Here is a 144,179-nt window from a genome sequence, read left to right on the forward strand (position 1 = left end):
ACGAGAAAAACTATAAAGAAGATGCGTCACCCCCTGCACCGGACCGACTGACGAGGGGAAGGTTGACCTCGCATATATTTGAGAAAAATTGCCATTCTAGACATGTGCGACCAGAGATAGGAAAGAAAAGGTCCGCGAAAAAAATATAAGGAAGACCAATATCCCAAACGAGACCGACTTGATAAGGAAGGTCGACCTCGTTGACCGAGGGAAATCGCCATCCTAGATAGGTCGATCCTATAAGGAAGGAAGGTGTCACGTATAACAAGAGGGAAGACCATCATCTCGCACAAGCTACCCGGCTTAGATAGGGTGGTTACACACAAAGAAAAGACAATCACCGGTCCCGACCAAACGTGTGTACCGCCTAAAATCTCCAACTCTTGTAAGAGATAATGGCGGTGTCATACTACTTACATAAGCTTGACCAGGGGGTGCCTCAATGCGTTCAAATCTTCTAGATGAAATGGATTTCACCTTGCTTAACACAAAGTCCCTTTGATGTAACTTCCACAAATAATGGTCACGGGCATGAAGAGCTTTGTCATTTCTCAAAGGGAATTGGGTAAAGGAGTTACTTGCAATTTTCCAGGCTTATAGTACAACGCCAAAATATTCAACTGCGTTATCACCTTTCAACCTTGAAGATGGTGCTGAATCAGTTTCATCCACAGAGCTGATTTCCAGTACATCTCGATGGTTGCTGTTAAAACAGACTCAAATGACATTTTTTTACCGTACCGTTACAAAGTTCTTTTATATTTTTACATGTTATCCATCAATAAAGACATTCAATTTTCATTCTCATATGTTTGGTTGTCCTTTATTACATTACTCTATTCTTCTGTACTCCTCCTTTCAACAATATTGTCATTCATTGGCATTAATTCCAAAGAGGTCATCCATATTATGTCTTCTTCGGTCCAAGTATGTCGCATTCATGCTTGCTTGAAGAAAATCCGAGTCAATAAGATGGTTATTCTTGCTCGATACGGTTATTGGAATACTCTCAAATTTTAATATCCGTGTGAATTCCACTACTAAGGCAACGACGTTGTGTTTTAGTTTGGTCAAAGTGCAAGAATGACAACCTTGCACTTACGAAAAATTCCAGACTTTGCCTCACATTTGGTGCATGTATTGTTACACCTGAATAACTAAAGTCATTAAGGACCACCGTGGCCCCTTTGCCTTAGTTTTTTTAATGACAACTATGGGAGAGAGACTTACACTTTCTTACAGTAATTTTATATTGGGGGCGTCTGCATTCCCCCATTATATCGCTATCATATTTTTCTATCAATATTACCTATCAACATGCAGCGAACAACACAAGATCAAAAACAAAAAGTGATGTTGGATTTCCATTAAAGATTGGTATTATTTTTTCTACTTTTATTACACAGTCAATGTTTTATTACTTTCTCTCTGGAAAAGGCACACCTTTCGGAGCAACTTTTAACAGTATCTATATACAAATTTTCACTAATTATTTCCATCAATAACTTCTGCCAATTATTTTCGCTAATTAGTTCCGCCAATAATTTTCGCCAATTATTTTCGCCAATAACTTCCGCTAATAATTTTCGCTAATTATTTTCGCCAACTATTTTCGTTAATTATTTCCGCCAATAACTTTCGCTAATTTTTTTTGCCAATAATTTTCGTCAATAACTTTCACCAATTATTTCCACCAATAAACTTCCGCCAATAATTTATGTCAATTATTTCCGTCTCCAATCGCCAATATTCCCGACTCATTTCACCACTATTTTTCGATAATTATTTCCGCCAATATTTTCAGCCAATAATTTTTACTAATTATTTCCGCCAATAATTTTAGCCAATAATTTTCGCCTCCTTTCGCCAGTAACTTCCGCCAATAATTTCGCTAATAATTTCCACAAATAATTTCCGTCTCCTTTTAGCCAATAACTTTCAATAATTTTTCGTCAATAACCGCCAATAATTTTTGCTAATTATTCCGTCAATCATTTTTGTAAATTATTTTCCCCAATAATTTTCGCTAATTATTTCCGTCTCCTGTCGCCAATATTTTCCGCCTCCTTTCGCCAATAATTTTCGCTAATTTTTTCCAATGTTCTTCCATTCTTTTTTCTATATTCATTTCTTTGTCACATATGTTTTACCCATCCACCAAAGAGGGGGCGATGTATAGACCCCTGGCTCATTAAGCCCACGAATCTAGCCCAATACTAGGCCTAGTCCAGCAGTTAAACCCACATGCTTAACCCTAGCCCATCTAATTACTGGTCTATTTATGAATATGTCTAGGTTCGTTATTGTAGAATATAAAGATAGAAGTTCAAAGAGATAACAATTATTTTGACAAACAAACGCATTCCTCTTAGGACTCAATCTTTACCAATTATAAAAAATATTCTCTCTGACAAGAAGGAACTACGTTGAAACTGAATCCCTAGATAATAGATTTTGGGTACGCAAGCCACCATTATCTTGGTTCAGTTTTATTCCCCATACATCAAATTTCCTATGTTTCTTAGTGTGTTCTTTATCATTTGCTCTCGTTGTGTTGAAGCAGGTTACTGCTGAAACAGCAGTTTAATATGGTCATTATTTTTGTAATAGTCAAACAATGCTACTCAAATAATTTAAAATACTGTAACTACTTTTTTTAATCCAATTTGCTTGGTAAATTTAGAGTTCGATCTAAAGATTACTTTTATTCACCATGTATTCTAAAAATTACTTTTATTTATCTACATATTCTTTAGATCTTAGAAATCACCTAGAGTTAATCTAAGCCTGATTTTGCAGGTGTAGTGGCAATTTCTCCTCATCGTGTGACATTTGCCCATACCATGGGTGTAATGTGTCTGCTTTACCTAGATAAAGATGCATGTAATATTGGAAAATGTCACGATGATTGCCTAAACAAGTACAAAGGAACCGGAGTATGCCTACCTCCTTATAATCAAGGCAAATCTCGGGAATGCATTTGTTGGTATCCATGTTAGATGAAAGTGTTACGTTCATGATCGATCATGTATTTGAAAGATTTGAAAAGATCAAAAGATAGTCACAAAATTTATAACTGAATTTATAACTTCAACTCTATTGTTATTTGAGGAAAAAAAATTAGTTATATGCTACTATCACACACGTAACACAATATTTTCAAGAGATGATAAACGTAAAATGAATAGTCTACCTACCTAAATGAACTACTTAATCCACAACGTAAGTAAACTAAACTTTTACTTGATGCTCTAAGTTTATCAAAGAATTATTTCTACTCTCAACCAATTGAGATATAGTGGAGTAGACAAGTTCGCTCCACTCCTAGTGCTCTAGCATGGATGTTTTCTAATCTAACTAGTCGTTTTTAAGTCTATGAGAGTTTTATTTAAGGGAAATTAGGACACGATGCAACTACCCACAAGATGCAGCTAGTCGGTTATCGAGAATACTAAGGGAATGCTACGTTGATTCTATGATAAGGAGTTAGAGGGGATTGATTCCACCTTAACTCAACTTAATCCACTAACGACGAATAATCGTAAGTAATCCGAATGAATCGCCCAGCAGTTGAACAATTGGTTATTCCTAATCCCTAATTATACATGGCATTTCTACCAATTCATAACTAGCATGTGAACAATTAAACCCATTCTCATGGTGAACTAATCATTTCTAGAGTGGAATAGAAAAAAATAATTACGATATTTACGATAATCGGAATCAAGCTTTCATCAAGGCTTCACAACCCCTCTAATGGAGGTTTAGCCTTGAATCATTCCATAATCATTTCCATTTATATTAAAACTAAACATAATATAAAGCATTGAAATTTATTTAATTAAACAATAATGAAATCTAATTTAATGACTAAATTGAACTAAGGACATGAATTGAAATTAGATCTAGAATCGAATTGACAAAAATCGAAATGGATAAAGAATACTACTTTATTGATCTAATCAAATGAAGAACAAGATTCAAGGTTTAATCTAATGAAATGAATTAGATATTGAAACTATACTTAATCTAAAAACAATTAAATAAAACTAGATCTAGAAGCTATTTTAATGGCTACTTTCTATTCTAAGTTAACTATTATTTTCTAACCATGGCTACCATTATCTATCTACCATTAACAAAGACTTAAGCTTTTGTTTTTATACATCCAGATCCAAAAATTCGTGCATGGGCTTGGAGCCATGGGTTGGGCGAGAAATGGGCCCAAAACCCAATTCTTGCCCAAAAGGCCTCTTCAGCTGCAGTTGACTTCCACAGACTTTTCGTCCACTTCTGCTCCTCTGATTGGGTCAAGGCTTGGACCATTGCAAAGCTCTTTCCGAGCCGGTCGTTTTGACATAAGGTATGCCCAATTCGAGGTCTGAGTCCAAAGATCATGCTTTGGAAGTTTTGACTTTTGCTCCTTTATCTCGCTAAAGTGGTACATTTCTCGCATTATAATGGACTTTGAAACCCTCAAAATGCATAAAAACGCGTAATCAGTGTTAACTCTTACTTATTATTCACATAATTGGTCTAACAGTATGATTATTAAGGGGTTAAAACTACAGTTTTGGGCTCTTATCAAGCGCCCCATCAGAAGGCTCTTTATGTTAAATTGCATGTTAGTGGTGATGTTAGGAGAGTTGTGATATTGATATATTGAGAGAAACCAAGAAGAAGAACAATGGAGAATAATATAGATTGATTGATTGAGAGAGAGAGAGATTGATTAGGGTTGATTTTGTTTGTTCTCTATCCAGAGTTACATATTTATACTAACCTATCTTGGGTGTGAAGTAACCCAAAACATGAGAATAGAAACTACTAGATATGGATGTCCACACTTATAGAAACGTGGGACTTTACATATATATGATATATTTTAATACTGACATATTCTAATACTCCCCCTCAAGCTATAATATATGCCGCAAACTTGCAAATTATAGCTTAAATGGTAGAAAGAAAAGATAAGAATACAACTCTCCTTTTCGCATAGAACTGCCTTTAGTTGAAGAACTCAACCAACTGTTGAGACGAGACGTTCTGGAAAGTGAAACTATCGGTGTAAACAATGACCTAACCTGAAAACTGAAGTTGTACCACAGGCACAAACTGGAAACAGAACACCTGTGTGATGACTGCAACCTGAGAGATTAATACTGAGTACCTGGCATCATTGCGGCATAAAAGGAATTAAAATCTGAAAAATTGAACCATCAACGACATCAGCATATGAGAAGCTCCTCAATAAGAAGGCTAAAACATAAATCCGGTGAAACACCATAGAACTCAGAACCATGACATGAAAGGGAGTCAAACCTTATAAAGGAAAGAACTTATCAACCAATCAATAATTCTACCAAACCATATTAGTTGAGGCGAGGATAAACCAAGAATCTGAAAAACTGGACCTGATATGTTTAAAGCAAGAACGCGCGATCATCTATAGCAAGACTAAATCGAAGCGTAAGCCCCATGCAACAAACCCTGAACGACTAGTGCAAAGATCTGAGAGTGGGAGGAGGGCTCACTTCGCCTTAAGCCCGCGCCCTTACTGAAAGGCAATCTTTGGCGCACCCCCTATATCGCGATTTCAAAACAGAGATGCAGTCGAGAGATTGCGGAACTTGAATAACGACTTCGAACTTAACCATGGAGAATAATGAGGCGTCCTTTATCTTGGAAAGGAAGTTACCTAGTTGTATATAAAGGTAATCTCCTCCTATTTAGACTTACCTCAATGAATAATAATTCTCTCTATCTCTTTTTCTATGATTCAATACATGTTAAGTTAGTGTGGTGTTCTTTTTAAGTCGGTATAATTTCTAACACGTTATCAGCACGATAGTCTCTAAGGTATGTGTTTTACTTACGATTAATAGTATGTGTTTAAATTGTGATTAAATCATAATCGATACTGTTGATACCATATTAAATTCGTTATTGATCGAATTTAACTGTACTGTAGAACTAGAGCCCAGCAGGTATATTTTCTTGTTTTTTCAATTTTCATTATTGGATTGTCAAGTTAATGTATGTACCCCAAAGTTGAAATCGTTCAAGTTTGTAGGCCCGTGTTTTGCGCATGTTTGGTTGGAGAATACTCCTTGTTTAGTTAGTGCTGACCTTGATGTGTATCAAATTAAGTATTATGGGATTGATAAAGATCTTTATCTTGAACGTTTGGTGAGAATTATGACTGGGATGACATATCTCAAAGTTGTAACTATGTTTGGTTCACTTCTAAAGGTACGCGATTTGACCATAGTCTTTTGTTTTTAACATTTACTTGAATATTTGGCTTAGGCACTTAATTATGAGATCAAATTAGTTAGGCGGAACGCTAGACTTTTTGACCACTGCATGAAGTAGGACTTGCCTTTTGCTCAACCTTCCCCTTAATCTATCCAGTATGAGCTAACATGAGGCCTAAACCCGTATTGTAAATGATTAAACTGAATGTTGATTATGTTATCCATATCGGAATGATTAATTGAATGAGAAAATTAGAACTTTACTTATGTATTAATAAAGATTAATTAGAGTACCCTGAGTTGGGAAATCTTCACCAAAAAGATAGTGTAGCAGAAGATTTAAAAATGTTTGAGGAATATTTAGATTTTAATAACTAGATGGTATGACATACATACTAGCGCAAGTTTGGATGTGCGGTTCAAGTCTCCATCCCACCACCTCAGCGCACTAAGATGGGCCCCCAACGAAGATTGGGGATTTATGTTGGTTTTATTTCGCCCTATTATTATTCGGTATCTAGAACCAATGGTGGAGATGTGTTTCTCGCGACGCTTTGCAGATTGCCATACGATGATGAGGCGGTATTCCGCCGTTAGGGGGAGATAAGAAAGTTCTTGAAGAACGTCTTGTCCTAACAGGACAACCCGTCCCAGAAGAACGACAAGAATTGAAGTGGAATACTCCCACTCTGTCTCATCTAGATCCCAAAACTCCTCAGTGTGAATATGAGGTTAGGAGAATATTGCATCTACAAGAAATTGCAAATAAATTGCCTGAGGCATTCAATGATGCAAAAAAAGTGACTAGGTCACATGTTCTAGCTATAAATACACCTGCTAAGATTAATGTCACCGTTGGACAAAATTTGAATATAGCTGCAAATGAATCTGTTGCATGCCAGAAGCGTGGCAGACCTATAGGCTCCAAAGACTTGGCTCCCTGGAAGAAGAGGTCCACTGAAAAATTATGACCCAATAATACTCTAGAAGAAGTTGTGCAAAACACTCCAGAAGAGATTATGCACGACATACCCACTTCCTCTAAAACCCCGGTAAAGGTTATTATGAACGAATTAACTATGGAAACCCCTGAAGAGAAACTGGTACTAGAAAATGATGAGATCTCAATATTCCATGCGTATTCGGGAGAAGTGTGAGACAGAAAGGATATGACCATCGATGACGTATTTACATATACGGTAGCTACTGAAATATCCAAGGGCAATGATAAAACTGAACCACGTAGTATAAAAGAATGTCGACAAAGATCTAATTGGCCTTGCCATCAAGGCAGAATTAGAGTCTCTCAATAAATGTGGTGTATTTGGACCTATAGTACAAACCCCAGAAAGTGTTAACCCTGTAGGTTACAAATAGGTGTTTGTTTAAAAATGAAACGAGAAAAATGAAATTTCTCGATATAAGGCACGTCTTGTGGCACAAGGTTTTTTGCAGAAACCTGGGATTGATTATGAAGAAACATACTCTCCCATTATGGACACTACAACTTTCAAATATCTAATAAGTTTAGCAGTTTCCAAAAGCTTAGATATGAGACTCATGGATGTAGTGACTGCCTACTTGTATGGGGACATAGACAAAGATATTTACATGAAAATCTCTGAAGGATTTGGTTTGCCTGAAGCAAAATCAAGGAGTACGTACTCAATTAAACTAAGACGTTCATTGTATGGATATATAAATGGAGAAAAGTATTATGGATATATGTCCGGTAGACTATACCCATAAATGAGAAAGACATTGTGTATCATATCTAACGTTGGGAGCAGGATGCTCACTTAGACAATCTGTATTACATAATTGTCAATTTAATGAGATAGTCTTTCCATCGTTAGGGGGAGAAAAGCAATGGTTGCTCTAAGGAACGACGTGAAACAACTTGGATCACGTCCTCTATCTCATTAAGGATCCCAACAATGAATGTGACTATATGAGATAAGGAGAATGATATACTTGCAAGCGGTTGCAGAGAAAATGCCTAATCATGTAATGATATGGTAAAAGTAACCATATATGTGCCAGCCATAATTGATGTTCCATTTGGACGGGGTCCAAACATGGCGGCAAATGAATCTACTATACACTAAAAGCGTGGTAGATCTATAGGATCCAAAGAGAGTGCTCCTAGGAGAGAAGAACTGAGGAACCATCTTGTCCAAATAATAGCCAGGTAATGGCTGGAACTCCATAAACAAATAATGAAAATGTGCAAATATCCAAATTCACTGAAATGCCTATATATGGTTGCCCATGGAGAGGCACACAGTACTAAAAAAATGAAGAGATCGATCTCAATATTCCATGCATGTTGGTGAATGAATTGTGGGATAGAAAAGCACTTGTCATGGATGATATATTTAGCTATGGTATAGCTATTGGAACATCAAAGGACAATAAATGAACCGTGTTTTGTCGACCAAAGGAAAGATTGGCCAATCTGAAATTTTCTATTCAAGCATAATTAAACTCTTTGAAAAATGTGGTGTGGACCTATAGTAAAATCCGAGGTTGGATTCAATATAGTAGCAACAAGTTTGGTTGGTATAAACTTGATTGGGACTTTTAAGGAATTGGAGAAAACTGCTGACTATAGCTTTTTGAAATGAAATGGACAAAGTACATGGTTGTCTTGAGAAACTTGGATTTGGATAAGGATCTATTTTGACTAAAAGGAAGAACATGAGAAAGTTCTTGGTCTTAAAAATACTCTACTTTAGTGATATTGAAGCATTTATGTATCTAGCACAATACGTGCACAAGATCATACATTGCATTTTCTATTAGTTTCTTATCAAGATATAATTGTGCACATACACTTAGACACTGGAATGACGTCAAAGACATATTGAGATATTTTTATGGAATAACTAGTATGATGAAACTATTTTATTCTTATGGTTCCACTAATGACTATGATCTAGTTGGCTATGCAGTCTCTGGTTATCCATCTAACCCTCAGAAGGGTCACGCCCAAACAGGTTATGTATTTCTTAGTGGTAATGCTACCATTTGTTGGCATTCCACTAAACAAACTTTAGTGGCAACTTCCTCTAACCACTCTGAAATTTTAGCTCTTCATAAAGCTAATCGTGAATGTGTATGGCTAAGGTTATTAATTGAGCATATTCGTAGTTCTTGTCAATTACCTTCTATAACAGGTGTTCCCAGTATTATTTACGAGGATAATGCAGCTTTTATAGCCCAGATTCATGAAGGATTTATAAAAGAGACAGAACAAAACACATTGCGCCAAAATTCTTTTACACTCATCAGCTTTAAAAGAAGAAGTAGATTAAGGTCGAGCAAGTTCGTTCCAGTGACAACCTTGCTGATCTCTTCACTAAATCACTACCGAAGCATACATTTCAAAAGCTTGTATATGGGATCGGCATGCGCAGAGTTCACCACCAAGCCATATAAAAACTTATCTTTATCAGGGAGAATACTAGAACAGGGGGAGCATCATGAAGAGTGTGTCCTAGGACATATGCACTGTACTCTTTTTCCTTATCTAGGTTTTATCCCACTGGGTTTTTCTAGTAAAGGTTTTAATGAGGCAAGATAAGCAAGTCACAATGATTCGAAAGTAATGTTGTACTTTTTCCTTCGCTTTGGTTTTTTCCCACTGGGTTTTCTTTAGCAAGGTTTTAATGAGGCAACTGTCATTGGATAGTTATAGAGCATCCAGAAGAATGCTACAAAAAGATGCATCCACCATAATTTCCACAAGAATGGTGGACATCCAAGGGGGAGTGTTATGAAATCCGTGGGCTTATATGGATGCCCACCATTGATCTGTGTTTATCCTGATAGTCCTCAATCTGGTGTTTATCCTGATAACCCTCTATTTGGTGTTTATCCTGATAACCCTCTATCTGGTATTTATCCTGATAATCCTTTGTCTTGGAAAGGAGGTTACCTAGTTGTATATAAAGGTAATCTCCTCCTATTTAGACTTACCTCAATGAATAATAATTCTCTCTATCTCTTTCTCTATGATTCAATACACGTTAAGTTAGTGTGGTGTTCTTTCTAAGTCGGTATAATTTCTAACACTAAGAGATTTAGAGATACATAAAGGATTAATTTTTAATTATTGTGGGACTGTATATGAGGGTTGTGACTTTTAAAGTAGTTTAGATATTTTATATACCACCTCTCTCTTATCTATTAATCTTTTCTTCATTTTAGTTTCACAATATGCAGCTGTATAGACCCCCACTTTGTGGCTCATTAAGCCCACGAATCCAGCCCAATACTAGGCCTAGTCCAGCAGTTAAGCCCACGTGTTTAATCCTAGCCCATCTAATTACTGGTCTATTTATGAATATGTCCAGGTTCATCATTGTAAAATATAAAGATAGAAGTTCAAAGATATAACAATTCTTTTGACAAACAAACACAGTCTTCTTAGGACTCAATCTCTACCAATTCATAAAAAACATTATCTCTGACAACAAAGAACTACGTTGAAACTGGATCCCTAGATAATAGATCTTGGATACGTAGGCCATTATCTTGGTTCAGTTTTATTTCCCCATACATCAAATTTCCTCTGTTTCTTAGTGTGTTATTTATCATTTGCTCTCGTTGTGTTGAAGCAGGTTATTTCCGAAACATAATTGGTGACGTTTGTGGGTTTTTTAGAATTCATTATCACGTGAAGCAATCAAGATGGTAAGCACCGAACTATCAACATATTCCTCATACCAATAGGAATCACAACCCTCGAAATTCAACTTGGCCAATGCAAGGACCGTTGAACAATCGAGTTGCTCCTAGTGGTAGGATTAATTTCCAACATCCAACATCCAACTGCAACAACACCGCCGCCACCACCACCGCCTCTGCAAACGACAGTATAAACGCCACTACCGCCACCCATAACAGTCTTGTAATAAGAAAACCTACAAGTAGGTAATCCTCTACGTGGTCCGTCGTCCGTCTATGTTGATCCTTCAGTTGACATGGATATCGATGTGGACATTACTCTCACACCAACTAACGGAACAGGTGATGGTAACATTCAATACACCCCTAATACGGTTGAGCGTGAGTTATGGCAAGTCAACATTTTGAATAGAAACTTGAGAAGGAAGCTCGCAAAAAGACAAAGGTCGGTGGACGATGTTGTCAATTCAAGTACATCAAGGCAACCACGCAGGGATGCAGGCCATTCTAGTGTATGGGACCGTCTTGAAGATCCACTTTTAGTCCTCAGCAACATGCTACTTCTCAAGCACAATCAACAGTGCACGCTCTAAGAGGAATGACCTCGCCTATTACCCGAACTTATGGGGAGAATCAGATTGGGAAGGATAACTACTACCCTAGACATGTCTCATCGTAGACAAGAGCAACAAAACATGGAGGAGCGGTATAATTATATCGACCACCCTGCCAAGGGTGATTACTGGCCTAGACATGCTGGTTACAGGAATAGAGAAAGACAATCACCGGTCGGAGCTAATTGTGCGTACCGCCAAAGATCTCTAACTCCAATAAGAGACAATGGAAGGTATCCTTCTCCACATGGGCACGACCGAGGGCGTCTAGCTGTTCAAGCAAATACTTTAACTCTGACGGAACAACAATTGAAATAGTTTATTGCAAAAGAACTTAACGATAGAGAGTCAAGCGATGTCATAATTTAAAATTTGACAATCAAGGAAGGGTACTTGATAAGTTATGAAATATCGTCATCCCAGACAGGTTTGACCTGACAGGGAAAACCGACATCCCAGACAGGTCCGACCTGATAAGGAAGGCCGACCTCGCTGATTTGAGGAAAATCATCATTCCAGACAGGTTCGACCTAACAAAAAAAAATAGCATCACAGAAAAAACTATAAAGAAGATCGTCACCCCAGACCGGACCGACCTGACAGGGAAGGTTGACCTCGCATATTTGAGAAAAATTGCCATTCTAGACAGGTCTGACCAGATAGGGAAAGAAGGAGTCACGGAAGAAAATATAAGGAAGACCAATATCCCAAACGAGACCGACTTGATAAGGAAGGTCGACCTCGTTGACCTGAGGGAAATCGCCATCCTAGATAGGTCTGATCCTATAAGGAAGGAAGGTGTCACAGAAGCAACTAGAGGGAAGACCACGATCTCAGACAAGCTACCGGCTTAGATAGGCTGGTTACACACAAAGAAAAAGACAATCACCAGTCTGACCCAAACGTGTGTACCGCCTAAAATCTCCAACTCTTGTAAGAGATAATGGCAGGTGTCATACTCTACATAAGCTTGACCGGGGGTGTCTGTCTGTTCAAATCTTCTAGATGAAATGGATTTCACCTTGCTTAACACAAAGTCCCTTTGATGTAACTTCCACAAATAATGGTCACGGGCATGAAGAGATTTGTCATTTCTCAAAGGGAATTGGGTAAAGGAGTTACCTGTAATTTTGCAGGCTTATAGTACAACGCCAAAATATTCAACTGCGTTATCACCTTTCAACCTTGAATATGGTGCTGAATCAGTTTCATCCACAAAGCTGATTTCCAATACATCTCGATGGTTGCTGTTGAAACAGACTCAAATGACATTTTTTACCGTACCGTTACAAAGTTCTTTTACATTTTTACATGTTATCCATCAATAAAGACATTCAATTTTCATTCTCATATGTTTGGTTGTCCTTTATTACATTACTCTATTCTTCTGTACTCATCCTTTCAACAATATTGTCATTCATTGGCATTAATTCCAAAGAGGTCATACATATTATGTCTTCTTCGGTCCAAGTATGTCGCATTCATGCTTGCTTGAAGAAAATCCGAGTCAATAAGATGGTTATTCTTGCTCGATACGGTTATTGGAATACTCTCAAATTTTAATATCCGTGTGAATTCCACTACTAAGGCAACGACGTTGTGTTTTAGTTTGGTCAAAGTGCAAGAATGACAACCTTGCACCTATGAAAAATTCTAGACTTTGCCTCACATTTGGTGCATATATTGTTACACCTGAATAACTAAAGTCATTAAGGACCACCGTGGCCCCTTTGCCTTAGTTTTTTTAATGACAGCTATGGGAGAGAGACTTACACTTTCTTACACTAATTTTATATTGGGGGCGTCTGCATTCCCCCATTATATCGCCATCATATTTTTCTATCAATATTACCTATCAACATGCAGCGAACAACACAAGATCAAAAACAAAAAGTGATGTTGGATTTCCATTAAAGATTGGTATTATTTTTTCTACTTTTATTACACAGTCAATGTTTTATTACTTTCTCTCTGGAAAAGGCACACCTTTCGGAGCAACTTTTAACAGTATCTATATACAAATTTTCACTAATTATTTCCATCAATAACCGCCAATTATTTTCGCTAATTAGTTCCGCCAATAATTTTAAGCCAATTATTTTCGCCAATAATAACTTCGCTTAATAATTTTTCGCTAATTATTTTCGCCAACTATTTTCGTTAATTATTTCCGCCAATAACTTTCGCTAATTTTTTTTGCCAATAATTTTCGTCAATAACTTTCACCAATTATTTCCACCAATAAACTTCCGCCAATAATTTATGTCAATTATTTCCGTCTCCAATCGCCAATATTCCCGACTCATTTCACCACTATTTTTCGATAATTATTTCCGCCAATATTTTCAGCCAATAATTTTTACTAATTATTTCCGCCAATAATTTTAGCCAATAATTTTGCCTCCTTTCGCTAGTAACTTCCGCCAATAATTTCTGCTAATAATTTCCACAAATAATTTCCATCTCCTTTCGCCAATAACTTTCGCTAATAATTTTCGTCAATAACTTCCGCCAATAATTTTTGCTAATTATTCCCGTCAATAATTTTTGTAAATTATTTTCCCCAATAATTTTCGCTAATTATTTCCGTCTCCTGTCGCCAATATTTTCCGCCTCCTTTCGCCAATAATTTTCGCTAATTTTTTCCAATGTTCTTCCATTCTTTTTTCTATATTCATTTCTTTGTCACATATGTTTTACCCATCCACCAAAGAGGGGTATGTATAGAACCCTGGCTCATTAAATGATGAATCTAGATCCAATACTAGGCCTAGTCAAGGGGATTAAACCCACATGCTTAACTAGCCCATCTAATTCTTGGTCTATTTATGAATATGTCTAGGTTAGTTATTGTAGAATATAAAGATAGAAGTTCAAAGAGATAACAATTATTTTGACAAACAAAGTCATTCCTCTTGGGACTCAATCTTTATCAATTATAAAAAATATTTTCGACAAGAAAAACACGTTTTCTAAATCCCTAGATAATAGATTTCCAATTCATGAAGCCACCATTATCTTGGTTATTTTATTATATACATCAAATTTCCTATGTTTCTTAAAAAAAAAAAATCAAACTAAAACCCAAAACCATAGGTTCTGTAAATTTGAAAACCGATTTAATATGGTCATTATTTTTGTAATAGTCAAACAATGCTACTCAAATAATTTAAAATACTGTAACTATTTTTTAATCCAATTTGCTTGGTAAATTTAGAGTGGGATCTAAAGATTACTTTTATTCACCATGTATTCTAAAAAATTACTTTTATTTATCTACATATTCTTTAGATCTTAGAAATCACCTAGAGTTAATCTAATGATTAATGGTGTAGTGGCAATTCTCCTCATCGTGTGACATTTGCCCATACCATGGGTGTAATGTGTCCGCTTTACCTAGATAAAGATGAATGTAATATTGGAAAATGTCACGATGATTGCCTAAACAAGTACAAAGGAACCGGTTATGCCTACCTCCTTATAATCAAGGCAAATCTAGGAATGCATTTGTTGGTATCCATGTTAGATGAAAGTGTTACGTTCATGATCGATCATGTATTTGAAAGATTTGAAAAGATCAAAAGATAGTCACAAAATTTATAACTGAATTTATAACTTCAACTCTATTGTTATTTGAGGAAAAAAAATTAGTTATATGCTACTATCACACACGTAACACAATATTTTCAAGAGGTTAGCGCTGATAAACGTAAAATGAATAGTCTACCTACGAAATGAACTACGAATCCACAACGTAAGTAAACTAAACTTTTTACTTGATGCTCTAAGTTTATCAAAGAATTATTTCTACTCTCAACCAATTGAGATATAGTGGAGTAGACAAGTTCGTTCCACTCCTAGTGCTCTAGCATGGATGTTTTCTAATCTAACTAGTCGTTTTTAAGTCTATGAGAGTTTTACGAAGGGAAATTAGACTACGATGCAACTACCCACAAGATGCAGCTAGTCGGTTATCAGAATACTAAGGGAATGCTACGTTGATTCTATGATAAGGAGTTAGAGGGGGATTGATTCCACCTTAACTCAACTTAATCCACTAAACGAATTTAATCTAATCCGAATTGAATTATAACAATTTTGGTTATTCCTAATCCCTAATTATACATGGCATTTCTACCAATTCATAACTAGCATGTGAACAATTAAACCCATTCTCATGGTGAACTAATCATTTCTAGAGTGGAATAGAAAATCACGGCGACTAAAAATATACGATAATCGAATCAAGCTTTCATCAAGGCTTCACAACCCTCTAATGGAGGTTTAGCCTTGAATCATTTCATAATCATTTCCATTTATATTAAAACTAAACATAATATAAAGCATTGAAATTTATTTAATTAAACAATAATGAAATCTAATTTAATGACTAAATTGAACTAAGGACATGAATTGAAATTAGATCTAGAATTGGAATTGACAAAAATCGAAATGGATAAAGAATACTACTTTATTGATCTAATCAAATGAAGAACAAGATTCAAGGTTTAATCTAATGAAATGAATTAGATATTGAAACTATACTTAATCAAAAACAATTAAATAAAACTAGATCTAGAAGCTATTTTAATGGCTACTTTCTATTCTAAGCTAACTATTATTTTCTAACTACTGGCTACCATTATCTATCTACCATTAACAAAGACTTAAGCTTTTGTTTTTATACATCCAGATCCAAAATTCGTGCATGGGCTTGGAGCCATGGGTTGGGCCAGAGAATCAGGCCCAAAACCCAATTCTTTCAGTCCAAAAAGGCCTCTTCAGCTGCAGTTGACTTCCACAGACTTTTCGTCCACTTCTGCTCCTCTGATTGGGTCAAGGCTTGGACCATTGCAAAGCTCTTTCCGAGCCGGTCGTTTTGACATAAGGTATGCCCAATGTTAGGTCCGAGTCCAAAGATACGGCTTTTCGGCATTTGTTGACTTTTTGCTCCTTTATGTTAGCTAAAAGTGGTACATTGAACATAATGGACTTTGAAACATTTGAAAAATGCATAAAACGCGTGTAAAATTTAACTCTTACTTATTATTCACATAATTGGTCTAAAAGTATGATTATTAAGGGGTTAAAACTACAGTTTTGGGCTTTTATCAAAAGCCCATCGAGAGAAGGCTCTTTATGTTAAATTGCATGTTAGTGGTGATGTTAGGAGAGTTGTGATATTGATATATTGAGAGAAACCAAGAAGAAGAACAATGGAGAATAATATAGATTGATTGAGAGAGAGAGAGAGAGAGAGATTGATTAGGGTTGATTGTGTTTGTTCTCTATCCAGAGTTACATATTTATACTAACCTATCTTGGGTGTGAAGTAACCCAAAACATGAGAATAGAAACTACTAGATATGGATGTCCACACTTATAGAAACGTGGGACTTTACATATATATGATATATTTTAATACTGACATATTCTAATACTCCCCCTCAAGCTATAATATATGCCGCAAACTTGCAAATTATAGCTTAAATGGTAGAAAGAAAAGATAAGAATACAACTCTCCTTTTCGCATAAAATTGCCTTTAGTTGAAGAACTCAACCAACTGTTGAGACGAGACGTTCTGGAAAGTGAAACTATCGGTGTAAACAATGACCTAACCTGAAAACTGAAGTTTGTGCACAACGGGCAACAACGTGTGATGAAAGATGAACTGAATAGTGAAGTGATGTGATGATCGCAACTGAGAGATTAATCCGAGTGCACCGCATCATTGCGGCATAAAAGGAATTAAAATCTGAAAAATTGAACCATCAACAACATCAGCATATGAGAAGCTCCTCAATAAGAAGGCTAAAACATAAATCCGGTGAAACACCATAGAACTCAGAACCATGACATGAAAGGGAGTCAAACTCTTATAAAGGAAAGAACTTATCAACCAATCAATAATTCTACCAAACCATATTAGTTGAGACGAGGATAAACTTCTGAAGAATACGAAAAACTGGACCTGATATGTTTAGGCAAGGGGCGCGGCATCTATAGCAAGACTAAATCGAGCGCATGCGCCCCATGCAACAAAACTGAACAACTAGTGCAAGATACAGAGAGGAGGGCGCGGGCTCACCTTGACGAAGCCCGCGCCTTGACGAAGTCAATCTTGAGCGCGTGTGCACCCTATATACTGATTTCAAAAGCAAGAGAGAGATTGAGTCCCTATATAGATTTTGCGGAACTTGAATATGCGGAACTTGAACTTAACCATGGAGAATAATGAGACGAGATTGTGGAACCTTGAAAAGTGCCTTGAACATGACGATGAACAGTACCCCCATGAACAGTGCCGGTGAACAATATTCGGTGAATAGTAAATCCACCCAGAGAAAGATTGAAACTTGAATCGAGATAGAAAAACTTCTTCTTGTGAAAAAAATTGAAATTTGACTTGAATTGAATATTGAAAATTGAAAAAAAAAATTGATTTTTTGATAGATATTGATTTTGAGATATTTTTCTCCTAACATACTACTAAACTTTAATTTGATTTGAGCCTGACGCTCTGATACCATGTTAAATTCTATTTTAGTGGTGATGCTAGGAGAGTAGTGATATTGATATATTGAGAGAAACCAAGAAGAAGAAGAATGAATAATAATATAGATTGATTAGAGAGAGAGAGAGAGAGAGAGAGATTGATTAGGGTTGATTGTGTTTGTTCTCTACCCAGAGTTACATATTTATACTACCCTATCTTGGGTGTGAAGTAACTCAAAACATGAGAATGAAAATTACTAGATATGGATGTCCACACTTATAGAAACGTGAGACTTTACATATATGACATATTCTAATACTTTAGCGAGTAAATGGATTATTATGATTTTCTTTACGTATGTGGCACTTCTATTGGATAATATGTACCAATTTGTGAACAATCCGTGTTACACACCGTTTCTTAGCGTGCACAAAATTTCTATGCTTCAAGTGCAAGTGTAACTTTTGTTATACTGTAGTTGTAAGTTAATTCACCCCCTAGCAATGTCCCCACTCACCAGTGTGCATCAATATGGTTTTACAAAATGCTCTCATGATACGGGCTTGTCAAAATCAGACAACATAGCAAGGAGCCTAGGTGGCGAGGATTAAAATTTAAAACCGTACCGAATGGCAGTCATCAAATTCAAAAGTTGGAAGTGAAACTGTTTTCAACACAAAAATATGCATATGCTTTAGACTGAGGTCCATAAGTTTGATGGGGTCCAGAAATCGTTCACTGGGCCTAAAGAATAGAGTTAGCCCAGTCTACGAGTCTAAACTCTAAATCACATTCTAGACTTAACTACTCAAAAGCAACAAGACTCTAACCATTGGCCATTGTGCCCAACAGGACGCGGTATTTATACCCCAACTAATGGGATTGATACTCCTTTGACCAATTCCAAAGTATTTCTATTAATCATATAAATTGTTGTACACCTCTTCACATTTTTTTTTATCAAACAAGCACCCTTCTTCTAAATACAATTAAATCTAGTTTTTACACATAAAAAGAATCAAACAAAAAAAATACAAAAGAAGAAAACATTAGCGCTTAACTCGTGGCATCTAAAGCCCCGTTCATTGCTCAATCTTGTGAACTTTGATGACAAACACTTATAACAATTCAAATTTGAAAAAATAAATAAATAAAATAAAATAACCCATGGCAAGAAGTTGCCGTGAAAAGATAATGCCCACAATAAGGAATTGCCGCGAGATGGCAAATCCATGGAAGGTTGTTGCCGTGGGTCTTTTTTTGTTTTAAATTTGTTTTGATAGCTACCGCAAAAAAAGTCAGTTGCCGCAAGATGGTTGTGTTCACCAGAATGGAGTTTTTGTTTGTATTAATTATCAAAACTCTTATTCATTACTTTGATCACAAGTTTTTCTTAGTGCGTATGAAAAAAAATTCCGCAAAATAGTAAGACTCTCAATTGTACATTTTTTTTTTCGATTATGGATTTGGTGTTGTTCTTGGAGCATATGAAAAAACTCTAAAGAAAAAAATGAAATATCCATATGTCGTGTGTTCACAATTTGAAGTGATAAAAAAAAAGAACAAAAAAATCCTATGTGGTAAAATGTGGGATCTCGTGGTAATCCGATGCCGTGGATTGTAAGATCTCGCAACAACTTACTGTTGTGGAACTATAGGACATGTGGGCAGGGTGTAAAAGACTAAAAGGACATATAAGGAATAACCATATATTATTCTTTTAATTTTTTGTCAAAAGGGTGTCAATCCCATAGAGTGGGGTGTAAATATCACGTCCCTCCCCCAACAACAAATATTTGCATGCTGAGCTCGGAACATATATAGGAACCAACCAATCAGAAGGGAAAACTACTCCAAAAAAGAAAAAACAAAATCGGGGCGATGCAACCAACATAATAGTTAACAACCCCTCTTGCAGCGACACCACTTTCTCCCAATCTCTATAAACATGAAAAAAGGGTTTCGCCCTGCATTACACATAGATGAGCAAGGAAACATAAATGAACTAATGAAGAGGACAAAAGGGTATGTATATATGTTGTAATTAAACCGGTGTTCATGATTCCGAACGGAAAGTCGGAGTTCTGTTGAATATTTTGATTTTAAAAAAAAAAAAAACGGAAAAAAACAACATAGGGTTCAAATATTGATGATTTCAAAATTAATCAAAATCAAAATATAGCATGGGTCGAAATATTGTGAATTTTGGTTTTCCAAATTTTTGGAATTCCGATAATTCCGAAATCCCAAACTATCATTGAACTAAAGCTATCAAAATAAACTGATGGGTTAGTTAGACTTACCCCCCATTACTAGTTGCAATTAGTGTTCCCCCCTCCCCCATTTTCAAAAATATTAGTGATACCCCCTATTTGAGTGATCTAACGGTCAGATTTCTTCATCTGAAAAAAAAAAATCATCTCATAACCGTTGGATTTTGTAATTGGGGGAGTATCACTAATATTTTTGAAAACGGGGAGTAACACTAATTGCAACTAGTAATAGGAGGGTAAGTATAACTAACCCTAAACTGATAGCACTGCCATTGGTATATAAGATTTTGGACTTATGGAGTTTAAGAAGGAGCTGGAAATTTCAAAAACTTCCTCCAATTAAGTTCACGTTACTATCACCATCCAGTATATAATATCTTATGTACAAACTAAAACTATCCGTTCCTCAGACGTGCGTGTTTTTACGCATTGTAACTAAAGGAGTACAATACTTTGGTTTGTCCCAAATTTGATCAAACCATAACTTCGTTGAATTTCTTCCAAGATTTGGATTATAATAATCTTGTAAAAAATTCTTGAATACTTCAGACTTGCAACCCTCCTTAAAATCTTGTCTCGAAGAGGAACAATATAGAGCAGACACCTCTGTTTCTCACTTTTTTGTCAGCCTTCAAATTTGTTTCAATGTGTGTTAAAAATACCCCTTCTTTTTCCACTCAAGAGTGGGGACTCAACTACTGAAGAATACACAATCTCACACGTCACACATGCAACAATAGAAAACGTTGGCACACATTTTCATTGGAAATGAATTCCTGAATTCCTATACCTCTTTTCCTTCCATATTTACCCTTATTTCGGTAGGCAAAGCTTCACACACTAATTTATACAATTAAGGGGTGTTAAGGTAAACAGTGCCAATGTGCCATCTTCAACCTATACAGACACGTTTGATCAAAAAGTTACATGCAGCACAAGAGGCTGGTCTTCAAATCGATGGTCAAGACTAAATTCGTATAAACAATTATGTATTTAGGTCTTGATGAAAATACTAGTTCCTGATCAGTGAGATTTGGTGGGTTTTTTTTCCAATTTTTGGAGTGTTTAATTAGTAAGTTGGAAAGGCTCTCGATGGGCTGGGCTAGGTGATTTCCATATTTAGATAGAAGATGTGAACGAGTAGTTAGCCTAGGAGTGGGAATTTGGCCCTAACTACCCTTTCGACCCCAATTAAATAAATTTTAACAGTTTAGGGTAGGGGCCCTAAAAAGGGCGGTCGGGGCTAAAAGTTCTGAAACATAGGCCCGACCCTAACTAAGCCCTAGTTATAATTTCACTATAAAATACACAACTAAAACTATTTCCTTGTTACATATTTTTTAAAAATCGCCCTTTTAATTTATCACTTGTATGGGTACTTCTAATAACTTGTCTTATATCATAAAAACTTGTAAACCTAATTGTTTTATCTCACAACTCACGTACACTTTGTTAACCTGGGGCCAAGAACAATAATGAGAATAGCCTAATGAAAAAATAGGTTAGCAAGAAAAACTCATTCCATACTCTTTTTTGTCTTTGTGTTCTTCAATGTTAAATGTAATTTTGGTGAGATTTGAGTACAAGAAATAACAGATTTATGTTAGTGAAAGCTCATTCCAAAATGTGTCTTGTGCATTTTAGCTTTGTAATTTTGAAATATAAATATGAGTCTCTATGTACTTGGTTTATTAGATTGTGGATATGCATTTTAAATTGTTGGACTTATCAAAATTATTATTTTAGATTAGTTGTTATTCAAATTTTCAAAGTGGTGGGACTTTGAGTTTGCAAATCTTTGAAATTTTTTTTGTAATATAAATAAGTTTTAAAACTGATGGAAAATATAAGGGACCTGTTAAAAGAAGGCTTTAGGGTCGAGGGCTTGAAATTAGACTTATGATGAGATTTTATGGAACTTTGGGCGGGTGACCCTTCTAATAATTGAAAGACTTTAAAAAAAAACCCATTGCCCACCCTTAGTTAGCCATCTCTTTCACAATTAATAAATTTTAACAGAGGGACCAAAAATGCTAGCAAGTTTTGCTTTATTATTTTTAATTTGCTTGTTATTATTATTATTTTTTATATTGCTTTGTTAATAGGGTTAAATAGTCAAATAGTGTTTAATAAAGTAAGGAGGAAATCATCCGATTGAGGGTTTTGTCTTAGATCTGGTAATTTTGGGCGCTTTATTACTGTCTTCATTATTTATTTTTTGTTATATTTTTAGCACAAACTAAAGGGGTAAAGGACCACCTTATCAGACAATGAGAGATTGGACTTGTAAGCCAAAAATAAGTAGGGGCAACTAGTATTCTACTTTTATACTTGATGATGAAGATAAAACATCCTCATCTTCCTGTTGTGGTTCATCAACGGCAGGTTTTCTTTGCAATGTGTTTTCCATGGTAACTATTTCCTGGAAGAGGGGAAGCTGAGATGAAGACTACGGATTCGAAAATATTATGGTTTACCGAAGGACATCAAGCCCAATTATACCTAATAGTCCCTAGTTGACAAGTTATTTCTTTACTTCTGCTCATGAATCTTTTTTTTTGCCAAGTCAACAGTAATACTTTTTTATATAGGTAAGGAAGGATATACATTTTGAGCTACTGATTGACACAAAACTCACCTACCTCTGCTCATGAATCCATATATCTTAGTAGATAATTAACTAATTGCATCATAATAAGCAAAGCAAGTAAGACACAAAATAATGTCTTTATAAAAAAAACAAAAGAATGTGAGTCAAATATTTACATTTGTGATGTCTTGAGAGTGTTTTTCACATTTAGAATGACTTTCGCATTTAAGGATGGTGAAACTTAAGTTAGTAGGGACGATTGATGTCTTCATAGTTCTCACAAATATTCATCAGTACGGTGCAGTTGCTCAAAAGTTTCTTTTTGACTCTGGTGGAGATTGAAATTTCGACGAAGTTTAAAATATGAGTGAGTGGGAATTAAAATTGGAAAAATAAAAAAGTTGGACATCACTTTCACAGTTCCTAAGTAGAAACAAAAGGACCACTTGCATGCTTGAAGTAATTGTCATACCCTATATAGTTTTCTTAACATTATCTTTTGTTTTATTATTTACGTAAGTTTGTAACTGAAGATTAATTACTAAATGGACTATAGCTAGCAACTTTTTAAAAAACTTAAAAAAAAAAAAAAAACGACTAATGGGGTCAGTGCTGGCCCTGATATTTTGGTAGTCTAAAGAAAGACAATAGAATGTGACCTTATATACGTTAATGTTATTTTTTTTTTTTAAAACTTGTGTTATTCAATATAATCCAAGAGAAAGCGAGTGAAGTGATTTTGTTATTAGACATAAGAGTTTTATTTGTTTTTTTAGATATAGATAAAAGTTTGGGTTTTTTAATTGTGAGTTGGTTTAATGTTTTTGGTTTTTTGTTTTAATTGTTTGTAACGAGTGAGATAAGTATTGCCAAAGAGTTTAATAAGGAGTTGGGTTATTGGGGATTGTGAGTGATTTTGTTATTTGGTATACAAGTTTTATTTGTTTTTTTAGATATAGATAAAAGTTTGGATTTTTTAATTGTGAGTTGGTTTAGTGTTTTTTTATTTTTTTTAATTGTTTGTAACGAGTGGGAGTGGGGTAAGTATTGCCAAAGAGTTTAATAAGGAGTTGGGTTCTCGGGGATTGTGAGTGATTTTGTTATTTGGCATATGAGTTTTATTTATTTTTTTAGATATAGATAAAAGTTTGGGTTTTTTAATTGTGAGTTGATTTAGTGTTTTTGTTTTTTTTTAATTGTTTGTAACGAGTGGGGTAAGTATTGTCAAAGAGTTTAATAAGGAGTTGGGTTCTCGGTGATTGTGGGTGATTTTGTTATTTGGCAGATGAGTTTTATTTGTTTTTTTAGATATAGATAAAAGTTTTGGTTTTTTAATTGTGAGTTGATTTAGTGTTTTTTTTTTTTTTAAATTTTTTGTAACGAGTGGGAGTGGGGTAAATATTGCCAAAGAGTTTAATAAGGAGTTGGATTCTCGGAGATTGTGAGTGATTTTGTTATTTGACATAAGAGTTTTATTTGTTTTTTTAGATATAAATAAAAGTTTGGGTTTTTTAATTTTGAGTTGGTTTAGTGTTTTTTTTTTTTAATTGTTTGTAACGAGTGGGGTAAGTATTGCCAAAGAATTTAATATAAAGAGTTGGGTTATCAGGTATTGAGGGATTAATTGAAATCTTGCATTTGTTTATTTTTTTCTTAAATATGGTTAGTTTATTTTTTGTCTTAAATAAGTAGCAACTAACTTAACTCTTTATTAGAAAGTTTATTGTTTTGTGTCGATAATAGTGTGGCCCCTATTTTTTGTTTTTGTTTGGTGGCCTAAAGCAATCGCTTGAGTCGCTTTGCCTCAGGCCTGGCACTGAATGGAGTCACTTAGAGGAACAATGATCTTCGTTGTGATTCTTTATTTTTCAATGAAGTCAGAGGAAGGTTTTCCCACTTGGATGAAAGCAAGAGACAGGGGACCATTACAAGGTCCAGTAAAAGGAATAACAACTGATGTGGTGGTGGCACAAGATGGTTTTGGGGACTTTAGAACTATCATGGAAGTATCTTAGCAACTCCTGATTATAGTGCCCGACGTTATATGATTCATATAAAAAGGGTGTGTATAATGAATATGTGGATATAGAAGAGAAGAAATGGAATTTGATGATGTCTGGTGATGGAATAGATGTTATTGTTATCTTGGGTATTCATAGCGTTCGTTGGTGATGGCTGGACTACGTTCAGTTCAGCAACATTTGGTGAGTGTTTATATTACCAAAATGTAAAGATCAAGTTAATCAATAACAATTGGCGAAATTTTAAGCATATGATTCTCAAGTTTATATATTTTTTAATATAAATGTTAACTGCTATGGATCTTCTGTTGTGTTGTTGCAACTATCTCCATGATTGATTATTGAGGGCTGGGTTGAGTAAGGTCAAACATGAAAACTCAAGTCCTTAATCCGCCTCTCGACCTTCATTTGACCGGTCTAATTATACTTTACTAGTTTACTTTTTTTTATTTATTTTTATCATATTTTGATTATGTATATCAATTTTAACTAAGTATACAAAACTAATTCTTATGCCTTTAGAAAAACAAAATAAGATATAAATATGATAGAAGAAGATATACTCTTAAAACATCTACATTTTTCATACTTAACTATATTGTTAGATTGGATTTGCTTTTATATATAACTTATATACCTATCATTCAATCAATTACAAAAAATGCATATGTTATGTTATAATTTATCCCCTATTGAAAACTAATTTAGTGATTTTTTTTTATACAACTTAGATAATTAGAGTATAATATATAAATATAATGTAAAATAACAAGAAAACGTATGAGGCCCAAGTGAGGGCTTAATGAGGGTCGGACTCATGTTTCAGAACCTAGGCCCTAACCCTCCCCTTATAAGTATGAGGCCCGGGCTGGCCCGGCCTCCCCTCAAATCTGTGAGGGCCAACTTTTGAGGGCTTGAGCATGCAATTTTGAGAGGCGGGCCGGGTTGAAGGCCAAATTATCACCCCTAGCTGTCTCTGCATTAGGATTTATAGCGCGAGATTTATCTATAGAGAACACCGCAGGACGGTTAAAGGGTCAAGTAGTAGCACTACGAAGTGATTCAAACTGTTCTGCTTTCCTCAGATGTGCTTTCCAAGGTTTCCAAGATACCTTATATATTCATTTTCATACCCAATTCTATAAAGAATGTCTAATTACTGGAACGGTTGATTTTATTTTCGGTGATGGTTAAGTGATTTTTCAGAACTGTATAATACTGGCAAAGATGCCTCTCCAAGGCCAAATGAACACAATAACAGCACAATGGCGCGAAAACCCACAACATACCTCTGGGTTTTCTTTCCAGTTCTGTAAATTTTTAGCGAGTGCCGACCTCCTTCCTTTCTTGAATTCTACTCAGACGTACTTAGGCCTGCCCGAAAACAGTACTCGAGAACAATTATCATGCAATCTTACTTAAGTGATGTTATAAGACCTAAGGGGTGGCATCCGTGGAATGATACTACTGATTACTTTTTGAAATTCCTATATTATGCAGAGTTTGAGAATTATGGTCCAGGGTATAGTACTACTAGTCGGGTCAAGTGGTCGGGTTATCATCAACTTAATGACTCGAGGCAGGCTACTAAGTTTACAATATCTGAGTTCATCCAAGGAGAATTATGGTTGCCATCGACAGGCATCGAGTTCATACCGGGTTTGTCTGATTAGGGTACTTTCGAGCTAATATATGTCAGTATAATAAATTTGCAAGGATGCTTAGATTGGTGTATTTAACAACTTAGTTAGACATGAGATCTAGATTTAGGCAGACTACAATGCCATCCACTATTATATTTTGGTCTTGCTGCAGCATGCCATGGTTAGATGTCCGACGTGATGCAGATTCTTCCTTTGGAGAGCCATTTGATGATGGCTGCTCCGAAACCGATTGTTCCAAAAGCTTTTGCTGGTTATACTGTTGGAAACTTGATTGAAATTGTGTTGGATCTAACAGTGCTAGTTGGGCTTCGCGTGGGTGTGAGTACTGGGCTACTTTTGCATAAATAAACATCTTTTGGTATTTCCTAAACTGGATCGAGTCAAAACAAAATCACGTTACGTTTCTCTTTTGGTCTTTCCTAAACTGGATCGAGACCAAATCACGTTACGTTTCTCTCGCACATTAACTGGTTGGAGTGATTCTCGCCTTCAGTTGCGAGAATAAGATCTATAAAACACGGTCTCTCTTTTTTTGATGGAGGACGATGATTTCTAAAATCTTTCTTCTTCAAAACAATGTTTGGAGTGTGCTGAAAGTTCTTGCAGGTTAGTCATTTGCTGGTGACTTCCTCTTTTGCTGTTGTATCCTGGGAGGCATACGCTTGAGGCTGGCAGCAATAATATCGGCCACGTTTTTCGTCTTAAGGAAATTGTGCCGAGCACAATCCTAGTGATAAGTTCCTGTTTGCTTTCTTATTACTGTTTTCAGTGCTAGTTTTAATACAATCTTAAGACGAAAAAACATGTATTATCTAGTATTGTATTTGTGCTCTTTGTTGTTTATACTGCTGAAAATGGAGAAACTCAGTGGTAAATCATCTGTCAAACCTGAGATTTTTTATGGCAGAAATTTCAAGTGTTGGCAAATGAAAATGCGATTTTATTTGACTACTCTGAAACTGGTTGAATGGATTTCGGCTGATAAACCCATTTCAAATGAAAGTGAAGAAGAACATGGTCATTCTAGTGGTGTGGAAAGATGGGAAAAGAAGGATTATTTATGTAGAAATTACATACTTGACTGTCTTTCTCTTGAATTATATGATGTCTATGATGTGTGTACAAGTGTCACAGATTTGTGGAATTTACTTGATAAAAAGTATGCTACTGAAGATGCAGGTTCGAAAAAAATTCTTGTAGGAAAGTTTATGGAATTCAAGATGGAAGATGGGAAATCTGTTGTTTCTCAAGTGGAGGAACTGCAAATCATTATTCATGAGATTCTGCAGGAAGGTTATAAAATTTGTAAAGGTTTCCAGGTTGCTGCTATCATTGAGAAACTCCCTTTTTCGTGGAAGGAGTACAAAAATAGTCTTAAACATAAGAAGAAAGAGATGGCCCTAGAAGATCTGATCGTGAACCTTCGGATTAAGGAGGATAACGGGAAGGCTGAACTCAATGTGGAGACTTCAGAAATGAAGGCTAAGGCTAACCTGGTTGAAGGTAACGCTGCTAGTTCTTCTAAGCCTAAATCATCTAAATTCCAAGACAAAAAGAAATCATATGTGAACAAAAATAAACAGTCCCAACCTCACTTTAAAAAGAAACCTTACAATCGTGAAGTTCATTGCTATGTGTGCGGATCACGAGGTCATATAGCCCCGGACTGTAAATTCAAAAAAGGTCCAAATGATGGGAAGAAAGATAAGGCACAAGCAACTATAGTTCAGGATGGTAACTTTTCTGTTGTGGTTACTGAGGTTAACTTGGTGAGTAACATAACTAACTGGTGGGTAGACACTGGGGCTACCAAACACATCTGTGGCACTAAAAGTGCATTTGCGTCCTTCACTCCTTTGGGAGAAGGAGAAAGTCTGTTCATGGGCAACTCATCTGCTTCTAGAGTTGAAGGCTAAGGGACTGTTAATTTGAAGTTCACTTCTATAAATGTTCTTAATTTGAAGGATGTTCTTTATGTTCCTGATATTAGGAAAAATTTGGTTTCTGGTTCCCTTTTAAGTAAGAAGGGTTTCAAACTTGTCTTTAAGTCAGACAAATTTGTTTTGACTAAGGGGGGAACCTTTGTGGGTAAAGGTTATTTAGCTGAAGGCTTGTTCAAGCTCAATGTAACTGATTTTGAATTTAATAAAGCATCTTCTTCTTCTTATATGGTTGAGTCATTTGATCTGTGGCATAGTAGACTTGGAGATGTTAATAATGTTTCGATTAAAAAACTGATGCATCTAGGTAACATATCTAAGACTACTATTTCTGAAAACAAGAGATGTGAAGTATGTGTAGAATCTAAATATGCTAGGAAACCTTTCAAAAAGGTAGAAAGAAACACTGATTTGTTGGCATTGATTCACACTGACTTATGTGATCTTAAAGGTTACATGACTAGATGAGGTAATAAATATTTTGTTACATTTATTGATGATGATTCACGTTTCTGCCATGTTTATCTTCTATAGAGTAAGGATGTTAGCTTAGCTAGATTTATTTCCTTTAAAACTGAAGTTGAGAACCAGTTAGACAAGAAAATAAAAATAGTTAGGTCTGATAGGGGAGGTGAATATTCTGGCCCTTTTAATAAATTTTGTGAAGATAATGGTATAGTACATGAGACCACTGCCTGGTATGCTCCCCAATCCAATGGGATAGCAGAGAGGAAAAATAGAACTCTAAAAGATATGATCAATTCCATGATCAATGGCTCTGGGGCTTCTATGAACCTATGGGGGGAGGCTTTGCTAACGGCATGTTATATTCTGAATAAGATACCTTTTAAAGACAGATAAAACTCCATATGAGATGTGGAAAAATAGGACATCGTCTTATAAATACTTTAAAGTGTGGGGTGTTTGGTGTTTCGATCATATATGATCAAAACATCAAGTGTTGATAAAAGAGATGAAGAACGTAGAAAAATAATTTAAAAAATGATGGTGATCGGAGGAATGATGAAACTGTACCTTGCGGTTGCCTACGTACCCAAATTATCAATGGGATCAAGTCTCAAGAACGTAGTTCTGAATGAAAAAATAGTTTGGTATTTATATAGGTAGAGTAGAGAGTCCTTGTAGCTCAAGTAATCTTGTAGCTTGAGTAATTGTGATAGACTATAACTTTCAACTAAAAATTATCTCTTTGATAAGAAATGAATCTAGACATAAATCAATGTACATTAGTGGCAAGCCATGTGGCTAAGGTTCAGCTTTAGACACATGAGTTAATGGGCTTGTACATTGATCCATGGTATTGCAAATTGGGCTTTATGCCCTGTCGATTAAATGAATAAAATAGAGACCCCTAGTAATGGACGTTTGCCACGTAGGTGGGGGTCGAAACATTTGGCTAAGGTGTCTATACCAACACCCAAGAGGACTAAACTTGGCCCTAAAACTGTAGATTGTGTCTTTATTGGGTATCTGAGAAAACACCCTCTGAGGTTTTAGTTTTCAAATCTAAAAATCAATTTGTTGGTGATAATACAATTATTGAGTCTAAGGATTCTGTCTTTTTTTAGGATAAATTCCCATTTATTGATAGATCTGGAGGGACTCCAAGTTCTTCAAGACTTGCTCCTAGAGTTCGAGAAGATTCTTCTGCTGAAGATGAAATTGAACTCGGAGGAGCAAGAGACCTAGGACTAACACCTCTTTTGGACTTGATTTCCTTACCTTTTTGGTAGAGGATGATCCTCAAACCTATTCAGAGGCCATGTCATCTTCTGATGCTATTTTTTGGAAGGAGGCCATTTTAAGTGAATATGAGTCCATTATAACCAATAACACTTGGGAGCTGGTTGAGTTGCCCCCTGGTTGTAAAACTATTGGAAATAAATGGTTATATAGAAAGAAACTTAAGGTAGATGGATCCATTGATAAATATAAAACGAGATTAGTAGCAAAAGGCTATAAACAAAGAGAAGGGTTTTATTTCTTTGATACTAACTCTCCTATGACAATGATCACATCTATCAGGATGTTAATAGCTTTTGCTTCTACTCATAATCTCGTAATTCACCAAATGGATGTTAAAATGACATTTCTAAATGGGGAATTACAAGAGGAGATATATATGGATCAGCTAGAAGGTTTTGTATTAGAAGGCCTTGAGAGAAAAGTTTGTAGACTAAAGAAATCTCTTTACGGTCTCAAACAAGCTCCAAAACAGTGGCATGAGAAATTTGACAGTGTGCTAATCTCTAACGGTTTTAGTATTAATGAGGCAGATAAATGCATTTATTATAAATTTGAAAAACAATCTAGTGTAATTATCTATTTATATGTGGATGACATGTTGATCATCAGAACTAGCTTAGAGACCGTCAATAAGACTAAATCTTTTTTAAGTAAGCATTTTGACATGAAAGATTTGGGTATTGCTGATTTCATTCTTGGCATTAAGATTGTGTATAATTCTGATGGAATTACTTTGACTCAATCTCATTATGTGGAGAAAATGCTTAAAAGATTTAATCAATTTGACTGTGTACCTGCCAGAACACCATATGATCCTAGTATACATTTGACAAAGAATATTGGATCAAGTGTATGTCCTTTAAAGTTTTCTAGAGTTATAGGTAGTCTTATGTATCTTATGAACTGTACTAGACCAGACATTGCTTACGCCGTAAGCAAACTAAGCAGATACACCATTAATCCCAGCAATGAGCATTGGGATGCTCTTATCAAAGTATTGAGATATTTGAAATATACTTCAAATTATGGTGTTCATTATGGCAGATATCCAGCTGTGCTTGAGGGGTACAATGATGCTAATTGGATTGCTGATTCTCAGGAATCTAAATCCACTAGTGGCTATGTGTTCACTATGGCAGGGGGGGGGGGGGGTGCAGTGTCTTGGAAATCTTCTAAGCAAACTTGCATTGCTCGTTCCACTATGGAATCTGACTTTATAGCTTTAGATAAAGCTAGTAAGGAAGCATAGTGGATCAGGAATTTTTTGATGGATATCCCGCTTTGGCCTAAACCTGTTCCACCTGTCTCTATTCACTGTGATAGCCAAGCTGCTATCTTGAGGGCCAAAAATACTTCCTATAATGGGAAATCTCGACATATTCGTCGAAGACATAACATTGTGCGACAGTTGTTAAGAGATGGAATCATAGCTATTGACTTTGTGAGGTCAAAAGAAAATTTAGCTGATCTTTTAACTAAAGGCTTGGCTAGAGAGCTGGTTTTTAGTACATCGAGGGGGATAGGGTTAAATTCTATTAAAGACTAAGCCTATTTATATAAATCACCGATAACTGACACCCAACCTTTGGGAATGGAGATCCCAGGATCAAGGTTCAATGGGGAAACAAGTTATCTGCGTGATTTGTGGGGGTACTACACCTAAAGTGAAAACTCTGTACCCATCCCTATGATGTAGTACCTTCTGTATCTTTTCAAGGTTGAGTGAATACTCTTAATGCTTTCTATAGCTAGTGTTTCCAGTGGGGTGTAATGATACAGTACATTCCTGATAGAGGCACCTATATGAGTGAGGAAGTAAAGTCGCTTCCTATGAGAACTTATAGGCATGTTCTCTAGAGCACTCATGAAACCTGGGAAGCTCATGGCTATACGAGCACATCTGAGGGAACTCTATGATGATCTTTGAAGTTATGTGTGTTTCCTATTGACTTGGCTTACATAAATGTTGAACAGTTCAAGACTAAGGTCACTGGTCAACTAGTAATCCCGACAGACAAACACCAAGCGAAGGTTCAAGTCGTATGACACCTTCAGCCCATTCATAACTTCTTCATACTCCAGACATTCTTATTTTTTCTTCTGTTTCTTTATAATTTTATTCATATGGGGGATTGTTAGAAACTTGATTGAAATTGTGTTGGATCTAACAGTGCTAGTTGGGCTTCGTGTGGGTGTGAATACTAGGCTACTTTTGCATAAATAAACATATTTTGGTATTTCCTAAACTAGATCGAGTCAAAACAAAATCACGTTACATTTCTCTTTTGGTTTTTCCTAAACTAGATCGAGACCAAATCACGTTACTTTTTCTCTCGCACATTAACTGGTTGGAGTGATTCTCGCCTTCAGTTGCGAGAATAAGATCTATAAAACACGGTGTCTCTTTTTTTATGGAGGACGATGATTTCTAAAATCTTTCTTCTTCAAAACAATGTCTGGAGTGTGTTGAGAGTTCTTGCAGGTTAGTCATTTGTTGGTGACTTCCTCTTCCACTATTGTTTCATGGGAGGCGTACGCTTAAGGCTGGCAGCAACAATACTGGCGGCATTTTTCGTCTTAAGGAAATTGTGCCGAGCACAATCCTCAGTGATAAGTTCCTGTTTGCTTTCTTATTATTGTTTTCAGTGCTAGTTTTAATACATATACTTCTCTACATACTCGGGAAAGATCTTCTTGAACGTTGGGCTGCAAGGACAAAATATAGATTTTAACTTTTAAGTTTAAACATGATAGATAACTTGGGGTAATTGTTGAAAGGACGACTCGAAATCTATAAAGTTTTAACTCTACCTACTACAATCATATTAGCCTTCATAGAGTTGAATGAGACCTAATTAACCAGACGACTAGATATTTAGTCACAAGGTCGAGTTTCAGCGTCACACTAACAGTTTCAAAGCAACAAAAATGTAAGATTAGAAGCCAAATTAAGATGTATGTATGGCACAAATAATTTTTCATTCTCATCCTAACAAATTGATAAACAATGTAACCATACTTCAACATAGCGTTATCTCAATTCTAACTATACAATGGCATAAAAATTTCCAAGGAAAATAAAACGAAATTCACCAACATAGAAAAGAGATGCAAATAATTATCTCTACCAACGAGCCTGCCCAGGATTAAGCCCAAGAAATGCATTCATTCCCTTAGGAAGATAAATAACATTATTAGAGTTGGCCAAAGTAGCAACATTCTCTCTCACCGCTTCAAGTATCCTCAACTGAATCAGTCCATTACCAAACTCTTTAGTCGCATCAGAAATCACCTTACCAGCCTCACTTTCACATTCCGCTCTAATAACCGCAGCTCTTCGTTCCTTCTTTGCTTTTTCCACCACAAACTTAGACCTCTTCGCTTCCTACTGCGTTGTTGGGGTTAATACCGATACCAATCGATCCCCACTGCACAAATAACTTATAATATGAACTCACTGCAACTCCAGATTAATTCTAAAAATCAACTACAACCTAGCTAACATGCCCAACTCACTAAATAACTATTAACAACAGATAATAATGTAAAAAAGTAAAACGCATACCACAACACAAAGATATACCGTGGTTCGGCCAATGGTGCATACTTCCACAAGAGCTAATCATTTTATAAAGTGGGAATGAAGATTACAATCACTCCTTTCAATCTCTCACATTACTAGATCACTCCTCTCTCTTTACAGGCTTATTTCTTTGTAAATGTTATCTCTCAATCTTGATTGCTTTCAAGATTGGGTTTTCTCTCTCTTGTGTTGCCTTGGTTCATATGTTATGTCTGTTAGGTTTTGCCAAAAACCCAAACTTTATATTGCAAACTTGCGGTTTCGCAAAAATAGAAATTCTGATGAAAATAGGCATGGGCGCGGGCGCGCTCTTGGCAAGGCCAATGTCAAGCACACATGCCCTAAAAGTACTGGAAGTCATTCATAGCATGGGCGCGGGTCGCGCCTTAGGCAAGACCAAACTGAGTGCACGCGCACTCATCCTTCTTCACGCAAACTGAACTTCTTTCTCTTCTCATGTGAGGGATAACTCCAACAATCTCCTCCTCCCAAACAGTGAGGGGGGATACCTTCATGAAATTTCCAAATCAATAGGAGGAGTCTGCTACCATTCCGGCGGTAGCACAACAAACATCAAACTTACCTTTCGGTAAGACTTTGGTCATCATAGTCGGTATGGATCTTCTCGATGCACAAATGCTTGCCTTCGAGTACTTCTCTAATCCAATGATAATGCACATGTATGTGCTTGGATCTAGAATGAAAACTCAGATTCTTGCTCAAATGGATGGTGCTCTGACTGTCACATATAACTACAAGCAGTTTCTGCTTTAGCCCTATAGTTCATCGAAGAACCTCTTCATCCATAGCATCTCTTTGTAACACTCAGTGGCTGCAATATACTCGGCTTTTGTAGTGGAGAAGGCAATACACTTTTGCAACTTAGATTGCCAAGAAACTGCTCCCCCTGCAAAAGTAACCAGATAACCAGAGGTAGACTTCATCGAGTCAACATCACCTGCCATGTCTACATCAGTGTAGCCTTCAAATAAGGGCTTACTTCCACCAAAACACAAACACGATTTGGAAGTGCCCTTAAGATATCTCAATATCCACTTAACACTTTCCCAATGCTCTTTACCCGGATTTGACAGAAATCAGCTTACAACACCAATGGCGAAAGCAATATCCAGTCTTGTACACACTATTGCATATATCAAGCTGCCCACTGCGGATGCATAAGGAATATTTTCCATCTGACTCTGCTCATGCTCACCCTTTGGCCACATATCTTTGGTCATGCGGAACCGGCCACCAAGCGGACAACTGACTGGCTTCGCTTAATCCATGTTGAATATCTTCAACACCTTGTCAATGTAGCTTTCTTGAGAAAACTACAACTTCCCACTCTTTCTGTCACGAGTGATCTGCATCCCAAGTATCTGCTTTGCTTGACCCAAATCCTTCATCTCAAAGGACTTACTCAAGTCTTTCTTTAGTTTGGATATTTTGTTGATGTTCAGGCCAACTATCAACATATCATCCACATACAACAAGAGCACTATAAAATCCCCATCTAGAAATTTCTAAACAAACACACAATGATGGAAGCAGACTTCTTGTATCCTTGCTTCATCATAAAGGAATCAAACTTTATGTACCACTGTCTTGGTGCCTGCTCAACCCATACAAGCTATTTATTAGCTTGCATACTAGGTGCTCCTTGCCTTTGACCTCAAACCCCTCTAGCTGGTCCATGTAGACATCTTCTTCAAGGTCTCCATGAAGAAAAGTTGTCTTAACATCTAACTGCTCAACCTCAAGGTTCATACTTGTGGTCATACCCAATACCACCCGGATATAAGTCATCTTCACTACAGGAGAGTAAATCTCATCAAAGTTAATCCCTTTTCTTTGACCGAATCCCTTCACAACAAGGCGAGCTTTGTGCCTTGGGTGTGGATTATTCTTCTCATGATTGACTTTGTAGATCCACTTATTATTGAGAATTTTTCTTCCTTCCGGTTTCTCAACTAACTCATAAGTGTGATTCTTATGCAAAGAATCCATCTCATCATGCATGGCTTTCAACCACTTCTCTTTGTTTGTACCTTCAAGAGCCTCTTGATAGTACATAAGTTCTCCACCATCAAATAGTAAAACATACGTATATGGTGGATACCTAGTTGAAGCTTGTCTCTCTCTGTCTGACCTCCTTGCCCCATCTACTGGTGCCTCAGGAGGATGCAGTTCTGCTTGCGCTGCTCTGGTGGTGGTTCATGCACTTCATCTGCATCTTTTATATCAATAGGTTATATCCCATCATAAGCAATAAGATTCTCATCATGAGATTCAAACTCATGGTTCTCTACATTCTCAATGCCTTCTACACGTTCCACGGTAGGAACTTCTGGTTTTGAATTAACAAGATCATTAGTGAAAGCCTATAGCTTCTCATCCTCTTTGAAATCTGCTATGGTTTGGTCTTCCAAGAACACAACATCTCAACTTTGGATTACCTTATTGTTTTTTTTGCTCAGTAAGTTTAAATTTATTAAATGAAAAGGAAAGTACAAAATTTTGTGGGCGACTGTGGAAACAACTCCCTTCAGACTAAATGAGACTAGAGTTCATTCCTTTCAAGGTTGTGAAACTCTTTACAGCAAGCATTTTAACAAAATCTACAGTAAACTTGAAATGGTACTGTTTCGGCAATAAACTGCTTCAACACAACGAGAGCAATGGTGATGAACGCACTAAGAAACAAAGGATTTTTATATTGGGGGAGATGAAACTGAACCAAATAATGGCTGCCTACGTACCCAAGATCTATTCTCTAGGGATCAAGTTTCCACGTAGTTCATTATGAAAAATAGTTTGATATTTATAGAGGTAGAGTAGAGAGTCCTTGTAGCTCAAGTAATCTTGTATCTTGAGTAATTGTGATAGAGTATAACTGTCAACTGATAACTATCTCTTTGATAAGAAATGAATCGGACATAAATCAACGATATTAGTGGCAAGCCATGTGGCTAAGGTTGACCTTAGACGGCGAGTAAATGGGCCCGCATACATTGATCCATGATATTGCTAATCGGGCTTTAGCCCTTGTTGATTAAATGAATAAAATAGAGACCCCTACTAATGGACGTTTTTTATTACGTAGGTGGGGTCGAACATCGCCCTCTTTGTCGCTTAACAAAGTTCACATGGCAAAGAAGAGAAGATAAAACACGGAAAACGTGAATTAATAAAAGAGTAAGCGTAGTGTATAACAAAGTGTCGTGTGAACGTAAACGATAAGAAAAATGGAGAATCGGGAAAAATTCGTGAATTAGCGGAAATGGAAAAATGTCAAATTAACGTATACGGGACGCAATGACGTAGTTAAATAAAAAACGGCCGAAAATGTACAGAAAAAATAAAAGATGCACATAAATAAAATTGCAAAAGAAAGTGATTGGCGAAAATGTACCGAACGCGTTACGTGATAATGCGAAATCCGAATTCGATGAAGCGTGCCAACGGAATAGCGATATTTGGATTATACCGTTGAAAATTAAACGTAGGAAAAATCCGCGAATTATCCGAAGGAACGGACATAAATCGGCGAATTCGGATATATGTCGAAAATAAGTGGAAATAAATAAGCGGAATTCGATATATGTCCGAAATAACGAAAAGATGTCACGTGAAAAGACTACCGAAACTAGGACTCCTAAATTAAATCCGGATTGGATAAGGCTTATCAGCAAGTCTTACACATGAAGTCGGTTTGGCTAAACAGAATTACATACGGACGTAAACACTGGACCAGCGTATATATTAAAAGATGAACACAGAGAACTACGTACTTAGCAGAAATCTTAGAGAGGAAAACACCACCGTGTTCTCCAAAGTATTAAACCATCGTGACAGGAAAAGCCGTACGGTGTCGTCGCTCGTTTTGAAGACGAAGAAAAAAACAAAGGTTAGTACTGTTTTTTTTTTTTTCCATGGCGTTGAACTGTTGAACTCTTTCCCCAAGAATCTCTTTGCACGGATCATGTGGAGATGACATACAAGTGTGTGGTGTATGTAAGGAACGAATTCCTACATGCGCTGATGAGAAGGAAAGTGTTAAAGGCGATACTGGTGGCGCCCTTATCTCCAAACTAACATAACCAACATGTTAAGGTGGGGAGCTCGGGTGGCATGAGCTTGATTTCTCTTGCTGATGCGGTGGTGCTGATTTTCGTGGGTCGTTTCCATCAGCAGCGAGCATGAAAACGACCAACTATGACTGACGCCATGCATGAAAACACATACCGGGTAGTATTCTACTCGTTAACAAGCAGGCACTATCTCGGTATAAAAACAGATTTGGTTTGGTTTGTATAAAGTTTGGAGGAAGCTCTGTAATCGACCTTTGTTTCCTCTGTAGAAGAAGAAACGATGTGATGGCGGTTTCAAATAGTGAAATTTTAAACACGATATAGTGCACCTCCAGTAAAGGAGGGGCATCGTAACCATACTCAATAACCCGGTCCGTGCATGCGGCAATATGACATAACACACAAGATACGGTGCAACACCAGCAAAGGAGGGGCACCGTACCTGTGTTACATTAATTTGGCCCAGTGAACCCGGTTATTGAGCTTTCTGACCCGATTTTTGACCTATCTGACCCGGTTTTATCTGCTTTTTTTCAGGTAGAAACTACCGTACTATACGGGCGAAAAAAACACTCGAGAAGAAAACTCGATGACGATCGCAGACTTGGTGAGGTGGAAAGAAGGTGACAGATACAGCGACTATCTGGAACCGCGTCGATGGTCGCTTAAGGAAATACGAAAAAATACTAGGACTCGAGAAATTTGAGATGGAGGAAGTAAAACGAATTTGAAACGAAAGTCGAAGAAGATGAAGTAGTAATGGCTTACACACAATTAAATTGCGGTGAACGCAATTAGTTGAAAGCAAAGAAATAGCGTAATTATCGGCGTGGTGGCAAATTGCACCGACAACCGCAAATATCGTTCTCGTTAATCTTTACGAGAGCGCACCGTTTACAAAATGAATTTAATGAAGGTTCGGGGCTCAAGAAATCTTCGCGTTGATAATGTAAAAAAAGCCATAACCGACGAAAAGGGTACATAAAATTTGAAGTTGAATTCAAGGATTCAAACAGAAGTTTTAAAGGGTTTCCAAAAGTATACATCGGATGGGATAGATTTCTGTACCGCTTGCGAGGGAAGTGGAATCCGACAGAGTTTAAAGTGCCGAACAAATTTCGAGGTAAGCCAAAACATAAGTATTGAAAATTGTACTACGAGTAAACTGTTGACTAACACGAGTTATTTTTGTGTCTAACAGAAAACGCGAGTACACTACCAGACATTGAATTGGACAAGGAAGTGGAGAACAATCTTCGTTTTCTTCTTTCATGAATGCTCACGATGAAAGATTGGTAGATCCGAGCTACTTTGATGATATCGTTGATTTTCGACATTATGGGGGGTATCGAACAACGCCCGATAGGTCCAAGGAGGCACATAGTGAAATGGCGAAGAAGAGTATGAGTCTCGTAAATGCAATATTTTGGCGGCGATAGCGATAGTGAAAAAGAAGATGGAACGGAGTTAACACGCCGAGAACTAGTGCCGAAGTTTGCCAAGCAAAAAAGTGAATTGTACAAAAGAAGATGTGCCACAAGAAAACGGGCTTAACGGAGATCAAGAGAAAACCAACGTTATAATGTATGATGCCTCGAGGGACGAGACTACAATGCACAAAACATTCTAGACGAAAAGATAATACATACGCTAAACATCAAGAGGAAAAGGTATGTACCGTGAGAAAAACATATAAATGTAAAAGTGTGGTGAGATGTAATATCTCGCTCGGGTTTGGTATACACAGAAAAGAATGGCGGGAAAAAACGAAAACAGTTGATACTTACAAAAGATAGTGCAATAAGAAGATCACAAAGTCGGTGAAAGAAAAAGAAACGGCAAAACAAAATGCAGGATAAAGAACCCAACCAAAGACCGGCAAAACCGCCGTGGGTACTACTAGTCATGGAGGAAAACCACGTAACTGATTAATGATAAGTTGATCGTTGAATTCTACTATTGCGTTAGGGTAAAAAAAAAAAAAAATTGTGTCCAACACTAATCCGATGAAATTGGTAGATGAAGCAGAGATTGTCAAGTTTGGAAGACGGCGACGGGTCGCCGGGATTACGCCAATGGAAGGGCTCAAAAATATCAAAAACCGTGACTGTAATAACACGGAGAACATCGGAGAATATGACAGAGCAAAGGTCAATGATTTTCGATAGTATGAACCAGGTATGATAGTATTATTTTATTTTTATTTTTTTTTCAGTTATTGCAAACTTGTGTTTAAGGTTGAAAGATTGATGAAATTAGATATATTTTTGCCGCAGTTAAAACGGGCGTAGTAATGGGCAAAAGAAATTCATGAAAAAAGTCGCGAAGAAAAAAATATCGTTCGGAATGAAGTCAATGCCTTAGAAGAAATAGAGAAAGTGAAGATACTCAACCAAAAATTGGAAGAGGCAAACAAAGCGTTAAAGCGGAACCATCAAAGAGTTAGAAGACGAAAAACAAAAGCTTAACCGAAAGCGGACGGAAGAAGCAGAGGAGAGATCGTGACGAAGAATTCGGAAAGCCTTGTGAGATAATGGAGGAACACAAACACTTAAAAAAGCAGACGTGATAGAATTGAAGTCACTCGTGGCGACCAAAGATCGTGAACTTAAACGGCGCAAAAAGAGGTAGAGAAAATAAATGCCAATAATGACGATTTAAACGAGCTGCTCGGCCAAGATCATGTGCAAATGGCATTAATCGCGGAATCGTCCGTGAAGAGAATTGACAGAGACTTTAATAGAAACGGAGATGAACTAGAACGTGAGAAGATGAATTACAAGGATTTATAACGAAGTTGTATATGCTTAAAAGTTGGGAAGAAACCATTAGATTTTTCCAAACCAACGATCATGTGATTATGAAGTATGTAATATCGTAGAACTAAAAATTCTTTTATGAAAATAAAAATAAAGTATGTGTTGGCTATTGAATATCATTGTTATGTCGATAACATACCAGATAAAACTTAGTGTTGTTGATTTATGAATGTAAAAGAACGAGACACCCCCATGTAGAGAGAAAACCTCCCAATATAGAACCATTGGAGAATGTTATTGAAAGGTAAAGGGGACATGATCGCCCTCCATGAACCTAGCTATTCAGGTGTTAAAATATTTGTATTTAACGCGGAAGCACGGCCCCGATAACCGTTGGAGTTGTCATTGTGTTCAAAGTCGCCACCGCGTAATCGACCAAACTAAAACACAACGCCATTGCCTTAGTAGTGGAATTAGCACGGATATTGTATTGTGGGAGTATTGCAATAATTATTCCGAAAGCAAGAATAACCATCTTATTGACTCGGATTTCCGTCAAGTAGGCATGAATGCTAATTTACTTGGACTAAAAAGGCATAATATGAATGACCTCCGTAGAATGAACGTTAATGAATGACATTGTTTAAAGTAAAAGTACGCATTTAATAGAGAAATGTAAAATGACAACCAAACTAAGAGAATGGAAGTTGAATGCCTTTATTGATGGATAATATAGAACGAACTACATAGATGGATAGATTTGTTATTGATGGAGTAATGTAAAATTGCAAAAAATTTCCTAACGGTAAAACTTTTGCGAAGGTGGTAAGCATTCCATGGCTTTCTATTATTCTTCCGTAAATAGTACGGAGGAAATATGACCCCTTAGATGCCGGACGATCTATGATGTAAGGTCCTTGCCAATTTTCCCCAAACTTTCCCGATTCTATAAGCTTTGGTTTCTACAAAGAACCCAGCCTTCGTGAGCAAAAGACTTAGGACGGATCTTCTTGTCGAAGTTCCGCTTCATGTCACTTTGATACTTAATAAGCTGTTGTAGTCCCTCGAAAGCTAACCTCATCAATAAGAGCTTTTGACCGAGCCAAAGTAGTGTCATTAGGAACTCCGTTTCAACCGCGAATCGACCGAGATGTACCGAAATCAGTTTCAGAGGTAAGATCGCCAAAGACCATATGCAAGGTTAAAAGGTGATAATGCAGGTTGAATATTTTGGCGTTGTCCTATAAGCCCACAAGATTTGGTAACTCCTTGACCCAATTTCCTTTGGCGCCTACCAAACGCTTCTTTAGGTTGGCCAAAATCACTTTATTGGTGGCTTCGGCCCCCATTGGCTTTCATGGATGATAAGGTGCGGAGAAGTTATGTCAGATCTTCAAATTAGCACAGAATCGATTTTAATTTCTTCAAAGATCAAATTGTTTACCATTATCCGATACAAGTGCCGTAGGATGCCAAAACGACAAACAATATTTCTCCATAAAACATTTTGACGTTGGAAGCATGGATTTGGACCAAAGGCTTTGCTTCTACCCATTTGGTAAAGTAATCGGTTGCCACAAGAAGGAATCGATACTACCCGGAGCTTTAGGTAAAGGACCAACAATGTCTAAGCCCCATTTGGCAAATGGCCACGGGCTTAGCATGGGATGCAACTCAAGAATGTAGTTTACTCATATTATCGCTTTTTGGCATGGCTCACACCTCTCGATAGGTGTTTTGCATCCTTTTGCATCTCCGCCACCAATAGCCCCCGCGGTCATAGCCTTATGAGCTAAACTTCGCCCCTTGGAGTGGCTTCCGTGATAAGCCGGAGTGAATCTCTTCCAAAACTTGAAGTCCTTCCCGTTTTGAGAGGCATCGCGAACATAGGGTTTAAGTCCGAGCCTTTGCGATATAAGTGCAAACTTCCACAAGAATGATATCACCAAAACTTCCATGCATCGCGCTTTGATTCTTTCAACGAAGTTTTGGTTCCGGGCGAAGCGAAGAAACTTGCAAGTAGTCTAAATAAGGTAGACGCCAATCTTGGCGATCGGAGATTATCACCGCTCGATAGTATCATATCGGGAACTTCGGGACTATCATCCGCTTCATGTACCAACTCACTATCCGTTTGGGAGCTTAATTCAGAGGAACAAATGGATCTACAGATTCTAATGGAAGATCCAAAGTATGGTCATGTTGTGGATTTTCCATCTCCCTTTTCCGCTCCGAAGTCATGATTGGTGCGATTATACGCGGGTCGATTTTCATTTTATGCATAAGAAAAAACAAGTAATTGCTTTCGTGTACATACAAGTCATGCAATTCTTTTTCGTAAAGTCAATGCTTGGCTCTTTTTCGAACTCCACAGTGATGATGTCTTGACTCTTCGCTTCTAACGGCGGCGGATAGATAAGCCAATGAATCAAGATGACGATGTCATTTCGGGTCTTTGAGTGATAGAGATGCTATCAAATTGTCGAAAGCAAGGCTATGTATCAAACCAAGATAAGCCGCATATACGGTCATCTCTTGCTTCAAAAGACCCGCCAAACCGATTGGCTACAAGGCGAGAATCGGTATAACCGAGCTTTCGCCCCCAGGTTTTTTAAAGTCGTTTCAAGGCACAAACGGCAGCCTCATACTGGCTTCGTTTATTTGAAGCGGCGGCCAAGTCGCATTGCATTTTCAATCTTCTCTCCACGGGTTTAACAAAAAACGATCCAATTCCGCACCCAGATTTATTATGGGAGCCATCTGAATAAACAATCCATAAGTCAATTGGATTAGGAATTGCGCTTGCAAGTCAATCTTCGCCGCCCCCAATTATTGGTGGCAGAATGTCTTCCATAGATTCTTCTTGGCGCAAGAAATCGTCAATAGGAGAATCATCAATCGGAAAATCAGCTATCAAAGAAGCTAGAGCATGTCCTTTTTCAGCAATACGACTTTCAAAGACAATGCTATATGCACTAAGATAACTTTCCCATTCGGCTAATCTGCTTGATTCCTGTGCATTACGAAAGATCTTGCGTAAGGGATACTCAGTATAAACTCTGACCAACCTCCCCTGGAAGTATGGTTTTAACCGACGAGCGGCATGAACCAATGCAAGTGCCATTTTTTCCATCTTTGAATAACGAGACTCAGCTCCGGTTAATGTCTTACTGATAAAAAAGACGGGTCTACCATCATCGACGAAAAGAACAAAGACTAACAAATTGAGTTGTAGCCGCTAGGTACATGCCAATGGGTTGACCCGTTGAAGGACTTGTCAATATAGGAGGATCGACCAAGTATTTCTTCACCGTTGCAATGCCATCTCACAATCAATGTTCCAAGTTGCCGCCCCTTTAAAGTCCGGAAGAAGGGATGACAACGATCGAATATTTAGAAATAAATCTATGAAGAGCGGCAAGCCGCACCAAGAAGCCGTTGAATTTCCTTCTTATTTTTGGTGATGGCATATCAATAACGGCACGGATCCGATCAGATTAGCCTCAATACCTCTACGAGTCATGAGGTATCCAGAAATTTTCCGTAAGAGAGGCCAAAAGAACATTTGGCGGATTGAAGTCTCATGTTATACTTGTTAAGCCTATCAAAACAAGTTGAAGATCGGAAAGATGATCACCAAGAAGTTTTTTCGATTTAACGACTATATCATCAATATAAGCCTCCATTATTATTCCCAAGCCAGATCGGAAAAATTGTATTGATAAGCTTTTGGTAGGTTGCACCGCATTTTTTCGCACCAAAAGGCATAACGTGTAGCAGAAAATGCCTTGGTCGGTAATGAAAGCGTGAACTCTTGGTCATCAACATTCAAAGAGATCCGGTAGTACCCTCAAGAAGCATCCATGAAAGATATTATTTGAATCCCGGCGGCATCCACTAGTTCGAAATTGCGTGGGCAATGGATAATGGATGAATCGGACAAGCCGCGTTAAGGTTTGTAAAGTCAATACAAATTCTGATTTGTCCGTTCTTTTTGGCATCGCTAACGACATTAGCAAGCCATTTCGGTAAGTAACTCGCCGGATAAAGTTAACCGCAAGTAGCTTATCAATCTCCTCTTTAACTTTGAGCTTCCGATCAGGTGCCATTCTCCTAGGTTTTGGCTTAACCGGCCTGAAACTTGATCAATGTCAAGTTTATGACAGTAAATGTATGGGTCGATTCCCGCATTTCCTCAATTTTCCAAGCTTAAGATACGCTTTATTTTGTCAGAAAAGCGGAAACCAACTCTTGTTGTTCTATGCTCGAAAGTTCAGCGGAAATAAAAGTGGTTTCTTCTGCTGAATCTCCTACTTGTACTTCCAAAAGTCGATCCATCGCCGGGCGCCCTTGCACATGAGCCTCAATATTATAGATGGAGGGCACGCCGCTTGGTAAATGTGAATCCTGTGGCACTTGCAAGGATCAGATACCTTAACTTCAGATTTTTATAGTCATCCATTGCTTTGTCATGACAGAATGGGGCAGATACGGTCACTACTTAACCTTGCAAATATGCCCGGAGAATGGGAACTTGACACATCGATGAAATGTGGAGACTATGAAAGCCCCATGGAATGTATCCAATCTGCCCAAAATTGCGTTATAGTGGGATCGGCCCATCAATAAGAAATCGAGCTCAACTTCTTTGTTCATTAATTTGATTGGTAAGGTAATTCTTCCAACCGGCCGAAGATGTTGTCCCATCAAAACCGATGATAGGATTGTCTTCGGCGATGATCATACCCTCGGTTGCATCCGAGAATAACATCCACCGAAAATGACGCCGGAAGTGGCCCCCGTGTCGTCCATCATTACCCGTTGAACACGAGAAGCACCTATAGACACGTAAATTATAATCGTCATAGTGAGGGTGATATACACCACGGAGATCATCATCGCTGAAATGGAGGGGCTCTTCTTCAAGTCTCGGTCCGATTCCTTTGACAAAATCGACTTTGTTGATACGGGTTAAATTCACCAACATAACTAACTTTCAAACGCTTTTGATTCTTACTCGACTTTTGGAAAGAGACTCAACATGAGAATGGGAGACATTAATGACATGCTCATAAGTTGCAAAGAATCGCCATTGAGAGTTTTTTCGTGAAGATATTCGCTCAAAAGTCCTTTCTCCACTAATTTCTGAATCCGACCCGGAGAGAGCGACAACAAAGTTCTCGCCTCATGGCCATAGTCATTATGAAATTTACACCACAAGGCTTTGTCCCTTTGTCGCTTTGGTATCTTCTCGAAGTGGATACGGGGGGAAAGAAGATTCCCACTTTTCAACTTCTCATATATACGTAGTACTTGGCATTGAAAGCGGGTCGGGCTTTTAGCTCAGTAGAGTTTTTCCATCACGATTGAAATTGACTTGCTTCGATTGTCATTCTTTCCATCGCTATGTTGTTGATCCGATCGTTCTTGTTTCCGGCTTAAAAATTTTTTTCTTTAGAAAAATCTTTATCCAATATCTTTGTCCCTCATTGCTTTACCGATAGGTTCTCCTCGACACGGATGTGTTGTTCAGCCCTAACATACGATCGTGATCGAAGTTTTAGGACATCTTTAATTAGAGAGTGGTAAAGATCCCTTACAATGAAGTTCGAACCTATCTCTTTCATAATATAATGCTTCTTTAAAGGCTAAAAGAAGCATCCCATCGTAAACTTCGAACATCGGCCGCCGCCTTCTGAACCTAGTAACAAAAGTACGTGAACTTCGCCACGCGTTGTTGCTTGATGTTCGTAGTGAGTCGACATCCTTTGGCGCCTTGCAATTGTGGGCGGAAACGATTAACAAACCGATTTTCAAGTTCATTGAATTGGTGAATTGATCTTGAAGGCAACTCACTAAACCAGCAGAATGCTTCCCTTTAGAGTCGATGGAAAGAGCTTACATATGAGCGGATCATCCCCACCCCACAACACCAACTTATTTTTGAACGATAGAACATGCAAGCCGGGATCTCCTTCCGACTCATCATAAAGTTCAAAATCGGGTTGTTTGAAGCCGGATGGTGGTAAGCTTCTTGAATGTCGAATTAAAACTTGTCAAGTACTCCATCATCGATCGGCCGCCAAGTTTTTCATTCTTACATCCCTCGACTCTCTATCGTTAAGTTCTTTTGCAATCAACTCTTTCACCGTTGTTCTCGTTAGAGTTAAAGTATTGGCTCGAACAACCGGGCCGCCGGGTCGTGTCTATGTGGAGAAGGATACCTTCCATTATCTCTTATTGGAGTTAGAGATCTTTGGCGGTACCACCATCGGCTCTCCGACCGGTGATTGTCTTTGTCTATCCCCTCGAACCAGCCAGGGGCGGGTAGTCACCCTTGGCCGGGTGGTCGGAATAATTATACCACTTCTCCATGTTTTGTTGATCTTGTTCGGGATGCCCCTTCCTTCGGTCGTGTCGGACATATTTCGGATGGCGGTCTTCCCCGAAATTGCTTCTCGAGGTAAATCTTTCCTTTTGAGATCGGACATGTCTAGGGTAGTAGTTATCCCCGCCAATCCGATTCTCCCCATAAGTACGGGTAATAGTGGTCATTACTCCTAGAGCGCAGTAATCGGTTGATTGTGCTTGAGAAATAGCACGCTGTCGAGGACGACGAAGTGGATCGCCAAGACGGTCCCATACACCGGAATGGCTCCGCGCCCCTTCGTGGTCGCCTTTGATGTTGTTGAATTTGCAACATCGCCCACCCGCCTTTGCCTCTTTGCCGCCTTCCTTCTCAAATTTCTGTTTAAATTTTTGACTCGTCGAACTCCCGCCAACCGTATTAGGTGAATTGGGTCGTTACTATCACCTTTTCCGCTTAGTTGGCGAAGAGTAATGTCCACGCCCATATCCATGTCAAATCGGAAGGATCGACATGGACGACGGGCGGACCGCATGGAGGACTACCGACTTGTCGATTTTCTTGTTGCAAGGCCGTTAAGGGTGGTGGCACTTGTACTGCTTTTTGCGGAGGCGGAGGCGGTGGCGGATGCGCTGCTACAGTCGGATGTTGAGAATTGATCCTACTACTAGGAGCAACTTGATTGTTCAACGGTTCATGCATCGGCCGATTTGAATTTCGAGGGTTGCGATTCTTGTTAGTAGGAGGAATATGTTGACTATTTGGTCTACTTCTCGTGCTTACCATCTTGATTGTTTCACGTGATAATGAATTCTTAATTCCCCACATACGGCGCCAATTATGTTTCGGCAATAAACTGCTTCAACACAACGAGAGCAATGGTGATGAACGCACTAAGAAACAAAGGATTTTTATATTGGGGGAGATGAAACTGAACCAAATAATGGCTGCCTACGTACCCAAGATCTATTCTCTAGGGATCAAGTTTCCACGTAGTTCCTTATGAAAAATAGTTTGATATTTATAGAGGTAGAGTAGAGAGTCCTTGTAGCTCAAGTAATCTTGTATCTTGAGTAATTGTGATAGAGTATAAATCCGTAACCGATAACTATCTCTTTGATAAGAAATGAATGACGGACATAAATCAACGATATTAGTGGCAAGCCATGTGGCTAAGGTTCACTTTAGACACATGAGTAAACGGGCCTGTACATTGATCCATGATATTGCGAATTGGGCTTTAGCCCTGTTGATTAAATGAATAAAATAGAGACCCCTACTAATGGACGTTTGCCACGTAGGTGGGGGTCGAAACAGGTACTTCCCAAGTGTGCAACCAACTTGGTTTACCTACATGAATCTCACTATGACCTGATGGCATGGATGCGCCCATCTTAGCTGCACAGTCTGCAGAAAAATTTGCTTCCCTGAAGACATGTGTGATGGTCATATACATAACTGAGTGTTGTATATCTATCCATCTCGCTTGAAGGGCCCAAGGTATGGAGCTGTTAGCAAAGGCAGTTATCGCAGCAAGGGAGTCAGATTCCAACCAAATGTGCTTCCAACCTCTTGTAATTGATGTTTCTGCACCCTCAATGATTGCCACGCATTCGGCATTATAGTTATTATCCACTCCTATACTCTTGCAGAGGACAATAAGGGATTCACTATCTGCGTTTCAAATGTTACCCCAATTCGGACGGACTGTGGTTACCAAATGAAGCTCCATGGTTGTTTATCTTGATGATATCGTTGTCCGGTGGAATCCAAGTGCAATCCTTTATTCTTGGAGCTTGTTTTGGCCTCATTGCTATATTCTAAGAGTTTAGGATGCTTGTATCATGAGCATTGCTGTTTGAGTGTCCTTTCGAGAGTCTTGCAGTGCAAGCCACTTGTAGTTTAATAAAGTACTTGCATTTGTTCAGATTGGGTATCTTGTCATCATATGTTGCCCTGTTTCGTTGTTTCCAAATCACCACCATACCTGTAACTAGTGCCGCATTCCAGATATGTCGAACAATAGGACTCCAATGTTTTGCTTGTCTTATACCACTCATCAATAAAGAGATCGGCTGTTGAGTTCTGAAAGCTTCTGAGATCCATTCCCAAAGTTGTACTGCAAAAGGGCATTCCCACAATATGTGATCCAACGTCTCACTATTGTTATTGCACATTCTACACTTCAAGGCTAGCTTGACCCCCACCTGTTGCACTCTATCATCGGTGGCTGCACTCTTTTGTGAGAGCTTCCATGCAATAGCTGAAATTCTTGGGTGTAGATAGGGCCTCCAAATACTTGTAGCCCAGTTTACATGTTGTCTCCTGTTTCTGATGGCATCAAAAGTTGATTTAGTCGAAAAGCGACCTTTACTATCATGACACCACACTTGGTAGTCCTGATCACCAGACTTGTCTCGCATAACTAAACTTAAGTCCACCCTCACTTGATTCAGAATTTGCTGGAGTTGTTGTGGAATACTTAGTTCATTATTAACAATCAACTGGTTTACCTTTGCAGTACAACCCTTTAGGTCCTTTGAAGTGAGCTGCATCAAGTCCTGAAGAGAATGATTGCCAAGCCAATTATCTCTCCAAAAATCAATTGAGGCTCCCGTACCTACAATCCATTGACTTCTTGCTTTGACCTCATTTAAAGCTTCTCTAATACCTGTCCATATCGAGGTCACCTTATAGTAATTTATCATATTCCCTTCCTTTGTAAGGTATTTGTGTCTCATGAAGAGAGAGAAATCATCAGTTCCAGTAAGAATTGACCAAGCTAGTTTCATGAGCATTGAAAGATTAATCTCCCTAAGCTTTCGGATGCCAAGTCCACCCTCCTCCAAGGGTTTACATGTTTTTTCCCAACTGGTCGTGATAGTTTTTCTAATCGAAGGATCTCCAGACCAGAGAAAGTTTCGAATGATACATTCAGCCTCTTTAATGATCACAGAAGGCCATTTGTATATAGCCATATTGTATATAGGAATACTGCAAAGAACGGATTTCACCAAAATAGCCCTCCCTTGGAATGATAACATTTTACCTTTCCAGCTAGTAAGTCTCTTCTTGATCTTGTCCAACACCGGAGAGAGAAGGGATCTTGAGACCTTGCCACAAGAAAGTGGAACACGTAGGTACTTTTCAGGTTGAGATCCTTGAGTAATCTCCAATGCTTGGAGTGTTCTCAACCTTCTATTCAAACTGAATTTGCCCATGAATATCTTGCTTTTCGCCTTGTTGAGGTTTTGCCCTAAGACAGATTGATATCTCTCAAGCAAGGAGTTGATGTGAGTAATATTTCTAATGTCTCCATTAGAAAAAATGATGATGTCGTCTGCAAATAGTAGATGGCTTGGAGCGTCAAAACCTCGGATAGTGACCATAGGTTGAATGAATCTTTGTTGTCGCAAGTAGTGTAGACCCCCTACTAAGTGTGTCCTCGCAATGGCAAAAGGGAGGAGATAAAGGATCTCCTTGTTTGAGTCCTCTCTATGCAAAAGTACCCAACATGCCCTCCATTGAAGAGAATCGAGATATATGCCGACTTCATAATTATTTTGATCCAGTTGATCCAAATATTGCAACAACCCAATTTTGCTAGGACTTCCTATAGGAATTCCCAACTTATAGTGTCATAGGCTTGTGATACGTCGAGCTTGATAGCTACATTACCTTCATGCCTCTTAATCTTCAACTCATTGATCAATTCCGAAGCCAGTGCAATGCTAGACTGTGATGATCTCGAGGGCACGAAACCAGTTTGTTCCTTGGTGATTATTCTTGAGGCAATCTTGCTTAGTCTGAGCTGTAACAACTTGGAAATAATCTTCATCAAAAAGTTCCCCATACATATAGGTCTAAAATGACTGAGTTTTTTAGCACATTTATTCTTGGGGATGATAGTGATAAAATTTGAATTAAGCCCTTGAGGAATGAAAGACTGTATAAAAAAAGATTGGACAGCAGCACATACCTCCACCTTTATTATACTCCAACAGCTATGATAGAAATGGCCTTGGAAACCATCGGGACCAGGACTACTATCAACTTTCATATTGAGCACCACATTCTGAATTTCGTTATAATCCAGGATCACTGATAGCATGTAGTTATCCTCTTCATGAATAAGCTTTGGAATGAGAGACATAAGTTTTTCATCTGTGTTCACTGGAGATTGCTTGAATTTGGCTTCATAGGAACTCACTATATGTTCTTTTCATTTCTTCCCTGCTTGCACAAAGACGGTTCCATCCTCCTTTATAAGTTCAGTGATTAGGGCTGCTCCTTGTCTAATCTTATATGTATTCTAAAAAAAAGCCGTGTTTCTGTCCATTTCCTCATCAAAATTCAACCTGCTTTTTTGTTTGAATAAGCTAGCATTATTGTTTCTTGCGGTATCGAGCTCATTCTCCATATCTACCACCATTGCTATGGATGTACTGTCATTTGGACTCTGATCAGCCTGTGCTTGAGCATTACATAAAGTAGCTTCAGCTTTTCTAATGTTTACATCTATATGACCAAATACATCAATATTCCATTTCTTCAAGTCTCGTTTAAGTCTCTGAAGCCTCTTCATTACTCTTATAATTGGACCCCCCATGATGTCTTCATTCCAACTGTTGCGCACTAATTCCATGAAGGTGGAGTGACTTAACCAGACCTTATTAAACCTGAAAGGAGTGTTACATGGTTTAGGAACATGAGGGTGGAAGCCCATAAGGGGAGAGTGGTCTGATGATTGCCTCGATCCCCCACTTTGTACTTCCAACCCGAGAAATTCATATTCCAAGCACTGTTTTAGAAAGCTCTATCAATCTTCGAGAGAACTCTGCAAGGACCTCTTCAATTGTTACATACACCAAGTGAAATCATTTCCCTCGTAGAAGCCTTCGATGAGATTGTAAGAATTAACAAACTCATTGAAGTTTTGCATAGCCGCTCTAACAGGGGGCAAGACACCTTTTTTTACACCATATCTAAGGACTATATTAAAATCCCCAATAATAAGTCCAGGGAGATTTAGTGACAACAGTACCTAGCTCACTCCATAGCCTTCTCCTCTGCATATATAATGAATTTGCATGGACAAAAGATAGGATGCATTCTTCAAAAAGTACAGTAATTTGTTGATCAGATGCGTGGATTAAAGAGATTGATGTTCCAAGTTTATGGAAGATCCAAATGTTTCCCATTCTGACAGAAGTGTCATTATGAATAACCGTAGGATAAAAAAAATCCATGCAGATATTACTTAAAGAAGTAAGTTCAGGTTTGATCATAGGTTCCACTAAACAAAAAATGTCAGGCTTCTAACAATTCACCAATTCTCGTAATCTATCGACAGCCGAATTCTTCTTCACACCTCTCACATTCCAAAAGACGACCTTCATTGAGATTGGTTAGAAGAAACTTGAGCCCTAATCTGGGACCTTGTTAAAAGAGGTGGGGTGGTTTTACCCTTTCTTTTTATTTTGTTTTTTGTGCTGGTGGTTAGGAGATGTTCCAGTGTGTTTCTGCTCTTCCTCCTTTTCTTTTAGACTTGACCATCTCTCTTTGATAGATTCTATTTCTTGTACTAGTTGTTGTTGTGTATCCACCTCATCGGCTAGGACAGAGTAATTGTTGCTAATAGGTACTTGGTCATTATCGGTAGTACCAGAAGGATTATCTAAAAACCTGACCACCAAGTGCCCACCATCCTGTAGTTGGTTGGTCATAAAGCCTCCATCCATACCTGTATCTACTTGTGTTGTAGATATCACAGTATTGACTTCATTCCTTATTAGATCCTCAACAATCAAATCCTCGCTTTTACTACTTCGGGTACATACAAACCTCCAACACACCGACAAGCATCCAAATCCTCGGACCCTCCAAAGAATATACAAAACCCCAGGTCCCATCAACACAATTTAAAACTTTGGTCCCATCAGCATAATTCACGGCCTCCAAACCACCCTCAGTAAACTCAGCCACAACAATCTCAGCCACCACAGCAAAATTCAAAGCCTCAGATTCAGTGTTTTCCCTCACAATGACCTCATTGTTCATTTCTACAAACCAGATTCTCGGTAATCTCATCTTGAGTACAAAGACTCACATGTTCCATGGTAGCACCTAAGATGTACCACTTCATTGACACTATCGCCTTCGGGAACATCTATATGCGGTGGTATCTTTTTTGTCGTGTAGTGTTGGCATTCTTCTTTTCGCCATCTTTTCCTTTGATTCCTTGACATTCCATCATTGCTAGATTCAGGTTTATCGGAAGAAGTCTCGGGGAGTAGAATCCACAGTTACTACCTTGTTCATTGATTTTGCAAGGTCATTCTTCAAGTGTTTGCAGTTGGCAACCGCGGTGTCCAACACCTTTTACAAAGGAGAACAAAAGTCGGTGTTTTGCCTAGTTGAACAGCTTTTGCCAAAAGGCCACATTATGCTTCTTCGATTCAACCCGGATCTTATCCGTATTGATTTTGAGAGATCAATATCTACAAGAACCCCCCGCATAGTAACCTAACTCTCTTCTAGCAGTTGTTTCATCCACATGAATCGGTTTGCCCATGGCCTTACCCATTGCCATTAAATTCTTAACCTCCCAATATTCTAAACCAAGCCTAGGAAACCTTACCCACACAGCAGCATGAGACTGGATTTCTCTCTCTATTGAGAAGTTTGGAGTCCATTTGCAGAGTCGTAGGACATGTTGTTCCACCATCCATGAACCTTGATCCCACACTCGTTGGTAATCACAAATGTCTTCAAATCTAAACATAATATACCCCTTACCAAGTGGTGTGGCAGACCATTTACCCTTAGGGCTCCATAGATCGAAGAATAATGCTCTTTGACCGCTCCATCTTTCGGTTTTGTAGATCCAATCTACCTACCAAAGAGAGCTTGCAGTATTCCCTTCCTTTATCCACCTCTTCTTCGATTAATTGAATAGAGGGAAATCCTCCTTGGTCTCCTGGCGTTGGAAGTAAAGAAGTATCTATATTTCTTCCATATTTCTTCTTAGAAATAGTAGCGGCATAAGAGACCCGAGGGGTCTGGTTTGCACCCACCACTGCCATGTTTTGCGTTTCTGCAGCAATTACTTGCACATCTATTGTGGGAGTTTGAGGTGCTCCTCCATAACCATCCAAGAAGCCCCAAGGGCAAAAAGTCGCTGGATGACCTTCTTGTAAATCAGATCATAGAGTTTGTAGCCAAACTTTTCATCCCCATAACCCAGAAAAATGCACTGCTTGGCTTTGTCATCGAGCTTGGATCTCTCATCTTTCGGAATATGCACAAATGCCCTACACCCAAATACCCTCAAGTATCCATAATCAACATCTCTGCCTGACCATACTCTCTCTAGATAATCACTATTTAGAGGTTTTGACGATGATAGGTTGATAACATATACGGCTGTGCGCATTGCTTATACCTAGTAGCTTCTAGGTAGCTTAGAGTGAGACATCATGCATCTCATCCTCTCTACAATAGTACGATTCATCCTCTTGGCTATACCATTTTGCTGCGGAGTTTTGGAAACGGTTTGCTCATGACGAATCCCATGACTCTGACAATGCTCTTCAAACGACCCAATGTACTCACCCCCATTATCTGAGTGAATACACTTCAAAAGCTTCCCTGTCTCTCTTTTCACCATGCTGTGAAATTTCTCAAACACACCAAGTACTTCATCCTTGGTTTTCAGACTATATGCCCATACCTTTCTCGACGCATCATCAATGAAGGTCACGAAGTATAAAGCTCCCCAGTGGGACTTTACTTTTATAGTACCACATAAATCTGTGTACACTAGTTCAAGGACATTGTCCTTTCTGTGAGACGGGAATCTTTAGAAAGACACTCTGTGTTGCTTTCCTACCAAACAATGAGTACATCTATTTAAATGTGTACCTTTGATGTCTGGCAAGGCCTTTTGCTTGGCAAGAACTTCCATCCTTTTTTCGCCCATATGACACAGTCTCTTGTGCCACAGTTCGGAGGAAGCTTCTTCTTCTACCGCATTTACTTCTGTTTTACACAAACTTGCCTGTGTTTTGTAAAGAGAGCAAGTTTTCTTCCCTTTGAATGCTATTATAGAATCTCTGCTCAGTTTCCATACCCCGTTGCCAAATAAGTTTACAAAGTCATCATCATCTAACTTCCCAGCGGAAATTAGGCTTAGTCGAATGTGAGGGACATATCTTACATCCTTGAGTGTCAAGGTGTATCCGACATTGGTTTCTATATGAACATCCCTAATGCCTGCAATCTTCGAGACTCCACTGTTGCCCATCTTCACTTCACCATATTCACCATAGTAGGTAGTAGAAGAAGAATCCTCGCGGTGTGTGACATGATAGGATATTCCTGTATCTATCACCCACTCTGTATCCTAGCATGAGGTACTAAGACAACACTCACCACAATCTGACACAATTCCCACTAGACCATCATCGACTAGTGCGGTAATATCTCTGCCTGAGTTTTTGTTCCTCCTTACCATGTCTTCATGTACACAGTTATTCTTCTCATCATCCTTCTTGTTCTCAGATTCATACCTAAAGTGGCCTTGGTGGCACAGTAGTAACATTGCCTCTCTGCCTTAGGAGTTCTAGCTTCACCCCTAGATTTGCTTTTGTCATCACCTCTAGAATAAGATGGTGTTCTGCTTCTACCTCTCCCCCGATTCTCTGTGATAAGGATCTCTGTGTGAGAGGAGCTACTTCTTGAACTCCTTCTAGCTAGTCTCCTCATTCAACAAAGACACGGTAGCCATCTCCATGGAAATGATTCTATCCTTAGCTGTTCCGTGTAGAGAAACTGCTAACGTCTCCTAACTTTCGGGTAGAGAGCCTAATAGAAACAAAGCCTCAACTTCGTCTCCCATATTAATCTTCATCAAATGCAACGGATTGATGGTATTCTGTACTTCATTAAGATGCTCAGACATTGAAGAACCTTCTTGGTACTTTGTGTTGGCAAATTTCTTAACGAGCAACACTTTGTTTCCTCCCGACTTCCTCTCATAGAGGTCTTCGAGTTTTTTCCACAAGCCAAAAGTTGTAGTCTCTTGGGATACATGGTGAAAGACATTGTTGTCAATCCACTGTCGAATGTACCTAATTGCTTTTCTGTCAAACTTGCTCCATTCAGCCGCAACAACCAATTCCGTTTTTTCTCCTCCATTTTCAATAGGTTGTACCAAGTCCTTGCAATAGAGCAAGTCTTCCATCTTGGCTTTTCAAATGGTGTAGTTCTTCCTATTCAGACTCGTCATGCGAGTGTTCACGGAATGGTTCTATCTCTACAAATTATTTTCAACTCAAACCTCCTCTCAGAAATTTGTTCAAACACCTTCTGGGCTAGGTTTGGATAACACCCTAGGTTAATCTAACCTTGGCTCTGATACCACTTGTTGGGGTTAATACCGATACCAATAGATCCCCATGACCCCACTACACAGATAACTTGTAATATGAACTCACTGCAACTCCATACTAATTCTAAAAATCAACTATAACCTAGTTAACATCCCCAACTCACCAAATAACTATTAACAACAGATAATAATGTAAAGAAGTAAAATGCATACCACAACACAGATATATATCGTGGTTCGGCCAATGGTGCCTACTTCCACAAGAGCTAATCCTTTTATAAAGTGGGAAGGAATATTACAATCACTCCTTTCAGTCTCTCATCTTACTAAATCACTCCTCTCTCTTTACATGTTTGTTTCTCTGTAAATGTTATATCTCAATCTTAATTGCTTTCAAGATTGGGTTTTCTCTCTCTTGTGTTACCTTGGTTCATATGTTATGTCTGTTAGATTTTGCCAAAAACCCAAACCTTATATTGCAAACTCGTGGTTTCGCAAAAATAGAAATTTTGACGAAAATAGGCATGGGCGCGGGCACGCTTTCGGCAAGGCCAATGTTGAGCGCGCGCCCTAAAAGTATTGGAAGTCGTTCACAGCATGGGCGCGGGTCACGCTTTGGGCAAGACCAAACTGAGCACGCGCGTTCTCAGCCATGCAAACTGAACTTCAATTCTTTCTCTCCTCATGTGAGGGATAACTCCAACATGCGCAACTTGTTTCTGTTCCACAGCTCTAGAAAACTTCACCCCATACGACAAATGAGTTATCGCAACATCCTCCAACACAATATTAAAGTCCTTAGCACGAAGTACGAGCCCTTCACGTACCAATGCAGACACTTAGCACGAAGTACGAGCCCTTCACGTAACAACTGCTCCGCTTCAAACTGCGCGACAACAGCTTTAAGTACTTCATTACCTATAGAAGGAAGAACTTTGTTTTCATACTCTACACCAAGAGTTTTGAATATAGTAGGAAGTTTAGAAACTTCGGGACGTGATAAAACACGTAGAGTTAAACTAACAGTTTGAAGATCTTTAGTTGGTGATGACGAAGTGAACACATGTGGTTTTGACTTGATGTTAAAAATGTGTGGCATTTGTAACCATGGGATTTTGAAATGTGTTCCTTCACCTACTGTTGTGTCTAGTACACCACGAAATCTGTCAAAGAGACACATGTTTCTCCTCCGTCGACTGTGTAGAGTACTAGAGTGATGCGTTTATAGCTGCTGTTCCTAGGCCTAGACCTATGGATACACGTGCTATGTTTGTGAGGAGGGACATTGCTGCTTGGTTTCCAGCCATTGTTGATTTTTTGAGAGTTAGGGTTTATGGGTTGTTGCCTGTTGGGGTTTAGAGTTTGACGATGGTCTTGTTTTCTTTTCTTGCAAGATACATAGTAGAGTGCCGATAAATATCGCATAATTTCAAAAATGGGCCTTTTAAGGACTGGTCTATTACAATTTGGGCCGTAATAGTAGCCCACATAATTATAAAATGGCCCATAAGATTAAAACCTACTTCTCTCTCTCTTTCAAGTTTCAACTGCAAGTACAAGAACTCAAGCAGCACACTAGTTGACTACGGCCGAGTTTAAAGCTTAAATGTCTGGAGAGGAGAATTTTAGAAAACAAGATGGGAAAAAAAAGAAGAACAGGAGGCCAGCGAAAAAACATAACGATGATCATGGGGACCACCATAATGAAAACTCCTTTGGCACGAGACCTGAACCAGCATTTGTAAGGTTCGTATATAAATAATTCGTGCCTTAACTATTTGGTTATATTGGCTAACGTGATAAACATTTAACTATTTGACTGGTGTAGGAAACAGGTCGATCCTGAATTAACCACTTATTTTGCGGAAATTGCAAATGCTATCGAAGGTAGTGAAGTTGAGTACGAGCAGCGATTATTAATATGTGGTAATGCGCTCGAGGAAGCTAGGGGAAAAGAGTTGGAACTTGCAACGGATTATATTATAAGCCATACTTTGCAGGATCTCATTAAAGGCTGTGATGTTTTTCATCTTTGTGCTTTTCTACGAAGTTGTGCACAAGACTTTCCTATTATTGCAATGGATAGGTCTGGATCCCATGTGGCAGAGACAGTTCTCAAGTACTTGAACATGCATATGCAAGATGAGGACGCACACATTGTTATTGAAGAAACGTTAACAAAGATATGCGAGGTATGATCTTTGTACCTTATATTGACTTTAGGGACTCGGGGATACCAAGTGTTTGGAAAGCTGCACATTGTTAATTTACATGGTAGTGAAAATTTTGCCATTGTATGATTTATCACTGAAGTCTATGTACTGCCTTGTTCATGTTACTATGTTTAATAATGGTCTTAATTTTGGAAGAAACCCTGTAAATACTGATAATGGGCTGTCTTTTCCTCTTATCTTGATCTATGAGATAGAAATGTTGATCTAACTCTCTGAATTGTACAACATTTTCATTCTGAGAGTACAGTAGTTGCATTACTTTTGTATACCTAGCCAGTATAAAGTATATATTTTTTTTCTTTATGAATGCCTGTTTTGTTTCGTCTTGCACTTACAAAGCTGACTTGTTCTTTGGCAGGTGATAGTTGTCAAACCACTCGATGTGATGTGTAACCCATATGGATCTCATGTTCTTCGAAGTCTTCTTTGTATATGTAAAGGAATACCATTAGATTTTTCAGAGGAGTTTCATGTTACAAAGTCAGCTACTACTCTAGCAGAGAGGTTGAATATGAAAGAATCTAACCCAGGATTAGATATCTCACAGCATGCTCACCAGAGTTTCCCACATCTACTGATATTTCTTGTAAAGGAAATGCTGAAACATGGCAGAGAAGATATTGCAACCCTGCAAGTTGACCAGTACAGCAGTTTGGTATTGCAGGTACATCTTCCCTCTATCTAGTATGGTGTTTGTTAAGTTCAAGGTTAGTCCAACATTTAAGCTCTGAATTTCAGGTTAAGGTTGTGGATCTTCATGATTTAAAATGCAAAAAGTGCTCATTGACATTAAATGATTTAGTTATTATTCTTGTTGCAGACGGCTTTAAAGCTATTAGTTGGAGTAGATCAAGAGTTGATGCACATAATTCCTCTTCTTCTTGGCTGCAATGAAGAAAATATTAGAGAGGGGACTTAATAGAGGTTACTGCAGTGCGTGGCATTGTGAATTTGCTTAAGGACAATTCTTTTAGTCATTTAATGGAGGTATGCCTTTTTACTTTTAAAGATTTATATTACTCGCATTTTGGTTCTCTCTTCTTTTATTGGAAAATAGATATGTTGGGATGTACTATCAATTGTAAGGAATGGTATGCTATTTTAAATGCTTAGAGATTATCTTTTAGTAGTTGAAAACTTGAAACACCTCAAAAAATGCAAAAAAAATAAAGGCTATTGCTGCTCAGTTTGTGACAGATCTTATCTAACATTTTGCAGGTCATTTTGGAAGTAGCGCCTGAGGATTTGTACAATGAAATTTTCACAAAAATTTTCAGAAAATCGTTGTTCAAGATCTCGTCTGATCATTGTGGAAGCTTTGTAATCCAAGCATTAGTTTCTTCTCCAAGATGTCAAGGTCAAGTATGTGGTCTAACATTTTAAATTTGGAGTCTTTGCTGTCCATTATTTATATGTTGTAGGATATTATAGCGGACCCACGGTTAGTGGTTTCATTCTTATCATTACTAAGACAATAGTAGAATCTTATAACAGATCCGTTGTAGAATATTATCATTTTGAACCTTTGGTTTGGTTCTATGAGACCATACACAGGGTAACACTATATTAGTGTATGGGATTAGCTATCCATCATTAATTCATTATGGGCATAGTGGTTTAGTTATGCCTTCATAAAAGCAGTGCCAATTTTTTGATTATGTATTTGATGTGTTATGTTGTTATGATGACTATACATTTAATCTTGTTGTTGCTTTCTGTATCCTAAAATGGAGTCATCTGCATTTACTTAAGTTATGTGTGGCGTTTCTGTTCAGTGCTGAAGAAGATGCAAAAGAAATTATATAACACTTTTGCATACTATACCTACTTGAGTAAAATTTAAATGTTGGTCTTGCACTCATGCAATCATATGTGATTCAGGAACTAATTTATATCTAGAGTCATACTGTGAGATGGTTCCATGTGAATATGTGAGACTATGTTACATCTCCTTCTAGTTAAAATCCTTAGATCTATACAATCACATAACATGCATCAATAAAGGTGCAATCTTCTTAATAGCAATTCAAGATGTTACACTTATACCCGGAGTGATAAAAGAAGTTGTCATATACTCACCTGGTCAATTCAAGTTGTGTTTAGTAGAAATTGGGCCTTTCATAATTTCTATGGAAGCATCCCGCTGCACATTGCCCGCACTTTTTCTTTAGTTAGTATTTCTGTTAATGAGTGTTCTATTTAGTTGCTTTACTTTTGGAGCCTTATAACCTTATTGGATTTTTCTGCACTTAACATTCCGATATGGTAAACCCTCATATGAAATTATGGTCTGACAACTTTAATATGTCTTTAATTGTTAATAATCATGCCAAATGTTTTCATAGATCATATTGTGAAATCTATATAACTTTAAGGTATTATTTTTTCATGCAAGTCGTGATGATCTATAGTTCTTGAAACCAATGGCTACCCCACGTATGAAATAAATTATTCATGACCAATTCTTTTATTTGCTACTTTAGATGGACCTGATCTGGGATGAACTTGGAGGAAACTTTAAAGATCTTCTTGAAAATGGAAAGGCAGGAGTGATTGCGTCTCTCCTAGCTGCTTGTCAGAGGCTCCATAAACATGAAAGAGAGGTATATATATCTATTGAAGTGCTATTATATTCCTACAATTAGCTCTTTTCACACTCGGTCCGTGGAAAAAATTGTAGAGTTCTTGAGATGCAGCTTGTGATAGACACATATACATTCTGTTTTGTGAGTCACAGGTATTACTATTCAGCTGATCCTGTTCTTTTGATTTTGATAGTGATGCTAAATTGATGTATTGCAGTGTTCTGAATCCCTTGTTGGTGCAGTATGTTTACCAACTGAGTCTCCCAGCTTCGTTGTCCCTAGAATATTATTTCTTGAAAGCTATTTGTGGTCTGAAGATAAGTCAAATTGGAAATGGGCAAGCGGTGAAAGAATGCATGTTTTGGGTTGCCTGATGCTACAAACAATTTTCAAATATCCATCTGTATGTTAATATTTTTCTTTTCTTTGTTCTAGCACCGAGTTGATGTTTGTTCCTTTTCTTTAAACTTTCATTTGCATCCCTTTTCTGTTCATTCTTGTTTTAATTAGCATCTTATTTTCGTCAATAAAAGATAATCTCATTCCAGACAAGAATTTACAAGTTACAATGTTGGCGCACTCTTAGCATAATACTAAGAGTCACTTTAATGGGATCCCAATTGTACACAAAGTCTTTAAATCTAAAGTCTCTAAGAGCCACATTTGCATACTATTGTAGTATCTAGTTCACAAAATTACTCAAGTTACATAATCTTGAAAGGAAAAATGAACCGTTTAGCATAGTAAATGATTTAATTGTAAGGTTCTGCTTTGTCATAAGTCGCATTGACATGGATACACGGATACGGAGTGTCCGACACGGTGACCTATATGATGTAGGACACGAAGACAGCTAATCAAATAGAAAATTACTATTATTCTTTAATTACACAACTAATTCTTGGATTGAAGACCGCACAAAGCGCCTCCTTGCATGAAAATTACTATGAAGTTGCATATATGGATATATGGAGCTGTCACTATGTTACTAGATTATGTTCTCAGTCTTTTAGGTTTAAAAGAAACCCTAGCTTGAAATAGTATGCATAACATGTCCTTGTGTCCGACACGAGTACCGGTGGGTCGGTGTCTTGACACGGATTTTTTTTAAAGAATATGAAGTGTCCTTGGTACATAGGATTATAGGAATATAGTTAGTGTTCCTTGCTTCTTTACCAGTATGGCAATATTGAGTTAATAAAAAGCATTAGGGTAATGTAAATGTTTGCCTTGCTCCTTGGTTGAGCCCTGAGGTGCCAGTGGCCTACTGGATAAGCGTTGGGAGGTTGGGCCGAAGGTCTTGGGATCAAATCAATCTCTTAAGGGAGGGGGGATTCAGGGGTTTAGATGAATAAACTTGTAACTATCAACAACAAAAGCAAAAAAGAATGAAAGATGTTGATGGGGTGCATATTGTTGCATGGTACGTGCTATACACAAGTAAATGATAGCACGTCATATGGATGTTGAAGTAAACATGGTTATGGATGGATCACTGGACTCTGTTATTGTTTGTTGCTACCATCAAACGCTATGAAAACAGATGAAACACAATCATTAAGAACTGAGGTATCAATGAGAGGAGGTTATAGGCAGAGACATTCTTTTTGCATAGAGATGATACTTCTTCATCTTTAGGGGATGCTAAATTCTAGCCAGCGTCTTGGAGAGGATAGCCTCTATGCAGTTTAGTCCAGATGGGTAGATGGGATGAGTTGAGCTGAGTGCAGTGTATCATTTGGTTACAACTTAGTGACCTGGTCAATAAGTGAATGTGGATTGTGATAGTCTCTTGTTTGTGTACTGCATTATCACACCGTATATGATGTCTGCTATTTTTTTTAGAGGTCCTCTCAGGTCTGATACTGCTCCAATGGGGGCAGCATTTGTTCTCGATAGAAGTGACATATTTCTGTACTTGAGATCTTATTGTTTAGTTCTCAGGAGATCATGTTCTACCGTAACTTTATAGCTATCCGAATGATGATTTATTTTATTTGATGTGTAACGTATAAACCTTTTAAATTTCACAGGAGTTTATTCAGTCATATGCCATGAGCATTCTATCAATGGAAGCTGAGTACGCTCTTGAAACTGCAAAAGATGCTGGGGGAGGGCGGGTTATAGAGTCCTTCCTCTGCTCTGATGCTTCCGCAAGACAAAAGCGCAAATTCATTGCGAAGTAAGTGATAAATCGTTCTTCTCCAGAACTTCAGTTTATGGTGCTTATGCTCCTGCAATATAGAGGATAACTGCAGTTGCTTGTTCAGAAGCAAACTAATTTCCCCTATGTTAGTTAGATGTTGAGAATTTCCTGCCATACTCAACTACGAGTAGAGCATATATAACATGAATAAATGCAAATTCACATGCCTAGGTTTAAAATTAAAGTATATAAAATGCATCTGTTTTCTGGAGCTGATACCATATTAATGAACTTGATGAATCCAGCTTCTTCATTTGCTGTGTTCCCATGTATGACAACTTACCAAATTTTGTCTATTGTTGGATAGTTTAAAGTACCAAGTGGTAGTATGGTGTCATGTAAAGTTATTAATTCAAGGCTAATCTTCTTATTATGCGTCAAAAGCATTGTTGGCATTGCACTTTTATCCAACATATAAAATGAAGAACAAAAATCACCTAAGCTCTCAATTTCTCAAAATTTCTGGAAAAGTGTGACTCGTCCATGCCAAATATGTAGTATACAAGTTTCCAGCTTTTTCTGTGATCAGATTTCTAATTTTACTTATTGTTTGGTTACTGAACAATGATAGTGTTCTATGGATGCGTTTCCAAAATAGTAGATGGCTTTCATTTGATTTCAATATGTGAAAAGGTTCTGGTTGAGTAAAAAATATATTTATTTCTTGCGATTCTAAAATATATATGTTGCATTGATTTTGATCCTTCGTTCTTGGTTCAATTGAAGGCTTCAGGGTCATTTTGGAGAGCTTTCAATGCATCCGTCAGGTTCATATACAGTTGAGAAGTGTTTTAGTGCCAGTAATTCATCACTGAAGGAGACTATAGTATCTGAACTGTTAGCTGTGCGACCTGAACTCTCCAAGACAAAACAGGGCCCTTATCTTTCAAAGAAACTAGATATTGATGGGTAAGCTAAAATTACTGTTTTCACATGAGATGTGCTTACATTATCTAGAAGAACAATTGCATCCTGGAATTTCAGTAAAAGGTTAAAACTGCATTTTTCAATCTGTTTAAGAAACTTATATAATTTTTGAACGGTTAAGCTAGATAACATGATTTACAGTCAAAAGTTGCATTGTGTACTTCAAATTTTTTGTGGTTTATATAATTTTTCTTCTTATTACCTTACGCAGATACGCAACACGGCCAGATCAATGGAAGTCTAGGCAAGAGTCAAGAGAGAAAACTCATAAAGAATACTATAGCATATTTGGCTCTGGTAAAACTGAGTCTTCCAAACGCAAAAGCTTTAGCGCCACTGAGCCTCCTTCTGATCAACAACTTCCAAAAGGTGTGAAGAAGGTAAAGCAAGAGATGGATCAATTCTTGGCTTCCTCTGGTACATCCTCTGATATTATGAAAAGAAAAGATAACGGAAAAGGCAAAATTAGAAAAGCTGGTCGCGCCTAAAATGTTATTTTCCAGCGTAACAAAGTGAAAGATGGTGAACTGGTGATGGAAGAAATCATTTCACAAGGTGAACATGAAACGAAACTGTAGCTTTCGAGATGAGATGGTTTGTATTTTTACTGTTATAAAATTACAAATTAGGTAGTGGAAAGTTTTGTGTTATCCATTTCAGTTAAATTTTGTAATTTCAGCCCCGCAAATTATTAAGGTTGGTATTAGACTATTAGGGTATTGAAATAGTAACTTTGTGCTGGATGCAGTTTGATTGGACCTGAAGTCCAGTTCAGTTGGGCCACCTACATATCATTCTGTGTCTCTCCCTCCAAAATTGGTAAAATTGCTATAGAAATTTGGCGTGTGCTCCAATTTGGGCTGTAATAAAAGTTTATGAAAATTTCTTTCCCGACCAAATTCAGTCACAACATAACAAACAAACAAACACGTGAAAATTTACAGCTGGACTACTTTAGGGCCGTATCACGGAAGTAGTCGTCAATCTATCTCGAGACAGTATCTATAACGTGAACCGAGAAGCAGGAGATCATATTCAGTGCTACATATACGAAACACGCATCTCGATGAATGAAACAAGTTGTCGAAGCAAACTAAAAAGTGAGAGAGAGAGCGGTTTAATAATTATAATCGACGTGAACTCAACGCCAATAAATATCTAATACCGAAATTTCACAGATTTGCCGTAATTTCAGTCTCTTCATTCTACCAATTAGGTCAATTGTGAACTGATCATGCTCCTTTATTTTTATGTCGCGAATTCAATTATGTTGTTATGTAGTAATTTTTGTGTGTTTTTTTTGTAGGTGAAGGTTTGACACTTATTGGCTTGAACAGTAATTTTGAAACTGTTATCAAATGGCAGAGAAGTCATGCGTCAAGCGGCTCCAGAAAGAGTATAGAGCACTTTGTAAAGTATGTGTTTATATTTTAATCTACAGATTTCTATGGACAACTATTCTTTTATTTTTCTAGTGTTAGAAAACTGTTTTAGGACTTGTCCAGATGCCAACTGGAATTAGACCTTCTAACAAATTGTCGCTAATATTAATTTACAATTGTAGTCCATGTGTTGCAATGTTCTACTCAATCGTTTGAGAGAATTGTAATTCGAGTAAACCAAAAATAAAAAGGGGACTTATAATTTTCAATTAAAGAATCTCCACTTCAAAGTGAATTGTGGCGGTGAGAATTCTCTTGGGAGATCATCATAGACTCCCTTTTGCTCATTTGTAATGGAGAAATTCCCCTCCCCTAAGACAAAACACTTGGGCTGTGTTTGGTTCAAGGAAAAGTGAGGAAAAGAGAGTGTTTTCATGGAAATTGAAAACTTTCAACTGTTTGGTTCTACCTGGAAAATGAAAAATTGGAAAACGGATTCTTTAAATGGGTTGGAAAGGAGGAAAGCAACCTCGACTTTCAGAAAAAAGAAGTTGTTTTCTAACTTTGGCCACCCGACGCCAGGAGAGAGAGGAGGAGAGATGTGAAGATAGCTGGTTTTGATTGAATGCTTCGCAGGTTTCATAAGCCTTGATCCGGTACTCCCGAGCTAAACTCAACTAAAAATAAATTTTCCCATTTATAACCAGACAAACATAATCCAGTTTCTTGAAAAACCAATTCATAGAAACACAAATCAAAGAATCTAATTTCAATTTGGAATTGATTTTCAGCGAACCAAACACAGTCTTAATGCATGAATACATGTCTTTTTTCCACTTTGTTACGATAAGTGTCACCCCTTCTTTTGGCATATTCTCAATAGCTAGGAGTTCCCTATATTGTGGCTTTTAATTGTGTGATATTCATTGAGTTGCTCTATCGTATTTTTTTCCTCTATGGGGCTAACTCCATTTTTTTTGTGCTTGTAGGAGCCAGTTTCCCATGTTGAGGCTCGTCCTTCTCCTACTGATATATTGGAGTGGCGTGAGTTGATTTATTTCTCCCCAAATGTCTTCTAGGATAATTTGATTTTTGGTTTCTAATCATTATATGGTCTCTGCATGATACATTTGCATAAGATCCTTATCAAATATTGTAACAGTTTTTATGTACTTCGGTAGAATTTTAATAAGATGTTTGATTAAGAAAAATAGAATAGTCTTTACTGGTTAAGAAATTTATTTCTTTTTCTTTTATAGAAGCATAGAAAAAGGTGTGTACTTCTTGCTGTTTAGGTTATCTCTCGTCTGTTTATCGAATAGTAGATGTAGCTCGTCTTTCACACGAAAAAGAAAAATCAAGATAAAACCTTGGCCTATTTTGGGTAAACCTCTCAGTCTCTCATAATGTACCTTTTTGTACGTATGAAAATTTTACTCTATTGATCAGGTGTGCCTATCAACAACATAAAATGCATAGGGTAGCTGGGGAGGGAGTCAAGACGACTGAGAGGGGGGGGGGTGGATGGTTTTTTTATTTTTTTTGCCTCCCTGTCAATTGTAGATGCGTAACTACATAGATCGTAGTTATATTCTTGACAGGTAAAGCACACATATCTGTGAATCCTCTTTCTTTTCTTTCATATATGTCTTTTGCTCTTACTGATGTGCTGTTTTTGTAGTTTGATAATTTGATTTGATTCTTACATATTTTTTTTCTTATCTCAGATTATGTATTGGAAGGAAGCGAAGGCACTCCTTTTGCTGGTATGTTATATTTGCCAAAGATTTTGTTTTGTGAATTGAACATATTAAGTGATGTAAATCAATTGGCAGAAGTTTCAATCAAAAATAAAACTCAATAATAACAATTTCTCAATAAATTGATAACTTCATAAGAATAATAATCTTTCCATAAAACAACTGAACTGTTCTGGGAAGGAGTCTCCTATTCTATAGTAGGCCTTTCTCCTTTAGCCTAAAACAACTAACTAATTGGGCTATTATTACTGGACCAACATGGCCATGATAAACAAAAATAATAATGACAAAAGAACACAACACGTGTTTGTGTGCGTGTCACATCATTAAGTCTTATTTCACTGTAGTTGAGATCCTCTTGCTCTTTGTAATGAGGTATTCTATTTTGTTAACGCTGATCAGGTGGATATTATTATGGGAAAATCAAGTTTCCTTCAGAGTATCCGTTTAAACCTCCAGGCATCAGGTAGGTTTACCATAGCTATTCCGCAGATCCTTTTTTTGTGCTTGTTGTTTCGACTTTCTACTTCTGAAGATATTGACTTGTATGTCATTTTGGTGATGCTTCTTTCCATGAGTTAGCATGACCACCCCGAATGGACGTTTTATTACTCAGAAGAAGATCTGCTTATCAATGAGTGATTGTAAGTTATCTGTTCACATCTTGATGTAATTTCATGATTGAACCATTGGCAAAAAGTTTGTGCATGATTTCGAGCTGGCCCATGTATTTAATGTGTTGATTTTTCTTCTTCCAGTTCATCCCGAAAGTTGGAATCCAATGTGGTCTGTTTCGAGGTATGAGAAAGACAGGCTTATAATGGTGTCTTTTGGAACTCCTTTCAAACTTTTGTTTATAACATGGTGGTGTTTGACATGACAAATCCCCTATATATTGTGGTGTCCATGTGGGTAGATGCAATTGCTGAACATTCTTATTAACTAATATATTACATAAACTAAATTGTTTGTACCTCATTGATGCAGCATACTTACGGGGCTTCTTTCATTTATGGTGAGTTCTTACTATTCTGTTTATTTATTATTTCATTACTATATTGTTTTTGGAAAGGACAGTTTCATTCTGTACTTTTGTAGCTTGCCATGGAAAGAGACTTCTCTGTACTATATTAGAAGAAAAGTTTCATCTGTTCCCAGCTGTTTGATATTGTATGAAAATCATAGTGAAAGCATGATGATTAGGCTCTGACCCGATTACAAGATATTTGGATTATACTAAATATACTATATCGATCTGCTCTGTCCACATGCATATTATGGGCTTCTTCCATATGGCTAGGTTGAACCCTTACACTAACTATTATAGTTCATTCATTTTATGCTTGATAAAATAATAAGTATGGTGTGAAATCTGGTCCCACAAAGACATCATATGGAAGTATGTATATAAATGTACCATCATAAATCTATTTCTAACAAATCGAAAACCAAAATTAATCAGTTTGTCAGCAAAGATGTGGCCTGTGGGAAGCTATATTACTATAGCACAGACAACCTCATATACTGCCAGTGACCACCTGTGGGAAGCTATATTACTATAGCACAGACAACCTCACTACTACTAAAGTTAAAAAAGCTATTTTAAGTCTCTGACTCTGTACTATGAAACACTGACTCACAACTTCAGCGAAATTGCTGTATGGTTGTTCTGTTAGAGTCATTTTTATCAATACGTGGCCAGTGGTCACCCAGCTAAGCAGTATCTAGTGGGTTCTGTTTAAGCCTTGAAAAGAATCAGGTTTGTGTTGCAAGATGAGAACTCAGTATGCTTCATGTCTCTCTTTCTGCGAGTATAAGGTCCGCATTCACAGAGCACTGTAAGCTTTTGTTTCAGCTTTGTTCTAACAGCTTCCATATGATACCACGTTGAGAAAGAGAGAAACAGTCCTGTGGCTGTTATTATTATTATTTATTATTATTGTCACTATTTTATTATTCTTACTATCATTATATGTTGTTGGTCCATGGTGGTGTGGCTAGTGCTGGTTTGAAGCAAATCATAACTTTGTGGTGCCAGATTTTACTAATCAAAGTTTTCCTTCTTTCCTTTTACCCTCTCAGATGGACAACAGTCCCACAACTGGAAGCGTCTCAACTACCGTTGCTGAGAAGCAGCGACTGGCAAAGGCGTCCCTTGCCTTCAATTGTAAAAAGTAAGCTCATTAGCATCAATGTGTTGTTTGCATTATTTAAATCTCTATATCTGCTTTGATTATCCAAGAATACCTTTTAGTTTTACACGAGGTGGAGTTTTTTTTTTTGGGTTAACTAGTATTACCCCCCACACCACCACCACCACTAGATGAGCCAATTAGGATTCCCCAAGTACACACAAAAAAAAAGTCAACTTAGGGGGGAGGGGTAACACTAACTAACCCTTTTTTTATGTCCAATAGATTCTTTTGGGTCTAGTTATATAACGTTGAGAAGTAATTAAAAGTTTGATGATTCGTCCTGGTCAGTTGGGTATCAATCCCCACTTTTGCTATTTGTTATAAAAATAAAATTAACTGTAAACAAAACACTTTTGTTGAAATTTGGTCATATGCTGTTTTATGAATTGTAAAATGGTGTGTTGATGTCAAGTACTCCTACCAAGCTACACAGACTCAAGCTATTATTAGTGATCCAAAAATACGTTTCGTAAGCCAGTTACTGTTTGCTCTTCCTCTAACCTGGATAATAACTTCTGATAATAGTTGGACTTCGGGTGATGTTGTATTAATAGACTTGAATCGCTAAATGACAAAGTTATTCTTCTCTATTACAAGTTACAATCTACATTTGGTCCTTACAGCCCAACGTTCAAGAAGATCTTCCCCGAGTATGTAGAGAAGTATAACCAGCAAAAGCTTTTGGAACAATCGGTTTCGGAGCAGCCATCATCAAATGGCTCTACAAAGGAAGAATCTGCATCACGTCGGACATCTAACCATGGCATACTGCAGCAAGACCAAAATAGAGATGAAGTTCCAAAGGACACTATAATTAACAGGAAGCAATCGAAAAACTTCCCCTTATGGATGCTAGTGTTGCTGGTGTCTGTCTTTGGCATTGTGATGGCTCTGCCTCTGATCCAACTTTAATCTCTGACTAGAGAATTGGATGAATATATACTGAAGGATACCTTCACATTAAGCTTATCTTGATTTTGTTATTGTGTAACTAACAGTTTGAACTTTTAAGGGACAATCAGATTAGTTTTCTATCTCCTTTAAACTTGTTATTTTCCCCTCGTCACTTTGAAATATATCTTCATTGCGCTTGATACTTTTGACTTCGATCACATGAACTATCAACTATGAATAATGGATCTGGCAAGTCTGCAGTTAAAACTGAAACAAATTGGATTAATATTGCAACGGTTCCAAAGGTATGTATGCTGCTTTATTTTGTATATCCACAAATCTGTTGCTAGTTGCTACGTTCTTGTGATGATGGATCAATGGGGCCTGATTACGACGCTAAAATTTGGATTTGAGTTCCAAACCAAATACGCAATAGGATGAAATTATGAAAAGACATCCAACCAGGAGAAGGGGAGGGGAGGTAGAGACAATTTCCACTTAGAAGAGAGTGGTTCCTTAAGCTCGTAGCCATTTCCGGAATTCCAGTTTCTCAAAACCGGGGTCTTTATTCGTAGTTTGAAAATATAAATAGATTTCCACTTTTCTCCAGATAGATTTTGAGGTAGTCCACGAGTTTCTCAATTTCTCAAATTAAGGGTGTGTTTGTTATGATGGAAACACTATGGAAAGGAAAGGAAAATAAGAGTGGTCCACCTTTTCCATAGTTTTTAAGGCGTTTGTTTACCATGGAAAGGAAATGGGCTTTTCCATATGGAAACAAAATCATAGAAATGGAAAAGGTTTTGTGTCCTTAGCTAACCCCTGAAAATTTTGTGGAAAGGAAAGGAAAGGAAATAGGTAGATAGGGACTTACTACTAATACACCCATTACCCAACAATACAATTATTCATTTTCATAGCTTTTGCAAACAAACATGATTATTCCTTTCCCCAGTTTTTACTTTCCTTTCTCCAGTTTACCAAACACATACTAAGTAAAACTCCCAATTTAACTCAACTGGATGGGCTAGTTATGACTTGTGAGTTGTGACTTTTGTGAGTACTACTCTCAACTGTGTAACTGTGCAAGTGATAAGCTCAACTGGCTGGATTGAAAAGTTGTAGAGCCACAAAGCACTGAAAAGTTGGAATCAGAGTTGAGCAACTGAACAAGTCCAACTTTTATAACTTGAAATTGAACTTTTTAGCATTTTTTACTAACTAGAATTAACATTGGCCAACCGCCAAGAGAGCCAACATCTGCTAAATAGTAAATACCAATCCTCTACCAAGCACCATCTATCAAAAATAGTAACTATTTAAAAAGAAAAACAAAAAAAACGCCAAAAATAAGCAAAAAATAAAAACAATAAACAAATGCTTGAATGAGAGACAGAAAAGGAGAGTTGATTAATTAAGGTTTTCTCTCTATTTATTTTTTGTGCACATTAATGACAATTATATATTTTCATTTTTTTCTCAGACCAATAATTAATGTGAAGCTGACGACACCCTTTCCCAAATTGTCAAATTTCTTCCCAAAATATTTCTTCCCTCCATTTCTTCCTGAATAAATAAATTTCCCTCATCATCTTTTCTATAAATTCAATTTCTTCTCTGTTTCAATTCTCCACATTTTTTTTTTAATTTCATAATCTCAAAACTTTCAATTAACATTTTTTTTTCCTATATAGGGTTCTCCACTTTTTCCCTGTCATCACTCTCAGAAAAAGATCAAATTTTTTGGAACTTTTTCAAAATGGGCACTTGAAATTCAACTTGTTTGATTCTTTGTAACTGATTCACCTTGTTGTGACAAATTTTGATTATTAGGTGAACACTTGTTATCTATATTTTGAATTCAATTGGATAACTCTGAATACCCAATTTGCCATTTGTCTTAAAACTAATCCATTTGGCGAAGATTCCATTCCCATTAGGGTTTGTAATGTTGTCGTCGTTATGATCCTTAAAAGGCAAACGTTGAGGCTCTTTTTCTCTCAACAATTTGCTCATTTAGATAAGAAAACAAGTTTGAGCAATTTGGGTGTCATGGCTTTGCTTTTTAAGGATCCTTTAATTGCTAGTTTTAATACTTTTAGCCGGATTAATGGGTCGAATCAATCACGGTTTCCTCAAAATGTTAAGGTAGATGCTGGGAATGATTTTAGGATTAATGCTAGTGGTGAGTTTAATTTGAGAGGTTGTTCTGAACATTTTGATGAGTTTCAAAGAAGAGGTGATAATAATAAGTTTCAAAAGGCACATGCAATGGCTATGTACCCACAGTTGTTTCGTGACTTGAATGGTCCTAGAATTGAGGATGAAAGGAAAGACAATGTGTTTACTGGTAATGGAGCTGTTGAACATGGGAATTCTTTAGGATTCTCTGGTCATACTACTGTGCCTGAGAAACTTGTTGTCGCTGTTGATGTCGATGAGGGTATGCAGATTTCAGTGTTTCATTTGATATATGTGGCTTAACTTCATTTGATCGTTATTTGAACTTTGTTGTATTGCAGTGCTTGGAAACTTTGTGTCTGCCTTGAACAAATTCATCGCTGATCGTTACTCTATGAATCACTCAGTTTCGGAGTACCATGTTTATGAATTCTTCAAGGTAATAAAAATACGCCACTCTTGTGTCCATTCATGTTATGTGGATGTATGTAATTATTGAATCTATCTAGAATGAAATGTTGAATAGGTGGTTCCTTATATCCATTCGGAACAACCACCATCTTGAATTTAAGAAGATAGCTCCTTTATTGATGCATGTTATGTGGTTGGATAGATCTAAGGATTTTAACTAGAAGGACATATGACAGTCCATCTTGTATCCAGTTATGGAGATTCTTGCTATCTTTGTTCACTGTTCTGATAAAACTGGCCATAAGAAGGTTTTTGAGGCACAAAGAGGATCCCACCTTTGTTCATGCTTGCTTTGTGGTTCTATGGATCTATAAGATTTAGCTATAAGGAGGTGTAGCATAGTCGTTGACATGGAGGTTTCTTACTTCCTTTCAGTTCTTTACACCTTTTGACTTGAATGATCATCTTCCTACTGAAGACAATAAATAAAAAGAAAGGAGGAAAAAAAAAGAAAAGAGAAAAAAATTAATGTCATGCATGCTGTGGTTGTAGAAATCTCTAAATATTAGCTAGGAGGAAAGAATCAGTCTTTGACATGCCTGTTGTATTGATTGCTTTATAGTAATTGCATAGATCTGTAGATCTATTTGGATTTTGGAAATATATAGTCCTGGGATCTGCTGGTTATGGAGGTTCCTTTTAGCTCCGTTCACTTTCTAAATTGAATCACCATTGTGAACAACCATGCTAATTTTTCTTTTTTTCATGACCCAATCAGTAAATTTATTGGATATGTTCACCATAATGCTATTTTAGTTAGTAAACATTCAATTAGTGGAGGGCTTTTATTCAGTTTAAGCTTTTTGAAAAGTAATCAAGACAAGAGTAGGCTATTGGTGGATCATCTTGTTCATGGGAACGTGCACCAATAGCATTTAGAGGTGTCTGGGAATTCTTTTAGATAAATAAAACGTGTTCGCCCTTGATTGAGGCAGTTGCCCATACATTTGGACAAGCTTCCAACAGAGAAATATCCTCCCATGTATATGTCCCCTGAATTAGGCAATTTCGCAGTTTTGAATCTCTATTGGTTGTGGATTTTTGAATCATTCAATAGACAAAGAAAACGTGTTTGTTTTTAATCACAGCAGTTGGCGGGATTGTCGGGAATTTTTTGATATTTCTCAGTGGATAGTACATGTGTGCTCTTGGTTGCGATTGTCACCTATACATGGGGATTTTGACAGAATTGTCACCCCTGACAAAAGACGTCACGCTTTTGAAATTTTATTGGCTGGGAAATTTTCTTTATCTGTCAGTAGATAAATAAAACGTGTTTGCTTGCATTTGAAGGCGTTCGTTGTACCTGAGGACAAGCTTTCTACCGAATAATATCACTTCAATGTACATGTGGCTAATATATAGAAAGAAAGAAAGCAGGTTTTTAGGGTCTACCTTGGCTGGGAATTCTTTGTATATATAGTACATAAAGAACACGTGGTCGTTCTTGTTCAGGGCTGTTACGTGTAAATGAGAAGATCCTTTAGACCAATGAATATCCCCTGCTGTATATGCAACCTGGAATTAAAAGATATTAGAATTTTTATTTGGTTTGTGTTTTTCCCATTGGCCAAGTCTGCATAAGTTTTTTTTTTTTTTTTTTCTGAATTATCTATGTCTGATGCCTAATACCATTCATCTTTTTTTGTCTTTTCTTTTTTAACAGATATGGAATTGTTCTCGCGATGAAGGTACTACTTATCAACAGTCAAAAGTCAAAATTTTATTAGTTGCTTTGGAATGCACTTTCTTATAAAGCTTAATAAAAAAAAAAATTACCTTTATGGCTTAGTTTGACTAGGAACTTGGTAGAGTCCATAGAAATGCTTCTGCTTTTGGAAACTTTATAATCTACTCTTTTCGAGATTTCAAATATTAATTTAATTTGCTTAAGCTTATAAAAACCAGTCCGTATAGTTTGAAGGGGTTTCTAAAAAAATTCTAAGAAGTATTTCTTATAATGTTCTGACTGAGTAGTTTTGATATTTCTACAATTTAGGGTTTTTTATTAGTTATGTTCTTGTGGGAGTAAGTACAAATGTAAAGGTGAAGGTGTTCTTCATCCCATTGCGCTGAATAATCCTTTCTTTATTTGGCAGCTGATATCCGAGTTCACGAGTTTTTCAAGACTTCCTACTTCAAGAAAGGGATCCTGCCGATCCCTGGTTCTCAGAGTGCTCTGCTTAAATTATCTAAGTTTTGCAATCTATCAATTGTCACGTAAGTGATGTATAGGAATTTTTTAAAAGGTTGCTTATTTCTCTAATCAAATCAAGGAACTTGTTACATGATCGTTTTGTTTCATTTTTTATAGGTCTCGGCAGAATGTGATTAAAGACCACACAATTGAGTGGATCGAAGATCACTATCCTGGACTTTTTCAGGAAATTCACTTTGGCAATCATTTTGCTCTGGATGGGAAGTCAAGACCTAAATCAGATATATGCAGGTATGGTCATATCCTTTGTTTTTTTTTTGGCTTATACACTCTATTTTGTTAGATATGAATAGTGGCCATATGGATACCCGTCTTGACGTCTTCTATGTTTATAAATTCACTGTTTCTCGACCTTTGGATTAAATACCTTAAATTTAGAAATAAGCACTTGCCAAATATACATAATATTGTTAAAATCACTGTTTTCGCTTCACTTTACATCATACTGCAACGTGTGGTGGCACCAGTATTGCCAACATCAAATACCAACGTGTGTAAAGAGAAAATTATAGAAAGATTAATATCTGGTTTTGGTTGTGTTTATGGATTTGGCAGGTCTTTAGGAGCACGTGTGCTGATTGACGACAACCCAAGATATGCTATTGAATGTGCCAATGCTGGGATGAGAGTTCTACTGTTCGATTATGAGAACTCTTATCCCTGGTCAAAGACGGGATCTGCTACTGTGCACCCCTCTGTGACTAAAGTTCATAACTGGGAAGAAGTGGAGCAGCAGCTACTCTCCTGGGTTATGTCATAGATCTGTTGTCCCACGCCAACTCATTCTGGTGTTCAGCTGAAGATAGTATAGATACAGAAACTTTAGCATAAGGATGTGTTGGCTAATAGGGAAACAGTGTAAGGAACCAAGTTAATAAGATGTCAGTCTATGAAGTGAAATCGCATAATTAGGAATATATGTGAGGGTCTACGTCCAAACTTGCTGTTGTAATCTTTGTGATGAAAGACCCAAGTAATATCAAGCTAAATAAGGTTTCTTATCAGTTTGTGTTCACTGTTCTCGACTTTTTATCTCCTTTAGCCCACTTTTATGGTAAGTGATCTATCTGTCGTCCAAATGAGAAAGTATTTGATGGTTCCATTTTTAGGGAATATAACGGTGCTGATTTGAGTTGTAGCTAGGAATATTTGGCATATGCTTGTCATAGATGTTCAATTTTTGGGTGCAAAATTTCACTAGAAAGGAGCACGCTCACCTCAAGGACAATTGGGATGGGAAAAAAGTGAAAAACTTTATATTATTCATCTTATTTATTGATAATGGAGTTTTGAATGTCCAGTTAAAAAGTTCCCAAGCAAGCATGTGAAATATGGGTTCTAGTCCTCGCCGGGCCTAATCCATGGTGCAGCAATAAGAAGCCTTGAGAAAAAACATTCAACAAAGGCCCAAGGTTAGTAGACCAGGCCCGTAGACCCACTCGGCGTGTTTCGTTATCCCCTCCCCGCCTTGCTTTGTATCCAAAACACACTGTTTTTTTTTATGTGTCTATATATATGTGTGTGGTTCTCATTTTCCCTCTGCTTCTTTTTGGCTCTCTGATATTTTTCCTTCAAGATAGGAATTCGGAAATAGTTGAAAGTTATTGATGGAAATTATTAAGTTGGATATCTTTATCTCCATTTCAATATTCTCTGGATGACTATATGACCTCCTCATGCCTTTATTAGGTACTTTTTTCTTTTCTTTTTCTTCTTTGTTTAGTTATCAGTTGATTTTTTTTTACTGTTTTAATAGTTGTTTTGGTATATTCATCAATAAGAAGACATTTAAACTGGTAAATTAAAATTACTCCGTATACCCATGTAAACTAATAAACTGTTATAGTTTGATATTATTGGAATTTCTTGGAGAAAGCCTAGAATATTATACTTTTCTCTAGTTAGGAAATAGTTTTGAGGATTGATCAAGTGGTGTTGAACCAGCATTCATCTCCATATGCTGAAATGAAAATTTAGGCCATGTTTGGTATCTCTACAAATGGTCAAACAAATAAAAGAAAAAAACTTGTTTGCTCAGTGTGGTTGTACTAAAGGAGTTTCCGTACTATAACATTCTGCAGATATTGCTACTTCACAGCCTTCTTTTGTGAACCAAATATTTGCCTCAAGGGCTCAGTTCTTAGTTCATGGTAGCACACTAAGAAAGATTACGTTTAGAAAAGAGAAAAAGTTATCATCTACATGGAAAGTATCCATCCCAAGAAAAGTGAATTTCAATGTGGGACATTCCAATACGAGGGATGTGCTACTGGTAAAGGCAGTTTCTACTCTTGAACAAAAGCATTTTACTCAGAATCCAGATGGGGAGGATTATGATCACAGATTCAAATCAGGGCCTGATTCAAGACCCAAATTGTCGCAGTCTTCAAGTGAGAGTGAGTCTGACGTGGAAGAAAAAGAGAAACTAAGAAGGATGAGAATTTCCCATGCAAATAAGGGGAATGTTCCATGGAACAAGGGAAGGAAACACAGTGCAGGTGGGAAACTTAAGTTGCCTTTTAAACTGAATCTTCCAGAAATTTAATCACTTTTTCTGTTGAAGTCTTAACCTATGTGTATTTGTGTAGAAACCCTTCAGAGGATCAGAGAGAGAACAAGGATTGCCATGCAGGATCCAAAGGTGATGTCATGTAAGATTGATTGCATGTTTTCATTGGAAAATGCATGAACCGCCCTCAATGACTTAACGAGTTAACGTTTGCATAACAAGGAGACCGCTTTTTAGACTCCTAGATAAAAGTGCAGTCTAAAATAGGTTTGGTTTGAGGACCTTAAAATGTAGTTATGGTTCTTTGATAGTACACCACATTCTCCTGGAAGGAGTGCCTGTAAATACCCTAGGAGTCCCCTGCTGAATTAAAAGTATGTACTATTCTAAGGACTGTAAGGTTTTACAGTTATGACCTTATGGAACCAGCTGATTTCATCTCATTAGAAAAGTTACTTTTTGCTTGCAAGTTATGATCTATAATCTTTAAACATAGGTCTGAAATCTTGGAAATGAGTCAATATCTGATATTGTTGAGTTGCTAAAAAGTAAAAACGTTTGAGCAGATTCGCTCGACTACTGATTCTACTTTCTCTACGCACTGTGAGTATGAAAGAATAACCGATTACCTACTTGATTGAGTGAACTTGGATTCTGTTGACAGTTGACCCAAACAAGCTTCGTTTACAATCAAATTTGAACTTAATTTTCCTAAACTATAGCCACCTCAGTGATTTTTATGTTTATTATTTTATTTTATTTTATTTTAATTTTTAAGGAATCAGCATTATATTTATTGAGAGAGAAAAAGGTGAGGGAGAGACTCACCAATAGAAGGGGAGGAAGTAGAAAATAAGAAAAAAGCACTAAGTTGTGCCTGAAAATAACTTCTCCTTAGTCTAGCACAAGATACCGAAAACAGCAAAGATTTTACACAAGAGCTTCTAGCTCAATTGGTTGTGTACCCCCTCTCCTCATGGGAGAGGTTGCAAGCTCGAATCCCACCAAGTGTTGGTTGGGATTTCTTTCTTGTGTAATTATGTGATGGGCCTTTGGACCAGGTGAGCCTTCGGGCAAGAGATAGGGTGATACTATGATAGGTGGACCAAGGAGCGAAAGCAAATCTTCATGGACAAGGTGGAGGCGGTTGGGTCTACTCAAAAATGGCGTATCAGCAAGAGCCCTCGGGCTAGGTTCCCTACGGTGTTGGTGAGCCTTTGGACAATGTAAGCCTTCAGGCTAGGGTTGTTCAATGTAACCAGTGTGGGTCAGCCTTAACCCTCTAAATATTTCAAAAAAAAAGATACCAAAAGCAGCATTCCCTCCTATCTGAATCTGTTGATGTCCAAAGCCATAAGTTTGTCTTTGGTAGACTCAACTGAAGCTGTTCTGCCTTTGAAGCTAGCCTCATTTCTCGCCCTCCAGATTCTGCCCTTGTAGATGGCCTCGTTTCTCGTTCTCCAGATTTTCCACGAAGTTGCGTATGGGGTCAATTGAGTATGGTAGTCACCACAGTGATTTTGTGCATAAGATAATATAAGAAACATTTCACTGAATACCATTGATAGATGAAATATTGAAATGGAACTTGATTCTACTTTAGATATGGGAAGTAAGAAATTTTGGTTATTCCAAATTAAGATTTACTATTTTCTTTAGCATTCTCTCACATACTGAATCGTGTCTGCAGGTCAAGATGAAGTTGGTCAACCTCGGCCATGCTCAGACGTGAGTCCATACTTTATCATTTACAGTCTCATGCATAAACACATAGTATCTAAAATTTTCTGCATAAATGGTCAGTAAGAATGGGAATCACCACATATATGCACTTCTTCATGGACTGTTCTATTAGATATTAGCGGTTTATTAGCCTTTTTTCGTTTTAGCTGTTTTCTGCCTAATGTTTTCTATTTCAAACCCACATGTAGATACTATCACACAATGTTTATAGTAAAAAGCAACTACTCTCTCTCTCTCTCTCTCCTACTTTTGTTGTTAGAAGATTTTGAATCTAAAAAGTTGTGTGCTCTTTGTTTGATGTGGAGCCTTATTAGTAGTAACTGGGGGTCAGGGGAAGGCTCTCCCAAGTCCATACAGTTCTGAACAATTTCTACAGACATCCTTCTGATTCATACTTTTGAGCAACTCCTTTGTACTAATATGTTATGGTTAAGACACACTAACACAATCCCTTCTCTCTTCCAAGTTTTGCATTGGCACTGGAATGCCTGTGAAATTGAAGGATCTGAGACATTGCTATTCTGAAGTTTCCGCAAATTAATTGTTCTATTGAATGTGTACTATGTGGGATTGGTTGAGCCATACTGTCGTGAGTCCCTTACCTAAATATGTGGCCTGTTTTTGCCACTGGTATCTTAGACTATTTGAAGCAGCTCAGGTATAATATGTCACCTTTGTATAACATATATCTGTTTAAATAAATTCTGATAGATTCATCCTAAAAAATTCATCCCGAGTCTCAGCGTTTTGACTTTGTAAACAATGATTACTTTTCTAGGAGTACACTGGAAGACATTTTTTCCATTCTCTGTTTGTTGCTTTTGCAGTGTGGAGACTAGGATGAAAATAGGAGTTGGAGTGCGGATGGGGTGGCAGCGTCGCCGAGAGAAGCTGTTGGTGCAGGAAACTTGCTGTTTTGATTGGCAGAACTTGATTGCAGAAGCTTCTAGAAGAGGTTATGGTGGTGAAGAAGAGCTGCAGTGGGATTCATACAAGATATTGGACGAACATCTGAGGCAGGAGTGGTTGGAAAGCATTGAGCAGAGGAAGTCAATGCCGCGGCCAAAGGGTAACAAAAGAGCACCAAAGTCGCCTGAGCAACGAAGAAAGATCTCCGAGGCCATTTCCGCCAAATGGAATGATCCTGTAAGGACATATACATATACCTTAAAGAGATCATGTGTTATGCAGGCAGAAAAGGTGGTCTACTGTCATTATTATGTTGTTAAGGTTCCTACATATAGGAAGTCCAACCCTTGCTAAAAAGTGGTTGGTCATGACCATCAAAACTAAGATTTTAAAATCTTTTGGACTTCTAGCCTTTGTCATAGTGCTAATGAAAGTTCAGGTGGGCACAGTGATCATCAATAGAGTTGATAATTTGACTGTCAAACAGGGAGTCCTGGGATCTAATGTAATCCGTGTCAGCCAAAATGCATTTAGAAACATTATTTAACTTTTCTTTCCTGGAGTTCATCCTAGATTCATCAGCACTGTGTCCAACAATGAGTATTCATGCCTAAGTTGACCATGCAATGCATGTCCTATGCTTCTTTTATAATCATGTAAAGTACAGTGTTTGACAGAGTCAACAAAAATATAGATCCTTTGAACTATCGCAACCTCAAACTGTCTGAAGTGGATCTCCTAATGGACGAAACAGTTATGAATCATGGTGATAACAGATAGCACTGGCTCAACAGCCTTTAAATGATTGTCTTTTGACTCTTCTCTGTTTTTCGTTAGGATTACCGTGAACGTGTATGCTCTGCTCTGGAAAAGTATCATGGGACACCTGTTGGAGCTCAAAAGCGGCCACCCAGGAGAAGGCCAAGTGGTGATACACGGTCTGCAGAAAGGCCCATGAAGAAAAAATTAAAGGAAATCTATAATGATTCTGGGCATGAGAGGAAGAGCCAAGCACGGTCTAACCCAAAGAGAAATGCCCCGTCATACAAGGATCCCTTGGCAGATTCCAAATTGGAGATGATAAAGAATATCAAAGCACAGAGGATGGAAACAGAAACCAAGAAAATAGAAGCCATGGAACGGGCAAAGTAAGTACAATTCTTTCTTTTTTCTTATGGAAGGCAATGGATGAATGAAAGGCAGCACAGATCATGACCCTGCTTTCGTACGTGTGAAGTTTTGGGGATTACTTGAGGTTGAAACTCTCTGTTGCCCCCTATATGCCAAAAGTTTCACTGCGGGAAGTTCAAATCTGATAGTTAGTAGCCTCATGTCATAGAACAATGGGCCCATATTAAGCCATGTTGGATGATAGAAATATCAAATACATCCTTTCCTTTTTATTAGTCGTAGACCTTCAAGTTCAAATTTTAGAACGTTATTAATTCAGACTATTGGTTCTTTGGTACGAGGATGATCGGTACATTGGTAGGAACTCCGTACAAGATTAGTGATAAATAGCTCGTGTTCGTTCTTATTTATGTACAAAATGTTTGAAATGTTACTAAGTGCCACTTAATTTGGCAGGTTGCTGATCAGGGAAGCTGAAAAGGCAGCAAAGAGCCTTGAAGAGGCTGCTTTGATGAGTCCTCTTGCCCGAGCTTCACTTATCGAAACCAGGAAGCTCATTGCTGAAGCAAGGTGTTCTATTGAAGCCATAGAGACAGGACAGATTACGTCTTCAGAAAAAGATAGTTACTCGTCTTCTAAGCTGAATGGATGGGCAAGTGATCACGGGGAAGAAACATATAGTGGTAATTACAATCACACAGCTCCATATACGAAAGAAGTGAATGGGGTCCATGTACCTTTCCCTAGTAATAAGGGGACTAAAGACTTCGATTTTGGTAACCTCACTATGCATGGCCTAATTAACGGTGGACAGCATCAAGAAACCAAGTATGAGGAGCGCTCTTCATCTTCTTTACGGCCCAACAATCTGGTCAGTCCAATGGGTCTGGAAGATCAGAAACTGAAACTAGTTGAAGCAAATGGGTTTGTCAGAAATGAAATAACTCAATTGTTCAATGAGGATATTACAGGACCTTCACAGACCGAGACAGGACAAACTTCTAGTGGGACAACCAACATAACCAAGAAATGGATAGGTGGGAGGCTAGTTGAAGTTTCTGATTCGACTTCAGAAAATGACCAAATTATAGATCAGGAAAAATAAAACATTTTGAAGCAGGTTTTGATATCTTAAACACACTGGAATTTGGAGGCGACTGGCTCTTAGCAGAGGAAGTCTACCAACTGTTGAAGGAAATCAGTCTATCAAAACCAATGACACTACTAGATCTTTGTATTATTGTTATATTAATGTTACGTATGTATTATTAGTTTATTTCCACCCAGAGGCGTTCATAATTTTGGCTGCAGTTGCTTTGTGTTTCAATTAAAAAAAGGTAATCCAGTTTTAACTGTTATTTTTTTCTCCCTTGGCAATTGGCAGGTTATGTTGATAGTTCATTGCAGCTATGAGGGCATTCCAATTGAGAGTGTATATAGGCACCTCAAATAGTGCTCCTACCATTAAGGTGCCATTAGGATTTTATGGCCCATCTTACACATTAATAGTTTCAACCATCCAAAATGGTAAAATGCAACAAAGTTTAAGAGTTTGTAAAATTTCAGGAGAGAAAAACATGTTGATCAAAACTAAAAGGGGTAAAATTAAAAACAAACCGCACGTCACTTTGAGTAACATTTGATGTTTATTAAAACTGGGCCAACCACAAAAAAAAAAAAAAAAATAACGTCCGAAGTTTATTAAAAATTGGGCCAACCAATAAATGACGGTCTTGGGGAAAAAAAAAAAAAATTAAAAAAAAAAAACAGACGTGAGTTTAAGTGACATCCCAATTTCTTTTTAATTTGGGCGTTGAGGCTTTAGTGGCGGTCGAAATGTTTTTAACTAATAGCCCGGATGGGAAATTAAAACTCCCCTATTAGCTATTAGCTTATTTTTTGGATTTACACCCCCATTGGAAACATGTTTTTGAAATTTTGATGTAAATTTTAAACTTTAAATAATTTTTTTTCATTGGAGATGTTTTTAGGTTTTTTTTTAATGTGTACTAGGCTTGCAAATAGTGCTCCTACCATTAATGGCCACTTAGGGAGTTAGGGTACACTCTCCAAAATTGTCGTCAAAGTGTCTAGCATTTTTAATTGTGTGCACTTCATTCTAGAGTCTAGACCAAACTAAGAAGACAACAACTGATTATTGAGAATTGGGTAACATTGTCCTTATGGAGAAGATGTTTCCGATGGTCACTCTCACAATCTCATGAATGAGTAAGGCTCTGTTTGGCAGTGTGGACAAGGAGTCCATATCCATGAATAGGTGACATGGTATATATGTTTTAGTTGTCTAGTGTTTGGTTGGTAACAAACTTGAATACCATATATAACCCAGTGGATTACGTGAACACAAAAGCGGGTATATAGGAATCAAAGGGGATATGAACCCTTGCCTCTAGTCGTCTTCTCCACACTTCCAACTAGCTGCCCTCATCTTTTGCAACTATTTTCTAAGGTAAATCTTTGTTTCTACACTCTTCATCTTTTTCTCATAATATATATAAGCCGAGCAATCTTGCATGCTTGGGGTGAAGTGTTCCACGTGGATTGGGTGTACAGTTCTCTTCGTCTGTTTGGGGGTTGGGAGTTTTTCCTATCATTATATTTCCTTAAAGCTATTATTTGCCTAATTATGGGTATTACAGTATATGCACTACTCATTAATCACAAAAAATGTGTTGTATATTACCAAGTACATGCAACCTCTGAATGATATTGTGTTTCTTCTTTCAATCCATGTTTGGATGTTCCTTTATTTATGTGTTCTACTACTCAAGCAGAATCATAATTCTATATTTTCTCTTTGATGCCATATGTTTGCGTAAAGTGACTCACAAAGTCATAGTACCCATGAATAGTATGATGAGTGGTGAACACGCCGTGAAGTCTGTGCCCACCCTTAGGGTTTTTTAGTGTATTGTATTTTTGAAATGTTTAATTTGTTTGTGGACACTAGAAAGGCTCTTGCACTGGTGAAAGTTGCTAAGGCTGTAGGGGATCAAATATGGTTTAGACATCACACCGTACCTTTTCATATTGTAGCCAAACTAAAAAATACTCACTAAAGACAGTATGTAATTAAAACTACCACCCAGCTCTCTCATTTTGTATTGACAAAGAAAATTGATATTTTGGTATTGTGTCACATTGCTTTGGACTTTTGGTGATCACATATTATCTTAGTCTCACATGGAGTTAGCTAGTATTATTCTTATTTTTTAGCAGATTGTTTAGAACTTTATCACTTGACTTTTGTGTGTGTTATTGCTCAGCACCAATGGATCGATATTTTGTTAAGCTGATGGTGGATCAAGTGCACGACGGGCAATACCTTGATGATCAATTTAGCAAACATGCTTGGAGGCAAATGGAGGAGAAGTTTAAAGCTAAATTTGGGCCTTCTTTTACAATTGAACTTCTAAAGAATCATTATCGAGCGTTGAAGAATAATTACAATTGTATAAAAACTCTTCTAAGTGAGAGTGGATTTGGTTGGGATAATGAGAGAGAAATGGTTTATGCTGATCATGATCATGTTTGGGATGATTATATCAAGCAGGTACTTTCCTGGTCCTTTAATTCAATATAAGAACCTACTATTTTTTCTTGGCAAAAAAATAATTAAAGACCCTTATATACTTATTGTTATGTAAGCCCACCCATAATTTAATATGTGGAGAACTAAATCTATGTCTGGCTATAAGGATTTATGCATTGTTTTTGGTGATGGGGGTGCCACTGGAAAGTACAGTCGTGCGCTTGAAGAGAAAAATGTGACCAATGAAAAATCTAGTGCGACAAATGCGAAAAATTTGAATGGAGAAGGGTCTCAAAGTCCAATTTTTGCTGGTGGTGGTCTAGGTTTTGATACTTAAGAACCTATAGACTTAGATAATAAAGTTAAAACTCCCAAACTGCCCAAAAAAAGTCAATCAACAACGCCATCAAGCTCTCATAATGCTAAAAAACCACTGGAGGGGGTATGGTAGAGGCAATTCATAGCATGACAACTGCAATTACTGAAATGACTCGTAGTAAGAAGAAAGAAGTTCCTAATTTTAGTGTTGAACTTACACAAGAAGCAAAGTTGATTGCTGAATTAGAAAATGTGTCTGGGCTTGATAACTTAGCTTTCATGCAAGCTTTAGAGCTCTTTGAGGATGAGAAAAAAGCAAGGGTGTTCATGGGATTAAGGGTGGAGAGGAGAAGGGAATGGTTGCTATTTCATCTCCAGAAAAACTAATTTAGGATGTAGGAACTAAAGTGGTGATCCATTTTTATGTATGTTGCTGAAAATGTGTATTTTGTTGGGGATCATTAGGTGTTTTAGTTTCTATAAGTGAGATTTAGAACGTAGGGACTAATATGGTGATCTATTTTGTATGGTGCTGAAAATATATATTTTGTTGGGATTATTAGGTGTTTTAGTTTTTTATGAGTCTGATTTAGAATGTGGGGACGAGAGTGATGATCCATTTTTTGTATGTTGATGAAAATGTAAATTTTGTTAAGGATCATTACTCATTAGGTGTTTGTGGGGATTTGATACTCATGACTTAATAAAGTTACAATTTATTTTGGATGTGATGATTATTGTTTTATGTAACTAGATGCAATTTTTTATTTATTTCCAATGTATTCCAATTGAGATTTAGTTAAGTGTCAGAGTATCATAACTTACAAATGTGTGGATACAGGGTCTACCAAACACAGGAGAAGTTAAAACTGTGACAGAATAATTGAGGACCAAACAGCTTCCAGATTAATCATCTTTATGTAATACATCTGCAGAATTGGAACACCTAATTAGTGTTAAGCAATACAAAATCTTATACAGCCAAACAGAGCCTAAGCATTTTGGTTAATGGACTTTGGATATTATGTTTTGGATCATGAGTCCAAACTTGTATTAAATTGGACCGGGTCACGGGAAGATCCGAAACCCATCAAATGAGCAACATTAAAACCCTATTTTATAGTCAGTCATTGAAAACAAACGCAAGTTCACGGGCGGCTGTCTCCATTTTCCTTAATCTCTTAACATCAAATTCTGCTTTACTTGGAAGAAAATGTCAGGGTATGTATGTTAATGTCTAAATGACTCAACTTTTCTTTGAAGATTATAGTTTGTAGAGTGCTATATTATAGTTTCCCTTGTTCCCATTGAGATTCTTCTCGGTTTCAGTTTTTGTTGTGTTGTTCAGGACTTTAGGGCCTAGTATTGTTGAAATGATAATGATAATTTATGGATGATTTTAACATGTTCTTTATAGGACCTGCCTTGTTGATTTAATTTGTTTGCTTTACTCATGCAGCGAAGAGGGTGTACCAGCTGAGACCGCCGCCGCTCCGGTTCTAGGCGAGCCAATGGATATTATGACTGCTCTGCAGCTAGTGTTGAAGAAATCACTGGCCCACGATGGGCTTGCTCGAGGAATCCATGAAGGTGCCAAGGTGATTGAGAAACATGCAGCTCAGCTATGTGTAATTGCCGAGGACTGCAACCAGCCAGACTTTGTTAAGCTAGTCAGAGCACTTTGTGCTGACAACAATGTAAGCTTGATAGCAGTTCCAAGTGCAAAAACTCTTGGCGAGTGGGCTGGGGTAAGTACATCGATTTCTTGTTTTCTCAATACTATTTTTTCTTTTCTTTTCATGATAAATATACTTGTTATCTGTCTTGGATGGACTCTTAATGATTTGGTCTGGTTGGAAATTCTTTTATCATGGGATATTCACTTCGACCTGTCCATCTTTTCACTTTGTTTCTGTTTTTGTTTTTGTTCTTTTAAAAATAGCAAAAGCATGGTAGCTATTGCTCAATTCAGTTATTGTATCATTCCCCTATAAGTGAATTCCCTCAGTTCAGTCTCTCTTTTTTTGAGGTTCCAAAAATAATCAAAGCATGGTATTTTTTACCCAATTCTGTTATTGTATTGTTCCCCAATTGGTGAATTCCCATAAAGCATGACTGAAAGTTCATTAAAGTGTGTCAGAATGAATCTTAATGTCACCTGGTTATACTAACTTGATGGTTGATTCATATCTGTGTCTAGTGACCATTCACTATATCTAAATCGGTCATGTTAAATCTTTTGTAAACTAGTGGGAAGGGTAGCTTGGTAGTGCTTCTTTATGTATGCAGGCACCCATAGTACTTATGATTGCTAGCCAACACCCTATGTCTAGTGTCATGTTAAATCTTAAGTATTTTTTTTTTTTTTTTTTTGATGCAAAACTAGAGTCAAGTATTGTAGTAGCTTGTGCAGCTTATATCTTTACCATTTCTCATATGAAATTAAAGACTTTTTGTCGGTTAACTTTTTATCTTATATCGCAGTTGTGCAAGATTGATTCGGAGGGAAAGGCAAGGAAAGTTGTCGGTTGCTCGGTTGTCGTTGTGAAGGTAATAGTCTCCCTTGTTCCTTATTGTACTCAAACTATTCCTTTTTAACAAAATGACCTCAGTTAGCTTTCAGTTGATATCTCTAATCGGTTTTCAGGATTATGGAGAAGAATCTGAGGGTCTTAACATTGTCCAGGAATACTGCAAATCCCATTAAGAATAGGTGGGAGTTTCTGAGGTGCTACATTTTGAGTACATTCTGAATGAGTTAAGCTCTTTGTTCGCTAGAAACGAGGGAATTTTAGTTGGTAATTCGAATAGGAATTTTGAGAGTTTTGACTCGTGACAGGCAATGTTTGAACGTCTTGCTACTGTTTTTTTATTATTTATGATTTGCTACTACCTGTGAGATATAACTTGTCGTTTATTTATGGTTGGCTCAACTATTTGTTAATTGCTGCAAGTTTGGAAACACATACCAATTTTACTTGCACATGCTCTATGATTGATCTTAAAGTTACTTGTGCTGGAACGTCCAGGCCAGAATTAGGTTAGGTTAGGTGCTATAAATACGTAACCTCTGAGTCTTTTCAGACGTATGAGTTATGGTCCTTCAAATCCGAAGGCTGAGGAATGGTTGGCTGAACAACACCTGTAAGTGTCTCACTTCCATTTCTAGCAGCAGTTGTTACCAATTCCTAACTGTAAGAAGAGTTGTGCTCTCGTTGAGCATGGCATCTTCACACCTGTACATCAGGTGCTTGAAAACTTGATTATAGGGCATTTTTTACTTAACCCCCAAAAGCATACCCCCATTTTAGAAATCATTAGTGATTGCCCCCTCCATCTTTTGTGTGTGACAGATGTTGGTGTTTTCCATATTGACAATTTTGCTCCTATTTCAAATTTGTAAAAACCCTCTATTTTTAACCTACATTTTTTACCATTAACCAACTTTCTCAAAAAAAATTATGGGGAAAAAAAAAAAAAAAACAAAGGAAAAAATAATAAAAACTTGAAAACAAATTAAATTGAAAAACAAATAGGAAAAAAAATTGAATATTTTTTTGGCAAAATAAAATAAAATTGAAAAAATACATAAAAATGATAAAACAACTCAAGAATTTTGAAAAAAATAATAAAATTGATTTTTTATTTTTTTGGATTTTTCTAGTTTTCGGAGTTTTTACTAATTTTTTTTTCAATTTTCCGGATTTTTTGAGTTTTTCAAAATTATTTTTTTTTTCCGATTTTTTTGAAAAAGTTGGTTAATGACTCAATGGTCAGAGGTTAAAAATTGAGGGTTTTACTTAATTTGAAGTAGGGGCAAAATTGTTAATATGAAAAATATTAATTTTTGTTGCACACCAAAAAGACGAAGTAGAGGCAATTAGTAATGATTTCCAAAATAGGGGGTTAAGACGGAGTAGGGGTAATTAGTAATGATTTTCAAAATAGAGAGTTAAGTCAAAAAGAGATATACTTTGGGGGGTGGGTTAAGAAAAAAAAGCCCTTGATTATATCATAATATTGAATGGATGTAAATATTGGAATTTCATGTTTTCAGTGCAGGAATTAATAAACTCATGTTTTCATATTCAATCCAAAAGCGCTAAACATATAATATATAAAAGGAAGGTTTCGAAACTTCTTGTACCTTCTGTACTGTCGAATTTATGTCGCCAAAGTTCAAATCCTTCTCTTCTCTTACCCTAGCAACTTTTGTTTCCTTTTGTAATTAAAATTTCAAGGACTTAATAACGGTATACTTGAAACAGAGCAGTGTCCTGCAAACTGGATACTTGACTTCAGACTTTTTGATCTCTTCCTCTATAATATGGCTATAGCCTTTATAGAACCTATTTCAACTTTTTTCTAAGGCTTTTGACGAATTAAGAAAACGACTGAATTGGTTCAACATGCAGAACCAGAAGATTCAATTCAATTCAGTGTATATTTACTTAATTGAATTCTAAAGAGATTACAATTGTTTATATAGAGTTTACAAAATAGGAAACAATACAATTCGGTGGCTTGAGAAACACGGGCGCGAGTTTAGGCTAGAGAAGCGGCGCTGGTCGGGTGGCTTCAATCCATGGACATTCGAACATCCGAGCGCTGGTCGCGCTTATATACACACTATATCGAGCGCGTGTCGCTTCTATACACGTAAAGCGTAATACAACTTTCTACACTCCCCCTCAAGTTGGTGCATAGATGTCAATCATGCCCAACTTGTCAACTGAGCTGTCAAACACCTTGTGGGATACACTTTTGGTAAGAACATCAGCTAATTGCTCCTCAGAGGTTACAAATGAAAAACGAATAAACTTTCTGTCAAGATTTTCTTTAATAAAATGACGATCAATCTCCACATGTTTTGTCCTATCATGCTAAACTGGATTATGTGCAATTTGAATGGCGGCTTTATTATTACAATGTAAATCCATAGGATTTTGAAGTTCGAAGCCCAATTCTATCAAGACAGTACGAATCTATAACAATTCACATACTCCCTATGCCATACCTTGAAATTCAGCTTCTGCACTCGATCTGGCAACAACTTTCTGCTTCTTACTACGCCAAGTGACAAGATTTCCACCGACAAAAGTGAAATATCCTGATGTAGACCGTGTATCAGTTTTATCACCAACCCAATCTGCATCTGTGTATCCAACAATATCCAATGCATCATACTTTCCAAATAGTAAACCTTTGCCAGGTGCTTTTTTCAAATACTTCAATATACGAAAGACTGCATCCATTTGTTCTTCACTAGGACAATGCATAAATTGACTAACCACACTCACAACATAAACAATATCAGGTATAGTATGAGATAGATAGATTAACCTTCCTACAAGACGTTGATACCTGCTTTTATCAGTAGGAACTTGGTCAGAATGAATGGCGAGTCCGTGATTCATCTCAATGGGTGTCTCCATCGGTTTGCAATCCAACATCCCGGTTTCAACAAGCAATTCAAGGACATACTTCCTCTGTGAGAGTGAAATCCCCTTTTTAGACCTTGCAACTTCAATACCCAGAAAATACTTCAATTGTCCTAGATCCTTCATTTCAAATTCCTTCGACAAATACTTCTGCAATTCATTTATTTCCTTCGGATCATCTCCTGTAACGATCATATCATCAACATACACAATTAGAGCTGTAATCTTACCATCCTTATGTTTGATAAATAAGGTATGGTCAAAATTGCTTTGTTTGTACCCAAAAACTTTCATTGACTGTGTAAGTCTTCCAAACCAAGCTCTTGGAGACTGTTTCAGGCCATACAAAGCCTTCTTCAGTTTACACACCTTCCTAATATCTTTGGGATGGTTCTTCACACCTGGAGGCATATCCATGTATACTTCCTCCTCCAAGTTCCCATTCAGGAATGCATTCTTCATATCAAGCTGGTGCAAGGGCCAATATCTATTTCTTCGCAAGTGAAATTAAAATCCGGATTGTATTGATTTTTATTCAAAAGCGAAAAGTCTCCTCGTAATCAATTCCATAATGCTATGTGTATCCCTTGGCAATCAATCTCGCCTTATATCTATCAATAGTTCCATCTGCATTAAGTTTCACGGTAAACACCCAACGACATCCAACAGTCTTCATTCCAACAGGCATATCAACTACCTCCCATGTTACATTCTTTTGAAGGGCTTCCAATTCTTCATTCATTGCTTTTTTTCATTTTGAATCTTTCAAAGCATCCTACACGTTATTAGGAATAGATACAACAGACAATTGATTTATGACAAGTGCATGGGTTTCAGAAAGGCTATGGTTAGACATAGAGTTAGCTATAGGGTATTTAGCATTGGCTTTGATGTCTGGTTCATATTGTTTTTTAGGAACTCCCTTACTAGCTCTTTGTGATTGTCTAGGTTCAAGACTTTCTACCCCAACAGACTCATTAAAGGTTATAGGAGGTACCTGAGGCGGAGCATTCTGATCGAGATCTTCAGTTATTGATGTAGAAGGGGAAATGTCGTGTTCTGAATTTTCAGATACATCCGGATCATGTGCTTCTGTCTCTACTGTTACAGGATCAATTTCTGCTTTAGGAACTTCAAATCGTTCCTCCAAGTGTTCCAATTCTCTAAAGACACCAGGATTCCCTTCACCACCACTCTCCCCCTGAAGGAAGACTGGGAAACTCCCCCTGAGTAATACAGGTCTGATTCATGGAATGAGACATCAAGAGATATATACATCTTGGCATTAATCGGATCATAACACCTATACCCCTTCTGAAACTCAGCATAACCCACAAAAATACACTTCTTCGCACGAGGATCAAGTTTACTTCGTTCTGGTTGTGGGATATGAACATAAGTTGTACATCCAAACACCCGAGGCTCCAAGTTAGGCATAGATGGGATGGACAAAAGTGTATGGAGTTTCTGATAAGGATTCTGGAACTCAATTACAGCTGCTGATTTCACTGCTTCACCCCAATATGATCGAGGTACATTCATGCCAAACAAGGAAGCACGAATTGAACCTCAACAACACTTTTTCTTCCGTTCGGCTAAACCATTTTGTTGGGGGGTACCAGAATGGAGGTTTGATGACGAATTCCAATTAACCGGCAAAATTCAGACATGAAGCCATTCACAAATTCTCCACCATTATCAGATTGAAAGACCCTGATAGATTGTTGATACTGCGTCGCCACCATTTTGTAAAAATCAGTAAACATCCCATATACATCACTTTTGTTTTTAGTAACGACACCCATGTCATGCGAGTGCAATCATCAATAAAAGTCACATAATATCTAGCTCCAGAAAATGAAGAAACTTTGCTAGGACCGCAAACATCATAATGAATTTTCATAAAAGGAATAGGACATCTATTAATACTTGGTGAATATGAAATACGGTGGCTCTTGGCTAGTTCACAAAAGTCACAATGTGTAGAAAATGGTGAGGTTGCAACCTCTTCAAATAAGTCAAAGATAGATGACCTAACCGACGATGCCATTGTTTTTTTGCATTTCGACCCTATTAACTGATTAGCTTTCCCTAGAAAATTCTTTTGTTTCTCGCCAATTTCTCTCAAGTCCAGGTAGTAGAGTTTCCCCTTTCTAACACCATAACTAAGAATCTCTCGAGTCAGAATGTCCTGAAAAACACAGAAAGATGGATAGAATGTCACAGTACATGCAAGTGCAAGGATAATTTGACAAAAAATAGGTTATAAGCAAGGGATGGAACAACTAAGAAGATTCAAGAAGGGTTTTAGATAGACCCTTCTCCGCTAACCGGAGTGGGTTTACCAGATAGAAGCGGCCGGTCTAAGGTGAAGGTCTAAGACTTTTCACAAGGTTAGGGTCATTTGTCATATGGTCGGATGCACTGAATCAATTATCCATGTATTATTTGAAATAACTTTACCATTCATACCGATTAGCGACACTAAAGCATTGTCACCATTCAATTCAACATTAGCAATGGCGGCCTTGCTTAAATGAGAAGTCCCACCAATCACTTCATAATATCTCTCCTTGCTATGACCCAAATCTCCGCAAACACCGCACTTTTTATCTGCCCAAGGATTTGATTTACCTTTAGGATGGCGTGGAGGACCAGAAAAAACTGGAGGAGTTGTCTTGCTATGAACAACCAAGACAGAGGATTCAGTTGATACAGAGCACCCCATAGCCTATTTATCAGATTGTACCTTACGAATGTAAGCATAGCTTTGTTCCAAGGAAAATTTAGGTATTTTCCGAAGGATCTCTCCACGCTGATCATACTCGATCTAGGCCGCGTAAAACATATGAACACATTCGGACATCGTGGACATTTCATGGACTCTGACTTCAAACTTTGTTATTACGGGAAGTCACCCTCTAATCAATCTCACGGAACATAGCCACCAATTCGTTGTAATAGGAAGGAATAAGTCTCCCATTCTGCTTGGCTTCAAAACACTTCATATTCAATTCAAAATTTTGAGTTTCATCAGAGTCATCATAGAAAGTCTTCTCCACAGTCTCCCAAATAGTGGGAACGAATATAACGGTTTATAAGAGAAATTTCCATAGAATCAATGATTTTACCTTTTCATTATCTATTGCCCAAACTTCATATTCTGATGAATTCATAAGCGGTTCAACCTTTGCGCCAGTCAAATAACCAAGCTTTCCCCTTGCTCCAATCCGCATCCGCATGAGAGGAGCCCAGATGGTATAGTTGGACTCATCTAATGGAACAGTTTTTGGGAACGCTGAGTTGTCTTGTAGGGTGTAGTGGTGATGAATGATGTTTTGAAGAAATTGTCGATTATACAGAAAAAAAAAAAACAAACAATTTAGGTTTTGAAGAAAATAAAAATAAAACTTTGTGAAGGGGTTTAAGATTCAAGAACTCAATAATGGGTTTAAGATTCAAAGATTCAAAATTAATTTCAAATACCATGCGAGAAAGAGGATTCAATTCAATTTAGTGTATATTTACTTGATTGAATTCTAAAGATATTACAATTGTTTATATAGAGTTTACAAAATAGGAAACAACACAATTCGATGGCTTGAGAAACACGGTGGTCGCTCAATCCCATGGGATCCCCACTATAAATGGGAAAGCAGAATCTGACTTTCTACACAACATCCAAGTGAACAAAGTTTAGGGTGATGTTACTTTATATCGACACAATTTTATATTATAGCCTCTAGAGTCCCCACACGATGAGCCAATTAGGATCCCCATTAGATGGGAAATTAGCGTTTTGCACCAAAAAAATATATATACAATAAATTAATTAATTAATAATAAATTAAATTAAATTAAATTAAATTGGGCTTACCGTGTTTTTGTGTGTGTAGCCCCCCACGATGAGCCAATTAGGATCCCCCACTAAATGGGAAATTAGAGTTTCGCCCAAAAAAATATATATATATATCAAATTGGGTAGCCCCCCCTCTCCCCATGAGCCTATTAGGATCCCCCAGTAGATGGGAAATTAGAATTATTTCATGTTAAATTATAATACTTGACTATAACATACATAAATGGGTTAGTTAGACTTACCCCCCAAATTTCGTGCCGTCCAAGTCAACAAGTCTTGACTGTTATCTCGAAAGTCAACTGTAGTGAAAAGACCAAACCACACTTAGCCATGACTTTGAGTCATCACACCAGGTCAAATTAGACACGTGTCACGATCTCCAATGAAAAAATCAAAGGTCAGAATTGATCCAAAGAAAAAGACACCAACTACCCCTGATCTTGTAATTACTCTTTTGCCACCGAACTATTTACCAAAGTTTGAACTATGAAACACGTGTCGCCATCCTGTGAAAGTAATCCAACGGTCATAATAGATTACCAAAGAAATTACTTCTTAGTCAAAGTAGATAGACACGTGGAGTCATCCAGCACATTCTATCCAACGGATTAAAACTAAAGTAAAACTAGCCATTGCCTAAAGCCATCAAATTGACTTCATCTTCTCCCTATAAAAAACAGACTTCATCTTCTCCCTAAAGCCATGAAATTGAAGATGGGTGGTGGTCACGAGTCAAACTCCAACTGCATTCCGATTTACAAGGTACTTAATATTGTCTTACTGTTGCTTTCGAAAGGTAAGACATTAGACCTTTTTGGTTTATCGTTAATTTGAACTTTGGGGGGCTATTACTAATTAATGTTTTAACAGTGGGGTGGTATGTCTAAAATATGTTTATAATGTTTTAGGATTGTTCATGCTTATTGTGTGGCCAAAAGACACATAAAACAGCTCAATGCCCTTGGATGCACGTAATTTGTAAGAATTGCAACAACGAATGCAACTTGTTTGAAGACAATAACAAAAAAAGGTTTATCAAATGTCAGAAATGTGAATCGGCGCAATGGCTAGATGATTTAATGGGAAATTCAAGTGACAAACCCAACGATCTTGGTAGTCCAGTTGCAGTTGAGAAAGGCACTGGATGCTTTGTATGTAAAGCAGAGGACCATTGGTCATATACTTGTCCTTGGAAGCGGTCTCCGTGCAAGATGTGTACTACTATTAGGGACGTGAGGACTTCAACTCAACTAAGGAGCAAGGGCGAGAAGTTTCTAAAATGCCCAAGGTGTGATCAGTTCGAATGGTTGGAACTTGCAATTGCAGGTTGTAAGAAGGAGAAGTCTGAACCAAAGAAGTTGGTTTTTGAAGAAGAGGCGAAGGAGTCATCATCTTCAAAGTCCAATTCCAATTTGAAATTGAATATTGAGTTAGTCATAAAAGATTTATCTGAAGCATTTAATGCAAAGATTCTTCTTAAAGGAAAGGAACAGATGAAGCAAATTTAGCATGTTAATTTGCAGGGACTTGATGTATTATTTTGTACTGTTGTCTTGTTAGCTATTAATCAAAATTGTGGTTTGTTGACTGTTATTAATTGGTGTTAAGTTTACTATCATAAAAACATATAAGTCATTCCCTAATACAATAAGTTTAGGGTTTCCCTAAAATATAAGATAAAACATGACAGAATTAGAAATAGGGTACCCTTAGAAATATATAAGTCATTCATAATATCTTAGGTCCAAAACCAAACATTGTCCAAGTACCATCCACAAAAAAGATCAAAATAACAAAACAAGTCATTACATGCCCAAAATGTAACAGTCTTGCAGAGTTTCCAACCATCCAAAATAACAAAGGTACCCAAATCACAATAACCCTTCCTGCAGAGTTCAGAGTTTCCAATCTGGCCTCACAGTTTGGAACTTCTGCCTTGATCCTGGATTTGGTGGAGGAGCTAGTGGTGGTTTGTTTTGTTTTGTGGCCTTGGCCATTTTTGGTGGTGCACCTGAACTGCTGTTTAGTTTCTCTGCTGCACGTGGTGGCATGTAGGTGTCTCTGAGCCTCTTCATAAGGTTAGCAAAAGTATGCCTTTGCTCTGGAGCCTAATCAAATAAACACTAGATCAGCCAATTTACAAAACAGAGTCAATTTGATATAAATAAGTTCAACTTATCAACCCATAAACCTATATTATACTCTACCTGGAATGTATTAGCCTTATGTGGCTTCTGTGGTAATGGCATTCCACCAGCTGCCAATGTTTGTAGTTGCTTTGGTGTTGGTGGTTGAAAATTCACAGTAGAAGGCTTTGTAGTGGCCTTTGTTGGTATTGTCACAGTTGAACATGCTGCCTTGGTTTTGGCCCTAGTGTTAAATTTCGTGATGATCCGGGCCGACTAACAACTGTTTCCTTGGACTTGTCCCTAGTGCTGGGCTGTGATGAAGCTGCTTCCTTGGTTTTGTCCCTAGTGCTAGGTTGTGATGAAGCTGCTTCCTTGGTTTTGGCCCTAGTGCTGGGCTGTGATGAAGCTGCTTCCTTGGTTTTGGCCCTAGTGTTGGGCTGTGATGAAGCTGCTTCCTTGGTTTTGGCCCTAGTGTTGGGCTGTGATGAAGCTACTTCCTTGGTTTTGTCCCTAGTGCTGGGCTGTGATGAAGCAGTTTCCTTGGACTTGCCCCTAGTGATGGGCTGTGATGATGCTGGCTGACTAACAACTATTTCCTTGGACTTGTCCCTAGTGTTGGGCTGTGATGATGGTGAAGGTGGTACTTGACTTGAACTTGCAGCTTTGGATTGGCTCCTAGTGCTGGGCTGTGATGATGGTGAAGTTGGCACTTGATTTGGACTTGCACAAATGGACTTCCTTCTAGTGCTGGGTTGTGAAGGTGAAGCTGGTGGTTGACTTTCAGTGGCAACTTTGGACTTGCTTCTAGTGCTGGGTACTTGACTTGGTTGTGATGAAGGTGAAGTTGGTGGTGGTTGACTTTCAATAGCAACTTTGGACTTGCTTCTAGTGCTAGGTACTTGACTTGGCTGTGATGAAGGAGAAGCAAGTGGTGGTTGACTTGAACTTGCAACTCTGGACTTGCTTCTAGTGCTGGGTTGTGAAGGTGAAGCTGGCAATGGACTTTCAGTGGCAACTTTGGACTTGCTTCTAGTGCTGGGTACTTGACTTGGTTGTGATGAAGGTGAAGCTGGTGGTGGTTGACTTTCAGTAGCAACTTTGGACTTGCTTCTAGTGCTAGGTACTTGACTTGGCTGTGATGAAGGAGAAGCTAGTGGTGGTTGATCGACTTGAACTTGCAACTCTGGACTTGCTTCTAGTGCTGGGTTGTGAAGGTGAAGCTGGCACTGGACCATTTGATGCTTGTGAAGATTCTACATCTTTGGCCTTAGATTTACCTATTATCCCAAACAAATGAGAATTCCTGACATGTAAGTAATTCCTGACATGTCATATGTAACCACATAGTGATGAGTGTCCTTACCTTTTGGTTGTGCAAGGAGGCATTTGCATGTCTTGGAATTATGCCCCTCTGTCCTACACAACCTACACTTCCTTCTCTTCTTGTTTGGTGCTTCCTCATCTTCATCTCTCCTTCTATTCTTTCTTGGCCGCCCAATACCCCTGGTGTGTGGAGGTGGATGGTATAGCTGTTCTGGTGTCTACATGCAAACAAACACATAAATTAATAACTAAATAACAATATTATACCTGTACAGATAAATACTTAACACACCTCCAAAACCTTAAACATATGCCAAATTCAATCCCACTAAAACCAGAAAATCCTCAAATCCAACCAAGTAATATGCACACAGAAAACCATCCAACATAAGAAACCAGACAAATGTTTCATTGATGGTGCTATTCTTGTTAGCACTCAATTTACATTTCAGCTTGAATCACCAAGGTTACAGCTTACAACCATACTACTAGGCACTTTAACTTGTTAAACTACCAACCATACACAAAAATTCAACCAAAGAAACATACTCCATGATCCCCCAACTATAGCTCAGCACTTGAGTTATAAGTTCTCAACACAAAACTTGTCACAAAGAAACACACTTTATGAACACTCTCATAACTTAAACTCAAAAGGGTATCTCAAAACCTTATAAAATTCTCAAAAATCACAAATTCTGGATAAATAAACAAACTTTATAAACTTCGAGCACATATATTCAAAGGTGTACTCTTAACAAGCAATTCTGACTTTCTTAACTTGTCATAATAATTGAATTGTCAAAGTTATATGCATCTCTGCTACTAAGTCATATACTTGTCTTCTCTGGTCAATTTTCAAGTTAAATTACTACTACTAAGTTATATGCATCTCTGCTACTAGGTTTCAAGTGTCAGAGTTATATGCATCTCTGCTACTAAGTCCCTACATTATAGTCAGACTTGCAATGGCACTGAAATTTGGCAGAGTGATTTGAAACTTCTATCAATCTACTACTATAGAGTGATTTCAAACATACTTCTATCAACCAAAAAGGATACTACTAGCTATATGATCCTCATTATTGTCTGATGACCTTCTATAAGAAAATTAAATTATATTCCATAACAAAGACTTGTGTCCATCTTCTAATTGATTTGAAGAAATATATGGAGTGGTAATGAAGCTGGATACATGTGGAAAAAAAGACCAGCTCAACACCTTTTTTTTTTTATAATTTAAGAAATTTAAGAAATACAAGTGTTGGTTTGGTGTGAAGTTGGATACAAGTTTGGAATCAACACTTGTTTGTTACTTGCAAATTAATGCAACAACACAAAACAGAACAACTACAGTGTTACCTACTATAGAACAACACTACTACATAAGAACTATTACTGCAGAAGAACTACAGAACAACACTACTACAGAAGAACTACTACTACTATTACTAGTACTACTGCCCATTTTCCTTCTTTGTTTTTTCTTTCATTTATTATTAGGGACCCTTATTATTATTATTGTGAAAATAAATTGGTCAGTTCAACAGCTCAACACCAGTATCAATGAAAGAGAGTTTAGGGTAACTTACGGGCTTGGGGGCGATCTCTTGGATATTCCATTGGCTTGATGTGTCCCTTTGTAAGCCATTCGATATGTAGACACCCAGTAGGAACTGCAATACTCTCTCCAATCAGCTCTCATTTTGTATAAAATAACTCATGCATGCACACAAACAATCCCGGAGAGTTGCCATCTCCTGCGAACTGCACTCTTGATCTACTATGTTCAGTGTATCTATAATCAGACTTGACATCCCTGATACAATACAGACTACTATTACTTGCTTCCAAATCCCAGTTAGGAATGTCTTCTATCATCTTCTCTATTTTCTTCACAACTGCAGGAACTAACCCATTTATATCCCATTCTTTTGCCTTCTCTCTCCTCTTATACAAAAAGGACATCAACAATGTATGATACTTATCTAAGAAAGGAACAATGGGCATATCCCTCAATTCCAAAATCCAGTTGTTAAATGATTCAGAAAAATTGTTTGTGATGTGATCACATTTTGTATAATCATCAAAGTGTGCCCTTGCCCAACTCTCCACTTTCCCTTTCATAAGCCAGGCCCTAGCTTCTGGACATTCAGCTTTTAGTTGAGCCATACACCTATCAAAATCAGTTATCTTATAACATTTTGCAGCACCCCAGACTAGCAACTCCAAATGTTTTGCCTTGAAAACTTTCTTAAAGTTTTTGTACATATGCCTAAAGCAAAACCTGTGGGGATTGTTAGGGAACACACTTGACACAGCTTCAATTAATCCCTTTTGTCTATCAGACACAAATGTCAACTTGTACATATGACAATCTAATCCATTCCTTTTCATTGTTTGTAAAAAATTAGTCCAACTCTCTTTCCCCTCAGATCTTGTGATATAGACTGCTATAGGAAACAAACTATAACACCCCGTCTTTTAATTGCTTTTCATATAATAATATTAATATTAATAATAATAATAATGTAAATAGATAAAACAGAGATAGGATATCCAGTAGTTTCGGATAAAAGCCCGTAAGTAAGTAGATAAGTCTAAAACCCTTGTTTTTCAGGGAGGTTTTAAAAACTAGAAAAAAATAGAGTTTTCTCACGAGAGTTTCTGGGGGAAAAACACAAATGAGGGTTTAAAAAAAAAAAAAAAAAAAAGTTTTACTGAAAAAGTTTTGAACGAGGAAGATTATCTTTTCGCGTGACAGTAGACGTCGGGCTTTCGGGGTTTCGCTTTCGGGAAGCTGTTCATTTTTAAAACGGTGAGTAGTCGGACGATCTTTTTAAATATTTGTTTTCTGCTACCGTAATACTGGTTTCTTTTTTTTTATTATCTTGTAAACTCTGTTAAAGGGTGCCGACTCTGTTAATGGTGCCGACTCTGTTAGATACCATTTTGAAACACTGCAGTAAATAAACTAGGATGAATTTTGGCATTTAAACTGTCGAAGTCTGGACACCGGTGGTCAATGGCGTCGCCATCAGCACCAAACCGTTCTTTTTTTGTGTTTGAAGTATGTTTTTATTTGATTTGTGGTGAGGTTGAACTGTTAAATTTGAATTTTATTGATGATGTTTGGTTGTGGTAGTGAAGAGTTGGGTATTGAATTGGTGTTTGGGTTGATTGGGTGAGGGGAAGCTTTGAAACAGCCATTAATGGCGTTCGACCAAGACCCCAAACCGTCCTGATTTTAAATGTGTTGTTTGAATGTTTGTTGTGTAGGACTTTTGTTGAGAAATTGTTGTTGGGTTTATGTTGATTGTTGGTGGTTGATTTGGGTGTTCAGAGGGGGGCGATTGAAGCTTGAAGGATTAGTAATGGCAGTAGATCGCGATTTTCCCAGTATAAGGGAATCGCGATTTGTTAGGATAGGTGTGTAGGGGTTTGGAAGAGGAATTAAACCGCGGGGTTCATTAATGGTGGCGAGTGGCTGGATGTGGAGGCGCTGGTGGAGGCGTTTGTGAGGAAGGAGATGAACAGTAACAAAATCGACTTTGGGCTTGGGCCAAATCGTGGTGGGCTCATATATTTTAACTTTTGGATTTTTATTTTTGGCTTAAGTTTAGACTATGGGCTTTAGGCTTTGAGCTTTTGGGTTAGAGGAGTTTAGGCCAGGTTTACCAATGTTGACTGTTGACCAGAGTTGACTGTTGACCAGGGTTGACTTTGACCAGTTGACCCAAATTTGACTTTTTCCTAAAATTATGATTAAGTCTATTAGAATAAGTCTAGGACTATTAGCATGTTTGACTTAGGCTAAGACCTTCCTAAATATACTTGTGTACGTGTATTTACTGCTTTGTGATTTTTCAGTCTTTTACGATACACAACGTTACGACACTTATACATCCATGAAATTAATAACATGTAAACCAAAATTAATTGAATCAAGATATTCCTTCGTTCTCTGAAATAATATATACAATAAATTTCAATAATGCGTAAACAAAACTTACCGCACCCTTTTAGAACTCTCCACGCCTCAAGTTTTGGAATTTAGTTTTATGACTGATGATGTCATATGTTAGGTGGGCATTTATTGAATGTGCCATAAATGGCCCGTTAGCATTATATAAGGGTATTCATTGAATGTGCCATGAATGACCCGGTATTCATTGAATGTGCCATGAATGAGGATTGTTTAAGGTACTAAAGAGGAACTAAGGTATTAAGCTTTGCGGGTTAGTTATATTCCTTGAGTGTACGAGAATGTAGGATTGGGTATTCCTTGAATGTGGCAGGAATGACCCAGGGCATTCATTGAATGTGCCATGAATGGCCCGTTAGTGATATGATAGGTATTCCTTGAATGTGGCGAGAATGACCTAAGTTTTTGTGCCCAATGAGGCTGTGAAATACGTGTATGAAAGCCAGAGGTGGCTATGATATTGTGGCATTCGGTGGGAGAGAGGCACACAGGAATGTGTGATTTGGCAAATGTGTGGAGTGCAAATTGTGAAGTAGGTACTAAAGGATGGGTGTATAAGAAAAGTAATTGATTAATTGATAAGAGAAATTGATTTGATTATACGAGTGTGTTTGGGCTTACTTTTGAATACATATAGGATATCTACATATGTTATATACAAGTTCTAACTTTCTTTTGCAGGAGGGTAGGACTTAATAATATTTTGTGCAGGGAGTATTTAGCGGTAAACGAAGTTATTTATACATCAATGGATATTGGTAAGTATTAATTCAAGTATTTAGATATTAAAACGAGTTATTAAAATGAGTTAACATAATGGAAGTTTTGCTTGGGAAGAAAATATGCCGGTTGAGATGACGGAACTACCTTTCTTCCAAGCTGAGAATGATTAGGTTATGATAGAGTTAAATTGTTAGTTGGATAAGAAAAGATTTGAATGTCTATATGTGGTTAGTTTACTCATACCAGCAAATTCCATTTTGCTGACCCATGTTTGTTTTGTTTTGGCAACGTGGGTGTGTTCTTGGGAACATAGGTGGAAGGCAGTGGAACCGCGGCGTGTGATTGGGATTCGTGCCTGGAGTAGTCCGTTAGTTTTCTTTTAGGTCTGATTCTTTATTGGAAGGATGTAATAACGTAGTTTACCTTTTTCATGGCATGAGAACATGATAGTGAGGAATTTTATTTTTAGAGTTTGTTTGATGTTTTATTTGGACGAATGATATCTTAATAAAGCAATGGCGGATAATTGTTGGGATTATTTTAATTTAAGTTGTTTTTTTTTTTGACATGGCTGTTAGGGTTTTGTATGTGTAGTATCCTCCGTCATAGTCTGGGTTTTTAAACAAGTGAACAAAGTGAACAAATAGACCTAATCATAATCTAATCCTTCAAGCTTCAAAGTCAACCCCCCCTCAACATTTGAACACCCAAATCAACCACCAACAATCAACATAAACCCAACAACAATTTCTCAACAAAAGTCCTACACAACAAACATTCAAACAATACATTTAAAATCAGGACGGTTTGGGGTCTTGGTCGAACGTCATTAACCAACAATCAACATAAACCCAACAACAATTTCAAAGCTTCCCTCACCCAATCAACCCAAACACCAATTCAATACCCAACTCTTCACTACCACAACCAAACATCATCAATAAAATTCAAATTTAACAGTTCAAAACTCACCACAAATCAAATAAAACATACTTCAAAACAAAAAAAAACGGTTTGAGGCCGATGGCGACGTTTATTGACCACCGGTGTCCGGACTTCGGCGGTTTAAATGCCAAAATTCGGCCCTAGTTTATTTACTGCAGTGTTTCAAAATGGTATCTAAGCAGTCGGCACCATTAAATGAGTCGGCACCCCTTTAACAGAGTTTACAAGATAATAAAAAAAAGAAACCAGATATTACGGTAGCAAAAACAAATATTTAAAAGATCGTCCGACTACTCACCGTTTTTAAAATGAGCGACTTCGAAAAGTTTAAACCCCGGCGCTCTTGTCACGCTTAAAAAGATAATCTTCCTCTTTCAAAACTTTTTCAGTAAAACTCTTCTTTTTTTTTTTATAAACCCTCGCTGTGTTTTTCCCCCAAAAACTCTCGTGAGAAAACTCTATTTTTTTCTAGTTTTTAAAACCTCCCCGAAAAACAAGGGTTTTAGACTTATCTACTTACTTACGGGCTTTTATCCGAAACTACTGGATATCCTATCTCTGTTTTATCTATTTACATTATTATTATTATTATTAATATTAATATTATTATAGGAAAATCAATTAAAAGACGGGGTGTTATACAAACCATTGTTCTCAACCAATGCTACCATGCTTAGACATTGTCCTCCATATTTACCCTTCAGAAAACACCCATCTAATAACACCCATCTAATCCAATAATGGGTCTTCAAGCGGTCAAGAATCCTGACAAAGAAGCAGTAAAACACACACATACATCTTCAAACTGCAAGGTTTGATCATTTCTAGAACAAAAAGCAATTGACCCTAGATTACTTCTCATTATCTGATAAAAATGGAGTACACACAATATATAAGTAACAATAACAATATATAAGTAACAATAACAATGCATAAGTAACACACATATAGAAAACAAACAATATATAAGCACAGAAGCAACATTTAGGGTTTACCTGATCACATAACACAGGTACTAGTTTGTAACTCTCTGCAAAATCTCCATGAATCTATTGCAAGCATCTAATTCTTGCACTCCATGCAGTCCAATAAGAGATTGCCACATGCTGTTTCTGCCTAATGTCATCAATGATGTTTTGTGGAGTACAAGTCTTGTGATGTACCTTCATATGTTCCAACATAACAATGGCCACCCAAACTGCATCAACCATTCTATTCTTTGTGGTGCAGATCAAGAAAGACATCTATGTTCATTAAAAGGTGCTCGATCTCATTGTAAAACCATCACTCTTCTTCTTCCTCCGGTAAGCCCTCCGGGGACACCCACTAGCCTCACAGATAGCTAGAATTCTGTATGACTCATTCACAACCATCCTACCCACAAATCTATTCTTAATGCAATAATCCTTAATCTCCTGCCTCAATATTTTGATATTAGGCCACTCCATACCTCTTTCCCACTCATCTTCAACAATGTGTGGCCTAACATCATTGGCCTCAGTTCTATACACATCTACAGTCTCACCTTCATAGTTATAGTACTCTGCAAAATTTGGAATCATATACTCCAATTCATCTTTAGATGAGTGTGCATTGTGATACTCCTCTTCATGTTCCAATTCTTCAACATTTGGAGGTAGAGGCTTTGTTGCTACTTTTCTCACAACAAGAACTTCAATACCTTCATCATCATCTAGCTCATCTTCAGACAGGACATTGTATGTGTTGACATTAAAGTTCCCCACATTAGACCAAAACAGATCATCTTCATCAACAATGACACCCTTTCCTTTGACTTTTCTCCCACCCTTTTCTTCTCAATTGTCTCTCCAGACTTGGCATACTTAGTTGGTTGTCTCTTTGCTGGTGTGGACTGCTTCCTTTTTCCTTTCCTACCAACTTCTTCTTGCACAACTTCTTTTCCTTTTGCATTCAAAGCTTCAATTGTGGGGTCTTCAACTTCTACTTCAGGTATGGCTTCAGTCATGTCATAAACTTTATTTTCAACATAAACATCACAGTACCCATCCAGATTGCTAACCAACTGTCTCCACATCTCCAATAAATCAGCATCAATCACTACATGAACTACTTTACCACCAACAATATAAGCCAACTTGACCTCTTCCATGTTGACATCCAACAATAAATCTTTCAAGTCTGATTGCATGTCCAACATATTTAGTTTATCACCATCTACATTCATCATCCAAACTTCCTTTTTACCAGTGAAATCTTTTTTTGACAGTGTTAACCTTCTACGAGGTGTCTTAAAGAAACCCCCATAGTGAATCAACAGGTTTCTCACTTCATCATCACCATGGTATATTGAATGAAGAAGAAAATCACTGTTAAACAACTATTTTAGAAGCAAACAAGTCTAAAAGCATTAATAAATCATGAATTTCAGTTGATTAGCTTCGGATCTAAGACAAAGATAATGCCTTGTAGTTGATAACACCTTCAAGTTGATGAGGCTTGCACAGTTCTACTGAATAATGTATATAACTACATCACCTTTGACAAATTCAAATGCCTACAACTTTAAACATACAGTTCTATAAAAATAATTAAGTGTTGTTGTGATGTTCTAACAAGCACGCTCAAACACTAGATCAGTGATAAATCCTCACAACAATGGAGACAACAATGGAGTTTCTTCCTGCTTAAAAAAATAGACTTGGCTCTTTATACAAGGTGATTGGACGTAAAACTGCAGTTTAGTTTCAATCCGTTGGATAGAATGCGCTGGATGACTCCACGTGTCTATCTACTTTGACTGAGAAGTAATTTCTTTGGTAATCTATTATGACCGTTGGATTACTTTCACAGGATGGCGACACGTGTTTCACAGTTCAAACTTTGGTAAGTAGTTCGGTGGCAAAAGAGTAATTACAAGATCAGGGGTAGTTGGTGTCTTTTTCTTTGGATCAATTCTGACCTTTGATTTTTTCGTTGGAGATCGTGACACGTGTCTAATTTGACCTGGTGTGATGACTCAAAGTCATGGCTAAGGATAGTTTGGTCTTTTCACTACAATTGACTTTCGAGATAACAGTCTAAGGATAGTTTGGTCTTTTCACTACAGTTGACTTTCGAGATAACAGTCAAGACTTGTTGACTTGGACGGCACGTGAAAATGGGGGGGGACCCTAATATTTTTAAAATGGGGATATCCCTAGTTGGAACTAGTAATGGGGGTAAGTATAACTAACCCTACATAAATAAAGTCAACACTTAGTGAAACTGCAGCACCATTAAATGATTAACATCAATACCATCAGGCCGAACGCAAAAAACAAGCTAACTGCTACTAACAAAATAAACAAAATAAGTCTACATGTAGTTAATCTAGGATCCAGTTTACATTGACACGCTTGAAATTCTGAAGCCACGCTGCCGCATGAATAACAGAAATTAGTCCCACATCTGCATTCCCAAAATAAGAATAAAAAGGAATAGATTAGATCATTATGGAAAATCACTCCTGTGCTGCATTGATTGATATATACGTAACCAAAATCTCAATGTCCACCCTAGTTGATTGGAACTCTTCGATCACTTTTCTGTTGGAGTGAAATATTTTGGCCAGATCAGAATCTTAGTGTGTGCCAACTACGTTCAAGGGTAGGTATTTGGTTTGGGGTACTCAGGGGATGGGTCAATTCTGCAGGGCAACAGGTCAATTAAGTGCAAACGGAAGATGAATAAAAATCATGGTTTGGCACCTGTTAGTCTATTACTGAGACTTGCCAATCAAAAACAAAAAAAAATGGTAAAATTAATTAGTGACCAAAGTTATTTAGAAAAAGGAAGAGATTTCAAACCTGCAATAGATTCTTTTACATCCTGATTTGCGTTCCACACAGTGTTTACATGTTGGACATCTCTGCCATTTATTTATCTCCATCGCTTTGCCGAAGAGAATATCGTTTCTGTCAGTCATTCCCCTTGCTTCACTGCAGCTATAACCAGCATGCCATGGACACTGGCACTGGAAACACAACCGTCTCTTGCAAAGAGGACAGGTAGATTTCGTAGGATTTTTCTCACATTCATTCAAGATCAAACTTGAACAATTCTGGTACGGACAGTATGCTCTTTGGTACTGTGTTGAGGTCGATTCGCAAAGCACACGGCACCATCTTTCGAATAGTTTCTTTGATAGGAATGAGCGACATACAAGAGGGTCTAAAATCTGAGTACAACCTGAACCAGGGCACTTGATCTCTGCTAAGGAAAATCCTCTAAGCTTTTCGTGGATGTAACTCTCAATGCAATCAAAGCAATAAAAAACGTGAGCGCAGCTATTATTGTTCTTGAACCTTTTGTTGGAAGAGACGGAGTTTATGCAAATCTCACAGATGAAGCTTGAAGAGTCTTCCACTTGTTTTCCATCTCCATCTTTACAAGTTTGTTTTGGTATTGGCACTGGGTTTTCCATCGTCATTATTCTCCAAATCTGTGATTGAGTTGCTTGTTGCAGACTTGCGGAAGTAAGGATTTTGTATTAATTTTGAACTCTACAAGAACTGGGACTCTTTTCTTAGTTAATGCTTATCCCATGGCTATCTAATTTGAAACTTTAGACGGTTCATTTTATAACACGAAAAAAAGACTTGGCTATAACCCTTGAGAAGTAAGTACAACCGGACCACTTACGACCAGGCAAAATAACGCTATTTAGTATAGTCTTGTTCAGGACCTGATTACACTCTATTTAATCCCTTTCCTTCATTTTCTTTGGTCAGCATAACCATCTTGTCTACTACGATGGTATGTAGATAAAAGGTTACAGAGAAGTCCAATCATGCCTGTTGCCACATCACAGAGGATTAAGCTCGAAATGTTCAGTTAGGGTCAATGAGAAGTTTCATCCTTCATATATGTTTAATGATTCACAGATGTTTAGACCTCCTAGAAAGATGAGCAACCCTTCATCGGACAGTTTTGCATCTTCAAACTAGCTCCTCGCTATGTTCTGCATTACCAGATAAATTTGCTACTTGTCTCTGTTTACTTGTCAACTGAAACTGGAGTTGAAGTACATTACCTATAACACCCCATCTTTTTATTTGCTATTCCTATAATAATAGTAATAATAATAATTATAATAATAATAATGAAAATAGATAAAACTAGATATATGATAACTATTAGCTTAGGGATAAAAGTCCTGTAAGTAAACAGATAAGTGTTATCCTTGTTTTTTGGTGAGGTTGTTAAAACTAATTAAAAAAAAAGGGGGTTTCTCACGTAGAGTTTTTTTTAGGGAAAAACACAGCGAGAGTTTTATAGAGAAGAAAGAAAAAAATGGGGAAAAAAATGGGATTTTTTTCGGTTTGCGGTTCGAGAGCGAAAAAAGGTGAGTAGATTAGTTTTTCTATTCACGTCTAACTTTACTATTCAAAGTTTCCACTCATGGTTTATGCTCTTTCTCTCATTATTATTCGTCCTGTCGTTGTTAAAACTTGTTAAACTGTAGTTATTAAAACTGGTTAAACTCTGGTTAAACTCTGTTGAAACTCGGAAATTGGAATTTAACTGTCGAAGCTTATTGGGCCCGTTAATGGCGGCGCGAGCCCAAGAATCGTCCTGTTTTTGTTTGGTTGAACTATTATGTTGTAGTTGAACTTTTATTGTTGTGGTGTGATTGAATAATGTTTGGTTGTGATTGTAAAAGTGTGGATATGTGAATTAAGGTTTTTGGGTTCTGTCGAAGCTTGGAGGGTCGTCAATGGAGGCGCCAGCCTCTTAGAAATCGTCCATGTATACTGCTTAAGTTTTTATTACATTTAATATGTTATATGTTGATTGTTGGTTGGTTATGGGTTAGTGAGGATTGTTTGGGTGCTGTAGAGTGAGGGGGCGGCTGTTGGGAGCTTGAAGACGCGTCAATGGCGTCCAGTCGAGTTTTTCCCAGTATAATAAAATCATGAATTGTTGGTATAGGTGTTTAGGGGTTTTCTCAAGGAACCCATCCGCTGGGTTCAATATGGGTGGCAAGTGATGGCCGGTGGTGGCTGTGGTGGTGGAGGCGCTGGAGGAGGAAGAAGATAACCAACAATTTTTCCTTGTATGTTGGGCTTGGGCCGAACCATTTATATTGTGGTTAAGGTAGAACCAACTCATCTTGAGTGATGGCCGGTGGTGGCTGGAGGTGGAGGAGAGGTGCTGGAGGAAGAAGAAGGTGAACAGTGAAATTTCGATTTGCCTGGGTGGGCTTATGTGTTTTAAATTTTAGATTTTCAATTTGGATTTTAGTTTTAGACTTTGGGCCTTTGACTTTGGGCTTTTGGGTTAGAGGAGTTTGGGGCTGGTTGACTGCTGTTGACCTGGCTAGTTGACTGATGTTGACTTTTGGTAGGTTGACTTTGACTGTTGACCAGGGTTGACTTTGACTAATTGACCCAATTTGACATTTTCACTCAGATTAGGATTTGGTCTATTAGGATAGGTCTAGGGCTATTAGCATGTTTGGCTAAGACCTTTATATATATATATGTATGCGTGTATTAACTACTATGTGATATTTCAGTTTTATATACGACGCTATGACACTTAGACATCGATATATTAATAACGCGTAAACAATAATACAAGAAACAAGATACTCTTTCGTTCTCTGAAATAATTTATGCTATAAAGTTCAATAATGCGTAAACAAATTACCGCACCCTTTTAGAACTCTCCACGCCTCAAGTTTTGGATTTGAGTTTTATGACTGATGATGTCATATGTTAGGTGGGCATTTATTGAATGTGTCATAAATGGCCCGTTAGCGTTATATATGGGTATTCATTGAATGTGCCATGAATGACCCGGTATTCATTTTCCCATGAATGACCAGATTGTTTTGACCTGCCTCTAGAGAGGAACTAAGATATTAAGCCGGGTTAGTTGTATTCCTTGAGTGTACGGGAATGTAGGGTTGGGTATTCCTTGAATGTGGCGGAAATGACCTAAAGTACATAGGTACTAAATTGTGGGTGTATAAGAAAAATAATTGATTAATTAATAAGAGAAATTGATTTGATTGTACGGGTGTGCTTGGACTTACATTTGAATATCTACATATGTTATATAAAAGTTCTAACTTTCTTTTGCAGGAGGGTAGGACTTAATAACTTTTTGTGCAGGGACGCGGTCCTACCCTTATACAGCAATGGATATAGGTAAGTTTTAATTCAATGACTTAGTTATTAAAACGAATTATTATATATAATGAGTTAATAAAATAGAAGTCTTGCTTGGGAAGAAACAATGCCGGTTGAAATGACGGAACTGCCTATCTTTCAAGCTGAGAATGATTAAGTTATGATCTTTAAAGTGTTAGTTATGATAAGTAAAGACTGGAAATGTTTATATGTGGTTAGTCTACTCATACCAGCAAATTCCATTTTGCTGACCCATGTTTGCTTTGTTTTTGCAACGTGGGTGTGTTCTTGGGAACATATGTGAAAGGCAGTTGAACCACGGCGTTTGGTTTGGATTTGTTTCTGGAGCAGTTCGGGAGTTTAATTTTATTAGGTCTGATCTTTTTGAAAACATGTAATAACGTAGTTTCATATCCATCATGACATGAGAATACGATGTTGAAGACCTGTTATTCTTAGAATGTAATATTGATGATTTTTGGGATGGAAGATAGCCTTTTAATAAAGTGATGGTTGAGAAATTTTGGAGATTATTGTTGTTAAGTTGATTCCTTATGATGTGAGTTTTCGATTTTGGGCATGTTTTGTATTTCATTACCGATATGGCTTCAAACAAAGAAGATGAAACAAGTGCTTGCGGGGCAACTCCTGCATCTTCTCACTTATGTCCGATTCTCCTTGCAAACTACAAATCGCATATCACTTCCCAACCTTTGCCCCTGTGCATCAAAGACAAAGCATCATGGCATACTCTCAAATTTCCTTAACAAAATATATATACTTCACTACAAACCTTTGCTTGGTGAGTGAAAAAAAGAAAGACCAACATCTCTTTTAGTGATGTAAGAAAACATGTTTGTATTGAACCGTGACTGAACCCGATCGTGCCTCATGGCGTCATCTTTCTTTTTTAAATCTGGGTTTTAGACAATTGAACATAACGATGTTTGAGATATTTATATTTCAAATATTCATTTTGTAATTGTTTAGAAATTCTTCTTTTTGTGACATTACTCTACCATGGCTTCAAACAAAAAGATGAAACAAGTGCTTGCAGGGCAACTCCTTTAAGATTTGTAGGAATCTTCTCACTTATGTCCGATTCTCCTTGCAAACTACACTCCTGCATATCACTTCCCAACCTTGCCATAATTTCTTCTGTGATAAAAATAACTGGAAGATTGTCAATTACTTCTTTACTTGCTGGTGGTGATCTAAAAAAAAAATACTGTGGCATACATTATGTGAAGATATTTAGAGGTGGAAATGAACAACAACGTTGCTTAAATAAGAACCCAAAAAAAAAAAAAAAAAAATGAATGCCAACTAAAACAAGCAGAAACATTTACTTTTCATGACGAACAACTACCAAGTTCCTCGGATATTTTTTTTTTTGCCGGGTAAGTTTATCGGATTATATATTACTCAAAGACAATCAATAAATTGAAAAATGGAAAGAGAGATTAAAAATGTGAGAGGTGCAAGTTGTGCAATTTTGTGTAATCATCTTTTGATTTAATTTCTGCAGAGACTAGACAACCTTTCATTTCCTGTTTGATCCTTTTTTTCCAACTTTATTTTGTACTTATCTCTTATGTGATGCCTAGATAAATGTTTCCTTCCTTTTCATTTGGGATTTGAGTACCTAAAACATCTTACTTGTATGCTACATAATCTATCTTATGTGTTATGATTCTTATCTTTATTTTCATTTCCTTTTATTTTTCCCTCTAACCTAAGTTACATTGACATGGATAAGTGCCTTTGTATTCGTGTGGGATACAAAGTGTCTGACACTGTGAATATAAAAGAAATTGAGGTAGATCACATAGAATGTGTCTCTATCGCGTCGATACGGACACGTGGATATGAAAAAAACATCTGACATAGATTATAATTTAACTATGGTGTGTCCATGTGACAGAACAAAGGAATCTCCAACCAGTCAACTACCATTTTCGATTTGTGCATGAATGAAAAACATGAGAAATACACTTAAAAAGAGGTGTAAGGTAAGTCCTAACTATTTCTTGAATTGGGTTGATAGTTACGACTGTTCGGGGATTTAGGAATCTTACAACTATAAAGATCATATCGAGTATAGGAATAAAATGTTATTTCTATAGTAGAAAAGGATGATTTTGGACACACCCATAAAAACACTCCAGTACCCCATAACTAACTAAAGTTTTTGTGGTACACTAATAACTGTCTCAATCCAATAATATCTCTCAAACTAATTTGGGGTATTTCCAATAAGGGCAAAAAAAAAAAAAACAAAAAAGCAAAATTTTCTGACAATTTTCTTCTTTCCTCATTTGTCAAAATTTGATTTCTATTTATTTTTCCTTCATCGTCATTAGATTGGTATTCATCCCCATTACTTTGGTATAGTTTATTCAAATTAAAAATGGGTACTTATGTTTATTAGTGAGAGAAATGTTGTTAAAGAAGAAGTTATTGGAGAAGAAATCAATACCATTTTTTTTAATAGAAAAAGAAGAATATGTTCTTGTTCTTTTTCAGTTACAAGTGAAAAACTTATTCTACGGTTAAGTATTGGGTCCTTAATATATTATAATAAATAAATTGTTTTGTCTTGGGTACGCCTAATAAAAAAAAAATATGGACATAAATGTGTCTAAAACAATTTTATTTATTTATTTTAAAGTTGGGGTATGGGAGTGTTTTTATGGGTGTGTTCAAGATCACCCCTATTTCATCTATAATAATAAGTAAAAACATATTAAATATATATGTACGTACCCTCTGTGTTCCACAATAGGTATATAATTCTTTTGAAATATACCATTCACATAGTTGTCTGGAATGACTTTTCCAAGTCCATGTACCCCCCACTCATTTCCGTAAGAATTGAGAACAATCAAATAAAGGAATCAGTCAGAGGAAGAATACAATATCCCGCTATGACAACATCATGGTCTGTCTCACTGACGTCTTCGTCAATATATAGTAGTTCATCTTCCAAATTCATAAAACTTTCACTCACAAAAATTCCTAAAATAACGGGTTGAATTTGGAGTTCTGCCAACAAATTAATCACCCGTAGTGCCGCCTGAGCAAATTCTTTTACTTTAACTCAAAGTGAACCCTGAAAGTTAATAAACATAATATTACATGAGAAACAAAAGAGTATTGTTATTTGAACTAACATTACAAGCAGCCTAATTATAACAAATGATACTTCAAAAAATTATAAATAATAACAAAACTTACATCTTTTGTAAGCTCCCCTTCGCTGACAAGATAGTCATAGATTTCCCACCGACCGAAATCCCTAGTTTGCATCCACAACTCATCTATGCACAGGTAAATACGCTTCTCGAACTTTAGATAGTGAGCAGCCTCAATTGCACCTAAAGTAGCGGCTTGCATGCAAGAGGCTGTAAAAACATAGATATATTAATAAGTAACATCATCAAAAAAACAAAATAAAACCAAAGTATAAATGGTAACAACTACATGATCTCACTAGGCTGATATAGTAGTTTGAAAAAAAAAAAAAAAAAAAAAACTTACGAGTTTCCTTTTGATCAAATGGGATGGAAATCGCACCCCTCTCCATAGTACAAAATATCAGGATATGGGTATTTATCGATACGGATATGTATCGTGGATATATTCCTCTCTTTAGGGATATTTGACATTGTTTCACATGTAAATATCGTGGATATATCCAAAATATCAACAAATATCGTAGATATTGTGGATATTTCTTGATATATCATGATACATTATTTATATTTATTTAAAATATAATGGTAAATATTAAATAAATTTGTTATATACACAAAATATTGCTAAATATCTCCAAATATCGCAAAATATCACAAATATTGCAAATATTGTCAAAATATCACTGATATTTACAGTCGTAGATATCTCTTAACATATCATGAGATTTATATATCTTTTTCTGAAATCTGGATAGATATCCCCAAATATCGTGATATATCGGGATATTTTGTACTATGCCCCTCTCTGCATAGTTGATGTATGGGATAAACAAGTTGCAGGAACATAACTTACAGCACTCCTGTAAGTTTTTTTTTTTTTACTCTATTGGAAATATCCCAAATTAATTTGAGAGATATTATTGGATTGAGGCGATTGTTAGGGTATGACAAAAAATTTAGTTTGTTATGGGGTATGAGAGTGTTTTTATGGGTGTGTCCAAGATCACCCTGAAATATAGTGGTGTCCTTATTTGATTTTTTTTTTTTTTTTTCAAATGTGCAGCACTCGGGTGGACTTTCCTATTTATTCAAACAAGTATTCGAACCGTGCTACACATCGGTTTTTTTCAAATATTTTAACTTGTCGCTCTAACATCTTTAAAAAATAATATAAAAACATTAGGAGGGGTTAATTATAATTTCAGTAACGTGAAAGAGATTTTCTAAATTATTTTAAATAATATGAAAGCTAATTCTAATTTCAGTGAGGTGGGAGAGTTTTTCTTGTAAATTACTTAAAACCAAGAGAGCTTATTAGAATAATTGAAGGAGGTGTTTTTAAATTGTAAAACATGAGAGATTAGAAATAGCCGCAACTATTAGGTATAAATATGATTTATTACCTGTTCTCTTTGACTGCGCTACTTTATAACTGTAATCCAGTTTCTAATGTAATTGGCATTACACATACTCCTCTTTCAACTATTAACCTATGTATATTGGTATATGCTTTCGAAAGTTTTCTTCTTTTGTTGTTTTATATTAAAATTTGAGATGCCTGTAACTTCTTTATCATTTGGTTACACTGCTCATCCTCTTTGATTTTTCAACTGTGCACTACACTTCTGTCAAGCCCTTGGGTGATAGAAAACCAAAATATAGAAAACCAAATTGGGACTTTTCTCGTATTTTCATTTCTTTGATTATTCGTATTTTCACTATAAATCTGCTTAGTATGCTGTCAAATTTTCTAGTATTTTTTTATTTTTAGCTTCGTATTATACTCTAATTACTTACGAATCCGAACTTTTGTTGTTTCTGTTTTTTTTAATTTAATTGAAAAAACGAATTCTTATCAAAGCTCGGATTTTATTCGAATATTTTCCGTATCGAATTTTTGCCGCATTATGAATTGCTAACTATGGTTGAAGCATGGGGAGATGCTTCAAATCCTCTAGTGTGAAGTCAAGGAATTCACAATTATAAAAGCCCAATGTTTGAATTGCTCTAAATCTCTAATAACCTATAAGTCTAAACCGACCTGAAATTGCAGAAATTAAATTATAAATCAGTGATTAAAGGAACTCAAAAAATCCAAGACAAATTTTCATTAAAATGGATTTTAATCAAGAATTTGGTATCAAACTTAATTGGATTGGTGAGTGAACTAGTCTGTGTGAACTCAATTGATTATTAAGACACGCATCTGTCCAAACTTGCGGTAGATTTTCATGCTAATTGGGTCCTTCTCCTTTTACAGGAATTTAATATGTATTTCCTAATATTCTTCCAACTTCTCCATCATCCCTTTTAGTAGAGACATATTCAACCCAATTCTAAAAACAACTTTATCTCAAATAATCTGCTAGATAGCATAAAGTTTTCAATCCTTCCTGACAAAGGTAGACAAAGAAAGAAAACAACTTCTAAAGGGAGTAAGAGATGGATAAAGTCATTATCTGCATCAAATATCTAATATCCCTGAGGTGTATAAAACCAATTTCACTTTCAATTTTGGACATAGTAGTCTGATTTGAAATATTTGTTTGTTTTCTATCTTTTCACTTCACAATCCACTATTCTTAGAAAAAATAACCAAATCAAATCAGCAAGAACTTTAAACATCAAATCTAGTGTAGGTTTTATGGTTTACTACATGCATAAAAATCTCCACTTTAAGAGCTAATCAAACAGTTCACATAGAATCAATCATCTAAATATCAACATGCAATAAGAATTCATGTTAAAACAAACATCAAAAGATCCGAAAACGAACCGTTAAAAGAAACTTAACCGAGATTGACAACAAGAGATCTTGAACGAAAGAGAAGGTTGGGGAATTATTCTTATCAACTCTTAGTCCTTGGGAGTAAAGTTTAATTACAAACAAAACCAACATTTTGCTCTAAATCCATAACCAGTGCCCAGTTGCTTGTTTTTGGTATTATAGTGTGGGTTAGGATGGTCCTACCCCCTAAAATGGGTAGGACACTATCTCTATTTTTCTGTCTAGCATTTCTCAGAAAAATGGAAAAAAAATAAAAACAAGTGAGGCTTAAGCCTCAAGGCGCTAAATAAAAGGCTTAAGCCTCAATGCGTTTTATTAAACCTTTTATACAACAATGCCGTAGATATGAAAAAATTGTGCATCATTTAGTAGTAGACTAGTTAGAACCCCATAACCTCAGGACGTTCATTATTAAGAACCAAATTTGGACAACTACGTACAAAAGGTATGTCAAAGACCACTTACAGTTCCAATGGAAGGCTTATCCCTGCTAGCCTCAGTTAAGAACAAGCCACCAGCAGTTTTATTTGACTTCATCAGTCTCAAGTCATCTTCCTTCAATAAAAGATGAGTTGATCGATAAAACTCGAGTTCTGTCCCAGTACACAATTTGCGCTCCAGTCTAGACAACAAGGGAAAAACAGTTTTATTTGACTTAATCAGTCTCAAGAATACCCACAATGTCATCTTCCTTCAATAAAAGATGAGTTGATCCATAAAACTCGAGTTCTGTCCCAGTACACAATTTGCGCTCCAAGCAAACAAACACTGAGAAATAGAAAAAATTAAGGGTAATTGTAAGTACACTGAGAAAACAAGAGAAGAAAGAGATACAAAAAGAGGAAGGAGCCACATGGAATGTGGGATGTTTAAAGCCTTGCTATGCATAGTACAAAATATCCCGATATATCACGATATTTGGGGATATCTATCCAGATTTTAGAGAAAGATATATAAATATCACAATATGTTTAGAGATATATACGACTGTAAATATCGGTGATATTTTGACGATATTTGTGATATTTGATGATATTTTGTGATATTTGGGGATATTTGGTGATATTTTGTGTATATAACAATTTTATTTAATATTTACCATTATATTTCAAATAAATATAAATAATTTGTCACGTTATATCAATAAATATCCACAATATCTACGATATTTGTCGATATTTTGGATATATCCACGATATTTGCATGTGAAACAATGTCAAATATCCCAAACATGAGGATATATCCATGATACATATCCAGAAATTGAATATCGATAAATACCTATATCCTGATATTTTGTACTATGTTGCTATGTATAGTATAAGAGTTCATGGGCCTCTCAACTCATCACCAAAATTTTAAGATCTTCAAATTAGATAACGACTCACGGACATCACTTGACAAATTCAAAAACTGGTGGTTATGATCATAGTTGTTAAATCCTTAACTAAACTATGATTATAACTAAAATATAGAAAACCAAATTGGGACTTCATTTCCATTTCCATTTTTTGAAAAGGCGGGCTGATTAATTCAATTTCTTCTTGTAGAATTTTCTGAAAACACTATAACCTAGAGTGTATGAAAGGAAATGACGATAAATTAAATAAGCAATTCAACTCCCCGAAAGAGCATTAGAAATTAGAATAATGCACATACGGATTCCATATTTCCATCCAAAGTCATGGATGCAACAGTGCAACTCTAGGTGGGAAATCGCAAATTATCAAATAACTAAACCAGGTGACAGTTGCAATGTCACAGGTGCAAAAATAAACCAAGAAAAAAATAATCAAAAGCAAACAATGTTAAACAGTTGCAAATAGTGCGGACAGTGTTAAACAGTTGCAAAAAGTGTTGGAGCGACATTACCAATGTCGTGTACACCATTCCAAAAGTAAAAAAAATAAAATTGACTCGACGCTACTAGTGTCACGGTTGTTGTGGTCAAAGTAAAAAAAAATCACACAACACTCCTACTGTCGCGTGACATTGGTAGTATCGCGCCGCATCCGCATCCAAAACCACAAATTTGCCTCCACTGCAACATGTATTGTACATCAATCAACCAATTGCCTTGAATTCAAGTTTATTACCTTAGAGCATCTATAGGTGGAGGCATCAACTGCATATTTGCCTCCACCATTCAGAATTTCACCCAAAACTATCTCTAAGTGGAGGCAAACATGGAGGCATCAACTGTCTAGCCACATCTGTGGAGGCAAATTTACGGGGTTTTTTTTTTTTTTTTTTTTTAACTTTTGGAATAGTGTACGCGACATTGGTAGTGTCACTTCAACACTTTTTGCAACTGTTTAATTAACACTGTTTGCTTTTGATTGTTTTTTTTTCTTGGTTTATTTTTGCACATGTGACATTGCAACTGTCGCGTGGGCTAGTTCCTTGATAATTTGCGATTTCCACCTAGAGTTGGTCATTGTTTGCGGATGCTTGTCTCAAAGTTTGGTCTCAAACATGCAGGTGATGCCTCCACCTACCTACAGATGCTCTTGGCTTGATGCAACATGCATTTTGCATCTATGCTAACTTTTACTAAATTTTACATGATCAAATATGACGTGGTCATGAGAGCATTCCCAATGCAAACAACAATTTGTTATCTCCGCATAGGCGCCACATAGGACTATTTTCTCTCATAGTTATATTCTTGGTGAAAAGCTACTAGGAGTTGCCTAATGCAAATGTGACTTTAAAATGTGGACGGAATAATTTATTATGTATGAATGAAAAAAATATCGAAAAAATACACCGGACGGAATGAAATATCCCGTCCGAAAGAAAAAAAAAATGGGGACAGAATGAAACATCTCGTTAAAAAAAAATGAAAAAAAAATCGAAAAAATACGCAAGACGGAATAAAAGATTCAGTCCGAAAATCACAAGTCGGTAACTATCTCGGTAGCAAGTGTTACCCTCATTATAATTTAGTGAAAAACTACCCTCATTATCACCTTTGCATTGGCCTTGGACCATTATTTTTGGTTCATGGGGTGCTAAGTTACTATTTCCTCTCAAAACTACTTGCATTTGGGAATGCTCTGAGCTGTGACAGGAGTTCTCTCATACACTCTCCCATAGCCATAGTTCGGAATTTCGGAATTTCGGAATTTTTGAAATTCCGACAAATTCAAAAACCGGAATTCATTAAATTTCGACCCTTGTTGTATTCGGAATTTCAAATGATTTCGGAATTTCGGATATTTCGACCCTATATTCGGAATTCCGTTTTTTTTTAAAAACCGAAATTCCGGGCGGAATTCCGGAGTTTGGTTCGGAATCACGAACTATGCGCATAGCATTAGTTTAGGATTTTGGAATTCCCGAATTTCCAATATTTTCAAAAACCCGAATTCTTATTCCGACTAAATATCAAAATTTTCCTAAAAACCAAAATATTCGACAGGAATTCCGAGATTCCGTTCGAAATCACGGACTATGCCCATTGCCCCCACAACATCCACGGAAACATAATAGTCGAATTTGTAGATATCTTCAAAAAAAAAAAAAATTTGTAGATATCAATCAACCTTGACTATAATGTTCCAATCCCACTCTGAGTCCCTACCAGCCTTCCAAATCCCCAGTTTCTAAATTGAAAAAGAACTATAATCTTTCATTTCTCTTTTACATTAAAAAAATAAATAAGGTACATTCCATTCACCCCATCCCTTATTATTCAAAACTTTATATAACCATTATATATATCTAGTATTATTATTATTATGCCAAATTTGCGGATTAGTCTGAAAATCATACCCCCATTGTAAACAAAATGCATCTCTATAAGTGTTTGTCGATATTCCTCACAGAGTAACCAACTTAAACTGAGCTAATATCGAAACACTTACTAATAAATAATGGGTATTAATCGGATATCGAGTTTCTTAGACAAGTTCACACTAACTAAGCAGTTTTATGAGTTGCCATGTGATTTTGTGAGAAATGGGGACATAGAATATAGTTTGTTACGAGTTTTTTCGCCGGGGCAGAAGCGTTTGATGACAACTAGTAAAAGAATACAAGATAGAAGCAAGTTAAAGAGAGTGCATGATTTAGAAATAGTAACAGAGAAGTGGAAAATTCTATCAAAGGTGTTGTTTCTAATGGATGTTTTGAAGAAAGAGCCTGAACAAATTGTTCCTATCAGGTCGCTGGAACAGTATAGAAGGCAAATTAACTTAAAGAAGCCTTTTAAGATCTCGGACTTTTTGCGAAAGTCGCCTAAGCTTTTTGAGTTGTATAAAGATAGAAGAGGGGTGACGTGGTGTGGGATGACGAAAGAAGCTGAACAACTGTTGAATGAAGAGAGGGAGTTGTTAGATTTGCATGGGGAGAAAGTGGCGGAATATGTTACTAGGTTTTTGATGATGACTGTGGATAAGCGACTTCCGGCTGATAAAATTGCTCAGTTTCGTAGAGATTTTGGTTTGCCATGTGATTTTCGGAAGAATTGGGCTCATAAGTATCCTGATTTGTTTAGGGTGGTTAAGCCGAAAGATGATGTTGTTGAGTATTTGGAACTTGTTTCTTGGAATCCTGCTTGGGCTGTGACTGAGTTAGAGAAGAAGGTGAATGGATTGATTGAGTCGGATCCTGCTCCCCCTGGGGTGCTGACACTTCCTTTTCCAATGAAGTTCCCTGCAAACTACAAAAAGCTTTTCAGGTTTGGTGGGAAGATTGAACACTTCCAGAAACGGTCTTATCTCTCTCCATATGCGGATGCTCGAGGGCTCACAGCTGGCTCGAAGGAGTTTGATAAGAGAGCCATTGCTGTCATGCATGAGCTACTTAGTTTTACTCTTGAGAAGAGGCTTGTTACTGATTACCTCACTCACTTCCGTAAAGAACTTGTGATGCCTCAGAAGTTGATGAGAATCTTCTTGAAACATTTTGGGATCTTTTATGTCTCTGAAAGAGGTAAGAGACTTAGTGTATACTTAACTGAAGCTTATGATGGTCCTGAGCTTATAGAGAAGTGCCCTTTGGTTCTTTGGAAAGAAAAGGTTCAACGTCTTATTGGTTACAGGGGAAGGAAACGGGATATTGAAACATATAATGAGTTTTCAGATATGGAGGGAGGTGATAATCTGCTTAAGGTAGACGATAAAGGTGAACATGTTTTCTTGGATGGCAGGGGTGATGAAATCATGAGCAATCTGGAGGGTATTACTGTCCCAGATGATTCTGAGATGGAGCTCAAGGATGTCCTTACAGCATACAAGGACACTGAACAATCTTGAGGTTAGAAGTACACTTCACCTGTGTCTAAATCATGTATTGATGAGTTGCAATTGCTTTCTAGGTGATATGAAATGGGAACTAAATTTTCGGTTTGAATAGGACCTGAGATAATATATTGAAACTTAGATGTCGTTCTTAACAGATATTGGATTGTGATTGCAACAAGCCATCATCGTACACCTTCCTCTTGTATATTTTCTGGGAACATGTATTTTTTTCTGCCTATAAACTAACTTTCACACATTTATTTCATCAGTAACTAAATTTGTCAGTAGACATTTCACTGAGATCATTGAGAAAGTCTTAGGAGGTTCCATAACATATTTTGAGAATCGTTATCTGATTTTACTTGAGCTAGTGAATAAGAATGGATAGAAGTAAGTGATTTTTATGATTTTGAAGTATGACACTAGTCTGATTTATATTCTCTGAGAAACACACGATTTTACTGAATGAACTGTATGAAATTTTGAATGTGTTTTATTAAGTAAATTATAGTTATTTAAGAAAGAAACACTGAAATGATAATGGATCTCTTCTTGACATTTATATTAGCCTTTCATCGCCCTCTCTGGTCCTCTACACAACCCACACTTACACACAAATTCCCAACTCTTTATTCTGCAAGCACCTCTCTTGTCTTCAGATCATTGTCATGCTATCTTCAGTTCACTCTCTAGACACTGTCTCATCTTCCGGATCAGAAGGAAAAAAAAGGGTTAACTAGGAGTAGCACCCCCCCCCAAATTTCACACAACAAGATGTGTAGTACTGTAGTGTAATTAATTGCTGGGACCCTAATTTCCAATCTAATGGGGGGTAAATCCTAATTGGTTCATCTATTGGGGAGGGGTGGTAATCCTAGTTAACCCGAAAAAATATGCATATGTTCTACCCTGCTTTTTATTCCTGGGTAAGATACTAATATGACAGTAGTGTCCTATACTCCTATTTCCACTAACTCCTTTTCTTTTGACCGCCTCTTTTTCTTATGCTTGAATTTTCTTACCCCGTTTGATCAAATTTATACGAATTCTTTTTTTGAGGGAAGTCATATTTAATCATCATCTCGGTTCCTGTTCAATTGGTCCGGTTGTCGGGTTGTGACCAACCAAACAATCTGTACAATATAAGTCTTTAGAAAGAAGAATGAACAACCGAATTTTCGGAAGATTTGATCAAGCTAAAGGTCCCATAAAGTCACTCATAATTCACAAACCATATCCAACCATCCAAGAGTACTTTACTGCTTCCTTGCTCTCCTCTCTAAGAGCAGAATTTGTCAACGAAAATCCCAACTCTTTATCCTGCAAGCACCTCTTGTCTTCAGATCATTGTAGTGCTATCTTTATTATTGTCTCATCTTCCGCATCACATTCATAGAAGCAACTTCCATTGATGGAAAATTGGAAATAGATATGGATGATGAGATTGATTTAGAATTTTAGATTGACACTGTTGTGATTCCTTATACTCTGGGAGGGGGGAATATGCATACTTTCTACCCTGCTTTTTATTCCTGGGTAAGATACTAATATGACAGTAGTGTCCTATACTTCTATTTCCACAAACTCATTTTCTTTTGATCCATCTCTTTTTCTTATGCTCGTATTTGCTTACCCTGTTTGACGAAATTGTATACGAAGGACTTTTTGAGAGGTCATATTTTATTATCATCTCGGTTCCTGTTCAATTGGTAGGGTTGTCGGGTCATGAGTTGCGACCAACCAAATGACTGAACTCACTTGTGTTCATGCTAGTTTTCATTATCTTGTGATGGAATCGCATGTTATCTTGTGGTTCATGCTGATTTTGGCTTCTTTTTCATAGGCTTTAAACAGATGGGGTTACTATCCTTTGATTCTTATAGGGTCATGGGCATTTGGCACAATCAATCGAATACATGATTTCATTGATCCAGGCCACAAAATTTTTTGTCTCTCATTTCTGGATGTTGGAATGGCTGCACTTATGAAAACCTCAGTTATTTTTAAAATTCTCAAGTTCAGCTGCTTGAAGATTGGGAACCTGACATTTACAGTGATATTGATTCTGTATATCAATTTATATGTAAGCAAGGAACTAGAAAACAACCCCTTCCCCGTTAGTTCCCTTTTTATAGGTCCTTTAAATGATCGGAACATGAATATATTTTCAGTAGTTATATTAATAAAATAGTATTTCACCTACATTGACAGTTCTTTTCATTCTCTCTCCTTTCCGCGTAATATCCTTTCTCCATTGTTCAGCATGTAATATATGACACATTGTAGAGTGCCACCTGCGTATCCAAAGAGTGATATCCCAGAATCTTCCCCAGGACTTGGCTAAACCTATCCTCATCCGCCTTTCTTATGTACTCTAGATGTTCAAAACTGTGTATTCTAGTTTTTCGAACAACAGCTTGATTTTTCCTCATGTTTTGCACCTATTCTTAATTCTTCATTGGTTCGATGCTTTGTCAAAGTCTTTATTGTATCAGACTTTACCTGAGATACTAGAATTTATTCAGAGTTGAAGTGCGTAAGAACTAATTAACTAATTGTTACAATTTGAACTAATCAACTAATTGTTACAATTTTCATGAGCTATAATTATCTAAGTTTTGTCAGAGATACTGAGCCATTGATGCTGATTCAGGGTCTTTTCAACTCAATTGCATATGGTCTCAACTCTTCAGTGCGACGGGCAATACATGAAAGACTGGATCTGTAAGTTAACAAAAACTTGTTATTAGTTTTTCTTATTTTCGTAGTCTTAGGTATTTATACATTCTCACCATTGAAGAGACCACCCCTTTGAGATCTCAGATGCCAATACATAATTCTGTTTTCCCCTGTTTTCCCAGACATACCATCTGTTTTATGATAAAGAACTTTTGTTTTCTTTCACTTTTAAAGAGATGTTTTGAGGCGATTCAAGTGATTCAATCATCAGATTTGGTCTTCTATGATGTAAAACATCCTGAAAAGGCAGTGTAGGCTGTTTGGTTCACTCAGGCTTTTTACTATGCTACTCATACATGTCTTTTTCTTTTAGTCCTGCTCACTGCCCTGGGCTGCCTCTGTTCCTTGTCACTTTAAAACCGATTTCTGGAAGTGCACATCATTGGTATTATCTCCTTTTTTGTTTCAGAAGTACTTAGTTTGGTGTATTCTGAGCAGGTGGTGTCCAGAAAGACTGCGTAGATGGTTACCAGCTTCTCCAAAGCTTAGAGGCCAACCACAAGAAAGTGAATTAGTCTCATTGAAAGTCCAAGATGAGCACTAGCAGCTAGTTTGTTTCCTCAACTGTATCAGCATTTTAACAAGATATCCTCTTCACCTTTTCCTAAAATTTCAGAGAGATGGAGCAAAGGGCATTCTCACAATTCTTTATCCAAGCGATTCAGATTACTTGTGTTTTTCACAAGTGCATCTGTTTGTACACTGTCTGGAGAACCAATGTCACCACGTCGTTGCCCACATTCTTTTTGCAATTACTACTTCGCTGATTACTCACCAGCCTAGTGGAATGTGCTACAAAATTGTTGTCGATGGTAACTTCATATCCAACCCAGTGTTAGTGTGTGTGTGTAACTTGATAACAGATGACCCAATGGCAATTGCACCATTCTGACAGCTGACTTTAGAACTCAATTTAATCATGTATCAGATATAGAAAGAGTCTGTTTGGTGTCTGTATTGAGATTGTAATGTTTTAAACCAATTTTGCACTCTGATTCTTCATAATATTTCTTTGATAAGATTTATTTCTGCCCAGGGGATTCAATTTCCAGAGAACCCATTAACCCTGAATGATCAGCGGTTGCATCTCTACATTCATTTTCTTTCAGATTTTAACAAGAGCAGTCTATTACCAACGCAGAACCCTACATCCAATCCAAGCTTTGTCTTGATTCGTTACATGTGCATTACTTAAGTTCAGTGAGGTTAAAGTCATCAGATGGAGGACCACGATCATCTGCAATCACTGGAGATTATTCCCAAGTCATTGTAATAAATAAATAATGTAAAGTCATTGAAATAAATCAATAAGTGGGATAGAGGCACAGTTACTGTAGCCACATTATGGGCACAGTGAATCCAAACCATTGATCTGTAGCAAATCCTATGGACATAGTCTACTCTATATTACCAAATCGAAATAAACGAAATTTCAGAAAAACAAAATTTTGCGAAACAAAAAATCGTGTTTTTCTTCTTCTCCAAAATTAGATCGAAAATTTTTCTACCCTCTTCTCTCCAGAATTCCAAGATTGAGGAGGTTGATTAAGTCTTTTCAATTTAGCCAGTTACATCCGATTTCTGATTTCTTGTTGGTTGTGGTATATTCCTCAGGTTGTAAACAGTTAATGCGCTGTTTAAAGAACCAGTAGATCAAGGAAATTGCTTGTGGGCTTTTCACGTATAGGTTTTAAGTACCCTTTTTCCTTTTGCTGATTGAGATGATGGTTAAATTATACTGCACTTTAGCTGCCAAAGATGTTTGCATTGACTGTGTTTTAGACAACCTACTCTGCAGGCTTACCCCCAATATATCTCTTTTACTGCTTAGTTTCCTTTTGGCCAGGAGGTTTCTTAGCTTTTGTTTTGTTTTGTTTTTTTTGCTGCCTTCTGTTCTAAGTTGCAGTGAATATATTGGAAGTGTTGAATTGTATTGTATGCTCATAAGCTGACGCTGTTTAGTATTTTTCTCCTTTATTTAAATGATATTTGCTATCTGACATTGTTAGAAATTAAGTGGTGTTTCCCCTCTTTCAATTGAGTGTGGATTTTGTATGATAAAGTTGACTTGCAATACAAGATATAATTTTTAGATTCCATATATAAGTGCTTACAGAGTTATAGTTTGATCCTAAATTAGTTTATTTTCCAATGTATTGCCAAGAAAAACGTGTCTGATGGTGTTCATCTTGTGCTAGGCCTATCAATGTTGTCTGCTGGAAGCGTGCTATTTGCTTGGAATTCATAGACAAGGTGTGTTGATAAATGAAGCTTACTAGATTCAGTTTGATTTGTAATAGAGCAAGGAGCGACCACCTAGCAACCATAAGTGAAGCTAAAGGTCATTTCTCGAAGTTTTTTTGCTTTGCTTGGTAATGGTTACTGAGGTGGTCAAAGTCCAAGGTGACAATCTACTTCACTACACAATTGAGACAAATACTGATCTGAGTATTCACAATCCAGCCCTTGTCAGTCTCACTCTCAAAAACAACCAGATACCACCATTTTACTTTACATGCTTAGGGACCCAACACAAACCAAGGCTTTCCAACTTCGAACTCCACTTCATCTCCTCCAATCACTATGCTTCTTTTCTTCTGTGTTGCAATGTTTTGACAAACTCAAGTTTGAAATTTTCCTGCACGATTTCCCTTCTTCATTTGTAATATATGGGGGGATTCAAGCAAGCTTGGTTTGTGTTGCTTTTAAAAGCCGAAAGGCGCATGGAGTAGACTGGAGTGTATATATATGTGTTTAAAACAAATGTATGAGAAATTCTATTAATAAAATTGATTCAGAGGCCATTTTAGCATGGGGCGGCACTCTGCCAAGGACAGCGTTGGTTCTACGTCCTATTGTATACAATATACGAGGTCATGAAAAGCATCAAGATTTCATTCTTTTTAGGGAACTTCATTGAAATTTCCACAAGTTCTCTTATAAAGAGTTGCTAATGATCTTCACGCCACATAAGAATGAAGTTTGTGTCGGTTGGCGACCACGATGTTGTCCTAGTTTGAACGACAATTTATCAAAGGTTTAAATAATGCCTTGATTTCCAAGATTCCTTCCAAGATCCGACCGGACCTTAATCTTCTCCAAGACCAATATTTAGCATTGGTTTGTTTGTCGATACACTACTCACTCACGAAAGCACCTAAAATGCAATCTGCGGATCTGGATGCTTTTGGTCTAAAGATCTCAACAATTCATCACTTTTACTTCTACTTGTCTTTTGGTTTCACTCTTTTTATTTCCACTTTTTGATTGGGTTCATGATCATATTAGCCAGTCGATGTTTTAGAATATTACGATCGACCAGAACTACTCTCGATGGTTCCTTCAATATTCCAAATTGTCTTGAGGGTATGTAAACTCACCCAAATGGTTCCTCCTACATTGTATGAAAAGTGCTCATGGGTTATAGGTCAATCTTATTTTGTTCTTCTATATTACTATATGTGTTATTACTTCCCCAGCATCTATTTTATATTTTCTTAGTTATATGTTTTCGTGTTGCTTACCTTATTCCAATCAATTCAGTTTAACTTACTTTGGAGTTCAATCTCTCCTACTTTCGGTACCAAATCTGCTACTGAGTTGTCAAGAGAAGAAGAATAAGACAACACCTCAAATGAAAAGAATATATTTTTCGGGATGCTTTCATTTGTCAGTAAATAAACCAATTAAGCATGTTAAATCTCTTGATAATTTAGTGAAATAATTGAATTGTAGACTGGTGTAGGGTTTGATTGCAATCACTAGTGATACGAAGGTTTCAAAATTTCATTTGATTGTGCTCTCTCACTATGATTACTTCTAAGTAAATCTGGATTGTCAATTTTAGGTTTAAGAATTTAAACTGTAATCAGCCCGTTTTTTTATTTTTCGCTGCTACTTCAACAGATATTGTTCCTCACGAGAGCCCGACCGTGACCATGTTACGCCAATTTCACGTGGTGGAGAATGGGAATGGGAAAATCTGGTAAAACCTCATATGTTGCATTTTGAGTAAACTCTTTTGATGGTAGATTTCTAATGAGAAAGTTCTTTGCTCCCGTGTGGGTTTCATGGCTTAGTTTCATTTGTTTCAACCTAAGTGATAACTTTCCTCTGAGGTTGAAACACTACTTTAATCTTCATTTGTGACTATGATTTCTAAATCACACAAGATGTATGTTGTAATGATGTAAACAAAGCAAGCATGTCAAGTAGATTTCTGTTTCATTACTTGTTCAGTAGTATGTGGGAGGAAGCATGCAAGTGCTTTTTTTAATGTCCACGCTCAAGAGGGATTCTTCACACTCTTACTTTGTTTACATTTTGCTTTACGTTCTTAACATTTTCCAGTAACCTTTCTTTCTATACATTTGTGTGTCCTTGTAGATCACAGCATGTGCAAAATGCAATTCAAGAAAAGGTCAGAAAACTTTGGAGGAAGCAAATATGAAGCTAATTCAGGTTCCGAAGGTAGTTTCCATCTTGATCTTTGTTTACCCATATTGTCTAATGGGAATGGATTACGTTGTTGGTCCCGATAAGAACTAGGCTAATAGTTGTTAATCTTGCAGGCCCCAAAGGACTCGGACATAGTTGTTGCATTACTGGCGATACTTTAAAGACCCCGAGAAAAAGAAAAGGTTTGCCTAACGAGTGGTGAAGCCAATACCTAGGGATACCGTCCTCAAAAAGTCATAACATCAATGGCTATGTGATGATCTGTACATATCAATAGTATCTTTGAAATTGTCTTGTCATCCCTTTCTCACTAAGGTCATGACCAAAAGAATACCTTGTAACCTAGTGTACGATAAATCATTTATGTTTACAACAGTATTTCAATTTAATTGAAAAATCAGTGTCTTTGTCAAAAGTTGTAATTGGATCTCTTGCACTTTCTTGATAATGAAATCTTTGTAGCAGAAAGGTTATTATAGAGGTTAACAATTCAAAATACAACTTGAAAAATACAGACACAATGATTCAAATATAGATGGGATTAAAGAATTCATTAGAATTACCTGTTGAAGTAGGGAGGTTTCCGGATCCTCTTAAAACGACACTCTGATTCTAACATCACACGACAATCCCAGTTGGACCATGTAACAACAGCAAAATTTGTGTGCTTAATTCCCTTGTCTTCCAACCACTTATCATGCATCAAGTAAAAGCTTCACTAAGAGGAACGCCTCTTTCTACTTGGCACCACACACGATGTCGTACAGGATTATTATTAGCAGATGATGCACGATAAGAACTACTGTATGGAATGGGTATTAATAGATCACAAGACTCATTGTAATCAAAGAGGACAGAATTGTGATTAAGGGGACAAAACATCGATATATTGATGACTTGGTAGTCAGTCATCATTTGTGGCCCAACTAAACAAAATAAGTCAGAATATGTAGTGAATTTCAGTTACATGTATTAAATGATTTGCAACAATGTGAAATTGAAGTAAGATGGCAATTTGTAGAAACTCTATCCTACTCTTAAAAAATCATATCATGTTTCTCTGTTCCAGGACAATAAATCTGCAGTATCCTTCTATGGAGATGAATACTCCATTGGCAAATGAAGTATGGCAATCAATGCGTAAAGTCCAAGGGGAACAAAATCGGCGACCTAATAAATAGATAATTGGTTTTAGAAAATCAGAAATGAAGGTCAAGGAACGTAACACTAAAAAGCGTAAGCAAAAACTCAACTATCGACAACATTAACAATGAGATCGGTCCTTAAGTTCCATAGATAAGAATGGCGTTGATGATGGGAAAATGGCTTAACATGAAGAACATTATCTTAGATTTCCAAGCAATAAACATCCTAATAAAACATTACCCTTTGCTTTTCCATAAACTATCAATTATTGCAAACACACTTGCTCACCCGGGAAGAATGTTATCATATGTTAGTGACTTCTTGAGCAAAAACAACCTAACTCAAACCTCAAATCAAGAAAAAACAAACAAACATCTATTACGCCAAAGCAACAAAACAAACATCTATTTGCAACATCAAACATATATTACGCAACAGAGAACCCATTCGTGAATTCTGGAGAGAAGAGGGTAGAAAAATTCTCGATCTAATTTTGGAGAAGAAGGTAAACACGATTTTTTGTTTATTTCGTGTTTTTTGTTTCGCAAAATTTTGTTTTTCTGAAATTTCGTTTATTTCGATTTGGTAATGTAGAGTAGACTATGTCCATAGGATTTGCTACAGATCAATGGTTTGGATTCACTGTGCCCATAATGTGGCTACAGTAACTGTGCCTCTATCCCACCCCAATAAATAATCAAAGTCATTTTGAAGAAACATCTCTAGACCCACCCATGTGAATTATTGGTGTTCGAGAAACATCTCTACAACGAACCTGAGCAGCCTTGCCCTTGCATTTGGAAATCGAGCGTCTTCTCTTCTTTGTTGTGTTTCTTATCACTATGGCTCATGCGGTGATCTCCGGTGTGTTGGAGCAATTGCGTTCGATCCTCCAAACAGGTCAGGTGAATCTATTGGCGGGTGTACGTAAAGAAAGCGAAAAACTCAATGATACACTCCTTCTTATCCAAGGAGTGCTTGAGGATGCAGAGGAAAAGGAAGTCAAGAACGGAGCAGTGAAGGCTTGGTTAGAACAACTCACACGCATCTCCTATGATGCTGACGATGTATTGGACGACTGGAAAACCGAAATTCTCAGCTCACAGATCCAACTACTTGATGACGACGATGCTCATGTCAGTGAGAAGCTTTGGTCCTGCTTGTTTTCTCTATTTTCTTGTTTCAAAAGTGCTGAGGTACGCAATGATTTTGGCAATAAGATGATTGACATAAACGAAAGACTAGATCGGATTGTTAAAGATATAGCTGTACTTAATCTCACCGAAAGGCAAGGTCGTGAAGAACCTGGACCAGGAACGAGCTCTTTTGTTGATGATTCTGAGATCTATGGTCGTGTTGATGATATATATAGTGTAGTAAGCATGTTACTGAGTGAGACTAGTCATCATGATTCACATGTCCCACTCATCTCCATAGTTGGTACAGGGGGTTTCGGCAAGACGACCCTTGTGCAACTAATCTTCAAAGATGTGCTAGTGACAAACAACTTTGAAAAGCTGATGTGGGTTTGTGTCTCGAAGCCTTTTGATCTTCAAAGGGTGGCCAAATCTATTATTAAAGAAGCTACTGGTGATGTCCCTGATATCGTAGTGTGGCAAGATCTGCATAGAAGTTTGTCTGAATCCGTACGGGGAAAGAAGTTCTTCCTAGATGACGTATGGACCTATGATCGAGAGATTTGGGGAAAGTTGAAGGTCTCGGTGGTGCACAGGGAAGCAGAATAATAATCACCACATGAGATGAGAACATTGCAGAGAAGATGGCCTCCACCTGTATACATAGGTAGGTTGTGGCAATTGTCTGATGAAGAGTGTTGGTCATTCTTTAAACATATAGCTCTTAGGGAAATAGAAGACGATCGCGAAAAGTTTGAAAAAATTGGAAAAAAAATTGCCTCGAAGTGTAAGGGTGTCCCTCTAGCGGTAAAGGTTATCGCGAGTCTTATGTGCCGCAAAAGATCTGTAGTAGAATGGAAAGATGTATTAGCAAGTGAAATATGGGAAGTAATGTCGGAAGATAAGCATGGTTTTTTACCTTCTCTTTTATTAAGTTATTATGCATTGCCTTCACATTTGAAGCGATGTTTTTCTTATTGTGCTATCTTTCAAGAAGATGCAGAAATAGATAAAGATGAATTGGTCCAGCTTTGGATGGCGCAAGGGTTTTTAAGCTATGATAGCTCAAAAGATCTAGAGAAAATTGGTACAAACTATTTCAATGATCTCGCGATGCGCTCTTTGTTCCAAGATTTTGAAAAAGACAGTGAAGACAACGTCATTGGTTGCAAAATGCATGATCTTGTGCATGATTTTGCCCAACATCTCGCAAAGAGGGAATCCTCTATTTTTACGGAGAATGATAGAGAGGTTGGTAACATCAGGTTGCGTCATTTTGGTGTAGCAAATGCGGTGCATACTAGTGCACGTCTTGAGTTAATTATGTGTCAGATGACATGCCTTCGGGTATTGGACTTAAGTACAACTTCTTTTAAAGAACTTTTAGATGAGGTGGACGGATTGTTACATCTGAGACTCCTCAACTTGTCTTACATGGATATGGAGGAATTACCTGAAACAGTATGTAATCTATTTAATTTACAGACATTGAAATTAAATGGGTGTAATTATCTGAGAAAACTACCAGAGGGAATTGGGAAATTACGTAATCTCAGACATCTCGAACTTGAAGGAACTGATGAGTTGAGTTATTTCCCGCGGGGTTTGGAGCGATTGAGCTGCCTTAGAACCTTAAGAAGAGTGGTATTGGATCGTGATGGTGGAAAAGGATGCCAGATTGGAGAGTTAAAACTTCTAGACCATATCCAAGGAGAACTAACAATGGAGATATTGGGACAAGTGGCGGACTCAATAGAGGCAGTACTAAAGAAAAAAGAAAAGCTCCGGTCCTTGGTTTTGTTGTTTTCTGAAAAAAGTGATGAAGAAAGTGATGAAGAAAGACATGATGAAAGACAAGATGCTGCTGCAGGAGAAGAAAAGAGAAAAAGGATAGAGAGTGTTTTGGATGGTCTCCAGCCGCATACAAACTTGGCAGAGTTGCGTATAGAAGATTACGGAGGGAATAAATTTCCTTTGTGGATGATGTCAAGCATTAATACATATTTACCCAATCTGGTGAAACTGGAACTGAGAAACTGCAATCAATGCTCGGAATTGCCTGCTTTGGGGAGACTTCAAAACCTTGAACACCTTGAATTATGGAGCCTGGACTCAGTGAAACGCATCGGATGCCAGTTTTATGGACTGGGAAGTACTGATGGTACTACTACTAGTGGTGAAAATTCAATACAATCGGTAGTAGTGTTCCCGAACTTACATACGCTTCATATTGAGGATATGAGAAAGTTGGAGGAGTGGCATCTGCCGTTCCGAAGAGGCGTGGAGATTTTTCCAAAGCTTCGCACATTGAGTATAGTGAAGTTGGTGAAATTGCAAATGTTACCACTAGGCCTCGGAAAGTTAAAAACTCTAGAAGAACTTGAACTACAAAATATGAAATTTCGGGGCCTTGATATTTTCCAAATTGATGATAGCGCTCAAGAAGTTGCAGTGTTCCCAGTATTGAAGAAACTTAAATTGATTAAGATGCGGGAACAGGGAGATGAAATAAAGCTTCCAATAAGAAGAGATGAAGAAGGTGGAGAAGGTTTTATCATGCCCTGTCTTCAGTTATTGGTGATCGATTCTTGCCGTAAGTTGAAGGTGGTGCCGCATTACTTGTTTTCTTCCGCACTCAGAAGTCTATTGATAGAAGATTGTCCACAACTGACGGGACCTTGCCTTCCTCCCCTCCTTGAAAAGCTGAAATTACGACATAAAACAGGTTTTCTTTCAAAGTCTATATTGCCGCTGCTAATCAGTGGAATTGGTTCCCCCGATCACAACGACACCACCAACAACGAAAATGACTACCCAAATCTTCACTCTTTCTCCATCTCTTATTCTAGACAGTCGTCACTTCCCCAAGGCTTCAACCAACTCACTGCAATTCAAAAATTAAAATTTGATAATTGTAAATTCCTTGACTTCACTCCAGAGGATTTGAAGCATCTCCCCATGCTTCAACGACTGGAAATATCTGATTGTCCAATTCTGGAAGAACGCTGCAGAAAAAAAGAAAGATGGACCACCAATTCCCACATTCCAAAGATCAAACTTAATTGGGACGACTTCATCCCAGAATAACCGATTGATCAGTAATCCAGTGACTTGTTCACCTGCAAAGAAGAATCATGCATCAGCCCAACCCCAACAGGTAATTGATTTTATGATTTTCAAAATCCCTCATTTCTCCAAACACCAACCAACCCAATCCTCAAATCTCTCACTACTTCAAAAAAAATTAATGACATGAGATTAGTGCACAAATGTTTGTTTTAGATAAGATATGAATGGGTTGTTTTTTGGAAAATAAGATTAAGAGAAGTAAGATTTGTTCAGTATTTTATCTACATTTATGTTTATTCTTGGCCGTTTGGTTTTTGGAAAATAAGATTAAGAGAAAGAAATGATTTGTTGAGGATTTGTTTTTGGAATTTGTGTCAATAAAGCTTTGCATTTTATCTGTAGCTGCTTCCTCAGGAAAATGTGCAAACATGTGAGTTTAAGTTCTTCCTTCTCATTCGGTTACATTGCTCATCCTCGTTGCTTTTTCAGCTGTGCAGTACACTCAAGCCCTTGGGGGACAGAGTCCTTGTTAAGATCAAGTGAATTTCGAATTGAAATGAAATAATAGAATATTTTGTTACAATTTCACTTGCAAGTCACAAGAAGGGTAAAGTTGTCATTTTGAAGAATACTTGCGGTGGAGTTAAAGTTGACTGATTCAACTAACAGAACTGGGGCCAAAAACGAATTTAGCAACTTAGGAGCAGTGTTTAGAAAATCGGACCGGATCGGTGGTTGAACCGGAGTCCGATCGGAACTGGTAAATTTTCGGTTCGGTTCAGTTAAAACTTGAGTTTATGGTTGGACCCTCGGTCTAAGCTTAAACCGTGGTTGAACCGGTTCAACTCTAAATCGGAAATTGATAATGTGGGGAGTTGAACCTAACACCTAAATAAGATAATCCAAACTCCAAACCAACATACTACTATGTATTTCTTGTATAATAAATTTATTTTGATATATAATACTAATTAATATTGAATTAAAACATATATTTATTCATTTTATTATTGTAATTATTAAAAAATTTGTTAAATAAACATCAATCGGTCCGACCGAGTTGAACTGTGGTTGAACCTGGTTGAACCATTTTAACAAAAAATCGGTTCGATCACCGGTTCGGTTTTCAAAACATTGCTTAGGAGAGCCAAACGCTAATATCCATACATAAAGTGGGGCCAAAAGCTAAATAACCCTTGAATTTTTGTCGATATACCAAATCACCAATCTAAAATTTCAGGATAAAAGCTGAGGAGACCTTTCAAATATGAATTCCCATAAACTTAGGTCTAATATAATGGACCTGTATCTACTTGCTAGTTAGTTCGTTAGTTCGTTACGCTAGTAGCTTGTGTAACAACAAGACAACAGAGGTGAGTTCAAATCGCAAAACTTAGAAACAGGTCATCCAAATTAAGTCCAGCTTGGGTGTATAATATATGTCATGAATTCTAGTCTACTGGATTTAAAATTGTAGATATCATATTGTCATGCCAAGCAAAAGTTCAAATGTTAAAATCTCAAGTATTCGAAGTAAACAATAGCGTATCAATTTGTATATCAGCATATCATATTCACAGATCCATACAAACCAAAAGAAACATAAGGAATAAAAGCTAAGGCTGCACTCAGACTATCTTGCGAGTTTAGCGCTGAAGCAAGTATAAGAGAACTTAACTTGTCTATGGTCCTAAAATAATGAAACTAGGGTTAACCAATATTAAACCCCCCCACTAGATGAGTCAATTAGGATTTCCCCCCACTAGATGGGAAATTAGGGTCTCTCCCTAAATACACGCAAAAAAAAAAAAATCAAATTGGGTTGACCGAATTTTTTTTGTGTGTATTTTGGGGGGGAGACACTAATTTCCTATCTTGTGGGGGAAATCCTAATTGGCTCATCTAGTGGGGGTAACACTAGTTCACCCTACCCATGAAACTAAAATCAAACATTGTTGAGGCTCCCTCTCCAACCCTCTCCAGCCTCCCTTCCTGCGGGGTATAGCAGTAACAAATCCCCCTTCCCTCAACTACTCATTCCCTTCTCTCCCCCACAACTAACTACATTACCTTGTTTCTCTAGATCTAGAGCAAAGTCTATATTTTTTCTAGATCTAGAGCAAAGTCTTACCCTTTCTTTCTAGATCTACTCTCCCTCTTTGGATATTTGTTGTGAAGATGTAGAAGAAAAGGAAAAAAATGGCGCTTTTCTTCTCCGGTTCGTTGATATGTGTGTCGACCGGCAAGGGTCCTTTTGCAGCAACTCAAGGCTGTTTGAAGGGGTTTTTTATGAATTCTTTCTTCGTCACTTTGGGGTTTGCTAAGATCTATACTATGCCAGATCCGGTTGTTGTTTTGTTTGTCGTTTTTAATGTTTTGTGTGCTGTTTTTTATTGTAGAGTTTGGCTGTTGGTTGTGGTATCAAGATGTAGCCGTTTAGATTTGTCAAAGATCTTGTTAGCTTGTATCTTCACTATAGTTGTTGGTTCCATAATCGAAAATGGTGGAATGTGTCCTCTGCTCCTACATATCTTATCTCACGGTGTATTGATGCCTTGAGTGTTCTTGTTGGGCCACTGCCGTGCCGTTGTTGTGCATCTTGTTAGCACGTATAGGGTTTTCATACCGCGACCCACTGTCCTTGCTTCGATCCTGTGCACCGCGGCTATGTGTCTTATGCTGACTTGGGCGCATCCGCCCGCTGATCTCCTTGGGCTCTTATCCTACCACCACAGATGCCCCCTCTCGAGTCCGCGATCCTCCTGCGATCGGGGGGTCGAGAGTCCGGCGTATTCTAGATGTCGGCCGTGGCCTTCCTCCTCCTTTGCATCGCTGGATTCACGCACTCCCCACGTGCCTATGGCCTGCACCTCTTCGATTCTCGTGTCTCCACGCGTCATCCCCTGGCTGGTCCCTTTGGGGTCTCCTCGATTTCAGCTCCTCCCCAATTACAATTTTACCCTTTCCTTTTATAAAAGCCCGCTTGATTCTTCCTTCTCTCTCATTTTACTCTCCTCTACATTTATTCTCACCCCTTTACTCATCTCATCCTTTGGTTGCTCTGATCAAGTGCGTGGTCGTCCCCTCAGTTTTCTTTGTGCTCCAGCTCCTGTGTCAGCCACTCTCCTTCATTCCCCAGGTTGGTCTTCTTCCCTCTCTATTTCCCTTTTCTTTTTGTACTGTGTATTTCCCCCTTAATTTGCGATTTTCTCTTTCCTCCTTCTCCCACCTGCTGTGACTGTGTGTCTTCTTCCTTGAAGTCTTCCCCAAAATGTCGGATTCTAGATCCGACGACTCTTCTTACTCCCCTTCTCGCAGTGTTGCCACTCCCCCTCCCCTTGATCCAACCGAGGCCCCCTCCACCTCCGGCCAACCCCTTGCCCTTCTGCCGCCTCCCCCACGCAGTCGTAGACCTAACCTAGAGACGGTTAAGATGGCCTACGGTATTCCTGCTGACATCACCTTAGAACACGTGCCTGACCTAACTTACTATCCCCATTTGGTCCCTTACAAATCGGGGTGTCTCGTGGCCACGGTAGGGCAAATCATTGCTGGGCTTCGCTTTCCCCTCATCCATCTAGACATCGAGGTGTGTAACCACTTTAACATCCCCCCTTGCCAAGGTATTGACAACTTCTGGAGGGTCATGTATGTCGTGAACCATTACAACAGATATGGGATTCCCAAGATAACGGTTTGTGACATGATCGCTCACTTTTATATTAAAAAGAGCACGAAGGATGCGAGTGTGGGCTAGCATTCCTTCTGTGTTCGCCCTAGAAAACAACATTTTGTCCTCCGTGTCACCTTTTCGGACAAGGTGTGGCACCATTATCCGCTGTATATCTCAAGAAACTTTCTATCCGCGGATCTTCCTCCTGAACTGAACCTTAATCATCTGGCTTTCCTTCCCAGTGGTGAGTCCCCCTTTTATTTATCCTTCGATGTGTACTACCTTGGTTCCTCATCTGATCTTGCGACTCTTTCTTGCAGGTTGGCGCCCATACTCGAAGTCGCAACCCTACTACCACATTTCCTCCACCATTTTTCAGAAGCTCCGCGATCTTAGATCCTCTCAATCAGCAGTCCTTGGAATTGATCCCACCACCGCCACTCCGCTGTTGTCCGACCCTCAACTGAAGGTCATTGGAGGGTATACTGCCCCCTTTTTTCGCCCCCCTCCACCCAAGGAACGAAAACCTCGAAATTCACCGCCCCTCAAAAAAAGATGCCATCCCAAGAAATCCCAACACCCTACAGTCATTACACACCAGCCCCCACCTCCTTCCTCCAACTCCCCCTCTCATTCCGCGGCTCACCCCTCTTACCAATTCCTGACCACTTGGGAAGATCAGTACATGTCCCCTCATTCTCCATCTGCGGCTTCCCCTCCTTCCGACATGGGTGCTAACAAATGGAAGCTATTTGATAGCGACTCGGATGAAGATGTTGTCACCGAGGTTGTCCCCCTCCACTGTTGCCCGCTCATCCCCTGGCCCGGCTTCCAAGCCCCCGCGGCATTCTGGTTCTGATGAGCTCCCTGCCAATCTACCTACTACAGTACCTGCTGCACCCGCCCGTCCAGAATAGCAGCATGGTAAGGAGCCAGCTCTTAGGTCTGGTAAAGGGGTTGTTGACTCTATCCCTGCTTTCTGCCCCACTTTCAAGGTTCAGAATCGCATCATTAATACCAATGATTCGGCCTTGGAGAACCCTGCAGTGGCCTCCTCCCTGTTCTATGGGTCTCACCTTCCCAAAGACCTTGCTTACGCAGAAGAGGGCTCCTTTGATCACCACAGAACTTCGTTCTATACTGGCTGGGAGAAGGTATTCTTTTCCTCGCACTAGATAACTTTCCTGCTCTTTTCTATGTTGCCTGACCCTTGTTCTCTCTTTCAGATGAGTCTGGATATCTCATACATGATCCGCGGCCTCTTTGATGCTAGGTCCAAAGTTGAACAGCTGGAGACTGAAGTTGCCCGACTTGGAAGACTTAGTGAGGCCGCGGAATTGATAAGCTCCGAGCCCAGGACGAACTCAAGTCCGCTGAGGCCTCCCATTTGGCCTATATGGATAAGGTTAATGACCGCCTGAGCAATCAGCGTGAATCCTTCCTATCGCAGCACAATGCAGCCATCTCATCTCTCTCTCAGAAACGTAAGGAAGATACAACAGCCCTCCTCAAACAACATGAATCCAACATGGATGAACTCCAAGATCACTTCAGGGCCCAGGCAGACAAGAGGGTGGCTAAGAAGATCAAAGAGGAGTATGACAGGCTTATCAAAGAAGGCCGCCTCCTTCCCGAAGCCCCTGTATCTGCCCCTGGGTCCGAGGTCGCGGTGGCACCCGTGGATCCTACCCCCTTTACCATGGTCATCGTTCCCGAGGTAGCAGAATTGGTAGCTGGGGCCATTGATGCGGCTGCGGACGCTGTTATTGAAGAGGCTGCTGATGTAGTGATTCAAGAAGTCTAGATGTCCCTTGTCTTTAGAATAGTTTCTTTGTGCCTTGTATTTGTTCCTACTGCCGTTGTCTTTTGCCACACTTGTTACGCTACTCTTTATTCCCTCTTATTCTCCCTCATGATGGTTGATGAGGACTTATTGCCTCCTTTTGCTTGTAATGGTTGTGTTATTTGCCTTGTATAATATGTCTTTGTCTATGCTTTATCTCTTTATGGGCTCACTACACAATAATGCGCTTTTCATAACGAAACTCATGTTCCCTCATCTACTTCTCCTACGGAAAGCAACTCGATTTGCCTTTTCTCCTTTGGCTCAGCAACTTGATTGCCCCCGCCTGAGCCGGGGACCCCTACCAGCGGCCGGCGAAAACTCCCTCGCCGCCACTTGCCTAGGATCTCATGTCCGCCGCCCGGGGCCACTCATTTTGCCCCGGTTTGGTTGGGACCTCATACTCATCATGGGGCAACTCATTTTTCCCAAGCTTAGCTCGGACCTCTCGCCCACGGAGGGCTCATCCCCTCCATCGCCTTCACTCTGAAGGGCAAGCACAGTTCATGTAACAATGTTCATCCCAAAAGTGCTATGGTTTTATATATGTACAAATAGCTCATGCAGCTGATGGCCTCTCCCATTACATTCACTCGTGAAATTTTTTCAATAATCTTACATTCCAAGGCCTCTCTACCATTTTTCCTTCCAGGGTTTGTAACTTGTATGTTCATGTCCCTCCAACATCCACCACAGTATAGGGTCCCTCCTAGTTTGGACCCAATTTCCCCTCGCTGGCTTTCTTTGTGCTGGGGGTCACTCTGCGGAGCACCAGATCTCCTATCTTGAATCTCCTCAATCTCACCCTCTTGTTGTACTGCCTTTGGAGGTGGCGATGATACTCTTCTAGTCTTATGTGCGTGGTATCCCTTCTTTCTTCAGCCAAATTCATGTCCCTGGACAGGATGCCCCAGTTGGACCCATTCTCGACAGCTCGAGTTTGAGTGGTAGCCGCCACCATTTCTGACGGTATCACGGCCTCTACGCCGTACGCCAATGAAAAGGGAGTCTCCTTGGTGGTTGTCCGTGGTGTAGTTCGATAAGCCCACAACACATGGTTTAATTCGTCGGCCCAGGCCCCTTTTTCATCCTCTAATTTCCTCTTGAGGTTGTTAAGTATGGTTTTGTTAGAGGACTCAGCCTGTCCATTGCCCTCGGGGTTGTAAGGGGCCGAGAATCCCTGTTTTACATGATAGGCTTGCAAAAACTTCTTCACTTTAGAGCCCGTGAACTGGGTTCCATTGTCTGTGATAATAGCGTAGGGCAGCCCGAATCGACATATTATGTTTTCCCACAAGAATTTGATCACTTGCACCTCTTTCACTTGCTGCAGTGGCACGGCCTCAATCCATTTTGTAAAGTAGTCGGTCGCGGCCAGCATGAATCTCCTTTTACCGCTGGCCATGGGTAGCGGTCCTACTATGTCGAGGGCCCACATCACGAAAGGCCATAGACTAGACACATTGTGTAGCGGCTCTGCTGGGGCAAATATCAGTTGAGAAAATCTCTGACATTTCTCACATTTTTTGGCAAACTCCACAACGTCTCTCTTCATGTGAGGCCAAAAGTATCCTTGCGTTAACAGTAGGTGGGCCGTTGTCCTGCCCGTTGAATGGCTCCCACAATCTCCCCCATGTAACTCCCTGAGCACCTCTTGCGCCAGCCTCGGTCCAAGACATTTCAGTAAAGGCCCGTTGAAATTCTTTCTGTATAATTCTCCTCCCAACAGCGTATACCTCTGGGACGCCTATTCCAGTCTTCGTTTCTCTCTCGGGTCAATCACCTCAACTCCAGACAAGAATTGCTTAAGAGGCCCCATCCAACCTTCATCCTCCTCTGTGGTGTTCAGTATCTCCGGAGGCTCCTCGATAATCAGTCTTTCCAGTTTCCTTACTTCGATAATCCTTTCCTAAGATCCTGGCATGGCTGCGGCCACATAGGCCAGAGCATCTGCATGGCGGTTTTCCCCGTGGTTTAAGTGTACAAATCGGATATGTGTGAACTTCGCCGCCCACCTTTCGTAAGATTCCCAATTATTTCGCCATTCTAGGGCACCTTGCCATGAACCCGCCGTTTGCTTGACATACCACTAAATTTGAGTTAGAGTAAACGGTAAGTTCCCTCACGCCCAAACTCTCAGCCATCCTCATGCCCGCAATCACTGCCTCATATTCTGCCTCATTATTTGAAGCCGCGAAGCCCAACTTCATTGTTTGTTCTAGTCTATTGTTATCCGGCGTGACCAACACCACACCTATTCCGCTGCCTGCATCTGTCGCCGATCCATCCGCGAAGACCCTCTATCCATTCCTCTCGTCCCACGGATTCAAACGATCCAGTTCCTCTTCTCGCTCAAGCTCCAAGACCATCTCTTCCCCCCAAGTAGGATCTTCCGTAGGGAACTCAGCCAAAAACTTCGCCATTGCCTGGGCTTTCTCCGCCGTTCTGATTTGATACTGGATCTCATATGAACTCAACATCACGGCCCATTTTAGCATTCTTCCTGATTTCTCCGCTCTCAGAGCTTGTTTGAGGGGCGGATTTGTCACCACGACCACTGCATGAGCCTCGAAATAAAGTTTCAATTTAAGGGCCGAAAATACCAAGGCAAGAGCATACTTCTCCACTCGGTTGTATCTAGTCTCCGCATCTAACAAAGTCTTACTCTGGAAATACACCGATTTTTCCATTCTATCCACAACGCGAACGAGGACCGAGCTGATAACATACTTCGTGACCCCCAGATACAAATATAATTTCTCTCCTAGTTCAGGCCGCGATAACAGAGGTGCTTCCCCAAGACACCTTTTTAGCTCTTGAAAGGCACTTTCACACTCTGCTGTCCATGAAAAATCTGTGGTGTTCCTCAACAATCTGTACAACAGCTTGCACTTGTCGGATGATTTTGAAATGAATCTGTTCAGGGTCGTGACTTGTCCAGCCAACCGCTGCACCTCCTTCACCATCTAAGGCGATGGCATCTCTACCAATGACCTTTATCTGTTCGGGGTTTGCCTCTATTCCCCGCTGTGTCACAATACACCCCAGGAATTTCCCAGTGGTGACTCCGAATGTGCAGTTCTCTGGGTTGAGTTTCAAATTGTGTGCCCGCAGTATCCCGAATGTTTCCCTCAACCACTCCAAGTGCTCTGACTCTGACATGCTTTTTTCCACCATATCGTCTATGTATATCTCAATTCTCTTTTGAATTTTACTCTCAAATTTTTTTTTCCCCCAACCGTTGGAAGGTGGCTTCTGCGTTTTTTTAACCCGAACGACATTCTCGTATAGCAGTAAGTACCCCCTTCCACCACGAATGACGTCTTTTCCTGATCAGGTCCATAGATCGCAACCTGGTTGTATCCCATGGACGCATCCATAAATGAGAACATTCTGAACCCTGCCGTTCTGTCCACCAACTCGTCTACTCGCGGCATAGGATAATTGTCCTTGGGGCACTCTAAGTTTACGTCCGTAAAGTCAACACACTTCCGCACGTTGCCATTTTTCTTTGGGACCGCGACTATATTGGACAACCAGTCCGTGAACTCCACCTCTCTTATGATTCCCGCTCCTTTCAACCTGGCAACC

The 144,179-nt window shown here is 37.7% G+C and overlaps 9 protein-coding genes and 3 pseudogenes across 12 annotated transcripts; 10 read left to right on the forward strand and 2 right to left on the reverse strand.

Moving 5' to 3' along the window:
• The first annotated feature begins 24,746 nt into the window (after positions 1–24,746).
• On the forward strand, positions 24,747–26,620 carry LOC147512615 (putative pectinesterase/pectinesterase inhibitor 44 pseudogene; annotated as a pseudogene).
• Positions 26,621–30,982: 4,362 nt separating this feature from the next.
• LOC147512616 (secreted RxLR effector protein 161 pseudogene) lies at positions 30,983–31,567 on the forward strand (annotated as a pseudogene).
• A 1,875-nt stretch (positions 31,568–33,442) lies between these two features.
• On the reverse strand, positions 33,443–57,819 carry LOC147512617 (prohibitin-3, mitochondrial pseudogene; annotated as a pseudogene).
• A 228-nt stretch (positions 57,820–58,047) lies between these two features.
• On the forward strand, positions 58,048–65,175 carry PUM23 (pumilio 23). Its single transcript, XM_086595634.1, is given in 11 exon segments — positions 58,048–58,258; positions 58,341–58,704; positions 59,105–59,410; positions 59,567–59,654; positions 59,657–59,733; positions 59,965–60,108; positions 61,230–61,349; positions 61,549–61,734; positions 63,365–63,513; positions 64,264–64,446; positions 64,676–65,175. Coding segments are annotated over 11 exon segments (2,034 nt in total). The 5' UTR covers positions 58,048–58,118; the 3' UTR covers positions 64,953–65,175.
• Positions 65,176–65,495: 320 nt separating this feature from the next.
• Positions 65,496–70,895, forward strand: LOC147512619 (ubiquitin-conjugating enzyme E2 34-like). 2 transcript variants are annotated; one of them, XM_086595635.1, is made up of 10 exons: positions 65,496–65,680; positions 65,771–65,879; positions 66,836–66,890; positions 67,574–67,612; positions 68,009–68,072; positions 68,189–68,250; positions 68,365–68,404; positions 68,594–68,621; positions 69,689–69,780; positions 70,425–70,895. In XM_086595635.1, the coding sequence occupies exons 2-10, from the start codon at positions 65,823–65,825 to the stop codon at positions 70,711–70,713; spliced, it is 726 nt and encodes a 241-aa protein (XP_086451761.1). In that variant the 5' UTR covers positions 65,496–65,680; positions 65,771–65,822; the 3' UTR covers positions 70,714–70,895. The 2 variants fall into 2 exon arrangements, with proteins under 2 accessions (XP_086451761.1, XP_086451762.1); XM_086595636.1 differs by having other exon boundaries at positions 65,512–65,649.
• Positions 70,896–72,070: 1,175 nt separating this feature from the next.
• Positions 72,071–76,569, forward strand: LOC147512620 (Haloacid dehalogenase-like hydrolase (HAD) superfamily protein). Its single transcript, XM_086595640.1, has 6 exons — positions 72,071–73,138; positions 73,218–73,315; positions 75,014–75,038; positions 75,447–75,567; positions 75,662–75,796; positions 76,121–76,569. Exons 1-6 carry the CDS (start codon positions 72,658–72,660, stop codon positions 76,323–76,325), a joined length of 1,065 nt encoding a protein of 354 aa, XP_086451766.1. The 5' UTR covers positions 72,071–72,657; the 3' UTR covers positions 76,326–76,569.
• Positions 76,570–76,969: 400 nt separating this feature from the next.
• LOC147512621 (uncharacterized) lies at positions 76,970–83,213 on the forward strand. 2 transcript variants are annotated; one of them, XM_086595639.1, is made up of 7 exons: positions 76,970–77,254; positions 77,647–78,063; positions 78,154–78,206; positions 79,765–79,802; positions 80,645–80,963; positions 81,564–81,874; positions 82,314–83,213. In XM_086595639.1, exons 1-7 carry the CDS (start codon positions 77,242–77,244, stop codon positions 82,960–82,962), a joined length of 1,800 nt encoding a protein of 599 aa, XP_086451765.1. In that variant the 5' UTR covers positions 76,970–77,241; the 3' UTR covers positions 82,963–83,213. The 2 variants fall into 2 exon arrangements, with proteins under 2 accessions (XP_086451765.1, XP_086451764.1); XM_086595638.1 differs by having other exon boundaries at positions 77,052–77,254; positions 80,645–81,017.
• Positions 83,214–86,808: 3,595 nt separating this feature from the next.
• Positions 86,809–88,672, forward strand: LOC147512622 (small ribosomal subunit protein eS12-like). Its single transcript, XM_086595641.1, has 4 exons — positions 86,809–86,949; positions 87,188–87,476; positions 88,213–88,278; positions 88,376–88,672. The coding sequence occupies exons 1-4, from the start codon at positions 86,942–86,944 to the stop codon at positions 88,433–88,435; spliced, it is 423 nt and encodes a 140-aa protein (XP_086451767.1). The 5' UTR covers positions 86,809–86,941; the 3' UTR covers positions 88,436–88,672.
• Positions 88,673–98,273: 9,601 nt separating this feature from the next.
• LOC147512623 (uncharacterized) lies at positions 98,274–100,877 on the reverse strand. The gene is made up of 4 exons (XM_086598750.1): positions 100,219–100,877; positions 98,748–98,808; positions 98,521–98,698; positions 98,274–98,434 (listed from the first exon to the last, which is right to left on the reverse strand). Exons 1-4 carry the CDS (start codon positions 100,875–100,877, stop codon positions 98,274–98,276), a joined length of 1,059 nt encoding a protein of 352 aa, XP_086454876.1.
• Positions 100,878–120,790: 19,913 nt separating this feature from the next.
• On the forward strand, positions 120,791–126,298 carry LOC147512624 (protein WHAT'S THIS FACTOR 1 homolog, chloroplastic-like). Of its 2 annotated transcripts, none has more exons than XM_086595643.1 (3): positions 120,791–122,537; positions 125,178–125,248; positions 125,702–126,298. In XM_086595643.1, exon 1 carries the CDS (start codon positions 121,154–121,156, stop codon positions 122,534–122,536), a length of 1,383 nt encoding a protein of 460 aa, XP_086451769.1. In that variant the 5' UTR covers positions 120,791–121,153; the 3' UTR covers position 122,537; positions 125,178–125,248; positions 125,702–126,298. The 2 variants fall into 2 exon arrangements, with proteins under 2 accessions (XP_086451769.1, XP_086451770.1); XM_086595644.1 differs by having other exon boundaries at positions 120,809–122,537; positions 125,150–125,248.
• A 5,411-nt stretch (positions 126,299–131,709) lies between these two features.
• LOC147512625 (putative disease resistance protein RGA3) lies at positions 131,710–132,612 on the forward strand. The gene has a single exon (XM_086598751.1). The coding sequence runs from the start codon at positions 131,710–131,712 to the stop codon at positions 132,610–132,612; it is 903 nt and encodes a 300-aa protein (XP_086454877.1).
• A 15-nt stretch (positions 132,613–132,627) lies between these two features.
• Positions 132,628–135,895, forward strand: LOC147512626 (disease resistance protein RGA2-like). The gene is made up of 2 exons (XM_086595642.1): positions 132,628–135,160; positions 135,562–135,895. The coding sequence occupies exon 1, from the start codon at positions 132,628–132,630 to the stop codon at positions 135,088–135,090; it is 2,463 nt and encodes an 820-aa protein (XP_086451768.1). The 3' UTR covers positions 135,091–135,160; positions 135,562–135,895.
• Positions 135,896–144,179: the final 8,284 nt, after the last annotated feature.

Source organism: Coptis chinensis, chromosome 3 (assembly GCF_015680905.1).
Source record: "Coptis chinensis isolate HL-2020 chromosome 3, ASM1568090v1, whole genome shotgun sequence".
In the NCBI taxonomy this organism is placed as follows: Eukaryota; Viridiplantae; Streptophyta; class Magnoliopsida; order Ranunculales; family Ranunculaceae; genus Coptis; species Coptis chinensis.

Bases quoted from the DNA above. Each gene is read 5' to 3' on its own strand.
- LOC147512626 (XM_086595642.1), top strand. From the start codon at position 132,628: ATGAGAACATTGCAGAGAAGATGGCCTCCACCTGTATACATAGGTAGG.
- LOC147512624 (XM_086595643.1), top strand. From the start codon at position 121,154: ATGGGTATTAATCGGATATCGAGTTTCTTAGACAAGTTCACACTAACT.
- LOC147512625 (XM_086598751.1), top strand. From the start codon at position 131,710: ATGGCTCATGCGGTGATCTCCGGTGTGTTGGAGCAATTGCGTTCGATC.
- LOC147512620 (XM_086595640.1), top strand. From the start codon at position 72,658: ATGATCCTTAAAAGGCAAACGTTGAGGCTCTTTTTCTCTCAACAATTT. The intron at 75,039-75,446 runs GTACTACTTATC...TTTATTTGGCAG, and splicing joins GAATTGTTCTCGCGATGAAG to CTGATATCCGAGTTCACGAG. The intron at 75,797-76,120 runs GTATGGTCATAT...TGGATTTGGCAG, and splicing joins CCTAAATCAGATATATGCAG to GTCTTTAGGAGCACGTGTGC.
- LOC147512622 (XM_086595641.1), top strand. The intron at 87,477-88,212 runs GTAAGTACATCG...CTTATATCGCAG, and splicing joins CTCTTGGCGAGTGGGCTGGG to TTGTGCAAGATTGATTCGGA. The intron at 88,279-88,375 runs GTAATAGTCTCC...ATCGGTTTTCAG, and splicing joins GCTCGGTTGTCGTTGTGAAG to GATTATGGAGAAGAATCTGA.
- LOC147512619 (XM_086595635.1), top strand. From the start codon at position 65,823: ATGGCAGAGAAGTCATGCGTCAAGCGGCTCCAGAAAGAGTATAGAGCA. The intron at 66,891-67,573 runs GTGAGTTGATTT...TTCTTATCTCAG, and splicing joins TACTGATATATTGGAGTGGC to ATTATGTATTGGAAGGAAGC. The intron at 69,781-70,424 runs GTAAGCTCATTA...TGGTCCTTACAG, and splicing joins CTTGCCTTCAATTGTAAAAA to CCCAACGTTCAAGAAGATCT.
- LOC147512621 (XM_086595638.1), top strand. The intron at 78,064-78,153 runs GTGGGAAACTTA...GTATTTGTGTAG, and splicing joins GGGAAGGAAACACAGTGCAG to AAACCCTTCAGAGGATCAGA. The intron at 81,875-82,313 runs GTAAGTACAATT...TTAATTTGGCAG, and splicing joins GAAGCCATGGAACGGGCAAA to GTTGCTGATCAGGGAAGCTG.
- LOC147512623 (XM_086598750.1), bottom strand. From the start codon at position 100,877: ATGAAAAGGAATGGATTAGATTGTCATATGTACAAGTTGACATTTGTG. The intron at 98,809-100,218 runs GTTTGTGTGCAT...TTCTGGTTTTAG, and splicing joins GATGGCAACTCTCCGGGATT to TGGGATTGAATTTGGCATAT. The intron at 98,435-98,520 runs GTAAGGACACTC...TTGGGATAATAG, and splicing joins CCTCCTTGCACAACCAAAAG to GTAAATCTAAGGCCAAAGAT.